General features: G+C 44.0%; 2 protein-coding genes and 1 long non-coding RNA gene across 16 annotated transcripts; 1 reads left to right on the forward strand and 2 right to left on the reverse strand.

Annotated features, from left to right (window-relative positions):
- Positions 1-6,465: 6,465 nt before the first annotated feature.
- On the reverse strand, positions 6,466-108,250 carry LOC102968890 (zinc finger protein 558). 6 transcript variants are annotated; one of them, XM_042978091.1, is made up of 9 exons: positions 20,696-20,870; positions 19,854-19,945; positions 16,851-16,991; positions 16,593-16,716; positions 15,943-16,031; positions 15,173-15,299; positions 11,919-12,014; positions 11,328-11,410; positions 6,466-9,715 (listed from the first exon to the last, which is right to left on the reverse strand). In XM_042978091.1, the coding sequence occupies exons 4-9, from the start codon at positions 16,621-16,623 to the stop codon at positions 8,939-8,941; spliced, it is 1,203 nt and encodes a 400-aa protein (XP_042834025.1). In that variant the 5' UTR covers positions 16,624-16,716; positions 16,851-16,991; positions 19,854-19,945; positions 20,696-20,870; the 3' UTR covers positions 6,466-8,938. The 6 variants fall into 6 exon arrangements, with proteins under 6 accessions (XP_042834025.1, XP_042834023.1, XP_042834026.1 ...); XM_042978089.1 differs by having other exon boundaries at positions 20,193-20,870; XM_042978092.1 differs by lacking the exon at positions 16,851-16,991 and having other exon boundaries at positions 20,193-20,870.
- On the forward strand, positions 73,638-90,757 carry LOC122236568. 5 transcript variants are annotated; one of them, XR_006214642.1, is made up of 5 exons: positions 74,696-74,833; positions 77,848-78,598; positions 78,791-78,906; positions 79,276-79,363; positions 90,717-90,757. It is a non-coding gene; the product is annotated as an uncharacterized LOC122236568 (long non-coding RNA). The 5 variants fall into 5 exon arrangements; XR_006214640.1 differs by lacking the exon at positions 74,696-74,833 and adding an exon at positions 73,638-73,983 and having other exon boundaries at positions 77,848-78,906; XR_006214639.1 differs by having other exon boundaries at positions 77,848-78,906.
- Positions 80,594-108,270, reverse strand: LOC107178932 (zinc finger protein 558). 5 transcript variants are annotated; one of them, XR_006214638.1, is made up of 8 exons: positions 108,188-108,270; positions 101,156-101,276; positions 100,508-100,596; positions 99,738-99,864; positions 84,722-84,817; positions 83,989-84,071; positions 82,656-83,507; positions 80,594-82,572 (listed from the first exon to the last, which is right to left on the reverse strand). XR_006214638.1 is itself a non-coding variant. In XM_042978084.1 (7 exons), the coding sequence occupies exons 2-7, from the start codon at positions 101,184-101,186 to the stop codon at positions 82,725-82,727; spliced, it is 1,209 nt and encodes a 402-aa protein (XP_042834018.1). In that variant the 5' UTR covers positions 101,187-101,276; positions 108,188-108,270; the 3' UTR covers positions 80,594-82,724. The 5 variants fall into 5 exon arrangements, 4 of the variants coding, with proteins under 4 accessions (XP_042834018.1, XP_042834019.1, XP_042834020.1 ...); XM_042978084.1 differs by having other exon boundaries at positions 80,594-83,507; XM_042978085.1 differs by lacking the exon at positions 108,188-108,270 and adding an exon at positions 107,574-107,660 and having other exon boundaries at positions 80,594-83,507.
- Between the last annotated feature and the right edge of the window lie 5,245 nt (positions 108,271-113,515).

Genomic DNA, 113,515 nt, shown 5'->3' on the forward strand with positions numbered 1-113,515 from the left:
TTTAAAGTTTATTTTTATTATTATTATTTTGAGAGAGACAAGTGGGAGAGGGGCAGAGAGAGGGACAGAGAGAATCCCAAGCAGGTTCCTTGCCCAGCATGGAGCCCAATGCAGAGATCAATCTCATGACCCTGGGATCATGACCTGAGCTGAAATCAAGAGTCAGACACTTAACCAACCGAGCCACCCAAGTGCCCCTCAACATAACCGTTTAGATGTCATTTACTGTCTTTCTGTTTCTGTAGTTTCCTTTAAAAAGTCATTATTAGACTTATTATTGCTCTCTTGAAAGTAATGTGGCCCTTTTCTTTGGTTGCTTTGAAGCTTTGCAGTTTGCTTTCAATTTTCTACAATTTGGCCATGTTTCCTTCATTTTTTAAAAATGTATTTTTCATAGTTATTTTGAAACAACAGTCCTTGTCTGCTGACTCCAGTACCTGGATTGTTTCTGGATCAGCCTCTATTGATTTATATTTTCCCAATTTGTAACTTCTCCTATTTCTTTGCATGTCTAGTAATTTTTTATTGTTTGCTGGATATTGTTAATGACACTTTGTAGATGCTCTTGATTATTCTTCTGACTATTAAGTTTTGTAATGGCAGACAGTTACAGGGCTAATCACCTTGATCCCATGAAGGGTAGGTTTTAAATTTTATAAGGGCAGGTCTATTTCAATTTTTCACTTACTCCTAAGGTGTAACTCTTCCTCTTAGTGTATGATACATATCATGGTGTGGAATTTCAAGGGTATTGGTTGAAAACAGGTTTTTCCCAAGGTCACTCCACTATGGATAAGTCCAAAAACCAACCTTCAATTCTTAGAATGTGTGTCTTCTGAAACTTTTCGTGCAAACCCTCACCTTTCAGTAGCTATTCTCTGCTAATCCTCCTAGTGACTTCTGCATAGGTGCAGGTTAGGTGTTATTCAAAGACCTGAGGGAAATTTTTAGGCAGATTTTGTGGACTTTTCTGGGACTCTTTCCTTTCCATTAAAAGAGCATTAAGGTTAGCACCTGTGTTCTTTCAACATGCACCCAGCACTTTTTGAGGCTTTCCTTACTTTATGGCACCACAAGACATTCCATGACCATCTTGTATTTTCTCTGCCCTAGCCCTAGAATTAGCCACTTTCCCAGGGAGCCCTGGTTACAACCCTTCCCCCACCCCATTTTTGAGAACGGTATTTAAAAACCAAGATCTACCATGTTGATTGACTTGTGAATATTGAACCAGTCCTCCAGCCCACGAATAACTCCTGCTTGATGATGGTGAATAATTCTTTTAATGTACTTGAATTTGATTTGCTAGCATCTTGTGGAGAATTTCTGCATCCAGGTTCATCAGGGATATTGGCCTGTAATTCTCCTTTTGAGTGAGGCCTTTGTCTAGTTTTGGAATCAAGGTAATGCTGGCTTCGTAGAATGAGTTTGGAAGCTTTCCTTCCATTTCTTTCTTTTTTTTTTTTTTTGGAACAGTTTGAGAGTAAAGGTATTAACTCTTTTTCTTTGTTTGTCTTTTCTCCCCTCAGAGAGTCCCCCTTAAAATTTCTTGCAGGGCTCGTGTAGTGGTCATGAATTCCTTTAATTTTTGTTTGTCTGGGAAACTTTTAATCTCTCCTGCTATTTCGAATGATAGCCTTGCTGGATAAAGAATTCTTGGCTCCATATTTTCCAATTCAGCACATTGAATATATCCCGCCACTGCTTTCTGGCCTGCCAAGTTTCTGTGGACAGGGCTGCTACAAACCTGATTTGTCTTCCCTTGTAGGTTAAGGACATTTTTTTCCCCCTTGCTGCTTTCATGATTCTTTCCTTGCCTGAGTATTTTGTGAATTTGACTATGATATGCCTTGCTGATGGTCGGTTTTTGTTGAATCTTATGGGAGCCCTCTGTGCTTCCTGGATTTTGATGTCTGTGTCTTTCCCCAGGTTAGGAAAGTTTTCTGCTATGATTTGCTCACATAACCCTTCTATCCCTATTTCTCTCTCTTCTTCTTCTGGGACCCCTATGATTCTGATGTTGTTCCTTTTTAATGAGTCACTGATTTCTCTGAATCTTAAATCGTGCTCTTTTGCCTTAGTTTCCCTCTTTTTTTCTGCTTCATTATTCTCCATAAGATTGTCCTCTATATCACTGACTTGTTGTTCTGCCTCATCTATCTTTGCTGCTGTGGCATCCATTGGAGATTGCAGCTCAGTTATAGAATTTTTTTTTATTTCATCCTGACTAGCTTTTACTTCTTTTATCTCCACAGAGAGGGATTCTAATCTATTTTCACCCCCAGCTAGTATTCTTATTATCGTGATTCTAAATTCTGGTTCAGACATCTTGCTTGTATCTGTGTTGATTAATTCCCTGTCTGTCATTTCTTCCTGTTCTTTCTTTTGGGGTGAATTCCTTCGTTTTGCCATTTTGAAGAAAGAAAAAGAATTAAGGTAAAAACAAATTAAAATTAAAAATTAAAAACAAAACACACACACACACAAATCAAATAAATGATGCTAGATCCTAGGTGTGTTTTGGTCTGGTTGTTGAAAGGTGCTTGATAGATTAGAGAAAAAAGGGGAGAAAATAAAAAAGGAAAATGTTTGAAAATTTGAGAAAATGAATACAATAAAATAGAATAAAATGAAATGATGGAAGTAAAATAGAATTTGAAAATTTACAAAAAAATAAAAAATATGGTAGAAAAAAATAAAGAAAATATTTTTTTTAATTTTTTTTTCAACGTTTTTTATTTATTTTGGGACAGAGAGAGAGACAGAGCATGAACGGGGGAGGGGCAGAGAGAGAGGGAGACACAGAATCGGAAACAGGCTCCAGGCTCCGAGCCATCAGCCCAGAGCCTGACGCGGGGCTCGAACTCACGGACCGCGAGATCGTGACCTGGCTGAAGTCGGACGCTTAACCGACTGCGCCACCCAGGCGCCCCAAGAAAATATTTTAATAAAAATTGAAAATAAAAATAAATTTTTTCTTTCTGTATTCAAAAAAAAGAAAAGAAACGAAAAGAAAAAAAAAAGAAAACTGAATAGATGGACCAGTGAACAGACTAAAATATGATTGAAATTACATCGTTTTCTCCTAAAAGTCACTATGAAGCATTTTATAGTCCGTAGACTAAGCAGGTGGAGAGACTTGTGTGTGGTTCCTGAAGAGTGAGGTTGGCCCTGTTGGGCGGGGCTTGGTGTGACGGCTCCGTTCTCCACTAGGTGGCGCTGCTTAGTTTACTGGGGTGAATTGTGGCGCTCGTAGGTGTGTATGCGCATGCGCGGGAGGGGTGAAAAAATGGCATCTACCCAGGCTCTAGTATCGGAATTCTGTGTCTCCCCGAGCAGCAATCGCCCGCCTGTCCTTTGTCTTCGGCTTCCATCCACTCCCCGCTCTTTCCCTGTCCGTGAGCAAGCCATCAGGCTGCAGGCGGCACCTCCCTGCTGAGTTTTATCGCAGATGCGGCTTTGTTTCCCGACCCCTCGCTTCTGAGGGGCTGCGGTTTTGTCCCGCTCACACCTTCTGGGGGAGGGTCTCACCGAGCAATGGCCGGTGCCGGCGGCACCCAGGACCGTTCGCGGGACTGTGCCGCCCCCGATGCCCAGAGACTGCGGCTGGGCGCCACCCCGCCCCGGAAAAAGCTCCCATGATCTGTAGCAGCAGCGTTTCAGAGATTACGGAAAATCGCGACACGCGTCTGGCACCAGGTTTCCCCTTAACGCCCTTGTTCCGGCACCAGCGAATGTGGCTGTTCTCCGGTCTGCCGGCACCTTTGCCTGTGTGGGGGCCGCACGGCCTCTACCGGCGGTCCTCCCAGCAGGGGAACCGCCTCTCCCCGTGTGGCCCGAAGCCCCCCGGACTCCACTCTGCTCCTGGGGATTCGCCCTTCCCACCAGAGCACCCCCAGGTATGGAACTGGACAGTTTCAGACTCTGCGCTCCCCCTGTTTGTAGATTCGTATTGGCATTTAAACCCTCTCCTTTCTCCCTTTTTAGTTCAGCCCCTGCGGCTGTTTCCACTTTTCCACTTTCTCTCCAGCTGCTTTGGGGGTGGGGGTGCTTTTCCCGTATTCTCCCCCCATCTCCGTCCCTTCTCTGCAAGCAAAAGCAGTTCCCTGCCCTCTGTGGCTTCTTTCTCCCCCAGTTCATCTCTCTGTGCCATGTACCTGGTGAGTTCTGTGGTTTAGGTCGTGCAGATTGTTGTGTTAATCCTCGAGTCAGTTTTCTAGATGTGCAGAATGGTTTAGAGTTGGTCTGGCTGATTTCATGGATGTGAGATGCAAAAAAAAACCACCAAAAAACCAACTTCCATGCTGTTCCGCCATCTTGGCTCCTCCCCGGTATTAACTCTTTTTTTAAATGTCTGGTAGAATTCCCATGGGAAGCCATCTGGCCCAGGATTCTTGTTTGTTGGGAGATTTTTGATTACTGATTCAATTTCTTTGCTAGTTATGGGTCTCTTCAGATTTTCTACATCTTCCTGTTTCAGTTTTGGTAGTTTGTGAGTTTCTAGGAATTTGTCCATGTCTTCCAGGTTGCACATATGTATATGTTGGCATCTCCTTTTTCATAATATTCTCTTATAAATTGTTTATATTTCTATGGTATTGGTTGTGATCTCTCCTCTTTCACTCATGGTTTTATCTGTTTGCTTCCTTTGTCTTTTCTTTTTGATGAGTCTAGCTAAGGGTTTATCAATTTTGTTTATTCTTTCAAAGAACCAGCTCTTAGTTTCACTGATCTGTTCTAAAGGCAGCCTGTGGAATGGGAGAAGATATTTGCAAACAACATATCTGATAAAGGATTAGTATACAAAATCTATAAAGAACTTATCAAACTCAACACCCAAAACCAAACAACCCAGTTAAGAAATGGGCAGAAGACACGAATAGACACTTTTCCAAAGACATCCAGATGCTAACAGACACATAAAAGATGCTCAACATCACTCATCATCGGGGAAAAACAAATCAAAACCGTGATGAGATGCCACCTCACAGCTGTCAGAATGGCTAAAATTAACAACATGAGGAACAACAGGTGTTGGCGAGGATGCAGAGAAAGGGGAACCCTCTTGCATTGCTGGTGAGATGCAAACTGGTGCAGTCACTCTGGAAAACAGTGTGGAGGTTCCTCAAAAACACTAAAACTAGCACTACCCTACACTCCAGCAATTTCACTATTAGGTATTTACCCAAAGGATACAAAAAATACAGATTTGAATGGGGTATATGTACCCCAATGTTTATAGTAGCATTATCAACTATAGCCAAACTATGGAGAGAGTCAAAATGTCCATCAACTGAAGAATGGATACAGAAGGTGGTGTGTGTGTGTGTGTGTGTGTGTGTGTGTGTGTGTGTGTTTGTAGTGGAGTATTATTCAGCCATCGTTTGTAATGATGTGGATCGAGCTGGAATGTGTTATGTGAAGTAAAATAAGTCAATCAGAGAATGACGAATAAATGATTTCACTCATATGTGGAATTTAAGAATCAAAATAGATGAACACATGTGAAGGGAGGGAAAAGAGAAGAAAGGGAAACAAACCATAAGACTCTTAATGATAGAGAACAAACTGAGGGTTGATGGAGGGAGGCGGGTAGGAGATGGGCTGGATGGGTGATGGGTATTGAGGAGGGCACTTGTGATGAGCACCAAGTGTTATATGTAAGTGATGAATCACTGAATTCTACTTCTAAAACCAATATTCCACTGTATATTAACGAATTCAAATTTAAGTTAAAAGAAAGAAAACCCAAGATCTAGGTGCTATACCTCCAATTTGAATTCATTACCACAAGCAAGGAAAGAAAAAGGTCCATTCTAGCCTTTCTCTTTCCTTGCTTGTACTATCTTTGGCAGTGACCATGAGAAACTGGCTTTAATGATCTTTAATGACCTATAATATATATACTTAGTTGTCCAGCTTTAGTATATATATAAAGCGGTCTCAGAATTGCTAACCCGTACCCTTGAGAGAAACAAATTTATTAACTCTAGTACAGAATTTGTGTACAGTTATTTTTGCTTTTAGTCTTACAGTATCAGGTCAAAATATATTTTTCCTAAGTAAGTTAGATTTCCTCTCCACACCCTTCAGTGTTGTTTGGTTATTCATTTGTAATACAGTGAGCTGCATTCATCATAGTCTGCATTCCATTTTGTGTTTCCTCTGCTACCTAGTGACTATATTTTGTTCTAACCTATAATAATATTCACTCTTTGTGCTGTAATGTTCCACATGTAATGTAATGTTTTGAAAAATACAGAGATATTTGTATCCATCAACACAGTCATGCTATTGGGTAGTTCCAAAATTTCCAAATTCCCTTGTGCTGTGCCTTTGTAGTAATCTTATTTCCACCTCTTACCCCTAGTAACTCCTGATTTGTTGTCCTTCCCTACAGTCATGTCTTTTCCAGAATGTCATACAATGGAATCATACATGTGGCTTTTTGTCTTTTTCACTTAGCAAATTGAGTTTGATTAAAATTGAGGTATAATTTACATGCAATGCAATGTACAAATCTTAAGTGTACAGTTCAATGCATGTTGACAAATGCATATATCTGTGTAACTTATACTCCTGCCAAGACATAGAATATTTTTCTCATCCTGTAAAGTTCCTGGTTGTCCTTTCCCAGTCAATCCCAGCTACTGCCTCACCTCCCCGCCTCAAATTTAGATGCAACCACTCTTCTTCCCCCCAAACCCCCTCACAGATTAGATTCTGCCTGTTCTAGAAATCTGTATAAATAGAATCATACAGTATTTACTCTTCTGTGTCCGGCTTGTTTTGCTTGGTATAATTCTCAGTTAAGTTTAATTCACAATAAAAAATGAGATACATATATAGTGTTTCCTATATACCAGGCAGTCTCTCAAGTGCTTACATATTTTAACTAATTGGATCCTCAGTACAAGTTTACAAAGCACTCTCATTGTTTCCATCTTACAAATGAAAAAAACTTGGGCACAAAATGTTTGTTACTTGTCTGAGGTAACCAGGCAATTAAGTGGTAAGGTCTAGACTTGACCTCAAATGGTCTCTCTCCAGAGTCCATACTCTTAATCTCTATGCAATAGAACAGAACACTGCCTTTGTACCAGGCATGGCTTGTGGCACAGGATCTACGGTGGTGAATCAAATGCACAGTCCTTGCTTTCATGGTGTTTATAATTTAGTGAGGGTTGGGATGGGGAATAAGTATTAGTCAAATAAAGAAGTATATATAGAAAGTCAGATGATAAGTGCTACTGAGATAAAGAACTCCTAATAAAGATAGAAATGTGGGAATTGGTGACTTGCTCATTATATATGGAGTGGGAATGAAACCTTTCAGTCAGGAGACATTTTGGCAGAAACCTAAGTGAGCTGAAAGAGTGAGCTACGTAGCTACGTTGGGAATATTAGTCTAGGCAGTACAGAGACCCTGATATTGAACTGTGCTGGGGTGATGGGGCTACAGCAAGACAAGTGTGACTAGAGTATAGGAAGTAAACCGGACTGGTGGAAGGGGGGGGGGTCAGATCTACAGTGGATCCTGATTGTTTGGGGCCTTGTAGGAAATGGTAAAGACCATTCATTATACTCTTAGTACCTTGGTGTATCACTATACCAGAACAATTGCAGGCAGGATGCAGGGAAACCAAAAGGTAATAGTGCATATTCAGTGACTGGAAGAAGAACAAGGAAGAAGAGGAAAGAGGAGGGAGTGATTATTGAAGTTTTGGAGCATAGTGGGAAGAGGGGAGAAGGCTGCACTACATGGGCTGAGAAGAGGCCCAGGATAGCACCCAGATCCCAGTTCTCTTGTGGGGAAATGGTGTGGTATGTACTCATTCTCCTCCATCCCTCTGATCTCCTACCTGGGCTCTCCACTGACCAACCCAAACAGAAGCCCAAAGGCAAATGAGCCCAAGGATATAGCCCATTAACCTCTCTAGGCACAGAGAGGGAAGAGTAGGGTACCAATGGTTTCCATTCCGTGTTTCTTATACACAGTGCTCCTCTACAGTGTGATTCCTTATGCACGCCTCAAAGGGTGTGTGTCTTCTGAAGAGGTTCCATTTTGTGATATTCCTAGGGCTTTCCCTTAGTGTGAATTGTCATACTATTGTGATAATTGTGACTCACTGGAGATATCATGACAGGCTTCCCTTTAGCCAATGCATTCCTCCTGTTGCTCCCCAGTAGGTAATTTTTTTCTGTGAGAGTTTTACCACATAGGCTGCACTTGATAGGGCTTCTCTCCACAGTTAGTTAACATGTGGGCTATTGAATATTATTCCATGTTGATTAGATTAGAAGGAGGGCCTGCTGAAGGCCTTCCCTCACTGAGTCATGGCCAGGCTCCAAAATGGTCCCCAGTAGTTTCTGTCTCCTTTTATGCATACCTTGTGTAGTTCCCTCCCACATCGAGTCAGGATTGGTCCAGGTGACCAACACAATATAGATGAAGAGACAATATATCCTTCTGAGACTAGGTCATAAAAGACATTGTGGCTTCTGCATTGGCTCTTTTGGATCACTTTATTTGGAGAGAACCTGCTGCCATATTGTAAAGACACTCATCACTGTGGAGAGGCCTACATGGCGAGGGACTGCAGGTCCCATGCCAACAACTGGCACTAGTTTGTCAGGCATGTGAATAATCAACCTTCAAAGTGGACCCTTCATTCCTAAAGACTTCAGATGATGGTAGTTCTAGTTGGCATATTGATTGCAACCTCATGAGGGAGCGAGAATTAGAATTACGTAGCTAATTCATTTCTGAACTCCTGACCTACATAAATTGTGAGATAATAAAGGTTTGTTGCTTTAAAGGACTACGTTTTGGGGTTAATTTGTTATGCAAAGATAATTTCTGCATCCAGTATGAATTGCCAAGATGTCTGAGGTTGAGAAATCAATGGATTCTTTCCCATAGTCACTGCATTCCTATCTACCTATTATGAATTCTCTTGTGCACAGAAAGGTAAGAGTTAGTGGTGAAAGATTTTCCGCAATGACTACATTTGTAGGGTTTCTCTCCAGTGTGAGTTCTCACATGTTTCTTAACAGACGAGAGATTGTTAAATGCTTTCCCACAGTCACTACATTCATAAGGTTTCTCTCCATTATGTATTCTCTTGTGCACAGTAAGAGAAAAGCTACTGCTGAAGGACTTTCCACACTGATCACACTCATAGGGTTTTTCTCCAGTATGAGTTCTCACGTGCTGTGTCAGATGTGAGCTCTTCCTAAAGGCTTTCCCACAGTCATGGCACTCATAGGGTTTCTCCCCCGTATGAATTCTGTGATGCACAGTAAGGGAGGACCTTGTGCTGAAGGCCTTCCCACACTGCTTACATTCATAATGATTCTCCCCGGTATGAACTCCCTTGTGCCTTTTGAGGATACACCTAGTGCGGAAGACGTGGAAACACTGATTACATTCGTAGGGTTTTTCTCCAGTGTGAATTCTCACGTGCAGCCTCAGGGATGAGGGATCATTGAAGGCTTTGCCACAGTCCGTGCATTCATAGGGCTTCTCCCCATTGTGTATCCTCTTGTGAATGGTCAGGTAGGATCTACTGCTGAAGGACTTGCCACACTGATTACAGTCATAGGGTTTTTCTCCAGTATGAATTCTCTTGTGCTGAGTGAGGTTAGATTTTGTGCTGAAGACTTTAAAGCACTGATTACATTCATTGACTTTCACTGCAAGATGATTTCTTTCCTGTTAAGAGACAAATGATAACTATAATTTGTATTATTTTATTTTTAAAAGTTTTATTTATTTTGAGACAGAGAGAGAGAACAAATGGGGGAGGGGCAGAGAGGGAGAGAGAGGATCCCAAGCAGGCTCTGTGCTGTCAGCAGAGCCCGATGCAGGGCTCAAACTCATAAACTGTGAGATCATGACCTGAGCTGAAGTCAAAAGTCAGATGCTTAACCAACTGAGCCACCCAGGCACCCCTATAATTTGTAATTTTTTTGTTTATTTATTTTGAGAGAGAGAGAGAGAGAGAGAGAGAGAATGAGAATGTTCTTGTGGGGGAGGGGCAGAGAGGGGGAGAGGGAGAAAGAATCCCAAGCACGCTCCATGTTGTCAGTGCTGAGCCCAATGTGGGGCTCAATCCCACGAACTGTGAGATCATGACCTGAGCCGAAATCCAGAGTCTGATGCTTAACTGCCTGAGCCACCCAGGTGCCCCTAATTTGTAATATTTTATTTTATTTTATTTTATTTTATTTTATTTTATTTTTTTATTACTTTTAATGTTTATTTATTTTTGAGAGACAGAGTGTGAGTGAGAGAGCGGCAGAGAGAAAGAGAGGGAGACAGAGGATCTGAAGAGGGCTCTGTGCTGTCATCAGTGAGCTCAATGCGGGGCTTGATCTCACAAACCACGAGATCATGACCTGAGCTGAAGCTGGATGCTCAACCAACTGAGCCACCTAGGCGCCCACAATTTGTAATGTTTTTTTAATGTTTATTTATTTTTTGAGAGGCAGAGAGAGAGAGAGAGAGAGTGTGTGTGTGAGCAGGGGAGGGGCAGAGAGAGAGGGAGTCACTGAAACCTAAGCAGGCTCCAGGCTCTGAGCTGTCAGCACAGAGCCTGACGTGGGGCTCGAACTCACAAACTGCAAGATCATGACCTGAGCTGAAGTCGGACGCTTAACCGACTGAGCCACCCAGACACCCCTGTAATATTTTAAATATTCAAGACTGTTGTAGGAATTCTCTCTTCCAGCAATTCAGTCATATATAACATTATTATAATTGGTGTTTTTGCTACTTTGAGTATTTGTATAGGGTTCCTGCTAGTTTGAATGATTAGAAGCTAAAAAACATGGCTGTGGTGCCATAGGCCTTATCATATTCAGAGAGCATTTTTCTGATAGGCTTAATACCAGCTTATGTTTGAAACCTCAATATCTGAGTCACATTTACGGAAACAGAGAGATGCTCAGGGAAGAAATAATTGTGGAGATAACTTATATTTTTCTCCAAATTCACAATAGTTTCATGGTATTTCTCCAGAGGCACTGAGAATGACTCTCTTGGGAACTTTGTAGTTTTTCTAATTTATGGCATTTTCCTACTGTGGAAAATCGGCAATCTTACCATTTAAAAAAAAGTTATTTATGTATTTTGAGAGAGAGAGTACAAGCAGGGGAGGACCATAGAGAGAAGGAGAGAGAGAAAACCCCAAGCAGGCTCCACACTGACAGAGCAGAGCCCATTGTGGGGCTCAAACTCACGAACCATGAGATCATGACCTGAGCTGAAATCAAGTGTTGGATGCTTAGCCAACTGAGCCACCCAGGCACCCCAGCAGTCTTACCATTTTTACACCTTTGTGTTGCTCTTGTCTGAAAACATGCTGCTTAGAAGTTAACCCTTTGGCTCTAAGTAGAGTCTCCAAATCTGAAACAAATTGAAAAGAAATTTCAGTCTGTGGAGAAAATAATAGATAAAATGCACATATTAGTGAAGGCAGACCCTAAGGGATTAGGGTTTTTCAGAAGGTTTGCAATGAAAGAGTTACAGGTATAAACATTGTAGGTATTAAAAAAAAAAAAGACTCTAGGAAGGTTGAGACTGATGCTGACAGAGGAAGGAATTGTCAGGAATGTAAAGTGGGAAGGGACTGAACAAGGATCTCACGTGACACTTACATGTAATAAGGAAAATAGACGTGCTTTTGTTCTTCCTCTGAGGCTAAGGTGTGACGTGATGAAAAGAGAATTAAAGAGGAAGCAAAGAAGGTGCACAAGGAGGCTTATCCCAAAGGCTTTGGATCTTGTCAGAAAAAAAAGGGGCGGGTGATTTTCCAAAGCTCCCTGATTGGCATTTCTTAACGTAATACTCCAAATTCCCAAGCCACAGGCCAGAGATGATCCTCATGAGGACTCATAATCCAGCTGGTGCTCACCTGGAAAGCTGCCTGGGAGAATTCCAGTCTCCTCTGTCACCACTTTACCTTTTTGCTCCAATCTGGAGACCACACCAGGCTTACCAACTTGATTTCCTACACATAAAGGAAAGACACAGTATGAAGGGGGACTCTCCAGGGGAAAATGAGCCCCACCATGGAACTGAAGCCCATACTTCTGAGGATAAGCAGGTGCAGCTTTAGGAACACTGGGGTAATGATCCCTAAATTCTAATAAATAGAGTAACTCCTCTTTCATAGTGAAAAAACAAATTAAGCATCCTCAGTCAATATCCAGGGTGTCTGGGGGAATAATGAGTCCCAGAGGCTAATGCCCAAGCTGAAATACAGATTTTAAGAGCCCCAAAGCTTTCATGCACAGAGAATATAAAGTTAGGGCCGGGAATATATCTTTAGTTCATAGGGAAGGCATTAGACTGTAAGCTCCGCAACGGTAGGGACCACTCTATCTGGTTCACCACTGTATGCCTAACTCTTAGCATAGACCTAGGAACATGAAGGTGCTTAAGGAAGACTTCTGCGAGGTGATGCCAGCAAAAATGGTGGGGTAGGGAACTCCACAAAAAGTAGCAAATAAAGGGGTAAAAACTGTTCGAATTAACTTTGATGGAACTCTGGAAAGTTATCAAAAGCTTCCAGCAATGAGGAGAATGCTTAATTAAGACAACACAGCTGAATCTGTAAGAGAGCCCTGTGGCCTCTGAGCTGACCATCGCCCCATCTGCTTCCCCCCTCAGCAGCCACCTTAAAGACAATAAGCTGTGCTCCTAGTACTAGTGGAAGGAAGACCAGGACAAATGTTATTTTGAGAGAACTTTGGTTGTCTATTTGGACCTTCCTGGTGGCTCCCAGAAGGACTGGCTCAGAGGGCTTGCTTTTATTTTGACTAACTCCAAACTCTCCCGGAGTTAAAGTGCTATGGGGGTGGAGGGCTGGGGCATGTGCTGAATACATTTAAATGTATTAGCTACTGCTGCCTGGGGCAAAGGAAAATTGCTGAATAAGACTAACCAGAAAGTCTCAGAGGAAAAGTAGGGAACAAGATACTTTGGGGGAAAGGGGCTTTGAAATGCTCCCATGTAGTCCTAGGAATGTGGAAGGCCATGTGCATACCCAGGGTTGGGTGTATGCTCAGAAAACATCTGAAAAGGTAGTAAACCTTCACCTTTGACTGGCCTTCAGGTTTTGTACAAGCAGGAAGTGAAGGCTAAGGCCAGGTTGTAACCTGATTGGTTTTTAAAGGCATGCTCCTACATACACAGAGACCGTGTGCAAAGACTGGGAGTTTGGGGTTCCAGGAATTTAAGGAAATCTCTGATAAAACACTAACTGATCATTAGCCTAACAAAATAGAGATTGCAGTGGCCACACATGGCAAATACAGACATAACAAAATTCGTTCAGAAAATGTCACCAAACAACACCAACTACAACAAGTGACAACAACAAACCATGGGGATGCGGGAATCTCTGATTTACAGAATTGCCAGGACATTCCAAATGTAGAGTTTTCAACAATTTATGAGGCATGCAAAGAAACAAAAAAGCATGGTCCATTATAGGGAAAGGAAATTAATAGAAACTGTCCCTGAGGAAGAGACTCACTGGACAAAGATTTCAACTGTTTTAAGCATGCACAAAGAGCTAAAAGAAACTGTGAGAACGGGTTCTCAAGAAATAGTGAAAGAAATTGTAAAAAGGAACCAAACAGAAATTATGGAGTTGAAAAGTACAATAAATTGAAACGAAATATTCACTACTGAAATTTATTGGCGGACTTGATCTGGTGGGAAAAAGAATCAGTGAACTTGAAGATAGATCAATTGAGATCGCCCAATTTGAAGCCCACAGAGGAAAAAAGAAAACAAAAATAGAGCAGAGCATAAGAAACCTGTGGGACAACATCCAACTTTCCAACATATGCATAATGGAGTTCTTGAAGGAGAGGACACAGAGAGAGGCAGAAACATTGTTTTAAAAAGCAAATGGCCAAAATATTCCCTGAACTGCAGAAAGTCATGAATCTACACACTGAAGAAACTTAACATCAAAGAGGATCAATTCAAAGAGACCAAACTGAGACACATTATAATCAAACTGTTGAAAGCTCAAGACTAAGAGAGTAGCCTGAAAGTAGCAAGAGAATTTTTGGTTTTTCACATACATGGGATCATCTTTGATAAGATGAACAGCTGATTTCTTGTCAGAAATTGTAGAGGCCGTAAAGCAATAGGATGACATATTCCAAGTGCTGAAAGAAAAAACCTGTCATCATTAATTCTATACACAGCAAAACTATCCTTCAAGAATATGAAAAGACAATACACAGAAGGGGTGAAGATATTTGCAAACCAGGTATTTGATAAGGGTCTAGCATCCAGAATATATAAGGAACTCTTAGAAGTCCACAATAAAAAGGCAAACGACCCCACCCTCCACTCTCCAGGATGGGCAAAGGACATGTATACAAATTTTTTCCAAAAAAGATATACAAATGGCTAACAAGCACATAAAAAGATGACCTGTGTCATTATTCTTTAGGGAAATGCAAATGAAAACCAAGCATTCCCACATTACTTGTGCACCAGTACCATGGAGAAAATGTGGGAAGCTCCTCAAAAAGTTAATCATAGAATGACCATATGACCCAGAAATTCCATTTCTAGGTATACATACAAGAGAACTGAAAACAAGTGTTCAAGCAAAAATGTACATGGATGTTCATAGCACAGCACTCTTCACAATAGCCAAAAGGTGGCCGCAACACAAATGTCCATCGACTGATGAGTGGGGACACAAACAGTGTCCACACACACAACGGAATGATGTTCAGCCAGAAAAAGGAATAACGTTCTGATACAAGCTACCACATGGCTGAACCCTGAAAACATTCTGCTAAGCCAAAGAAGCCAGATCCAAAAGGCTATGGATTGTAGGATTCCATTTACATGCAATATCCAGAAGAGGTAAAACCATAGAGACAGAAAGTAGATCAGCGGTAGCCAGCGGCCGGAGTAGGTGGGAAAGGGGAGTGGCCACTTAATGATGACAGGGTTTATTTTGGTGCAATAAATGTTCTGGAGTTAGAGATGGTTGCACAACACTGTGGCATTACCAAAAATCACTGAATTGCACACTAAAAACGTTTTCTGTTCTGTGAGTGTTACATAGATCCAAAAAAAAAGACCTGTTATGGGACTCATAAGTAAACGCAGGGATGAGGTCAGGCTTACCGAGCGAGGCCAGGTTCCTGCAGTTCTCCTGCATCACGTCTCTGTACAGTGTTCTCTGAGAAGGGTCCAGCAGGGCCCACTCCTCCTGGGTGAACTCCACGGCCACATCCTCGAAGGTCACCGAGTGCTGAACCGTCACAAACATCACGGCTTAGGCAAGGACCATCCCCACCAAGTGGCCAGGAAAAGGGCAGAGGACGATGGGACCGGGGGCCCGGAACCCAAAGCGCAAGATGTGTGGGCGGGGTTCTGAGCTCTGCTCTCAACCGCTTCTGGGCTCAGCCTGCGGTGCTCCTCCCTGTCTGCTTATGCCCGCTCCCACGGTGAACGTGCCCCTAACACAGAGGTGATTCTCTTATTCCAGTGAGACTGCGGAGTCCTGCAAGCTGATCTCCCTCCATCTGCAGGGCTGAGTATAGGCCGGGGACATGGCGGAGATCAGAGAAACACCTGGTAAATGGGTGAGCGATTCCCCCACAGCTGTCACCAAGTACTTGAGTTTAGGACACAGTCAGGTCTTCCTCAGTCTCCCCTAAAAACCTCTCTGCAGAACGTGATGGAGACGGTGACCCTGGAGGAACCTCGGCAACGTAGAAAACGTTGACCAACACGACATTGCCTGCGGGGGCCCCTGACCCTCCATCAGATGCCCGGAGACCCGGGGCCCTCTGGACACCTGGTTTGGCCAAGAGGCTCCGGGTCACTGGAGGAGAACAAATTCAGCTTCTGGTCAAAGGAACAATGACTTGGAAAAAAGAGTAGTGACTCACCGGTAACCAGCCGGTCAGGAAGCCCTTAGCCAACCCTTCCTCCTCCGTGCGTCCGTTCCGAGGAGAGGCTGAGTACAGGGAAGGCTGAGCTGGAGAAGAAGAAAGGAGTCAGGAGAGCCCAGCACGGCTCTGTATGCCAGCACTCGCCAGTCTGGGGGCTTCCCCACCCACCTGCACGTGACCACACCCCGACACGCACACGCACGGCCACACCCATGACCACCCCACACAGTGTGGGTGGACACACACACACACACACACAGCTTTCACAGGACACGTGTCAGAGTGGCCCGGTCTCACCCAGGACCCAGGGCCAGGAAATAGGGCCAAGGGTCTTACTGACCTGGAGGAAGAGATTATTAGTCCCATTTCACAGATGAAGAAACTGAAGTTCAAGGGACACCACTGTTATTTTTCCAAGTTTACAGAAAGAATCAGAGATACGGTTCAGAGGCTCTCCCATACTCACCACACAGGTGACATCTCCACAGACACTCGAACCACCAAAATCCCAAATCCCAAGAACCACATCGGGGACCGGTGACCCCCGGGCATCTGGCTCCGCTCCGGCCTCACCGCTCGGCCCCTCCTTTCCCGCTCCGTGGTGCAGGGGCCTTTACCGCCTGGACTCTGAGGGCCCCCCGACTTACCACAAGTGGGGGGCAGAACCACGGCCGCCATCCTGTGACTCAGACAGGAATTTCCCCGGACAACGGGCAGCGGAAGAACCCGGACGCTCCTCCTCTGGTCGGCACAGCGCGCTCAGGCCGGGCCCTGGTGGAAAAGGGACAACAGGAAGCCTTCACAGCCTCTCTCCCACCGCGGGCTTCCGCGGACCAACCCATCTTAGCCTGCCCGTTGTGCCCTCCTTCAACATGCAGGTGGGGTCCCCAGTATTGGGTCTTTACTTAGCAGGTGATGAACCAGGGCTGGCGAAGCCAGAGCTCGTCCTCTTGGGTCCTAACGGTTCGACCGGGACACGCCTCCGCAGCCCCACCTAAATCCCCAGCTTCCCTGAGTCTCAGGGCACATTCTTCCCATGCAGGTGGCTGTCACAAACACATTCCCAGGTCCAACCCTTTAGTTACTGGAGATGATGACGGCTGATACTAGTCTGCCTCCCCCAGCCCCACCGCCCTCAGATGACGGGTGACGTCAGGGTGCGTGAGGACGACCCTCGGTGTTACGAGTTCGTCCCCTTCCACCTTGGGCGCCACCCTCGACCCTGTCATCACCTGACACTATTCTGCCACCTAAAACAATAGCTGAGAAAGGTCTCTCTGAATCCAGCCTCCCAAACGTTGTCCTTGTTCATGTTTTCTTTCCCTACATGTGTTTTTGTTTGTTTGTTTGTTTTTTTAGAGAGAGAGAAAGAGGGCAAGTGTGAGTTGGGGGCGGGGGTGCAGAGGGAGACAGAGAATCTCAAGCAGCATCCACACCCAGCCCAATGCGGGGCTGGAACCCACAAACCACGAGATTGTGACCTGAGCTGAAACCAAGACTCAGGTGCTTAACTGACTAAGCCAGCCAGTCACCCCTAGAAAGTTCCTTTTTATAAAAAGGGAAAGGCCAGGAAAGATACATATCCACCCCCACATCGGGCTCTATGGTGACAGCTCAGAGCCTGAAGCCTGTTTCAGATTCTGTGTCTCCCTCTCTCTGCCCCTCTCCTGCTCATGTGTGCTCTCTCTCAAAAATCAATAAACGTTAAAAAAAAAAAATTTTAAACTCCCCAAACAATTGCAATCCTCAAAACTGAAAACAAATAATGAAACAAACCTAACTGCATATCAAGTTGGAAGCATGACCATACAGAATCTGGAAAACCATGAGTCAAGCCTTCACATGACTTTAAAACAAAGTATATCGTCAATTCTGCCTGTTTCCTACTACTGATGGACATTTGAGTTGCTTCGCATCTTTTGCTGTTGGAAGTAATGCTCCCATGAGTAACCGCACGTGTACGTATTGTTTTGCATTTTGGGAGGTTTACATTCAGAGTGTATTTCCAGAGACATGGACAGCAATGCTTTCGAGTGCCAGTTTTTACATACCGTGAAGGAGAATACCATTAAGTAGATAAATCAATGTTGTTAGGAGTCAATATTTTTTGTATAACACATAAAAGATCAATATAAAATCAAAGAAGTTAAGGGAAAAAAAAAACCACTGCAAAATTAAATTAAATTAGAAATATCATGTTAAACTCATGATTTAAAAAACATGTATGTCTTGGGCACTGGCTGGCTCAGTTGGTGGAGTGTGCCACTCTTGATCTCCAGGTTGTAAGTTCGAGCTCCATGTTTGGTGTAGAGATTACTTAAAAATAAAATCTTAAAAACAAACAAACAAACAAACAAACAAACCCCAATACACATATATTTCCTAGTTATATCCAGAGAAAGGTCCTAGAAGTAATGCTACTCCAGGGGCACTTAGCACATCCAGTGTCTAGATCTCGGTTTTTATTTACTTTTAATTTTTTAAAGTTTATTTATTTATTTAAAATTTTTTTTAACGTTTATTTATTTTTGAGACAGAGAGAGACAGAGCATGAACGGGGGAGGGTCAGAGAGAGGGAGACACGGAATCTGAAACAGGCTCCAGGCTCTGAGCTGTCAGCACAGAGCCCGACGCGGGGCTCGAACCCACGGACCATGAGATCATGACCTGAGCCGAAGTCGGACGCTTCACCGACCAAGCCACCCAGGCGCCCCAAAGTTTATTTATTTTTGACAGAGAGACAGAGCATGAGTGGGGGAAGGGCAGAGAGAGACACACACAGAATCGGAAACAGGCTCCAGGCTCTGAGCTGTCAGCACAGAGCCCGACGCGGGCCTCAAACTCGCGAACCGTTAGATCATGACCTGAGCTGAAGTCAGACGTTTAAACTGACTGAGCCGCCTAGGTGCCCCTAGATCTTGGTTTTTAATATGATTCACCATGATAAGGAGCAAAGTATGCAGTAATAATGGAAAATCTCCAGTTTATGTTAAGGGGGAAAAAAAGTAAGATAAAGAAAAACGCATATAGTACTACAATGTTTTGTGGAGGCAAAGTGGAAACAAGAATATATTTGCTTGTATTTACTTAATTAAAACCTGGAAGGATAAGAATGCATGATAAACCGTGACAAGTAATTACCAGGGCGCCTGGGGAGCTCAGTTGGTTGAGCAGCCCACTCTTGATTTTAGCTCAGGTCATGATCCCAGGGTTTTGGAACCAAGCCCCACATCAGGCTCCGCTCTGAGTGTCGAGCCTGCTTGGGATTTTTCTCCCTCTCTCCCTCCCTCTCTCTCTTACTCTAAAAAAACAAAACAAAACAAAAAAACAAAACAACAACAACAACAACAACTAAACTAAAAAAAAGTAATTACCTGTAAGTCGTTCAGGGAAGAATAGGATTTTAGAACACGTGAGGACAAGATTTTATAATATATACTTTTTCATGTCGTCTTGGTTTTGCAAAGATGCAAAGAAAATGCAAAGAAAAATTTTAACGAGAATTTTAAACATTTGAGTATTTTATAAGAAAATTGAGTAATTTAGGGGCGCCTGGGTGGCTCAGTCGGTTGAGCTTCCGACTTCGGCTCAGGTCATGATCTCACAGGTTGTGAGTTCGAGCCCCGCATCAGGCTCTGTGCTGACAGCTCAGAGCCTGGAGCCTGCTCCACATTCTGTGTCTCCCCGTCTCTCTGCCCCTCCCCTGCTCATGCTCTGTCTCTCTCTGTCTCTCAATAATAAATAAACGTTAAAAAAATTTTTTTTATTAAAAAAAAAAGAAAATCGAGTAATTTATTTTTTAACCTTCACTCTTAGAGACTCCTGGTGTTTACAGCTTGAGCACAGGAAGGGTCCTGCCCAGTGGAGGCTGCCCAGACCTATTATTACCAGTTCCACAGGGTACTCACCTGATCACACAGAAATCCACGGATCCCTGAGGGCAGGTGAACCTTGAGGCTGGTTTCAATACAAACTTGAAATGGAGAGATGCTTTTCTTGCCTGGGGGGAAAAAAAAAGGCACAAAGATTGCTTTTGAGCCATTTTTATAGGAAGTAATAGTTGTTGGATACAAAGGCCGCCCATTCACAATTCATTTTTTTTTTCTTTTTTTAACTGATTTAAGATGTAACTTTTTTAAACTGATTTAAGATGGGTCCCGAGGGTCCCAGCCTGTTGGCCGGGACTGAATGTGCCCGATTCCCATCCAGCATCTGCTCCCGAATGGGAGGAAGCAGCCTTGCTCAACTCATTCCGCAGGATTAAGCTTCTGGGGCTCGTCACTTAGGGATCCCTCGGATGAGTGACTCAGCTGGCTCTGAAACAATTTCCACAGTGGATTCGGGACTTCAGGGATTTTAAGGTCCTAGATGGAGCAGGGCTGGGGCCGGTTAAGTTTCCGTAGTGGGGGGCGGTCCCGTGCATTGGAGGGCGGTGAGCAGCATCCCCGGCCCGTATCCTCTAGATGCCGTACGTGACAATCACACAGTCCCCAGATGTGGCCGGAAGTCCGGGGGAGCAGGTGGTAGAGTGGCCCGCAGGGGAGGTGACAGGACCGTGCTTTCGGAGTAGGGGACGGCGGTGTCCGGAGCTAGAGGCTGACCTGAGGAACAGCCTGAGGCCCCAGGGAAGGACTGGGGCTCGCGTGAGGGACAGAGGGATGTCGGCGTGACCCGGGGCTGCCCGAGGCCCAGCCCCTCCCTCCTGGATCGGACCCAAGATCCCCGCGGCGCATCGAGTCCCGCTCCTCACGCGGGTTCCGGCGCGCACCGGCCGGGAAGACCGGACTCGCAGCCCTGGTGCCAGACCCGCGGCTGCTCCCCGGCCGCACTTCCGCTTCCGGCCTCGGGATAGCGGCGGGAGACCCGGGCGTTCGGGGTCTCCGGGCGGTGGGCTGTGGCGGCGAGGAGGGAACGGGGCCGGGATGGGCGGAGGCGGGGAGCGAGGAGCGAGGTAATGGGGAGGGCTGCGGCGGGGGCGGGGTAAGGGGGAGTGGTTAAGGGGTGAGAGGGGGTGGGGTGGGGCAAGGGGGCGGGGCGAAGGGATTCGCTGCGGTGGGGGCGTGGTTAGGGGCGTGGTTAGGGTGGGCTGTGGCAGGGAGGGGGTTGGGGGCGGGGTGAAGGGGTGGGCTGAGGCGGGGACGGGGTAGGAGGTGTGGTTAAGAGGTGGGGGGCGGGGTAAGGGGTGGGCTGTGGTAGGGAGGGGTTGTGGGTGGGGTTGGGGCGTGGTTAAGGGGTGGCCTGCGGCGGAGGCGGGGTTGGGGCGGGTTGAAGGCGAGGACTTCGGCGGGGATGGGGTAGGAGGCGTGGTTAAGGGGTGGGCGGGGGCGGGGTTCGGTGAAGGGGTGGGCGGCGGGGGCGGGGTTGGGGGCGGGGTGAAGGGGGGACTTCGGCGGAGACGGGGTAGGAGGCAGGGTTAAGGGGTAGGCGGCGGGGGGCGGGGTAGGCTGTGGCAGGGAGGGGTTTGGGGGCGGGGTTAAGGGGTGGGCGGTTCCGGGGTTGGGGCGGGTTGAAGGGGAGGGCTTGGGCGGGGACGGGGTAGGAGGCGTGGTTAAGGGGGGAGGTGGCGGGGTTGGGGCGGGTTGAAGGGGAAGGCTTCGGCGGGGATGGGGTAGGAGGCGTGGTTAAGGGGGGAGGTGGCGGGGTTGGGGCGGGTTGAAGGGGAAGGCTTCGGCGGGGATGGGGTAGGAGGCGTGGTTAAGGGGGGAGGTGGCGGGGTTGGGGCGGGTTGAAGGGGAAGGCTTCGGCGGGGATGGGGTAGGAGGCGTGGTTAAGGGGTGGGCGGGTTCGGGGAAGGGGTGAAGGGGTGGGCTGCGGCGGGGGCGGGAGGGGCCGGGCCTCAGGCAGAGGTGCTTTAGTTTGCTTAGTTGACAAGGAAAGATGACTTTTTTGACAAATCAAAGTCCGTGAGAGGACTATGGAAAAAGTGATATACCGAAGCATTCTCTAACTTTTGTTATTGGAGAAAAAAAATCCAATGAAAATAACCAATTGAGGGAGGAATACAGTGGGTGCAGAGACAATCCTTGTATCTTAGTATGTGGTAAAGTTAGCATTTCAAATGAGCTGGAAAATGATGACTTAATAATGATTTGAGGGGAATATAGTACACATTTAAAAATTAACTGGGGGCGCCTGGGTGGCTCAGTCGTTTGAGCCTCCGACTTAGGCTCAGGTCACGATCTCCCGGTTAGTGGGTTTGAGCCCCACGTGGGGCTCTGTGCTGACAGCTCAGAGCCCAGAGGCTGCTTCAGATTCTCTCTGTTCTGCTCTCTCTCTGCCCCACCCCTGCTTGTGGTCTGTCTCTCTCTGTCTTTCAAAAATGAGTAAACATAAAAAATTCTTCTCAAATAAAAAGTAAAAATTAACTGAAGTATTCAGGAAAAAGTTCCAACTATATTCGAAAGGTAAAATTAAAAACTCTAAAAGTCAGAAGAAAACATGGAGGGATTTGTGTATAACCTAGGTATTTTACCTAAATATGAATCTTTATAGTAACTGTCACTTGGTGAAAAAAAAAAAAAACAGAGAAGGTACAATGGAAGATGACCTGAATATTTCTAAATTATGAAATGAATTTTTCACGCTAAAGGGGTGGCAGAAGACATAGAGAATGTGCTTACTGTATATGTAATAGTGGAAGAAATAGCTAGATTCAACAGCAAAAACTTTGAGGATAGCCGTTAATCCAAAGTAGGACTCCTGTTTGTGAGCTTTGATGGCTGAGGGAGGTATACATAGGGACTCTTAAAAACAGAGGAGAGAACTCCTTGATAAATAGATTAAAGAGATAAAGATAATAGTTTTGTAACTTCTGAATGAAAAACCAGAGTGGTTTATTGTTTAAAGACCTAAAAATACGTTGTGGAGACTTATGAGATAAAACCTAAGAAAGCCTGTTTCTCCTAGGACCTATTTTATTCCTTAAACCTTTTGAAGAGTGCTTGGTGGATCTTAGGAGAATGATGTAGCACTTTGGGGCAAAGATGCCACCTACTAATCTAGGACTTGAAACCAAGATGGAGACCATGACCTTGCCCTTGGTGTAGTAGACAGGGAGGAGGGTGGCCCAGACACTGCAGAACACTTCTCTCTTCTAGTCTTCACGTCCAACCCCGACACACACACACACACACACACACACACACACACACACCAGCACTACAGCACTACCACCACAAATATACCTTCAGCAAAAGCATCATCAACACCAATGCCTACAACAAGGGTGCATGGATTACTCAGATGGACAACACATATCCTGCAGTTTAGGAGAATAAAAGAAGACGACAGGCTTCCTAACAACTGCCTTTTAGGATCAGTATTTTATCTGTAGGTTTGAACTACATATTAGACTTTTTTTCTGTTAGAGGAGAGAATAAGCTAGACTCCAGAAAAACAAGACTCCACTTGTACCCATAGTTTTAAAGCTGCTATTTGGGGCGCCTGGGTGGCTCAGTCGGTTAAGCGTCCGACTTCAGCTCAGGTCACCATCTCACGGTCCATGAGTTCGAGCCCCGCGTCGGGCTCTGGGCTGATGGCTCAGAGCCTGGAGCCTGCTTCCGATTCTGTGTCTCCCTCTCTCTCTGCCCCTCCCCCGTTCATGCTCTGTCTCTCTCTGTCTCAAAAATAAAATAAACGTTAAAAAAAATTAAAAAAAAAATAAAGCTGCTATTTGACAGAAGTCAGGACATGCGTGGTCCTTTCTTTATCTCTCCCTCATGTTTTATCAGAAATGTCAAGGTTTATGATCTAGTTATAGAAAGCGATACACAATTTTCCTCATCACAAAGATTATGTGATCATTCTACTAGAAAAACAGATAAACAAGGAAAGAAAAAAAAAGAAAACGAAGTCAACTATAAGTCAGTTCATCTCTGAGAGATATTCACTATTGACATCATGGTGCATCTTCTAGCCAATTTTCCTGTTATGTGTATAAGCAGACATTATCTCACATTGATATTGCATAACAACTAAACTTAGTTTTTGCTCACAGACTCTGAACTTTCCCCCATATTCATAAATATGTAATTTTTCAAAGTTTGTTTGAGATAGAGAGAGAGAGAGGGAGGGAGGGAGAATCCTAAGCAGGATCCATACTGTCAGCTCGGACAGAGCTTGATCAGGGGCTGGAATCCACAGAACTATGAGATCATGACCCGAACTGAAACCAGGAATTGGATGCTTAACTGACTCAGCCACCCATGCACCCATAAATATGTAATTTCTAATGTCTGGAATCCTTTGAGTTTATCATGGTTACTTTAACCAGCATCCTATCAATAGTTGGGGTTTTGAAAAATTTTCAGTATTATACATAGGTTGTAATGAACATCAGTGTGCTTCCATTTCTGCTCATTTGTTGGATTATTTTCTTTGGACAAGCCCCTAGGAGAGGAATTCCTTGATAGAGGGTATGCTTAGTTTAAGACTTCTGATAAATATATTTCTAAAATTGTCTTCCAAAATTACTGTTTAAATCTAGATTCCCATCAGGAATGAAAATTAGTGAACCTGTCCCCATACTTTCTTCACAAAGGGGTATTATCACTATTTTTAATATTTGCAAATGGTTGAAGGTATTTCTTCAAGGATAAGTGTATTTTAATATATTCACAGGTGAGTTATATTTCCTCTCTGTCCATTCTTTGGGAGACTTTAACTCATCCTTGTTAATTTGTAAGCGTCCAAAAAACACATCAAGTCTATTAATCCTTGCATTTCATGTTTACCAGAAGATTTTTAGCCAAGATGTCATTTGCCTATTAATTTTGTCATGGGACTTTCTGGCAAAGGAAGTCTTTAGATTTTATGGAATCAAATTTTGCTTATATTTGCCTCAATGGCTTATGGATTTCATGTCAAATTTAGATCTTATAAAACCCACGACTATCTAAAGAATCACTTTTGGAATACCTGGGTGGCTCAGTTGGTTGGGCATCCAACTTTGGCTCAGGTCATGATTTCATCGCGAGTTCGAGTCCCGCATCGGGCTCTGTGCTGACAGCTCAGAGCCTGGAGCCTGTTTCGGGTTCTGTGTCTCCCTCTCTGTCCGCCCCTTCCCTGTTCGCGCTCTCTCTCAAAAATAAACATTAAAATAATAATAATAATAATAATAATAATAAAGAAACACTTTTTTCCTCTAGAAAATTGTGAATACATTTCTTAGATTTGAGTTTTTAATTTATCTGGAGTAGAGATGTAATTTCAACAGTTTAGTATTCTATGACAGGAAAGTGCCATTATATAAATTATGCTAGGGAAATGATCTACACAAAAGAAGATGAACCCAGAGGGTAATTGGAATCATAAGCAAATATCACAAAATATGTGTCAGATTACAGGTAACTTGTGAGCTGAATTAAATGAGAAACAAAGTGGTTCAGTGACAACAAAATAGCAAAGAAAAAATACTCAAGAAAGTATGAAGAAATTGAGAAAAACCCATGATAATCCAACCATTCAAAGTTAAGTCATTTGAGACCATTTTTGCAGTGTGCATTTATTATATTTCTAAATGCACACATATTTTCAAGTATTCATTTTTTCAATGAAAATTCATATTTTCAATATATTTTGTAGTGGATATCCACAATCACAGGATTAAGTTAGAAATTTAGGGAACTGCTGACAAAAATAGGATAGCAAATCTCCAGACCTGGAGGGTAACTAGGGGCCACCTGGAGTCATTAACTCATCAGATGAAGAAATGAGTCTTCAGAGATGAACGGTTTCAACTAATTAAGGTTACTGTGTGTTCCTTTTTCTTTCCTTCTTTCTTTTAAAAAAAATTTTAATGTTTATTTATTTTTGAGAGAGAGAGAGAGAGAGACAGATCGTGAGCAGGGGAGGGGCAGAGAGAGAGGGAGACACAGAGTCCCAAGCAGGCTCCAGGCTCCGAGCTGTCAGCACAGAGCCCAACGTGGGGCAGGAACCCAAACCACAAGCCGTGAGATGGTGACCTGAGCCGAATTCGGACACTCAACCGACTGAGCCACCCAGGCGCCCTTCCTTTTTCTTTCTCATGCTGAATTGGTGTATTGCTTCATATTTTTTGCAAAACAATACAAATCTATAGTATTTGTTTATAATAGCAATCTTTCTAGGTAAGCAAGGTGAGTGGTCAAATATTAGCTTGCTTATTTTATAAATCATTAAACTTAAACATAAATATTAATTTATGTTTAATAAATTAATTATTAAACATAATTATTGAACATAATTATTAAACATAATTAATTATGTTTAAATATTGATTAATTTAGAAGTTTGAGAAGATCTACTTCTGTAAGACATTTTGTTAAATTTTCCTGAAGGGAGAGGAAGCAGTCCGCTCTCCAGAAGGGCAGCGTTTATGTGAAAACAATTTTGGGCAAAATTATAGTGCAAGGGGAAATCAGCCCACTACTCCGAAGGGCAAAGTGCAGTGCTCTTACCATTCCAAAAAGGGAGGTTAAATTTCACTGGGGACAGACTAGGACACACTTCTGAAAGAGGTATTACAATGTGGTTTAATCACTTCATGCAAATATTAATGATATAACTTAAATTATTTGATATAAAAAGTATACAATGAAATCTGAAATAGTTCGTCGCTGTGCTCACATGGTCAAATGTTTCATAAAATTTGCAAAAGTAGGGGCGCCTGGGTGGCTCAGTCGGTTGAGCATCTGACTTCGGCTCAGGTCATGATCTCACAGCTCTTGAGTTCGAGCCCCGTGTCCGTCTCTGTGCTGACAGCTCGGAGCCTGGAGCCTGCTTCCGATTCTGTGTCTCCCTCTTTCTCTGCCCCCAACCCACTCACATTCTGCCTCTGTCTCTCTCAAAATAAATAAACATTAAAAAAAATTGCAAAAGTAAAATGTTAAAGGGGCACCTGGGTAGTTAGTTCAGTCGGTTAAGCATCTGGCTTCGGCTCAGGTCATGATCTCTCAGTTTGTGAGTTCGAGCCTTGCGTCAGGCTCTGTGCTGACAGCTCGGAGCCTGGAGCCTGCTTCCGATTCTTTGACTCCCTCTCTTTCTGCCCCTCCCCTGCTCATGCTCTGTCTCTATCTCTCTCTCTTTCAAAAATAAATAAGCATTAAAAATTTTTTTTTAAAAAGTAAAATGTTAGACCCTTCTTTCCCCCAGCTTTGTTACAGTATAACTGATAAAAATTGTATGTATTTAACTTGATGATTTGATATACATATACATTGTGATTAATCACCACAGTCAAGCTAATTTACATATTCATCACCTCACCTGCTTCCCATCTTCTTGTGTGTGTGTGTGTGTGTGTGTGTGTGTGTGTTAAGAACACTAAAGATCTACCTTCTTAGCAAACTCCAATAGGCAATTCAGCATCGTTAACTATAGTCACAGTGCTGAACTTTAGGTCTCCAGATCTGTTCATCTTGCATAACTGAAACTTGTACCCCTTGATCAACATCTCCCCCTTTGCCCTTCCTCCCACCTCCTGAAAACCACCATCATATGCTGCTTCTGTGAATTTGAATACTTTTCAGATTCCATGTGTAAGTGAGATTGTGCAGCATTTGTCTTTCTGCATTTGGTTTATTTCACTTAGATAATGTCCTTCAGATTCATCCACATTGTCTCAAATGGCAGGATTTCCTTCTTTTTTTTAAGGCTGAATAATATTCCATTTAAATATATCACACTTTCTTTATCCATTTGTCCATTGACAGAAGTTTTGGTTGTTTCCATACCTTGGCTGTTGTAAACAATGTTAAAACGAACACAGGTATATAGATATCTCTTAGAGATCTTGATTTTATTTTCTTTGGACATATACCTAGAAATGAGATTGCTAGAAATAGACATTATACCTAGAATAGACACATACCTAGAAATAGACATTATGGTGGTTCAATTTTTAATTTGGGGAGGAAATTCCACACAGTTTTTCTTTGTGGCTGCACCAATGTGCATTCCCACCAACAGTGCACAAGGGTTCACTTCCCTCCACATCCTTGCCAACACTTGTTACCCCTTATCTTTTTGATGATAGCCATTCTATCAGGTGTGGGTCTCCAGCCCCTTGTGAAGCACCTTTTACACTCTTGAAAGGCACAAAAAACAGGTATCAAAGCGAACCTAGAATCACACCTTCGGACCTCTGTATCATAATGTTACAATAAGATCTTTAAACTTAAACTTCCAAATTTTGAGAACTATAGATTCTTTTGCAGTTGTAAGAAATCATACAGAGAGATCTCGCAGAGCCTTTCCCTGGTTTCCCCCAATGGCAACATCTTGCAAAACTGTAGTACAAATACCACAGCTAGAAAATTGGCATGGGCATTGTCAAGATACAGAAGAGGTTTTTTTTTTTTAATTTTTTAAAATGTTTTTATTTACTTTTGAGACACAGAGAGACAGACCATGCGCAGGGGAGGAGCAGAAAGAGAGGGAGACACAGAATCCAAAGCAGGCTCCAGGCTCTGAGCTGTCAGCACAGAGCCCGATGTGGGGCTCCAACTCACAGACTGTGAGATCATAACCTGAGCCGAAGTCAGACGCCCGACCAACTGAACCACCCAGGCCCCCCTTGATACAGAAGAGTTTAATCACCACAGAGATCCCTTCTTTTTCCCTTTTGTAGACACGCCCACCTCCCCTCTCTGGCCATTTTTGTCCTTTACCCCTGGAAACCACTAACTCGCTTTCCTTCTGCATAATTTTACCATTTAAACAGTGTTATACAAATAGAACCACACAGTATGTAACCTTTTGGAATTGGCTTTTTTTTCACCCCCCACTAAACATAATATTCTGGAGATTGATCTAGGTCATTGCATGCATCAACAGTTTGTTTCTTTCTGTGGTTGAGTGGTGTTCAATGGTATGCACCATGTTACTCTATTTAACCATTCACCCCCTGAAGTATATTGTTTTGTTTCTTGGCTATTAAGAATAAAGATTTTCAATAAACACTTGTGTACATATTTTTGTGTGAACGTACATCTGAATTTCTTTGGGATACATGGAGATTAAATTTTTGTTGTTGTTGAAATAATTATAGACTCCAGCAGTTATGGAAAGAGTAGAGAGTTCCATGTACTCATCACTCAGTAAGTCTCATTGTCCCTCTGTTTCAGGGTCAAGCAGAGGGGACAGAATGAATGCCAGATGGGTGACAGGTCACCAGCCCGTGTAACTTCTGGCATTAAAGGGTAACACTTCACATGCCTGTCGTCTTCCACTATTTTTAATATTTGTAAACGGTTGGGGAATGCATTTCTCCAAGGCTGAATAAGGCAATCACGTGCTTTTGGCAACTTTCTACATCCTGAATTCAATGCCAACTTTTTCTTCTTTTTTAACTTTCTTACTCTTTGACATTTTGTAGGTAATCTGTCTTATCTCTGTGGTTGCTGTGGGGAAGAAAAAAAACACTCTGCAAATTTACCACCATATACCTGTGGGTGGATTGATTTTTATTCTACTTAGCACTCCCTGGGCGTCTTAAAACTGAAACAAACAAATGACGGCTCCAGTTTTGGAAATGTCACTCCTGTAATTTTTTTTTTTTTTTTGAATTTGGATATTCTTTCACTCATTCTCTTGTTTCCTTCTGGAACTTCCTTGAGTGGTGCCAACCACTCCGTATCTTATTTTCTTCTCTTTCTTCACTCTTCTGTGTTCATGGTACATGTCTTACTATTTTCCAGCTTGCCATTTCTCCAATCACTGTGTTCTGTTTAGGTCCTAGTATTCTGTGTATTTAATTTATGTAATGTATTTCCATTAATATATATTTGGCTTGCATATTTTTTTAAGTTTATTTATTTTGAGAGAGAGAGAGACAGCGAGAGCACTTGAGCAGGCGAAAGGCAGAGAGAAAGGAGAGAGAGAGAGAATCCCAAGCGGGATCCACACTGTCAGTGCAGAGCCCGGTGCCGGGCTTGAACTCCCAAAATGCGAGATTGTGACCCGAGCTGGAACCAAGAATCGGAGACTTAATTGACTGAGCCACCCAGGTGCCCCTGTTTTCATACATCTAATGTTACGGATCATACACGCACCTCTACGCCTGGCCCACACCTCACGAGACAGGGCTTTGCAGCCGCTTCTGAGATGCCCCCTTTGATTTTTCATTTTCTTACTCCTGCAGTTTCCTCTCTTTGTGTGCAGTTTGGCTGATCCCAGCTGCGTTTTGAGATGGTAGCCAGTGTATACAAGGATGGAGACGTGGCCGTTGGTGGGTTTTTCTCCCCTTCACACATTTCTCCCATATAGTGGGAACAGTGGGCCTAGCAGGGATGTCATTTTCCAGCAGTAAGTGCCTTTTATTTATTTTCTGCTTGATTATTATGATGGAAGGTACCTAGGTGGTTTGTAGATGGATGGACCGAGGCTCTACACATCACCTTCCTGTCCTTCCCCCTGCACCCCCACATCCCAGACCGTCCATATTTCCTCTCTTCCCGCTGACCTTGTTTCCTTCAAAGGAGGTAAGAGAGATTTTCTGTTTTTTGTTTCTTTTTTTTTCTCTTAGTTCTCCCTTTCCAGGGCCGGAGGCTTTGCGAGAGAGTGCTGCCCACCAACCAGTACGCTCTACCTCCCTGCCCCCTATCCCGCCTCAGCTTCCAACACTCAAACACTCTTTCGACTTGGGGTAAAGCTCTTGTTATGGGCTGAATCGTGCCCCCCACCCCACCAAGATATATCGCCCCAAATGCACACGAGAAGTATCTGTGGGACAGATGGATTCTTAATGGGCCCTTCCTGATGGGAAGTCAGAACTTGCCATGTATAGAGGAAGTGAAGGGTCACCACCCTGCTCTGGACACCCCCTACTCTGTCAGTCTGTGTCAGTGCCTGGGGGGGTCCCGTTCCTGCGTAGGTGAAGGAAGGTTCTGTGTAGGGGAATGTGCTGAGGAGATCCTAGGGAGGGGAGGCCTTTGGCATGACCCTGGGCCTTGGCTGGGGTTAGAGACCCGTGGGGGTGCTGGGGCAAGCGGGAGCCACTCAACCAAGTAGTTGACACGTAGTCCCTCTCCCTCCATGGCTAGGCCTGGCTGGGGGCCTGGACACCCACCAAGAGACCAGAGGAGGGGAACCCTCGTCAGTGGTGGGGCCGGGGGTAGGCGAAGGCAACGGGACAGGGCCTGTAGCTGTGAGAGGGGGTGACCTCTCCTCTGGGGTTCCTCAGCACCTAACTGCCCCTTTGGATGTCTACCTCCTCATGGGGGCCACGAAGTGAGATGATCCCGTGGGGCAGGCCTCACGGGGGTGATGAAGTTCAGGGGTGGTAAGGAATGTGTGGGAGCAGCGATGACAGTCAGATGACACTGAATCCTCGGGAGACCCAGCGAGGCAGGGGTTCGTTACACTTTCCAGCTGAGGAGAGTCTCAGGGAGGCCAGGCCACTGGCGGAAGCCCACGCGCTAGTTAGTGCTGGAGCTGGGAGAGTTCCAGAATCAGCCTGCTAGAGTTAACCTGGTACCTCTGCTGCTCCCCCCCCCCCCCCCCGGCAGATGTCCGGAGCCCCCAGTCTGGGTTCTGGGGGGAGACATGTTGGGGGGGAGACTGGACCGACTGGTCCCATCCTCCACCCTGCAGGTGACCTCCTGTTGGCCACCCCAGACCCTAGGGAGCCCAGGGGAAGAGCAGCAGGAGGCGAGAGTGTCTGCGGGCAGGGGCCCGGGTCTGGGGGTGGGGGGGGGGGCTCCTCGCTCCCAGCTGGAGGCCTCCACCAGTCCAGGGGCCTTCCTTCTTCAGCCGCTCCTGGAGCGCAGAGCCTAGAATGCCTGCACTGGGAGTGACGGGGGGAGGGCCTGGAGAGCTGGGTGCAGGATGGAATTGGGGTGGGGAGGGCCAGGACCCGTGTACCCTGGGATTGGCCAAAAGCCGCCTGGAGGGAGAAGTGTTCCTGGAGGGCAGGGGAGGGGCTTTGCGGGGAGGCTGCTAAGACTCCTAGCTTCTCCACTGGGAGCCTGGGGGGGGGGGCGGGCAGGAGGCTGAGGGTTTCGGGAAAGGGCCCACGGGGGGGGGGGGGGCACCTGAGAACAGGGCTCGTCCCCCGCCCCCTCCCCCGCGATGGCACAGGGTGTCATCCCCTCCTGAGTTCTGAGGGCTGGCGCAACTCCTCACGACCCGTCCTGGGAGTTGGGGCATCCTGCCCATGTTGGGGGTAAGGGGAGAGTGCACGGAAGCCGGGAAGCCGGGGCTCAGGGCTGCCGGACTCGGAGCTGCAGGAGGCCGTGGCTGGGCCAGACAGCCTCTCCCTCAGGCCCTGCCGCAGGGGGAGTGAAGCCAGGCCCCTCCGAGTCGGGAAGCACACCCTTGGGGAGCATTGCCTTCCAGCCTGAGGCCTCGGTCTCCCCGGCGGAGAGGGCTGGGCTGCGATGTCCCCGCCCCTGTCTTGCTCCGCTTCTCTGGAGCCCGGCCTGTCTCTGCGCGTGCCTGCCCCCTGGTGGGCCCTGGCGGTAGCGCAACAGGAGAGGCGGTGGGGATGCGGGGGAGTGACGGGCTCGGGGACTGTTTCCGGTGGGATTTGGCTGCTGCGTTCAGAGGAGAGGAGTGAGGTCAGCAGCTGTGGCCTCACTGCAGGGACGGTGGCGGGGGGGAAAAGCAGAGACCCTCCTGGGAAGGGTCCTCTCTGGCCCCCTACCTTGGGTCTGCATCCTGACCTCTGCCCCTGGAATAGTTGGGGAGGCCCAGCTGTTCCGGGAGACTACAAATCACTACCGCCTGGGGGCCTGGTTCCAGGCCCTGGAGCCCCTTAGCGAGGATGAGAGGGGAGGCCGAGCGGGAGCCAGGGGGCAGGTTCCTTTCAGGGCCCTTCACCTGGTTCAGGAGCAGAGACAGCCCCTCAGAACTCCCAGGATTTCGAGGTCGGAGGCAATTCCGCGGGGGGAGCAGCGACCACTGAGACGGGGGTGTCTTTTTTTAAAAAATGTTTATTTTTGAGAGAGAGAGAGAGCATGAGCGAGTGGGGGAGGGACAGAGAGGGGGAACAGAAGATCCGAGGCAGGCTCTGTGCTGACAGCCACGAGCCCGATGTGGGGCCCGGGGCTCGAACTCATGAACCCAGAGGTCATGACCTGAGCCGAAGTCTGCCGCTTAACTGACCCGACGGCCCAGGGGCCCTGAAATGCGGTTGTTTTCAAAAGTAGCACTTGCCAGGGCCATGCCCTGCACCAGGACAGGGACTGCCTTGCAACAGCTCTGGAGGCAGAGGAACTTTTTCTGCTTCTCTTGTTGACGTTGCTTTTGACCAGACGTCAGGAACGTCTACTTTTCTAGTTCAGCCTCTAGAAGCACATCAGCAATCAGTGGGGGAAACAATATAGAAAAGTCGGAATGTGCGGGTGGAAAGGATACGGCCAGAGGAAGATCATTTGCAAATGAGCTTGCAAATGAGCCAAGGGCCCGAAGGACTTTCCAGCCTCGGGCCCCCTCAAGGGGCTTCTTGGTTGACCCTTTATCTAGATTTGAGTCTCCTGGGATCCCTGTCCATGACCTCTGAATTCCTTTTCCCGTTTGTTTCCTACCAGAGGAAATGATTTGTGATGTAGCTTTTAAGGCCAAAGCTGGGCCTCGGTCCTTAAACATCACGGCCCCCCCGTGAATTAGGGCTTCTGGCATTCCTACACTTTCTTAATCAATTCCTTTTAGGGCAGAAATTCCCTAGAAGGCCCTACCTATCAGGTACATCATGGTCCCGCCTCTCTGGCTGGGGCCTGATGGTCATGGGTGAAGTCCGGTTTGCAAGGATAAGGGGATCGTAATCCTTGTCAGTGAATGACCCCCATACTCCCCTTTGCTGCCAAGGGTGACTTCTAGCCCCGTGTGGTTCTGAGGTCACTGGTTTCAGCACAGTTTATTTTAAATTTATTTATTTATTTTGAGAGGGAGAGAGAAAGAAGAAATGAGGGGGGAGGAGCAGAGAGAGGGGGAGACAGAGGATCTGAAGTGGGCTCTGCTCGGACAGTAGAGAGAGAGGTCGAACCCATGAACCGTGAGATCATGCCCTGAGCCAAAGTCTGCCGCTTAACCGAGTGAGCCACCCAGGTGTCCCCAGTTTATACACTCAGTCGTGTTGTTACCAATTTGTCCTAAAGGGGCAGCTGGGCCCCAGCCTCTGTAGCGTGTAGCCTCTGGGACGGCTGTGTTGCCTTCCATGGGCTTGTGCTATGGTTATGGCATGGGCGGGTGAAGCCTTCCTGTTGGGAGCTTTGAAAGGTGAGACGTGAGGGGTAAGGTGGGGGCCCAGCAGGGGAAGGCCACCAAACAGATGATCCGTGGACAAGCGTGGACACAGCCTTACCAATTAGAATCCTGAGATGCTTCCAATCTGGGCTGGAAACCATACTGCTCTGCCCCCAGCCTCACCTGAGCCCATAACCAGGAGCTAAAGGGTTACCACCTGGCGATTTAAATATCACCACTTGGAAACACCCCGCAAGAGCAAGGCCCAGATGAACTGACAGACCACTGGGTTATCTGCCGCTTCTGTGATGGCTGCAAGCTTTACCCAGAGACACAGCAAGCTGGACTCTGCCAGGAGGCCTTTGGGTATAGCCAGCAGGAAAGATGAACCTGGGCTCCTGGCATCCCGGACCCTTCCTGACACGGCACAGCCATCCAGGAAAGTGATTTGCTTAAGGATAGTTGGTAAGTCTGTATTTTCCCTCCAAAGAGAAAGAGAAAGAGAAGGGCCAGGTCCCAGGGCTAATCTAGGGCTGGGAGGAGGGCACGGGTGTCAGAAGGGTTTTTCCTCCAGGACCGTGAGGCTTCTGAGAGCAGACCCAGCATGTAAGAATAGTTTATAAAAGTCTTGTGTCTACCATATGGCTGGGAGGGACAGTCTGTTGCACCCTTGGAAATCCATTGGCTAATAGTGCACTGGCCGGCACCCGAAAGAGACCCATGGTTGCAGGGAGGGGGCATTATCTGTATCGTACATTCATGTAAATTAAATACATGTACACAATACACACTCAAACTTATTCATACCAGGATAAGGGAGAAATATAACAAATGCACATTTTAGCAACTGATTACCTTGGTGGGATTGATGCCTCCTTTTGTTACCTATTTTATATTTGCTTTGTTCTCAGCTGGTTGTGGTTTGCTGCCTGATGAGGGAGCCTAGTCCTCACTCCTGAAGAGTCTGGGCCATTAGTCCCACCCGGACTGGTTTCTTGTAGTTTTCCAGAGACTTAAATCACAGGGCATGGTGCTACTAAGAAAGCCTTAAGAACTTTCCTTTAGACTTAGGCTTTCTTATCTGCACTGCAGAGCAGCAAACCACTTTCCCTTTGGGAATCAGCATCAGTCACCTCAGCCAGTACCGAAGAAAAATTCTTTCTTTGCCTGTAAATTCACAGGCAGCCTTAACGTGGGCCGGTCACCCCAGGGACCCAGGGAGTGGCGCCTTCTCACGGACTCCGCTCTGGCCTCTCAATGCAGGGAAACGCTCCTACTTCACCTCCCCTCCTGTTTGCCACTCTCCCCAGTATAATTTGTTGGAAAACTGTCCTTTTCCTCATTGAACGGTCTTGGTACCCTTGTTGGAAATTACTTGACCGTGTATATCAGGGTTTATTTCTGGGCCCTGGATTTGATTCCACTGGTCTATCTATGTGCCAGGACCCCACTGTTTTAATAACTGTAGCTTTGTAGTAAGTTTTGAGATTAGGAAGTGTGATGCCTCCAGTTTTGGTCTTCTTTTTCAAGATTGCTGTGGCTATGCAGAATCCCTTGAGATTCGATACGAATTTTAGAATGGATTTTTCTGTTTCTGTAAAAAACACCATTGGAGTTTTGATAGGGATTGCATTGAATTCGTAGATCACTTTGGGTACTAGGGTGGTTTTAACAATACAGAGTCTTCCAGTCCGTGACATGGAATGTTTTCTCATTTATTTATGTCTACTTCATTTTTTTTTTTCAGCAATGTTTTATAGCTTTCAGTGTTCAAGACTCTTGCTTCTTTGGCTAAGTTTATTCCTAAGAACTTTATTCTTTTTGATGCTACTGTGGATAGAATTTTTAAAATAAAAAAAAAATTATTGTGTGCATAGAAACACAAATAATTTTTGTATGTTGATTTTGTATCTTGCAACTTTGCTGAATTAATTTACTAGTGCACAGTGTGTGTGTGTGTGTGTGTGTGTGTGTGTGTGTGTGTGTGTGTGTGATCTTCAGGGGTTTCTACATGTAGGATCATGTCATCTGTGAACAGGAATAATTTTACTTCTTCCTTTACAGTTTATACGCTTTTTTATTTCTTTTTCTTGCCACATAATTGCTTGGTTAGGATTTACAATAGCATGTTAACTAGAAGTGGCAAAAGCAGGTATCCTTGTCTTGTTCCTGATGTTAAGGAAAACACTTTCAGACTTTTACCATTGAGTCTGATGATAGCCTTGGGCTTTTCATATATGGCCTTTATTATGTTGAGTGTTTTTATCATGAAAGGGTGTTGAGTTTTTTAAAAACGCACTTTCTGTATCAATAGAAATGATCCTGTGGGTTTTTTCCCCATCATTTTGTCAATGTTGTATATTACATCGATTGATTTTCATAAGTTGGATCATCCTTGGATTCCAGCAATAAATCCCCCTTGGCTGTGGTGTATGATCTTTTTAATATGCTGCTGAATTTGGTTTGCTAGCGTTTTGTTGAGGATATTTCCACTAATATTCATGAGAGATATTGGTCTGCAGCTTTCTTTTCTTGTATTGTCTTTGTCTGACTCTGTGATCAGGGTGATACTGGCCTTTGAAGAACGAGGAAGAAAGTGTTCTCTCCTCTTTAATTTTTTGGAGGCATTTGACAAGGGTTGATATTAACCATTTCTGTAAATGGTTGGTAGAATTCAACAGTGAAGTCATGTGGTCCAAGGCTTTTCTTTTGTTGAAAAGTTTTTGATTACCAATTCAATCCTCTTGCTAGTTAAAGGTCTATCCAGATTTTTCTGGTTCATTGTGATTCGGTTTTGGTAGGCTGTGTGTCTAGGAGTTTGGACAACGTTGATGAAATGGACAATCTGGGCATAAACTGCTTATATTACTCATAATTTTTTTTTTACTTCTGCAAAATCAGTGGTAACATCCCCACATTCATTTTTTATCTTAGTAATTTCATTCCTTTTTTTTCTTAGTCAGAATAACTAAAGTCTTGTCAATTTGGTTGATTTTTCCAAGAATCAATATTGTTGACTTTCTGTTTTGCTTTCTCTTGACTATTTTATTTATCTCCATTCTAATCTATATTATTTCCTTCCATTTGATAGCTTTGGATTTAGTTTGCCTTTTTTCCCCAATTTTTTAGGATGTAAGTTCAGGTTGTTGACAGGAGATAAATAAAATTGAGTTAATGAATATTTGTTTGAAATAAAGTGCCCTCTGTGGGTGGTACAGGTCATTATCAATGACTGATGCTTATCTTTTATCTTGTTGCTAAAGCATCAGATGAAATGATGCTGCAAGGTTCTTTGTTGATTCAGACACCAGCTTGTTCAAACTTTACCAAATCCTTCAGAGCAGTAGTCTGACAACTACCCTGAGCTCTTTTTAGGCACAGGAATTATGGGCACAGGATTATGGAGCTCTCTGTCTCAGGATGGATTTGTCTCCCACCACCACCTTGGAAGTTATACTGGTCACATAACATGATTATATCATAGAGGTATGAGGAACAACATGTTTTTCCTAATTGTTTTTCACCTGGATGGAGGGAGTCAGATGCACAGCCCCAGGACAAGAGTTTCCCCAGAGCTTTTCGATAAGGTGCACAGCTCCTATCTCTTTTCTCTTCTCGATGGGGTACCTCTATCCATAACAGTTTTGGGGAGAGATTACTTCACACTTGTCATTTCAGTAGATGCCCTTGCACTGGAGGGAAGGGACAGCCAGGATGCTGATCTTTGGGGTTAGAATTTCAGTCTTACTTTCTCTCATCCGCGTGAGGACCTCCCTTCTAGCTATCTCATTTCATGTTTCCTTCTCGCTTTCCCCCCCTCTATCTTTAACCACAATATGAAATGGGGTATTTTATGCAAATGATCTCATAAAGTAGAGACGAATGTAATTTATGGCAATGTAGCAACCTCCATGACACTTGGCATGATGGCAGAATCCTATTTAACCTTGGAGAAGGTGTGGGTGATGGTAGCAGAGTGGGATATGTCTTGTGTGAGACACATGTTGTATTCTTTCTGTGGAACTCTCACATTTCACACCAGAAGAGGGACATCCCTCCTTTTACATACTTTCTCAAGACATTTAATCCTTCCCAGTACCTAGAAGGGTTTTACTTCAGTAAATTTTGACTTGAAAAAAAAATTTAAGAGAGCATGAGCGGGGGAGGGAGGATCTTAAGCAGGCTCCATGCTCAGCATGGACATGGGGCTTGATTCCACAACCCTGGGATTGTGACCTGAGCCAAAATCAAGAGTCAGCTGCTTAACCAACTGAGCCAGCAAGGTGCCTCTCGCTTGAAATTTTTTATTGTTCACTTGCTAGATCACTATGTGGAAAAGTTGGAGACTGCCCACCAAATTCTTTGTTAGAGCTTATGCCAGATATTGACATAATTACCATGTCTGATTCCAGTTACTTCATCTATGATGCCATGTATGCCATGGCCCAAGCCCTCTGTGAAATACTTTTGGTGGAAACAGAAATGGGTTCTTTTTTCTAATTTAAATCTAAGTTAGTGAACATATAATGTAATAATGATTTCAGGAATAGACTTTAGTGATTCATCACTAATTCACAATTCCAGATTTCAAGTTATAGTACAAAGCAGTAGAAATCAAAACAGTAAGATACTGGATTAATGGAATAGAATAGAAAACCCGGAAATAAACTCATTATTATATCATCAATTAATATTTGACAAAGGAGGAATGAATATAAAATGAGAAAGAGTCTCTTCAGCAGATGGTGTTGGGAAAACTGGACACCTACATGCAAAATAATGAAACTGGACCACTTTCTTTCACCATACACAAAAATAAACTCAAAATGGATTAAAGACCTAAATGTGAAACCTGGAACTATAAAAATCCTTGAAGAATGCACAGGCAATAATTTCTTTGACATCAGCCATAGTGACATATTTTTTTTTTTGATAGGTCTCCCCTGAGTCAAGGGAAATAAAGGCAAAAATAAACTACTGGGACTACATCAAAATAAAACTTTTCTGCACAGCAAAGGAAACAATCAACAAAACAAAGGCACTACTGAATGGGAGGAGATATTTGCAAATGACATATCCGATAAAGGGTTAGTATCCAAAATATATTACGAACACAACTCAATACCCCAAAACCAGATAATTCAATAAAAAATGGGCAGAAGACAAACAGCTGGCCAACAGACACACAAAAAGATGCTCAACATCACTCATCAGAGAACTACAAATCAAAACCACAATGACACATCACCTCACACCAGATGGAAGGACTAAAATATAAACAAAAGAGGAAGACCTGGGTAGCTCAGTTGGTTGAGCATCCAACTCTTGATTTCGGCTCATCCAACTCTTGATTATCTCATGGTTTGTGAGCTCGAGCGCTGCGTTGGGCTCCATGTTGACAGTGTGGAGCCTGCTTGGGATTCTCTCTCTCCCTCTCTCTCTGCCCCACTCCCCCGCTCATGCTCTCTCAAAATAAATAGATAAATAAATAAATAAAAAATAAATAAATAAATAAGCAAGCTTAAAAAAAAACAAGTATTGGTGAGGATGTGGAGAAAAAGGAAACTTTGTGCATTGTTGATAGGAATGCAGACTGGTGCAGCCACTGTGGAAAACAGTATGGAAGTTCTTCAAAAACTTAAAAATAGAGCTACCCTATTATCTAGTAATCACACTGCTGGATATTTACCCAAACATACAAAAGCACTAATTTAAAGGGATATATGTACCCTTCGTTTATTGCAGCATTATTTACAATAGCCAAACTATGGAAGCAGCCCAAGTGTTCGATAGATAAATGGATAAAAATGTGGTATATATTTACAATGGAATATTATTCAGCCATAAGAAAGAATGCAGTATTTCTATTTGCAACACCACGGATAGAGCTAGAATGCATAATGCTAAGTGAAATAAGACAGAGAAAGACAAATGCCATATGATCTCACTTATATGTGTAATTTAAGACACAAAACAAATGAACAAAAGAAAAAAAGACAAACCAAGAAACAGATTCCTAAGTATAGATAACAAACTGATAGTTACCAAAAAGAGGATGTGTGTGGGGGGGGTGGGTGGGTGGGGAAAATAGGTGATGGGGATTAGAGAGTGCACGTGTCATGATAAAAAAATTTAAAAAATTAAAAAAAGAATCCTGTATAATCTCACATGTGGAATCTTTAAAAGAAACAAAACAACTCACAGAAGAAGAAATCAGACATATGGCTGCCAGAGGATGTGCAGGGAGGGAGAATTGGAGGAAGGGAGTCAGAAGGTACAAACTTCCAGTTATAAGTCAGTACTAGAGGTGCAAAGTACAACACAAGGATTCTAGCTTACACTGCTATATTATATATATTTGGTTTTTTAAAAAAATTTTACAAGATGTTTATTTTTAAAAAAATTTTAATGCTTACTTTTGATAGAGACCGAGTGTGAACCATAGGAGGGGCAGGGAGAGAGGGAGACACAGAATCCGAAGCAGGCTCCAAGCTGTCAGCACAGAGCCCGACACAGGGCTTGAACTCCGCAACTGTGAGATCATGACCTGAGCCAAAGTTGGACGCTTAACCAACTGAGCCACCCAGGCACCTCATGATGTTTATTTTTGAAAAAGAGAGACAGAGCACAAATGGGGGAAGGGTAGAGAGAGGGAAACACAGAATCCTAAGCAGGCTCCAGGCTCTGAGCTGTCAGCACAGAGCCTGACATGGGGCTTGAACTCACAAAAGATTATGAGATCATGATCTGAGCCGAAGTCAGACGCTTAACTGACTGAGCCATCCAGGCGCCCCAAGATATTTGTTAAGAGAGTAAATCCTAAGAGTTCTATTCACAAGGAAAAAAAAATTATTGTATCTATATGATGGATGTTAGCTGAACTCAATGTGATAATCATTTCACAATATATGTAAATCAAACTTTCACAATGTATACTTTAAACTTCTACAGTGATGTATATCAATTATTTCTCAACAAAACTGGGGAAAACCCCCATTAAAAAATACGTAAAAATAGAATTTCCATATGACCCAATAATTTCACTACTGGGTATTTGCCCAAAGAATACCAAGACACTAATTTGAAAAGATATATGCACCCCTATTTATAATAGCCAAATTAGGGAAGGAATCCAAGTGTCCATCAGTAAATGAATGGATAAAGAAGAATGGAAAATTCCATTGTATATATATTACACACACACACACACACACACACACACACACACACCAGAATATGACTCAGCCATAAAAAGAATGAGCCTAGAGTCCCAGCTGATTCCTACTGCAGTCCTGCAGTCACCCACATCCTCTTTCCTTTCAACATGACAGATGCCTCTGTGTCCTTTGCCAACAACTTCCTGGCAGGTTGAGTGGCTGAGGCCATCTCCAAGACTGTGGCGGTGCCTACTGAGCAGGTCAGGCTGCCCCTGCAGGTGCAGCACGCCGGCAAGCAAATCCTCAGATAAGCAATACAAGGGCATTATAAACCGCCGAACTGTGTGGTTCATATCTCCAACGAGCAGGGATCCCTGTCTTTCTGGCCAATGTCATTAGATACTTCCCCACTCAGTCTCTCAACTTTGTCTTCTAAGGTAAATACAAGCAGATCTTGGGTGGTGTGAACGAGAGAACCCAGTTTGGCACTACTCTGCAGGGAATCTGGCATCAGGCCATGCCACTGGGGCCACATCCTTGTGTTTTGTGTATTCCCTTAATTTTGCCCATACCCTCCCCAGGAGGGTGACCCCTGGATATGGTGACCCCAGGATCTCTTCTTCAAAAGGCCACTACTCTCATGATCAGGATACATAGCTGACTTATCTAATGCATAGAAATAAACATAAAGAGATAGACAAAATGAGACAGAGGAATATGTCTCAAATGAAAGAAAAAGGACAAAAGAGCTAAATGAAACAGAGGTGAGCAATATGCCTGATAAAAATTCAGAATAGTGGTCATAAAGGTACTTCCCGGACTTGAGAAAAGAGTGGAGGATCTCAGTGAGGTCTTCAAAAAGAAATAAAAAATAAAAAAGAAAGCAGCCACAGATTAATAATTCAATAATTGGAAGGAATCAATAGTAGATTAGAGGAGACAGAAAAATGGATCAGTGACCTGGAAGACAGGGTAATGGGAAGTAACCAAGCTGAACAGCAAAAATAAAAATGAATAATAAAAAATGAGAATAGGTGAAGGGAACTCAGCAACATCACCAGATGTAACAGCATTCACATTATAGGATCCTAGAAGGAGAGGAGAGATAAAAGGGGCAGAAAATGCATTTGAAGTAATAATAGTGGAAAACTTCCCTAATCTGGGGAAGGAATCGGACATCCACATCCAGGAGGCACAGAGAGCACCCAACAAAGTCAACCCAAGGAGGTCCACACCAAGACACATAGTAACTAAAATGGCAAAAAGAATAAAAAGAGAATTTTAAAAGCATCAAGAGAAAAGAAACAGTTACATACAAAGGAAAAGCCCATAAGGCTATCAGGTGATTTTTCAGCAGAAACTTTGCAGGTTAGAAGGGAGTGGCATGATATATTCAAAGTGCTAAAAGGAAAATAAAACAAAGAATACTCAGCAAGCTTATCTTTCAGAATAGAAGAAGAGATAAAGAATTTCCTAGACAAACAAAAGATAAAGGAGTTCATGACCACTAAAGCAGCCTTACAAGAAATGTTAAAGGAGGGGTACATGGGTGGCTTAGTGGTTAAGTGTCTGACTCTTGATTTTGGCTCAGGTCATGATCTCATGGTTCATGAGATCAAGCCCCATGCTAGGGCCCATGCTGACTGCATGGAGCTTCTTGGGATTCTCTCTCTCTGCCCCTCCCCTGCACATATGTGCATGCTCTCTTTCTCTCTCTCCCTCAAATATATAAATAAATAAGCTTAAGAAAAAAAAGAAATTATAAAGGGAATTCTTTGAGTGGAAAGACAGGCCACAATCAGGAGTTAGAAAATTAGGAAAGGAAAAAAAAAATCACTGCTAAATGCAAACATAATAAAAGTAGTAGATTAATCAATTATAAAAGAAGTACAGAGGTTTAAGTACAAAAACAGTAAATTCAATTATATCTATAAATATCAGTCAAATAATTCACAAAAGTGTCGTAGACTCTGGGTCTAAAGTTCTCTCTTGTCTAGCAAGAGAGCGGGATGCAGGATGACAGATGAGAGATGGCAAATGTCCGGGAAAAGACGAGCCCCGAATAAGGGTCCTTGCCCCATTTTTATTAGGATCAGAAGGCTTAGGAACATGGCGATGGAAGTGCACAAAGAGACAATGAATCTATGAATGTTAACTTGTGGATGTGAGGGAAAGGGGGTCTTGAGGATATTTGTGGTTAGGGGCTTGGGTTAATACAAAACAAAATCTGGGTGCCTGGCAGTCAGGAGGAAGGTTGTTTACAGCGGACATGAGGCAGCACCTCTGTTTACCTTAGCTACCTAGGGGATGAGACAGGGGAAATAACCTCAGGGTTGAGAAGGCACCTTTTCTTTTGTTAACCATCTGTGCTCTGGGCTGCTTCACCTGCAGCGCAGCAGGTCTATAGGCCAATTTACCTGTTTACCTAACTTGGTCCTTTCTTCCTGTGAAAGCAGCTTTCTGCTATAGTACTAAATTGGGGGTGCTTCCACCCTGAATATCTAATCTTGTTCATTTCATATACCTATGTATTGGGCACCTTTGCATTCATTCCTATTTTAGGCCTTTGCCCCTCCCTCTCTATTCTGGGAGCTCTTCACCCCCTCTCTATTTTGGGGTGCCTTTGCACCTCCCTATTCCTGGCACCTTTGTGCCTCCCTATTCTCGGGGTGCCTTTGCACCCCCTATTCTTAGGGTACCAATCTGGTTTACCCAAACTTGGGTATGAATATTTTATGACTTTGCATTTCTTTATGCCTTGTTAACCCATTGGTGTAAGCACGGGGGATTCCTAAGCTTATCCACCACAGCTCCCCCTTTTTGTTTTTCTTGGTTCTTTTAGTCTTGTGTTTGAGGACCATCATGATGAGCTCCTGGTCCTTATTTTGCTTTTGGGTGGCCTGAAGAGTGATTCTGCAAAGACATAAAAGGAGACATAGTAGAAAGATTCTGCTCCCCAGAGTTATCCAGAATTTGAGATGGGTGCTAGCCATAAGTGAGAAAGGATTTAGGTTGTGCCACATTTCCCAGGAATCAGCCCATTCTTTTTTAAGCTGATCCTCTGCATACTGTAGCTGTTGGTGCTATGTCATATCTAAATTTTTTATATTGTCAGGTTGGAAGAAAAGACAGTGCAAAGGTATGTCTGGACAGCATCCCAAGCTTGGGAGTGATGATAAGGAATGCCAGTCATGCAGATATGCTGGTAGTTAGGGTCACAGAGCAGTTTAGAGTGGAGGAACAAGGCCTCCTGTCTCTTTCCAATAAATTCTACTGCAGCATCAAGAGCTTTGAGGCAGGACAAGACTTGTTTATCAGTGGAAGTCTGGCTCATGAGTTCTTTGGTGGTGTTCACCATAAATTTATTAAGGACATGGGCTCTCTGGATAATATGATGCAGGCTGATTCCAGCTACAGTGGCAGAGGTGATAATGCCTGCTTCTTCTAGGATGCCCATGATTAACAGGCCAACAAATCTTTTCTGCCTTGCAGCAGAGTGCCAGTGTCAAATAAGCTTGGAAAGCGTGCCTAGTCCTGACAGATGCATATAGGGTTCAGAGCTATTAACAGGAACCAGGCTGAGATGTGCTAAGTACTAATAAGGAGGAGATGTTTAATTGGGTGATGTTATCATTACTTACACAGGACATAAACCAACCTCGGGAGGTAGACATTACAATTATTTCCTAGTTGTCGGATCTGTAAGGTGGAGGTAGCAAAGAGAACATAGGGAGAAGGAACGCAAATAGTGGTCCATGTGAACTGGTCATTGTACAGGGAGGTCCAAGTTAGGTTAGCACGTTGTTTTACATGAATCTCACTGTGGCCAATAGTAGGAGTGAAGAAGGGAAGACCTAGCTTCCAAAGATTAGCAAGCCAAGGTTCTTTTAATTTCCCTTTATGTGCAGAAATTATAGGACCAGACAAGCCTCCATTTTTCCAAAGAATATCCTCCCTACTAGCCTGGCCAAAGGGTATGGTCTTATTAGAATATTTTGTTTCAAGATGTCCTCTAGGACCCCTGTCAATAATAGTCCAATTGCCCCCAGTGAAGGTTATGCTCAGTTTCTCCATAACAGGTTGTCCAGGGGTAATGTTCCAGGGATGGTCTGAATATTTGAGATTAGAGCAAGCCACAACATTAGAAGTGTGAGATATGTTTGGTTTTTGAGGTATATCAAAGCTTGCAGCTTTGAAAAAGGTAAGGTTTTCTGCTGTTGTAGAGGTTTTGGGCTGTACATGGAAAAGCCAGTTGAGTTTTAGTTTCAGGCAAGCAGATAAGTTATTGAGTTTAGTAACACACATAGGAGGTGCTGGAGGAAGCCACCATTGAGGCCTTGGCATAGAAAGCCAATGGTTTTGTTCCATTTGGAAGGGCGGGTTAAGATTGGCTCCTCCCATGAACTCAGTGTCATTATTGCTAATAGGAATATCCCAGTACAGGAGTGTTAGGCTGTCAAATATAGGTGGGTTAAGGAGATGAGCCCAATATGAATATTGAGCTTGACCTGGACAAATGAGGGCAAGGAATATAACCAGGGTTACCCACATCAAATTTCTGTTAGTTATGGAGATCATGGCCATCAGGTGCGAGTCAGGGGTGTATGCAATACCACTGTGCTGTAAGAGGGTGCCGGCCTGGTTAGGTGCTTAAGGCTTCCCCATGTTATATCAGGAGGAAGGACTTGCATTTGTAGAGTGGCTTCAGGGTGGGGAGTCCACGAAGAGGCTTCTTCCATATTGAAGAAGAGGGGCATGGCTGCTCACTCAGAGTCATTCTCTGGAAGTCTTGGTTCATTGGAAGATGTCTTGGGGGTCTCCACCATGCTCTGGTACAGCTTCACCAACCGAGAGGGGATCCACAGAGGTCCGGAATCTGAAAGAACACAAGTATATTCTCTACCCCAGGTGAGAAGTCTAGTGGGCCCAGACCATGTGGGCCCCCCTTTGGGGGTTTTGTACAGCACCAGAGGGTGAGAGGGCTTATCTGGTTTTGAAGAATTCTATTCAGCTGCAGTCAGTCCTTGAGAGTCAAGATTTAAGAAATTAAGAGTAATCATAGCATGGTCGAGGAGAAGTTGAGGTTGTAATGTAGACAGCCATGGTTATGTTCCCCCCTTTTTTTGTTTTTGTTTTTAACATGTTTTTTAATGTCCTAAGGGCTCGTTCTATAATAGCTTGGCCTTGTGGGTTGTAAGGAATACCTGTAATATGTCGGATATTCCATAAGGCACAGAAGTCACGAAATGAAGAGGAGACCTAGGCTGGGCCATCATTCATCTTAATTGTGTGGGGGAAACCCCAGGCTGCAATAGCACGCAGATGTTGAATACCACTTTGGTGTTTTCTTTTGTATGAGCTGAGGCAAATATAACACTTGAGTAAGTATCTATAGATGTATGGATATATTTATGTTTACCAAATGTAGGGTAAACGGTAACATCAGTTTGCCAAATCTCATTAGGCTTGAGGCCCTGGGGTTCCTTCCTGCTGAGGAGGAAACAGGGGATAGTAATTGACAGTCTGACCAGGAGTGAATGATTTGTTTGGCCTCATTTACAGTAAGGTTAAATTGTTTGCTTAGAGCCAGTTTTGATGGTAAAGATTATGGGAGGCTCTGGCTTCAAAGAGGGGATAACATTCTTGGGAAACAATGTTGTCAACTAAGGCATTACCTTCAACAATGGGCCCAGGAAGGGACGTATGGGAGCCAATGTGAATGAAAAAGAGAGGGAGGTGCGACAGATTAGAGCTAACTGAATACTTTGGAGAAGTATAGCAAAGGCAGGGTCTGGAGGGAGGCAAAGAATATGAAAAGGGAAATTTTCCATTAAACTCACTGCATATTGAGAATCAGAAGTAATGTTTAAAGGGTAGAGGAAAGTTTCTACCGCTAATAATATGGCTTGTAATTCTACATGCTGGATGGAGCCATATTTCTGGTATAAGAAATATGTTCCCAGTTTTCCTCAACTCTCCAAAGTCAAGAAGCCTTGTGAGTTTTTCCGGAGGCATCTGTAAAACCGTGAGGGCATTCTTAATAGGTTGTTTTGTTGGAGAAGTGGATAAAGTACACCAAAGATGGCTGATTGGACTAAAACCAACTCTGGTCTCTAGCTTAGAGACCCCTCCTCTGGTTTCTTCTTCTTCTGTTTGCTGTGCGCCCGAAAACCCCCACAGATATGGAGGCTGTCAGTTATAAATCACCCTCCCCACTGGCATTCCAGGCTCAGACCTTTGGAGAAACAGTCTCCTCTGAGCCCGCCGGTATAAAATAAATCTCCAATCCATCAAGATCTCCGAGTGCTGCTTGGTTTTTCCGCCAGCGTTCCAGCCTGGTTCCGTAACAGTTTTAGCGTGATTCCCTCAGGAATGATGTGAATCTCCTGGTGAGTCTTAAACCAAGAGTGAGAGGGGAACCCATAAATAGTATTGCCCACGTAGTCCGCCAGAGCCAGCTGCAGCTCTAGCGAATGAGAGATGGCCTTGTCGAAGAAAGTGCTGCCAGTTGGCAAGTGGATGTTTGCAGGATCCTGACCTAACAATTCCCAGCATCTTAGACATCCCTTTGGGATTAATTGTGCTATGTTGAATATGAAGGGGGTGAGAGTGTGTTTAAGACTAATGAGGATAAAGAACCATTCTATTTTTAAAACTTTTTTTTAGCAGTGGCTTGTCCAATTAATGTGGTAGAAAAATCCTTAGTGTTAAGAATACATAGCTGCAGTGGAAGGTTGGGATCTTGCCTATCATAGCTACAAGAGGTGAGAATGGACTGAATATCGTCCAGCTCCTTCTTTGCTGCCAGGGTGAGCTGGCGTGGTGATGTTAAGTTAGGATCACCAGAAAGCAGCGCTAGGAGGTTGGTTAGGTGGGCATTAGTAATGCCTAGGAGAGGAAGAACCCAGTTAATGGTGCCCAACAGTTTTTGTACATCCTTAAGAGAATGAACATTATTAGGAATGGTCTAAAGGACGGGGGGGGGGGGGAGGGATTTGAGTATTAAACATTTGTAGCCCCACGTAAGAAAAAGGGGTCGACCTTTGTATTTTTTGGGGGGGCTATTTTTAAACCCTGTCGGTTTAGTAGCGGGGAGTGGATAACAAAGAGTTCATCTAGAGATCGCTGATGCTGGGCACAAAAAAGGGTATCATCCATACAGTGATAAACGAAGAAGGAAACTGCACCCTAATTGGCTCTAATGTTTCATTAACATAAAATTGGCACATAGTTGGGCTATTAAGCATCCCTTGGGGGAGGACCTTCCAATGGTAACAGGGTGTTGGCCGGCAGTGATTGAGAACAGGAACGGTAAAGGCAAATTTTTCTCTATCTTGTTCAGCTAAAGGGGATTGTGAAAAAGCAATCTTTCAAATCAATGATAAGAATCGGCCAATTTTGAGGCAACGTTGAGGGAGAGGGAGTTCCTGGCTGCAAGGGGCCAAAAGGCTCAAATACTGCATTAATAGCTCTGAGATTATGAAGAAATCGCCACTTGCCAGTTTTTTTGTTTTTGTTTTTGCATTTATTGTTTTTTTTTTTTTTTTTTAGGAACACAAAACATAGTATTCCAAGGGCACCAAGGAGTATTCCAAGTATGCCCGCTTTTTAATTGTTCGTCCACTAATTGTTGGAGATGAACCAATCGGTCCCCTTTTATTGGCCACTGCTCAACCCATACAGGTTTGTTAGTTTTCCATTTCAATGGGAGGGGCTCAGTTTGAGCAGTGGCTAGGAAAAACTTGTTTTAAGCTGAATATTCCATTGACTCAGTAAGCCTCTTCCCCACAAATTGATAGGGATATTTGTCATGTAGGGCTGTATGTAGGCTATTTGGTCATCAGGCCCTAAACATCTGCATAAGCTGAGGCTTTGTTGGGAAGGCTGAGTGCCCCCACCTCCTACCAGGGTGGCTGTAGGGGGGGTGGCCCAGTGAGAAGGTCATTGGGAGGAGGATATAACGGTTACATCAGCCCCTGTGTCAATCGACCCTGAGACAAGTTTATCTCTGACTTTTATTTGCAAGAGAGGTTTGTCTTGAGAAATGTTGGCGAGGCTGTATTGCTCTAAAGGTGAGTTGGTGCTCCCAAACCTGCCTTCTTTTTGAGGTTTGTCCACCGTTCTGGGGACCCAAGAAGGAAGGATAAGAAGCTGAGCCAGTTGCTACCCTTTGTTAATGGTGATTAACCTAGAGGCCTGTGCCATAATTTTAATTTCCCCAGTAAAGCCACTATCAGTCACCCCCGGAAGAACTAGGAGTCTGGCTTTACTAGTGCTATATCCTCCAAGAAGGACACCAACATAGCCTTTAGGAAGTGGGCCAAATATGCCAGTAGGGATGAGGTATACATGCTCAAGCTGATTAAGCCTGATGGTCTCCTGGGATTCTAAATCGAACCCTGTGCTTCCTCTGGTGGTGGCACGTAGGGATCCCACGGATCCTGGGTAGCCCATGCCTTGGTGGGGGGAGGGTGACTTTTCTTGTGAGCAGAAAGGAGCCATCCCCTCTCTTTGTTGTCCTGGGTGTGGAGGGGGGCACCCACTTGGGAGTTTTCTGAACTGAGGGGACAGCCGTCTTTATCAAATTCGGATCTACAGGCATTGCCCATTGATTTCCTTTTTTGCATCGAGGGCACAATCCCAGCAAGCGGGAGGGTTGGGGAGCTTTTACAAAGGGACAGTCCTTTTTGAAGTGTCCCACTTTTCCACGGCCGAAACAGGTTGGATCAGATTGTCTAAGGGCCAGGGCAAGTAACTTTGTTTTGTGGGATTCAGCTCTCACGTTTTGACAGGCTTTAACATATTCACTGATAGTGGCTGTGGGGCTGCTTTGGGTTGAACTTAAGAACTCTTTTGCAATCGTCATTAGCATTCTCAACAGCCAGGGAGAGAAGTATTGTTTCGGTTGCTTCCATATTATCAAGCTGTCTTTGAATAGCCTCTTGGAGGCGATTGATAGCATCCATATAGTTTTCAGCGGGCCCCTTGTCGGACATTAGTAAAGGACCCTGATGATTTTCCTGAAATGGAGATTTAATGAAAACCACGTCACACGATATCAGTGCATTGCTCGCTGACAGTGATCGGGAGTGGAGGTTACTGCCTTGGTTGGACATATTGCCCTGGGCTAGATAACTGTTCAGAAGTCACTGGAATAGCAGCGTCATGTTCTGCACAGCATGAGTGACGCAAACATCATGAAATTCCCGAGCAAAGACAGCATATTGGGCCGGGGTCGCGGTGATTTTCATGCGAGAGCCCCAGTCCCAGGCACACATGGAATAAGTGCCGCAAATGGTTTCCAAGATACTGATCGTAAAAGGGCAGTGGAGGCCGTATGGCCGAACTGCTTTCTGCAATTCCTTTACTATTTGGAAGGCCAGGCTTTCATGGACATGCCGTCCATTTTGCCTGACAACGGGAAACGGCTGGAGCTCATCGGCCTTATGGGCTTCTTTAAGGCATTTTTGCATTGGGGTAAGGACCTTATCAGAGCCGGTTGATGAGGTTTTTTGAGGCTCCATGTTGTCCCATCCTCTTGGGGGAGGGGGAGTATCTTTTGGCTGTAAAGGTGCTAGAGACACAGCCAGATTATAGGGAGACCGAGGTTTCTCCTCCTTTTTAGATAACTCCTACGTCTTCACATGCACCGAGCTCCAGGGGAGAAGGGCAGTGTGGATGGACCAGGTGAAGATTACCTGAGGGGGGACACTAGCCCCCTCAGAATGCCTGGCCTTCAATGTTTTCCCTACTCGTTCCCACATGTCAAGATCGTAAGTTCCTTGTTCTGGGAACTAAGGGCAATTTTGTTGGACAGCCAGCAATAATCTAAGGAGATCCTTATAATTTAGAGTCATCCCTGCTGTCTCTCCTGGGGACTGAAGAATTCAAATATAGTGCTTTCGTTCCAGGGCTAGAGAGTTTCCCATGATAGATCTCTCAAAAAAGTTCCATGGCAGTGGATACTAATACAGTTTTGCTGTATCGCTTACCTCGTCAGGTAGAGACTGTACCCAGTGCGTTTTTTTTTTTTCCCTTGGCGCTCCTTGATCATTCTGTGGCGTCCTGCAGTCCTTGTGTCACACCGCCTGGCCACGTCAGCTCCTCGTCCACGTCGGCCTGTAGTCCCCTTCTCCTCTGTCACGTCGGGGTCACCATCTGTCATATAGACTCTGGGTCTAAAGTTCTCTCTTGTCTAGTAAGAGAACAGGATGCAGGATGACAGATGAGAGATGGCGAATGTCCGGGAAAAGACAAGAGCCCAGAATAAGGGTCCTTGCCCCATTTTTATTAGGATCAGAAGGCTTACAAACATGGCAATGGATGTGCACGAAGAGATGATGAATCTGTGAACATTAACCGTGAACATTAATGTGAGGGAAAGGGGGTCTTGAGGAATTTGGGGTTAGGGATTTGGGTTAATACAAAACAAAATCCGGGTGTCTGGCAGTCAGGAGGAAGGTTGTTTACAGCGGACATGAGACAGCACCTATGTTTACCTTAGCTAGCCTAGGGGATGAGACAGGTAGGGTGAGTAACCTCAGGGTTGACAAGGAACCTTTTCTTTTGTTAACCATCTGTGCTCTGGGCTGCTTCACCTGCAGCACAGCGGGTCTATAGACCAACTTACCTGCTCACCTAACTTGGTCCTTTCTTCCTGTGAAAGCAGCTTTCTGCTATAGTACTGAAGTGGGGGTGCTTCCACTCTGAATATCTAATCTTGTTCATTTCATATTCCTATATATTGGGCACCTTTGCATTCATTCCTATTTTAGGCCTTTGCCCCTCCCTCTCTATTCCGGGGGCTCTTCACCCCCTCTCTATTTTAGGGTACCTGTCACCTCCCCATTATGGTAACTTTGCACCTCCCTATTCTCAGGGTCCCTTTGCACCCCCCCTATTCTTAGGGTGCCAATCTGATTTACCCAAACTCGGGTGTGAGCATTTTGTGACTTTGTATTTCTTTATGCCTTGTTAACCCATTGGTGTAAACCTGGGGGATTCCTAAACTTATCCCCCACACAAAAGGATGCAAAATATGACACCATATATATAAACAGGCTGAGTAAAAAATTAAGTGCTTTTAGAAAGGGTTCAAACTTAACCATCAACTTAACACAGACTGTTACATGCATAAGATGTTGCATACAAATCTAAGGGTAACCGTAAATCAGAACCTATAATTTAAAAAAACCACAATAAATACACAAAAATAAAGAGAAAGTAATCCAAGCATAACACTAAAGAAAGCCATCAAACCACAAGGGAAGAGAGCAAGGAAAGAATAGAGAAGAACTACATAATCTATAAAACAAATAACAAAATGACAATAAGTACATACCTATCAATAACTACTTTGAATGTAAGTGCACTAAATGCTCCAATCAAGACATAGGGTAACTCAATGAATATAAAAGCAAGACCCATCTATATGCTACCTACAAGAGATGGGTACATGCAAATTGAAAGTGATGGGAATGGAAAAAATATAAACCATGCAAATGGGAGTGAAAAGAAAGTTGGGGAACTAATACTCCTATTGGACGAAATAGACTTTAAAAGAAAGACTCTAGCAAGAGGCACTACATAATGATAAAGGCAACCATCTAACACGAGGATAAAGCAATTGTAAATATTTATGCACCCAATATGAAAGCACTTAAATATGTTATGCAACTATTAACAAACATTTAAAAAAGAAATGGACAGTAATACCTGTCCAAGTGCACATGGAACATTCTCTGGTATAGATCACCTGTTAAGCCACAAAACAAGTCTGGATAAATTTAGGAATACTGAAATCATATCATGCATATTTTCCAACCACAATGGTATAAAACTAGAAAGCAGTTATAAGAAAAAATCCGGGAAGAACACAAACACATGAGGCTAACCAACATGATACTGAACAACCAATGAATGGTTCAAAGATACCAAAGAGGAAAATTTTAAAGTATCTGGAAACAAAGGAAAAAGCAGTGATCCAAACTTTTGGGGGCACAGCAAAAGCAGTTCTAAGAGGGAAGTTTACAATGACACAAATCTGCCTCAAGAAGTAAAAATCTCAACCTAACCTGATGCCTAAAGGAGCTGAAAAAGAAGAACTAAGAACAAAACTAGTAAAAGGAAGGAAGTAATAACAGAGCAGAAATAAATGAAATAGCGACTTAGTCGAAAAGATCAATGAAACCAAGAGCTGGTTCTTTGAAAAGATAAACAAAACCTCTAGCCAAATTCAATGAGAAAAAAGAGGACTCAAAATCAGAAATGAAGGAAGAGAAATAACAATCATCACATAAGTAAGGAGTATAAGAAAATACCATAAAAATTTGTATGTTAACAATTGGACAACCTAGAAATAGATAAATTCCTAGAAACATTCAATCTTCCAAAGTTAAATCAGGAATAAATAGAAAATTTGAAACATTAAGAGTAATAAAATTGAATTTGTAATAAAAAAAAAACTTCCGGGGCGCCTGGGTGGCGCAGTCGGTTAAGCGTCCGACTTCAGCCAGGTCACGATCTCGCGGTCCGGTCCGTGAGTTCGAGCCCCGCGTCAGGCTCTGGGCTGATGGCTCGGAGCCTGGAGCCTGTTTCCGATTCTGTGTCTCCCTCTCTCTCTGCCCCTCCCCCGTTCATGCTCTGTCTCTCTCTGTCCCAAAAATAAATAAATTAAAAAAAAAAAAAAAAAAAAAAAACTTCCAACAAACAAAAGTCCAGGGTCAGATGGCTTCACAGGTGAATTCTACCAAACATTTAAAGGCGTCGATACCTATTCTTCTCAAACTATTCCAAAAATAGAAGAGGAAGGAAAATTTCCAACCCATTCTATGTGATCAGCATTACCCTGATACTAAAACCAGATGAAGGCACTACAAAAAGGGAAAACTGCAGGCCAGGATCTCTGATGAAAATAGATGTAAAAATCCTCAACAAAGCATTAGCAAACCAAATTCAACAACACATTAAAAAAATCATTCACTACAATCAAGTGGGATCTATTTCAGAGATGCAAGTGTGGTTCAATATTCACAAATCAATGTGATACATCACATTAACAAGAGAAAAGATAAAAACTGTATGATGTAAAAACTATAGATGCAGAAAAAGCATTTCAGAAAATACAATATCCATTCCTGATAGAAGCTCTCAACAAAGAGGGTTTAGAAAGAATATACCACAACATAGTAAAAGCCACATATGAAAAACCCACAGCTAAAATCGTACTCAATGGTGAAAAACTGAAAGCTTTTCCCCTAAGAACAGGAACGAGACAAGAAAAGTTCACTCTCACCATTTTTATTCAACACAGTATTGAAAATCCTAGCTGAAGCAGATAAGAAAAATAAAAGACATCGAAATTGGCAATGAAGAAAACTGTCAGTATTGCAGATGACATGATACTATATATAGAAAACCCCAATGTTTCTACCAGAATTAGAACTGATAAATGAATTCAGGAAAGTTGCAGAATACAAAATTATCATACAGAAATCTTTTATATTGTATACACTAACAACAAAGTATTGGAAAAGGAAATTAAGAAAACCATCGCATTTATAATTGCACCAAAAGGAATAACATCTAGGAGTAATTTAACCAAGGAGTTGAAAGACATATATTATGAAAACTATAAGATACTGATGAAAGAAACTAAAAATGACACAAATGGAAAGGTAAATTTTGCTCATAGTTTCAAAGAATTAATATTGTTAAGATGTCCCTACTACCCAAAGCCATCTACAAAGATAACATAATCCCTATCAAAATACCAATAGCACTTTCCACTGAACTAGAACAAATAATGTTAAAATTTGTATGGAGGAAGATGGCCGTGTAGGAGGACTCTGGGCTCACCTCGTCCTGCTGATCACTTAGATTCCACCCACATCTGCCTAAATAACCCAGAAAACCGCCAGAAGACTAGCAGAACGGACTCTCCAGAGCCAAACATAGACAAGAGGCCCATGGAAAGAGGGTAGGAAGGGCGGAGAGGCAGTGCGCGCTACACGGACTGGCGGGAGGGAGCCGGGGCCATGGAGGGGCAGCCCGCTGGGCAAGGGAGAGCCCCCGAGTCTGGCTTGCAAAAGTGGAGGGGCCAGACTGCATGAGTTATGACAGCCAGCAGGACTTAACATCTGGAACGTTAAAAGTCAACAGCTCTGCTCTCAGAGATCAGGGAGGGTGAGAGGACACCAGGAGGGAGAGTTGCTGAGCCCAGTTCGACAGAGCTCAGCTCGGCGAGGAACAAAGGCGCTGGCCAGTGCCATCTCCCTCTCCCATCCCCCAGCCAAAATTCCAAAGGGAACCAGTTCCCACCACCAAACTTACTTACACTGCACAAACGCCCAAAGCTGTGCTTCTGTGGATCCATCCCTCCGACGGGTCTGCCTCCCTCCTGGTGCTGCAGGGGCCCTCTGGCAGGGGACCACCAACAGCAAAGTGAGCTAAGCCTGCCCCTCCCACCCCTGTGCACCTTGCAGATCCACCCCAGCTAATACACCAGATCCCATTGAAGCAGCACCACAAGCCTGGCAGTGTGCAAGTAGCCCAGACAGGGGCCACACCACTCCACAGTGAGTCCTGCCCGTGGGAGAGGGGAAGATAAGGTACCCACCAGTTTGACTGTGGCCCCAGTGGTGGGCTGGGGGCAGACATCGGGTCTGACTGTGGCCCCGCCCACCAACACATGTTACTCCAGACAGCAGAGGGGAAGTGCCCTGCAGTTTGGAGCCACTGCAGGGACTACCCAAAATGATGAAACAGAAGAATTCTCAAAAGAAACTCCAGGAAGTAGTGACAGCTAATGAATTGATTAAAAATGATTTAAGCAATATAATGGAACAAGAATTTAGAATAATAGTCATAAAATTAATCGCTGGGCTTGAAAAAAGCATAGAGGACAGCAGAGAATCTATTGCTACAGAGATCAAGGGACTAAGAAATAGTCATGAGGAAATAAAAAATGCTATAAATGAGGTGCAAAATAAAATGGAGCTGGCCATAGCACAGATTGAAGAGGCAGAGGAGCAAAAAGGTGAATTAGATGATAAAATTATGGAAAAAGAGGAAACTGAGAAAAAGATTTAAAAAATCCAGGAGTATGAGGGGAGAATTAGAGAACTAAGTGATGCAATCAAACGGATCCATATCATAGGGATTCCAGAAGAAGAAGAGAGAGAGAAAGCAGCTGAAGGTGTACTTGAACAAATCATAGCTGAGAACTTCCCTGATCTGGGGAAGGAAACAGGCATTGAAATCCAAGAGGCACAGAGAACTCCCTTCAGACATAACTTGAATTGGTCTTCTGCATGACATATCATAGTGAAACTGGAAAAACACAAGGATAAAGAGAGAATTCTGAAAGCAGCTAGGGATAAACAGGCCCTAACATACAAAGGTAGACAGACACATAAAGGTAGTAGCAGACCTATCTACTGAAACCTGGCAGGCCAGAAAGGAATGGCAGGACATCTTCAATGTGGTGAACAGAAAAAAATAAGCAGCCAAGAATCCTTTACCCAGCAAGCCTGTCATTCAGAATAGGAGAGATACAGGTTTTCCCAAACAAACAAAAACTGAAGGACTTCATCACCACTAAACCAGCCCTGCAAGAAATCCTCACGGGGACTCTGTGAGTGAAATGTTGCAAGGACCACAAAGTACCAGAGACACCACTACAAGCATGAAGCCTACAGACATCACAATGACTCTAAACCCGTATCTTTCAATAACAACACAATGTAAATGGACTAAATGCTCCAACCAAAAGACATAGGGTATCAGAATGGATAAAAAACAAGACCCATCTATTGGCTGTCTACAAGAGACTCATTTTAGACCTGAGGACACCTTCAGATTGAGAGTGAGGGGATGGAGAACTATCTATCATGCTACTGGAAGTCAAAAGAAAGCTGGAGTAGCCATACTTAGACAAACGAGACTTTAAATTAAAGGTGGTAACAAGAGATGAAGAAGGGCATTATATAATAATTACAGGGTCTATCCATCAGGAAGAGCTAACAATTATACATGTCTACATGCCAAATACGGGAGCCCCCAAATATATAAAACAATCACAAACATAAGGAACCTTATTGATAAGAATGTGGTAATTGCAGGGGACTTTAATACCCCACTTACAACAATGGATAGATCAGCCAGACACAGGATCAATAAAGAAACAAGGGCCCTGACTGAAACATTGGATCATATGGACTTGAAAGATATTTAGAACTCTGCATCCCAAAGCAACAGAATATACTTTCTTCTCAAGTGTACATGGAACATTCTCCAAGAAAGATCACATACTGGGTCACAAAACAGCCCTTCATAAGTATAAAAGAATTGAGATCATACCATGCACACTTGCAGATCACAATGCTATGAAACTTGAAATCAACCACAGGAAAAAGTCTGGAAACCCTCCAAAAGCATGGAGGTTAAAGAACATCTTACTAAAGAATGAATGGGTCAACCAGGCAATTAGAGAAGAAATAAAAAAATATATGGAAACAAATGAAAATGAAAATACAACAATCCAAACGCTTTGGGATGCAGCAAAGGCAGTCCTGAGAGGAAAATACATTGTAATCCAGGCCTATCTCAAGAAACAAGAAAAATCCCAAATACAAAATCTAACAACACACCTAAAGGAACCAGAAGCAGACCAGCAAAGACACCCCAAACCCAGCAGAGGAAGAGAAATAATAAAGAGCAGAGCAGAAATAAACAATATAGAATCCAAAAAAGCAGTAGAGCAGATCAATGAAACCAAGAGTTGGTTTTTAAAAAAAATAAAATTGATAAACCTCTAGCCAGGCTTCTCAAAAAGAAAAGAGAGAGGACCCAAATAGATAAAATCACAAATGAAAATGGAATGATTACAACCAATCCCTCAGAAATACAAGCAATTATCAGGGAATACTATGAAAAATTATATGCCAACAAACTGGACAACCTGGAAGAAATGGACAAATTCCTAAGTACCCACACACTCCCAAAACTCAAACAGGAAGAAATAGAAAACTTGAATAGACCCATACCCAGTGAAGAAATTGAATCAGTTATCAAAAATCTCCCAACAAATGAGAGTCCAGGACCAGATGGCTTCCCTGGGGAGTTCTACCAGACATTTAAACAGAGATAATACCTATCCTTCTCAACCTGTTCCAAAAAATAGAAAGGGAAGGAAAACTTCCAGACTCATTCTATGAAGCCAGCGTTACTTTGATTCCCAAACCAGACAGAGACCCAGCAAAAAAAGAGAACTACAGGCCAATATCCCTGACGAATATGGATGCAAAACTTCTCAACAAGATACTAGCAAATCGAATTCAACAGCATATAAAAAGAATTATTCACCACGATCAAGTGGGATTCATTCCTGGGCTGCAGGGCTGGCTCAACATTAGCAAATCAATCAATGTGATACATCACATTAACACAAGAAAAGATAAGAACCATGTGATCCTGTCAATCGATGCAGAAAAAGCATTTGACAAAATTCAGCATCGTTTCTTAATAAAAACCCTCAAGAAAGTTGGGATAGAAGGAACATACTTAAAGATCGTAAAAGCCATTTATGAAAAGCCCACAGCTAATATCATCCTCAATGGGGAAAAACTGAGAGCTTTTTCCCTGAGATCAGGAACATGACAGGGATGTCCACTCTCACCAACATACTGTTGGAAGTTCTAGCATCAGCAATCAGACAACAAAATGAAATCAAAGGCATCAAAATTGGCAATGATGAAGTCAAGTTTTCACTTTTTGCAGGTGACATGATATTGTACATGGAAAACCCGATAGACTCCACCATAAGTCTGCTAGAACTGATACATGAATTCAGCAAAGTCACAAGATAGGAAATTAATGTACAGAAATCAGTTGCATTCTTATATATTAATAATGAAGCAACAGTAAGACAAATAAAGAAACTGATCCCATTCACAATTGCACCAAGGACCATAAAATACCTAGGAATAAACCTAACCAAAGATGTAAAAGATCTGTGTGCTGAAAACTATAGAAAGCTTATGAAGAAAATTGAAGAAGATACAAAGAAATGGAAAAACATTCCGTGCTCATGGATTGGAAGAATATTGTTAAAATGTCAATACTACCCAAAGCAATCTACACATTCAATGCAATTCCAATCAAAATTGCACCAGCATTCTTCTTGAAGCTAGAACAAGCAATCCTAAAATTTGTATAGAACCACAAAAGACCCCAAATAGCCAAAGTAATATTGAAGACGAAAACCAAAGTGGGAGGCATCACAATCCCAGACTTTAGCTTCTACTACAAAGCTGTAATCATCAAGACAGCATGGTATTGGCACAAAAACAGACACATAGACCAATGGAATAGAATAGAGACTCCAGAATTGGACCCACAATTGTATGGCCAACTAATCTTTGACAAAGCAGGAAAAAAGACAGTCTCTTTATCAAATGGTGCTGGGAGAACTAGACAGCAACATGCAGCAGAATGAAACTAGACCACTTTCTTACACCATTCACAAAAATAAATGCAAAATGGATGCAGGACCTGAATGTGAGACAGGAAACCATCAAAACCCTAGAGGGGAAAGCAGGAAAAACCTCTCTGACCTCAGCTGCAGCAATTTCTTACTTGACACATCTCCAAAGGCAAGGGAATTAAAAGCAAACATGAACTATTGGGACCTCATGAAGATGAAAAGCTTCTGCACAGCAAAGGAAACAGTCAACAAAACTAAAAGGCAATTGATGGAATGGGAAAAGATATTTGCAAATGACAGACATATCAGACAAGGGCTAGTAACCAAAATCTATAAAGAACTCACCAAACTCCACACCCCCCCCAAAAAAAAATCAGTGAAGAAATCGGCAGAAGACATGAATGGGCACTTTTCTAAAGAAGACATCCAGATGGCCAACAGGCACATGAAAAGATGTTCAACGTCACTCCTCATCAGGGAAATACAAATCAAAACCACACTGAGCTATCACCTCACACCCATCAGAGTGGCTAAAATGAATAAATCAGGAGACTACAGATGCTGGAGAGGATGTGGAGAAACGGGAACCCTCTTGCACTGCTGGTGGGAATGCAAACTGGTGCAGCTGCTCTGGAAAACAGTGTGAAGGTTCCTCAAAAAATTAAAAATAGAACTACCCTATGACCCAGCAATAGCACTGCTAGGAATTTACCCAAGGGATACAGGAGTGCTGATGCATAGGGGCACATGTACCACATGTTTATAGCAGCACTTTCAACAAAGTCAAATTATGGAAAGAGCCTAAATGTCCATCAACTGATGAATGGATAAAGAAGATGTGGTTTCAGCAAAGGAAACAACCAACAAAACTAAAAGGCAACCAACGGAATGGGAAAAAATATTTGCAAATGACATATCAGACAAAGGGCTAGTACCCAAAATCTATAAAGAGCTCACCAAACTCCACACCCGAAACACAAATAACCCAGTGAAGAAATGGGCAGAAAACATGAATAGACACTTCTCTAAAGAAGACATCCGGATGGCCAACAGGCACATGAAAAGATGCTCAACGTCGCTCCTCATCAGGGAAATACAAATCAAAACCACATCCAGATATCACCTCACGCCAGTCAGAGTGGCCAAAATGAACAAATCAGGAGACTATAGATGCTGGAGAGGATGTGGAGAAACGGGAACCCTCTTGCACTGTTGGTGGGAATGCAAATTGGTGCAGCCACTCTGCAAAACAGTGTAGAGGTTCCTCAAAAAATTAAAAGTAGACCTACCCTATGACCCAGCAATAGCACTGCTAGGAATTTACCCAAGGGATACAGGAGTACTGATGCATAGGGGCACTTGTACCCCAATGTGTATAGCAGCACTCTCAACAATAGCCAAATGATGGAAAGAGCCTAAATGTCCATCAACTGATGAATGGATAAAGAAATTGTGGTTTATATGCATAATGGAATACTACTTGGCAATCAGAAAGAATGAATTATGGCCTTTTGTAGCAACATGGATGGAACTGGAGAGTGTTATGCTAAGTGAAATAAGCCATACAGAGAAAGACAGATACCATACGTTTTCACTCTTATGTGGATCCTGAGAAACTTAACAGAAACCCATGGGGGAGGGGAAGGAAAAAAAAAAAAGAGGTTAGAGTGGGAGAGAGCCACAGCATAAGAGACTCTTAAAAACTGAGAACAAACTGAGGGTTGATGGGGGTGGGAGGGAGGGGAGGGTGGGTGATGGGTATTGAGGAGGGCACCTTTTGGGATGAGCACTGGGTGTTGTATGGAAACCAGTTTGACAATAAACTTCATATATTGAAAAAAAAAGAAGATGTGGTTTACATATACAATGGAATACCACTTGGCAACGAGAAAGAATGAAACCTGGCCATTTACAGCAATGTGGATAGAACTGGAGGGTATTATGTTAAGTGAAATAAGTCAGGCAGATAAAGAGAGATACTGTATGGTTTCACTCTTATGTGGATCCTGAGAAACTTAACAGAAGACCATGGGGGAGGGGAAGGAAAAAAAAAGAGAGGGAGGGAGGCAAAGCATAAGAGACTCTTAAAAACTGAGAATAAACTGAGGGTTGATGGGGGGTGGGAGGGAGGGGAAAGTGGGTGATGGGCAATGAGGAGGGCACCTGTTGGGATGAGCACTGGGTGTTGTATGGAAACCAATTTGACAATAAATTATATATATATAATTATATATATATATAGAATATATATAATATATATATAATTATATATATATATAGAATATATATAATTATATATATAATTATATATATATATATAGAATATATTTAATTATATATATATATAGAACCTCTCCTAAGGAAAACCTCAGCAATTCAAAGAAATATTCGTGCAGGAGGATTTTCATTGCGATATTACACAAAATAAGCAAATAATCAGAAACAATATCTCAATAATATAGAAATGCTTAATAAATGACTATGCAGGCATAAAATTAAATGTTCTAGAAACATTAGAAAAACTAAATGATATAAAAAGGTTTACAAGATTGTATAAAGAAAATGTAAAATATAAAAAACTATACAAGGAACATCTATCTACCATCTATGTATATCTAGCATCTGTCTATCCATCCATCCATCCATCCATCCATCACCTGTCTTCTGTCACCTTAGAAAAGAGAATAAAAATAAGTTAATAGTGCCTAAAAAAATAGGCACTTGTGTACATTTAAATTAGGAATGATAAAAGTTTTAGATGCTACACACCAAAATATATATTAAAGTTTGGAAGGGAATAAATGGAGGAGGACTGAAAGATGCATTCAACATTTGATCACAGGTACTTGTATCCTGGAATAGTTCATGGACTATGTATGCCCTTACACGCATGAAATCCTGTCCCCAAATGCAGCCAAAAAGAGTGTGCATACACTACAAAATGGGCATTTCAAGTGATTCACTTCTTCACACAGCTTACAGCACTTTTATTATTATTTTTTAAATAGTTTCCCCATTTGTCTTGTTTGTTCCCTGGTTTTTACATTTTATTTGATTAAGGATCTTTGTAAAATCCACAGTTTGCAACTGATTGATCTGTATGTGAAGTCTCTTCAATCTCCATAGCTTGTTGGGGTGGGGGTGGAGAGGGATGATGATGATGATGATGATGATGATGATGATGATGAGGAGGAGGAGTATGTTAACTATTTCTAGAAGGAATGGGATTGTATGTCTTGCAGAGTTTTATACAGTTTTCATTTGGTTTATTGCAATTCCACGGTTTCACTTAACATTTCAGTCTGGCATCTGTTGTTCCAAGGGAAATAATAGTTGGAAATGAAGTCTTGATCGGGTTCGTGTTCTGTTTTACAGAAAGATGCATTCTAAGGTGGTTTTGTGACCATCCATCAGCAGGCAACTGTTATCTTGGAAGAATCTATTTTTGAAGTTAACAAGCACTCTTATCTTCCATGGATCCAGTATCATTTGTAGTTGCAAATAGTGATATTCAAGTTATATTATCCTGTCATTTATTACACGGAGCTCTTATACTGTTCTTTATGCCTTCAACCTTCCATAGTAGAAACATAAATTTTAGTATAAATTTGAGTTAACATTTCAACTGTTTGAACGTATTTTTTAAAAAGCAGGTAGGATAGGAAGTTGCCTACAATTCGGAGCCACAAGCTGGCAAATTAACCGGCATCTGGATGCCTCTCCAAAGATAAAGCCAGGAACGCCTGTGGAAGGAAACTATCGTGAGAAGTAATGAAAAAGACCAGAGAACCAGCTGCAGGATGAGAGGCTATGGAGATAGTTTTTGTGAGGCGGGAATTTGCTGCAGCCTGCCGGTGGGCCGGAGCTGGAATTATGGCTGAGGAAGCAGAAAGGAAGCTGTTTAGGGACCCACCAACTCTCCCCTTGCCCACTGCGTGCTTTCCAGGGAAATTAAATTCTTGCCTCTAGCTGTGGACTTTGGTGGAGGCTGTTGTGAAAAACAGCAGTTGATGAAAGTGTTGTCTCTTGAAATCTGAAAAGAGGATAAGGCCTGGATCTCTACTTAACTCCCGTCTCCCAGGGCAAAGCTGCGGCATCTGATGAGGGTGTGCACATGGGGGCACCACTGGGCCAAGATCCAGGAGCAAGAGCTGTGCTAGAAGAGAGAGGGGTGAACAATGAAGGACTGCAGTTGCCCAAGATAGGACTTTATTAAAAAAAAAAAAAAAAAAAAAAAAAAAAAAAAAAAAAAAAGATGTTTATTTGAGAGAGCGAGAGAGCATGAACAGGGAAGGGGCAGATACAGAATCCGAAGCAGGCTCCTGGCTCTGAGCTGTCAGCACGGAGCCCGATGTGGGGCTCGAACTCAGGAGCTGTGACATCATGACCCGAGCAGGTCTGCCACCCAACCCACTGAGCGACTGAGCCACCCAGGCGCCCCTCAAGATAGGACTTTAAGATGATTCTAAGCAGGGGCACCTGGATGGCCTTGAACTTTGGCTCAGGTCATGATCTCAGAGTTCGTAGGTTTGAGCCCCACCTTGGGCTCTGTGCTGACAGCTCAGAATCTGGAGCCTGCTTTAAGATTCTGTCTCTCCCTCTCTCTTTGTCCCTCCCCTGCTCGTGCTCTGTCTCCCAAAAATAAATGCTAAAAAACAAATAAAACTATTCTAAGCGTAAAACCTCGGTATGTAGCTCAGAAAATAGCTAGTCTAGGTCATTGGTGGCCACGAGAGAACAAATTTGTACCCCAGTGGACATTTGTCAATGACCGAAGACATTTGTCCTTGTCAAAGAGTTGAAGGAAGAGGACCCAATTTGTCTTTGTCTCCAAGTTAGGCGGAAGAGGCTTGGTCCTGGCCTCTAGCCGGTGGAGGCCAGTATTCTCAAACATCCTACAAAGCAGTCACCCAGCCCCAAATGTCCGTAGTGCCGGGACTGAGAATACCAAGCCAAGGCCAAGGGTTAAAACACCAGCTCTGCTCAATGCAAACGCTGACGAAGCCCGCAGCAAGGGCCCTAAGAGACAGAAGCTGGGACAGGTAACGGCCACCTCGCCGAAGACGGCGTTGGTGTTGGAAGTGGACAGACGGTCAGGAGTGGGACCACAATCTGTCTCGGACCCGGGGTCTCCTCCCAGACCCCCCCGGCCGGCTGGCGTGGGGCCCCTGGCACCCCGGCCGGCTTTCCCCAGGGGCTGGGTCGCGGGCGCAGGGCGGGCCAGACGCTGCACCCGGGGGCAACAGTCTCGTCGACGGACATCAGCGTCAGACCCCACGGGGTGATCGAGCCCGGAGGGGTCAGGCCGGGCGGGGTCCGCGCGTCCTCGTCTCGGGCGGAGAACACGCTGCGGCGTCGGATCGAAGGGCAGCAGCAGAGAGAAGGGCAGCGGGAGGACGGCATCCGGGACCCCTGCGCGCGACGCCCCAGGAAGGCCCGGGGACCGGCCTCCAGGGCTCCTCCCGCCCGGCACAGCCACCCCGTTCTCCGCCACCCTCGCCTCGGCCTCGCGCTCCTGTGCCGCCAGCCTCTCCCCTTTCTGCCCCCGCGACCTGTCTGTTCTTCCCCGTGAGGCCCCGGCTCGGCGCCCTCCGCCACTTCTGCTCTGCCCGCTACCCACCTCCCCCTTCGGCGGACCTCGGCTCCTTCCGCCCTCCTTGGACTCCTTTCGTATAACGCCGCCTCGCCGCCTCTCCCGCTCCTCCGTTCCGCTCCTTCCGTCGGGCTCTCGCCGCCTCGCCTCTGCATTCCGGTTTCCGGCCACGGTTCGGCTCTTTCCGCCTCTCCCCGCCACCCTGGGCTCTGGCGGACTGTCACTGTCGGGTCGGGTTCCTGTGTCTGTAGGCAGACGTCGTTCAGATTCAAGGCCCAGCCACAGAGGTGTGGGAGCGCCACTTCCCACATCCTGGCTAGTAACATAATGAACTTGAAAAATGAAAAGAGGAATCTCCGTATTTTACTTGGTAGTTTTCTTTTGAAGGGTTGTTGGGAATCATCTCGTCTGTTGAGACTGTTCTGCATTTTCTGTGAGCTCTGTTCCAGCATTTACCTATTTCTCCAATGGATTCTTGGTCTTTTTCTTTGGTTTGGTAAGATCTCTAATATTAATAAATTAGCTCTTGGTGATGAATTGCCAACATTTTCTTTTTTTCTTTCTTTCTTTTTTTTTTTTTTGGCCTCAAGTTGTTGCCATGCAGATTTTTAAAAATGAAATCAAATGTATTAATTTTTGTTTCTTCTTGTTTTATGTATAGTTTAAAAGACCATCTCTCCTTTGAGATTATATATAAAATATTTATGCCTTGGTTTCTTCTAGGACTTTAATCGCTTCCCATTTTCACATCAAATCAAATCAAATGCTCATTTCACAGACCAACTAGTGGTTCTGACATGATTTCTTACTTTATTTTTATTTTTTTCAATATATGAAATTTATTGTCAAATTGGTTTCCATACAACACCCAATGCTCATCTCAAAAGGTGCCCTCCTCAATACCCATCGTCCACCCTCTCCTCCCTCCCACCCCCCATCAACCCTCAGTTTGTTCTCAGTTTTTAAGAGTCTCTTATGCTTTGGCTCTCTCCCACTCTAACCTCTTTTTTTTTTTTTTTTTCCTTCCCCTCCTCCATGGGTTTCTATTACGTTTCTCAGGATCCACGTAAGAGTGAAACCATATGGTATCTGTCTTTCTCTGTATGGCTTATTTCACTTAGCATCACACTCTCCAGTTGCATCCACATTGCTACAAAGGGCCATATTTCGTTCTTTCTCATTGCCATGTAGTACTCCGTTGTGTATATAAACCACAATTTCTTTATCCATTCATCAGTTGATGGACATTTAGGCTCTTTCGATAATGTGGCTATTGTTGAGAGTGCTGCTATTGTTGAGAGTGTGGCTATTGTTGAGAGTGCTGTTGAGAGTGCTGTTACCCTGTATCCCTTGGGTAACTTCCTAGCAGTGCTATTGCTGGGTCATAGGGTAGGTCTACTTTTAATTTTTTGAGGAACCTCCACACTGTTTTGCAGAGTGGCTGCACCAATTTGCATTCCCACCAACAGTGCAAGAGGGTTCCCGTTTCTCCACATCCTCTCCAGCATCTATAGTCTCCTGATTTGTTCATTTTGGCCACTCTGACTGGCGTGAGGTGATATCTGAGTGTGGTTTTGATTTGTATTTCCCTGATGAGGAGCGACGTTGAGCATCTTTTCATGTGCCTGTTGGCCATCTGGATGTCTTCTTTAGAGAAGTGTCTATTCATGTTTTCTGCCCATTTCTTCCCTGGGTTATTTGTTTCTCGGCTGTGGAGTTTGGTGAGCTCTTTATAGATTTTGGATACTAGCCCTTTGTCTGATATGTCATTTGCAAATATCTTTTCCCATTCCGTTGGTTGCCTTTTAGTTTTGTTGGTTGTTTCCTTTGCTGTGCAGAAGCTTTTTTATCTCCATAAGGTCCCAGTAGTTCATTTTTGCCTTTAATTCCCTTGCCTTTGGGGATGTGTCAAGTAAGAAATTGCTACGGCTGAGGTCAGAGAGGTGTTTTCTTGCTTTCTCCTCTAGGGTTTTGATGGTTTCCTGTCTCACATTCAGGTCCTGCACCCATTTTGCATTTATTTTTGTGAATGGTGTGAGAAAGTGGTCTAGTTTCAATCTTCTGCATGTTGCTGTCCAGTTCTCCCAGCAACATTTGTTAAAGAGACTGTCTTCTGTTGGATGTTCTTTCCTGCTTTGTCAAAGATTAATTGGCCATACGTTTGTGGGTCTAGTTCTGGGGTTTCTATTCTGTTCCATTGGTCTATGTGTCTGTTTTTGTGCCAATACCATGCTGTCTTGATGATTACAGCTTTGTAGTAGAGGCTAAAGTCTGAGATTGTGATGCCTCCTGCTTTGGTCTTCTTCAAAATTACTTTGGCTATTCGGGGCCTTTTGTGGTTCCATATGAATTTTAGGATTGCTTGTTCTAGTTTCGAGAAGAATGCTGGTGCAATTTTGATTGGGATTGCATTGAATGTGTAGATTGCTTTGGGTAGTATTGACATTTTGACAATATTTATTCTTCCAATCCATGAGCACGGGATGTTTTTCCATTTCTTTGTATCTTCTTCAATTTCCTTCATAAGCTTTCTATAGTTTTCAGCATACAGATCTTTTACATCTTTGGTTAGGTTTATTCCTAGGTATTTTATGCTTCTTGGTGCAATTGTGAATGGGATCAGTTTCTTTATTTGTCTTTCTGTTGCTTCATTATTAGTGTATAAGAATGCAACTGATTTCTGTACATTGCTCTTGTATTCTGCAACTTTGCTGAATTCATGTATCAGTTCTAGCAGACTTTTGGTGGAGTCTATTGGATTTTCCATGTATAATATCATGTCATCTGCAAAAAGTGAAAGCTTGACTTCATCTTTGCCAATTTTGATGCCTTTGATTTCATTTTGTTGTCTGATTGCTGATGCTAGAACTTCCAACACTATGTTAAACAACAGCGGTGAAAGTGGACATCCCTGTCATGTTCCTGATCTCAGGGAAATCTCTCAGTTTTTCCCCATTGAGGATGATATTAGCTGTGGGCTTTTCATAAGTGGCTTTTACGATCTTTAAGTATGTTCCTTCTATCCCGACTTTCTCAAGGGTTTTTATTAAGAAACGATGCTGAATTTTGTTACGCCTTTTCTGCATCAATTGACAGGATCATATGGTTCTTATCTTTTCTTTTATTAATGTGATGTATCACGTTGATTGATTTGCGAATGTTGAACCAGCCCTGCAGCCCAGGAATGAATCCCACTTGATTGTGGTGAATAATTCTTTTTATATGCTGTTGAATTCGATTTGCTAGTATCTTATTGAGAATTTTTGCATCCATATTCATCAGGGATATTGGCCTGTAGTTCTCTTTTTTTGCTGGGTCTCTGTGTGGTTTGGGAATCAAAGTAATGCTGGCTTCATAGAATGAGTCTGGAAGTTTTCCTTCCCTTTCTATTTTTTGGAACAGCTTGAGAAGGATAGGTATTATTTCTGCTTTAAACGTCTGGTAGAACTCCCCTGGGAAGCCATCTGGCCCTGGACTCTCATTTGTTGGGAGATTTTTGATAACTGATTCAATTTCTTCGCTGGTTATGGGTCTGTTCAAGCTTTCTATTTCCTCCTGATTGAGTTTTGGAAGTGTGTGGGTGTTTAGGAATTTGTCCATTTCTTCCAGGTTGTCCAGTTTGTTGGCATATAATTTTTCATAGTATTCCCTGATAATTGCTTGTATTTCTCAGGGATTGGTTGTAATCATTCCATTTTCATTCGTGATTTTATCTATTTGGGTCCTATCTCTTTTCTTTTTGAGAAGCCTGGCTAGAGGTTTATCAATTTTGTTTATTTTTTCAAAAAACCAACTCTTGGTTTTGTTGATCTGCTCTACAGTTTTTTTAGATTCTATATTGTTTATTTCTGCTCTGCTCTTTATTATTTCTCTTCTTCTGCTGGGTTTAGGCTGTCTTTGCTGTTCTGCTTCTATTTCCTTTAGGTGTGCTGTTAGATTTTGTATTTGGGATTTTTCTTGTTTCTTGAGATAGGCCTGAGGATTGCAATGTATTTTCCTCTCAGGACTGCCTTTGCTGCATCCCAAAGCATTTGGATTGTTGTATTTTCATTTTCATTTGTTTCCATATATTTTTAAATTTCTTCTCTAATTGCCTGGTTGGCCCACTCATTCTTTAGTAGGGTGTTCTTTAACCCCCATGCTTTTGGAGGGTTTCCAGACTTTTTCCTATGGTTGATTTCAAGTTTCATAGCATTGAGGTCTGAAAGTATGCATGGTATGATTTCAATTCTTGTACACTTATGAAGGGCTGTTTTGTGACCCAGTATGTGATCTATCTTGGAGAATGTTCCATGTGCACTCGAGAAGACAGTATATTCTGTTGCTTTGGGATGCAGAGTTCTAAATGTATCTGTCAAGTCCATCTGATCCAATGTATCATTCAGGGCCCTTGTTTCTTTATTGACTGTGTGCCTAGATGATCTATCCATTTCTGTAAGTGGAGTGTTAAAGTCCCCTGCAATTACCACATTCTTATCAATAAGGTTGCTTATGTTTATGAGTAATTGTTTTATATATTTGGGGGCTCCTGTATTCGGTGCATAGACATTTATAATTGTTAGCTCTTCCTGATGGATAGACCCTGTAATTATTATATAATGCCCTTCTTCATCTCTTGTTACAGCCTTTAACTTAAAGTCTAGTTTGTCTAAGTATGTCTACTCCAGCTTTCTTTTGACTTCCAGTAGCATGATAAATAGTTCTCCATCCCCTCACTCTCAATCTGAAGGTGTACTCAGGTCTAAAATGAGTCTCTTGTAGACAGCAAATAGATGGGTCTTGTTTTTTATCCATTGTGATACCCTATGACTTTTGGTTGGCGCATTTAGTCCATTTACATTCAGTGTTATTATAGAAAGATATGGGTTTAGAGTCATTGTGATGTCTGTATGTTTTATGTTTGTAGCGATGTCTCTGGTACTTTGTCTCACAGGATCCCTCTTAGGATCTCTTGTAGGGCTGGTTTAGTGGTGATGAATTCCTTCAGTTTTTGTTTGTTTGGGAAGACCTTTGTCTCTCCTTCTATTCTAAATGACAGACTTGCTGGATAAAGGATTCTCAGCTGCATATTTTTTCTGTTCATCACATTGAAGATCTCCTGCCATTCCTTTCTGGCCTGCCAAGTTTCAGTAGAGAGATCGGTCACGAGTCTTATAGGTTTCCCTTTATATGTTAGAGCGTGTTTATCCCTTGTTGCTTTCAGAATTTTCTCTTTATCCTTGTATTTTGCCAGTTTCACTATGATATGTCGTGCAGAAGATCGATTCAAGTTATGTCTGAAGGGAGTTCTCTGTGCCTCTTGGATTTCAATGCCATTTTCCTTCCCCAGATCAGGGAAGTTCTCAGCTATTATTTCTTCAAGTACACCTTCAGCACCTTTCCCTCTCTCTTCCTCCTCTGGAATACCAATTATGCGTAGATTATTTCTCTTTAGTACATCACTTAGTTCTCTAATTTTCCCCTCATACTCCTGGATTCTTTTTATCTCTCTTTTTCTCAGCTTCCTCTTTTTCCATAATTTTATCTTCTCATTCACCTATTCTCTCCTCTGCCTCTTCAATCCGAGACATGGTTGTTTCCATTTTATTTTGCAGCTCGTTTATAGCATTTTTTAGCTCCTCCTGACTATTCCTTAGACACTTGATCTCTGTAGCAATAGATTCTCTGCTGTCCTCTGTACTGTTTTCATGCCCAGAGATTAATTTTATGACTATTATTCTAAATTCACTTTCTGTTATATTGTTTAAATCCTTTTTGATCAGTCCGTTAGCTGTTGTTATTTCCTGGAGATTCTTTTGAGGGGAATTCTTCCATTTGGTCATTTTGGATAGTCCCTGGAGTGGTGCGGAACTGCAGGGCACTTCCCCTGTGCTGTCTTGAATAACTCGCGTTGGTGGGCAGGGCCACAGTCAGGCCTGATGTCTGCCCCCAGCCCACCGCTGGGGCCATAGTCAGACTGGTGTGACTTCTCTTCCCCTCTCCTAGGGGTGGGATTCACCGTGGGGTGGCATGGCCCGTCTGGGCTACTTGCACACTGCCAGGCTTGTGGTGCTGGGGATCTGGTGTATTAGCTGGGGTGGATCGGCAAGGTGCACGGGGGCGGGAGGGGCAGGCTCAGCTCGCTTCTCCTTCGGTGATCCGCTTCGGGAAGGGCCCCTCTTCTGTGGGCCTCTCGTCTGCGCTTGGCTCTGGAGACTCTGTTCTGCTAGTCTTCTGGCAGTTTTCTGGGTTATTTAGGCAGGTGTAGCTGGAATCTAAGTGATCAGCAGGACGTGGTGAGCCCAGCGTCCTCCTACGCCGCCATCTTCTCCAGGTCCCCCTGACATGATTTTTTAAAACAATCCATTTTTCCTTTAGTGACTTAGCACATCACCTGCGCCCAATTTATTATGAAAAAATTTCAAGTATGGGGATAATTTGAAAGAGTTTTACAGTGAACATTCGTGTTGTGGGCTGAATTCTGTCCCCTCACGTTCACATGTTGAAGCCCAAATCACTGGCACCTCCTCACATGACCATATTCTGAGGTTGAGCCTTTCAAGAATTAAGGTTAAATGAGGCCATTAGGGTGTCCTTATGAGGAGAGGAGATTAAAACATATGGACCAAGAGATGGCAGGAGCACACACACTCAGAGGGATGACCACCACACAGAGAGGCAGCAAGAGGGTGGTCATCTGCAAGCCAAGGAGAGAAGCCTCAGAAGAAGCCAACTTTGCTGGCATCTTGAGCTTGGACTTCCAGAACTGTGGGAAAGTAAATTTCTGTTGCTTAAGTCCCCCAGTCTGTGGTGTTTTGTTTAGGCGGTCCTAATGAACTAATATCCACCCCTAGATTCTACAGCATTTTTCTATACGTGCTTTGCTACTTTCATTCCTCTCTCATCCATCGATCCACCATTAAAAAAAAAAAAGGCAGGGGTGGGTGCCTGGGTGGCTCAGTTGGTTAAACATTTGACTTTGGCTCAGGTCATGATCTCACGGTTCGAGCCCCACATCGGGCTGTGTGCTGACAGCTTGGAGCCTGGAGCCTGCTTCGGATTCTGTGTCTCCTTCTCTCTCTGCCCCTCCCCAGATCACACTCTGTCTCTCTCTCTCTCTCTCAAAAATAAACATTAACAAAAATTAAAAAAAAAAAAACATGTTGAAGTAGGTTGCAGACAGCAGTAAACTTCATCCCCAAACATTTTAGCACACAGAGTTCAAAAATCAGGGCTGGGAGATCTTTCAACGCAGCTTGGTGAATGGCTAGCTCTTTGCCACTGAGTTGGTTCTTCTCACGTGGATATCTCCCTGGGGTTGCTTGGGTACCTTCATGGGATGGCCGATGGCTTCTCCCATAGAGGAAGCAACCTAGGAGACTAAGGAGGGAGCTCCACTGTGTTTTAGGACATAGCCCCAGATATGACATACTGTCACTTCTGTACCGTTGTGTTGCTCACTTGGGTCACGTCTGATTCAGTGTGGGAGGAGACCGCACAGGGCATGGGTACCAAGTGCAAGGACCCTTGGTGGCCATCTTGGAGGCTAGCAGATGCACCCACCTCTCCTCTAGGCCACTTCTCTTCGTCAGCCCAGAATTTCTTTGTTCTGCTCATTTTTCTCCTGAGAGCCTGGTTTCTGGTCATTGTAGCTGTTTGGAGCTCATGAATTCACTCGTGGCATTGGACCAACTTAGAAGGTCTCCTTTCTTCCTTTACTTCTTTTACTCCTCTCCCCTCTCTATCCCTCTCAGCCTTGACCCCAGCTCCAGCCTTTCTCATTCACTAGTGCCTCTTTGCGGAGATGATCTGAGGGTCAGCTGGGAATGGGTCCGCTAGGGCAGGAAATGTTGGAGGAAGTTTTGCTTCCTGAGCTCCTGTCTCTTGGATAATGAGAGCTTGGGGTCTCTGCTGGCTTATCAGGACTACGATTGCCTTCCTTCTTCTTCTTTTTAATGTTTATTGATTATGAGAGAGAGAGAGAGAAGGGTAGAGAGGGAGTGGGAGGGAAAGAGGGAGAAAGAGAAGGGGAGAGGGGCAGAGGGAGAGGGAGGGAGGGAGGGAGGGAGAGAGAAAGGAGGGGATATGGGAGGAGGGAGGGAGGGAGGCAGAGAGAAGGGAGAGGGAGAGAGAGAGAGAGAGAGAGAGAGAGAGACAGACACACACAGACCTAGCAGGCTCCACACTGAGTATGAAGCTTTATGCAGGGTTCAATCGCATGACTGTGATGTCATGACCCGAGCTGAAATCAAGAGTCGGACACTTAACCAACTGAGCGACCCAGGTGCCCTGATTGTCTTCCTTGTTCTGAGACGGGTCCTCAACATTCCCTAAGACGAGGGACATTTGGTTTGATGGGGCTCTACCTATCCACTATAACTTGGGGACAGAGATCTCTGTATTGCACGAAGAGGCTGAGAAGTTACCTGCTGGGGCTCAGATGATTCTGTGCTTGGGATAAAGGAGGGTCCGCACAGGGGCAGTCATCTCATGCTGGGAGGACTTGAGGGATTTACACTGTGGGCTTCCCTCCTCATTCGGTTGAGGGTGCTGCTTGCTGACCCTTCCATCAACTTTATTTTGTGACCATGGGAATAGATGCAGTTTTCTGGGACTGCCTGACACCTGTGTTGGAGAACCTGGAGTCTTGCCTGTTGAAACTGGTATTGCTTCCCTTGGGGGAGACGGGTTGCTCTTTGCTGGGGATATTTGTCTACCTGGTCTGGGGGAGTCAAGGGAGGCAAGCTGTGACTCGTGCTGAGTGAGAATGGTGAGGCATTTGCTGGGGCTCCTGTCTCCTTTCGTGTGTGGGGATTACAAGTTGCTTTTTGGGATTTCCATCATCACGAATCTTGGAGGGATATGGGGGAATCACTTGTTGAGACTTGTATCATCAGATGAAACCATCATGATGCTGGAGGTAACTGGGAAGTATGAGGCTGGGGCTCCTATTGTGTCTGGTGCCAGGGGACTGTGAGGTCACTGCCTGCCTGGGGATCCCATTTTTCAAGTGTTGGTGCGACAGGGAGGGGCCATGAAGAGGTTCCATGGTCTCTAATGTGAGGAGAGGATCAGGGGGATATTTGCATGGGATTCCATGTATCTCTAGTGATGGGGACTAGGGGAGTCTTTATATAGGTCATTCTTATCCAGTTTGGGGGTAGAACAAGAAGAGTCACTTTCTGGGTCTCCCCTTGCCTGTACTGTTGGTAGAGACTGGGGGGGGTGGGCGGTCAGTGGACTGGGGATCCCCACTGCCTAGTGTTGAGCAGCTGAAGGAGTCACTGCTGGGGCTGCCATCGCTTCTAGAATTAAAGCTACCGAAGGGGGTACTTGGAGTTCCTCTCGTTCCTAGTTTTGAGGGGACTGGGGGGGGGGGGCTTGCTTGCTCAGACCCCGTCATTTGTGTTTGGGTAATGACAGTTGGTATCTGAGGTCCCGTTGTCTCTAGTCCTGGGATGGAACTGGTGGTCCTCGGCTAGGGCGTCTGTCGTCTTGCCTGGGATGTCGACGGTGAGCAGCACTTGTTGGGGTTCCCATAATGTCTGGTCTTGTGGGGGCGGACTGGGAGCTCTCTTGCAGCGGCTTACATCATCTCTAGCTTTGGGCAATCAGTTCAATGTGTTTTAAAAGTATTTTATTTTGAAAAAGTTTAGGCTTACATAAAAGTTGTGAAACTATACAGGGTTGTTTTACACAGTCAACATACATTTATATTTACTTACATTTTGTCTCCTGCTGATCTTGATTCTTGGAGTTATTTGTCTTCACGTGAACTGATTTCCCTTCACCTGAAAACTCTCTTTAGTTTTTCTTGAGGTGCAGTTCTGCCGTTATTTCAGCTTTTGCTTTTTTAACAACCCCCCCCCCACCCCCGTTGGAACACGTCTTCCATTTTCTGCATTTTCAAAGAATATTTTTCTTAGGTCATTGAGTTTTACATTCGTGGTTAATACCCTACCCCCCCCCCCCATTCAACCCTTTGGATGTTGGATGTTATTTTTTTGCTTCCATAGTTTCTTTTGAAAAATCGTCAGTCTTACTGTTGCTCCTTTGAAGGCAACATGTCCTTTCTTCAGTTGGTTTGAAGATTTGCAGCTTGTCTTTCTTTTTCTACAATTTTTCCACGTTTTCCCCGTTTTTAAAAAACATTATTCATAGTTGTTTTGAAGTCCTTGTCTGCTAACTCCAATATCTGGTCTCTGGGCCTGCTCCGATGGATTTCTATATTCTTCTTCTTTTTTTAATGTTTATTTTTGAGAGAGAGAGAGACAGAGACAGAGACAGAGTGAGAGTAGGGGAGGGGCAGAAAGAGAGAGGGAGACACAGAATCCAGGCTCGGAGCTGTCAGCACAGAGCCCAATGCGGGGCTCGAACTCACAAACTGTGAGATCATGACCTGAGCTGAAGTCAGACGTTTAACCGACTGAGCCACCCAGGTGCCCCTAGATTTCTATATTCTTAATTGACAACATCTTCCTGCAGACTTTGCGTGTCTATTGCTCTTGTTTGCTGGATCTTGTGAACAATATACTTGGTAGAGGTTCTTAATTATGGTACCTTCCTCTAAAGATTAGGTTTCGTTATGGCAGGCAGTTATGGTACTAATGGGCCACCTTGAGCCTCTGAAGTCTAGATTTTAGCCTCTAAAAGCACAGATGTATTTCAGTTTTGCACTGACTTCTAAGATGCAGTCCTTACTTGTAGTGCATGGTACTTACTGTCAGGGTGTGACATTTGTAGGGGCATAAGTAAAAACCTTTCTTTTTTTCCCTCTTTTTCTCTTTTTCTCTTTCCTTCCCTCCCTCCCTGTTTCTTTTCCTTTCTTCCTCCCTCTTTTCTCTTTTCCTTTCCTTTCCCTTCCCTTCCTCTCCCCTCCCTTCCTCTCCCCTCATCTTCCCTTTCCTTCTCCTGTCTCTTTCTCTCTTTTCTTCTCTCATCATTCCACTCCAGATGGGTCCAAAAACCAACCTCCGACTACTGGCATGTATGATCTCTGAATTTTCTGCACAATCTTCAGCTTTCTCTAGCTACTCTCTTCTAAGCCTCCTACAGTCTTTCTCTGTACATGAACAGCTTAGGTGTTATTTAAAGACCTGAGGGGAATTTTTAGGCAGATTTTTGGGGCTTCTTCTTTGTCAACCTTTATGTTCCATGAAAAGAAATTCAGACATTTTAGGATCAGGTTCTATATTCCCTGTGACAGCCCCCTATTTCTCCAAAGAGCGCTTTTTTTTTTTTTTTAAGAATATTACTCTAGAAACCAAGATCTCAGTGGGTGATAGATATTCTCATTGCTACTAGGCCTCCTGAGCTGATAGGCCTTGAAAATACATGTAAGTGTACTATCCTATGCACATGCGTGTGCGTGCACACAAACACCTATCCATCCACCTATCAAAAAGCATGAATTCATACTGATCCCTCCAATTCCAATCCACTCCAACGCCACTGTGTTTATTCTAGCCTTCTCTCTTTCCTTGTTTGCAACCTATCTCTTTGAGAGTAAGAAACTGGCTTTCATAATTTACCACATATTTACTTGTTCAACTCTAGTACACACATAAAGTAGTTTCACAATCGCTAATCCACACCATTGTAAGAAACCCATTTTCAACCAGAGGGTTTCCAGACGGTTCTTTTCATAGTCAGCCTTACATCTCTTGTCAAAATATACAGTTTTCCAGAGTAAATTTGGTTTTCTTCCTTGTGATTATGTTATTCATTTGTATAGTTAGGCTCCTGTATTATAGTTTATTCTATTTTGCATTCCCTCTGCTACCTGGTGGATTTTTTTAACCGACAGTAATAGTCACTCTTTATGCTGTCTAGTTCTATGGGTTTTGGCAAGCGTCTAGAGCTGTGTCCATCAACACAGCCACGAGAGAACAATTCCATCACTCCCAAATTCCTTTCAGTTGCCCCTTTGTGGTCATTCCCCCCTCTCTCTTACTCCTTGTCCCTGAAAACCACTGATTTGTTGTCCTTCCCTACAGTTTTGCCTTTTACTAAATGTCATACAATGTAATCATACAAGAAATGGCTTTTCATGTCTGGCTTCTTTCACTTAGCAAAATAAATCAAGTTGAGGCAGGAGTTGCATACAGTTCAATGTACGTATCTTGAGTGTATCATTCAATACATTTTGACAATTGCATATACTTATGTAACCTACACTCCAATTGAGATATAGAACATTCTCCTCCATGAAGTTCCTTCCTGTCACATCTCAGTGTGTTTAGATACAACCACCATTCTGATTTTTTTTCCTATCACAGATTTTTTTTTTTTTTTTTTTTTTGCTATTCTTGGAATTTAGAGTCTCATATAATATTTACTCTTTTTTTGTGTGTGGCTTATTTTGCTCAGTACATTCCTATGATGTTTCAATTAGGTTATAATAAAAGGTAAAATAATGTTTCCTATATATATACACTAGAAGCCCCATAAATGCTTTACATATGTTAACTAATTGAATACTTAATACAAGTCTACAAAGTAGGCCTTCTATCATTTCTATTTGACAGATGAAGAAATAAAACTTTGGGACAAGAAGTTTGTCACTTGCTTGAGGTAACCATCTCTAAAGGAGAGAACCAAGATTGGGCAGGACAAGAGACTGAACTCTGATAAGGTCAAAACGGAGATGACAGTTGATCTCACGGGGAGTTCCAGGGCTGAGGTGGCCTTTCAGGGTATCACAAATCGAGGCAAAGGAATCTGGGCATTTGCACTCCCCGTAGGAACCAGTCATTGGAAGTGGGCTACCCCGGGGCGGGGGCGGACTTAGCCTTAGGTGTGGTACTTTCCTTTGGCCCAAGAGAATTCCTGAGAGCATGGTGGCACAAGCCATTAGAACACTTCCAGCAGCTGGGGGCATGAGTGCCTTAAAGAGTCCTGAAAGAAGGATCTGAGAACTATTCCACCGTCTCCATTATGGCGCAACACTCAGGCCACTCAGAGGCACTTGCTTCTTGGAAGTGAACGCACACGGGATTCTGGTTAGTCCTCTTGCTTGGAGAAACTTACAGGAGGAAGATCGGTGAACAAATTACAGATCGCTCTCGACAGCAGCTTTTCGCGGTGCTGCAACGGATACTTAATGGCCACACTTCTACCATCCCATCCTCGATTCCCTTCACCCGTGACTACGACCTCTGCTGGACTTGGAGGGCTGGTCTGGATCCTCAGCCCTGAGGAGTCTGAACATCTGGCCAACAGGCCCTTCTCAGGCTACAGCTGCTACATTTATTTACCAAAAACAAACAAAAACCTGGGGTAAGAGACATGCCAAAGGATTGCCTGAGTGCCAAATGTCCTCTGCCCACACTGTGTAACAGAAGCCCCGCGTCAGCTGGCATAGGGTTACCTATGCAGTCATAAAGCTCCATGGGACCCTTACTTTGCTGGTAAAAAGCCCTCTGGTCACTCGGGCTTTTAGGTTAATTATTTTTGTGATTTCCTCCCAAGAGTCCCCTGACCTACCTTATATGAAGAACACGTGTGAAGGCAACTGTTCTAGACTATGGGTGGGAGCATCAGTGCTTTGACAATACCCAGATGGTACAGCGGCTGCTACAATTCAGGTATGTGAACTTTCTACGCAGGTGACTGACAAAAGTAGATTCTGAGAAGCAAACGGGGCGAAAAGTTCTGGATAGCTTCCATTTGCCCCAGGGGACCCACTTTCTCTACCTTTGAGTCTAGTAACATTAATCAATATGAACTACATCAGTGGGATTCCTTGCCTTGTGGCCTTTGGTTGGGTTTGGTCAATGGGGACCCTAGGCATGAAATCAGAAGGATGAAAGAAGGGGATGTCTAGCTCTGGCTATTTCTTGCAGAACGTGGAGCTGGATGCTACCCCCGACCCCCTCCCCCCAGCTCCTGGAATGCAGTTCTTTCCTCTCTTGTCTGTGGATTTCAGTAATTGTCCCCTTCTCTTATCCTTTCAGGGGTAGGGATGTTAACAGAACCCTGGCCTTACCCGCTACTGGGTACCAACGACTTCTTGTGGTTTTCCTCCATCCTGTCCACAACTCTGTGAGTAGCCTCTTTATGAAAACTCCCTTGAAGTGTCCTAGTCTGTGTCAGTTGCTTCCTGCTGGGACTCTGACTGGCATGCCAGCTCAAAGTATAAGAAAAAGTCCTAATGGGACAATAAAATCCAACAAGATCAAGATCCACATCTCTGACCACATCATCCTCTATCACACCCTCACTACACCCCCAGCTCGTTCTACGCTCATCTCCGTTGGCTGCTCTGCGGCGGGACGTTGCATGAAAAGCCTGCTCTTGCCACACACTTTGACTCACTGTCCCAACTCGTTAAGGTCTCTGCTCAAGTGTCTCTTGGCTAAGAGGCCTTCCCTTCCTATTTTATATACAATGGTAAGATCCCAATCCCCCCTTAACTATTTTATCATGTTTTTCTGATCAACACTTAAAATAGCAACTCTTATTGATTTTTCTATAATCTGTCTTCCCCCATTAGAATGTAAGTGCTTCAATAGCAAAACGTACATTTCATGCATTGCTATAAACACCAGTGTCTCAAACAGGGCCTGGCATATAGAATATACTCAGTAGATAGACTAGTGGTTAAGAGCACAGATGGGGTTCAAACCTGGGCTCTACTATTTACTAGCCAGTGAGTTCAGGCAAGTTACCAGTATATCATGTTAGTTTTCTCATCTGTAAAATGGGAATAATAATAGTACATACTTCTTAAGCTTATACTGAGTACTCAATAAGTTCGTATTTTCATAAGGCATTCAGAAAAGTGCCTCAGCTATAGGAAGGGCTACATAAATGTTTAGTCATTTATTAATGTACTGAAATACTTCATTATAAAAAAAATGACCCCTACATAAAAAGGAACAATTCACAAGGAAAAAAAAAACTAATCCTGAATGTATTTAGTTATACATCCAAATATATAAAGAAAAAAATGACAGAAATGACAAAAAAAAAAAAACCCGTTAATCCATATCCTTAGAAGAGGACTTTAATAGACATCTACCACTAAATAAGTTTGAGGACAAAAACCTGAATGTACATACTATATCTGAAAACACAATTAACTTGAGTTAATGGGCACATAGTCTACATCGAAAACTTAGAGAATATACATTATTTTCAAAGAAATATGGAACACTTATCAAATGGGACCAACTAATAGGTTTCCTAGTTAGATATTGCATTCAGCTGGACATGAACAGAACACCACCTCAAAAACAAACCCCCCGAGAAAAAGACTTTGGCTTCAACCAGTTAGAGGTTACTTTTAATCATGTAAGGAGTAGTCTGGGCATAAGCAGTCCAGAGCTGAGACCGCCAATCAGAGGTCCGGGGGGAGCCCATGTCACTGTCATTTTGTGCTACACTATGGTGTCTGGCATCATGATCAAAATAGAGCGCTTCCGACTCTTGGCCTTGAGTCGACTTTCAAGAGAAAGCACGGGTAAGATGAACAGGATACAGGTGGGGAACGAGCCGGATGGTGTTCTCCCCAGTGACTTCTACCTACTCCTCATGGTCAGCAGAGCCAGGCAATACCTCTCTGGGCCTCAGAGAAGCCTTATAAGTTGTGCATTTTTAATCCTGCTCATTGACAACTTGAATGACAACGAAAACATTTTTTACATAAATGAGTGGGGGACGATGGGCATTGGGAAAGAAGCTAAACAAAATGCCATACTAGAGGAGAAAGATAAAAAACAATGAGCATCGTAAAGTCCGCTTACCTGACAAAAATGCCATTAAACTAGAAAAAGTATATAGTAAATACGGTCTAATTTCCACTAATGATAAACTAATTCACTCAGGAGATATTCAGAAATGTCTTTTTGGATATGCTATGTACTGATGTTTTTAAAGAGTAAATTAGAGTTAACATGTTACATACAAAACTATGGAACATAATTTAAGGTTTATTTTAGGTATGGCTATAGACATGTTTATACTAAAACAAAAAGACTGAAAATTAATGAACTAGTGGCCCGATCTTAGGATGAGATAAAGGTAAACCCACACTCAAATTGATAATTTCCATTCCCAGTTTAACTTATTTTGTGGCCCCTCAGTAAAGAGCTGAGGCATCACTTTTCTAGGGTTTCCCTACAATGTGAGTTCTCACAAACCAACAAAGAATCACTGAAAGATTTTTTCCAAATTGATACACTCACAACTTTTGCCTCCAAAGAAAACTTCCTATTTTTCCTAATGTAAGAGGTATCATCAAAGGCATTCCCTCAGTCTTTATATTCACAAGTGTCTTTGCAGTGAATTCTCAGTTTCCTAAGGAATGTGGAAAAATGACTTTCCAGTACTGATGACAGTCGAAGGGAATTTCTCTCCAGAATAAACCCTCGTGCCTCTTAAAAACTAAGAGAACATTCGAGGCTTTCCCACAGTAATTGTATTCGGAATCTCTCCCCATCTTTCGCTCAGTAACGCAAACGCTTGTGCTCAAGGGTTTCCCACATTCCTTTTAGGATTCCTCTGTAGTGATTTCTCACATGTGCTCTATGGGATGAGTGTCGCTGAAGGCTTTTGCATTCTGAGGATAGTCATGAGGTTTTTCCCCTAGTGTGAACTGTTATGTGACTCCCTAGAGATATCACTGAAGGCTTTCCTGTAGCTACTGCGCTCCTCAGGTTTCTCTCCACACATAATCTTCTGTGCACATTAGGGTGACTTTGAGCTGAAAGCTTACCACAAAGATTGCACTCATGAGGTTTCTCTCCAGAGGGAATTGACATAAGTTACCGAGGGCTACTTCATATACAATAGATTGACAGAATGAGAGTCTGCTAAAGGCTTTTCTTCATTGATTTCATGGAAACTCCTCAGATGGTTCCTTATGATCTGTCTCCTTATATATATATACCCTGTGTTGTTTCTTCCCACTCTGTAAGCAATACAGTACGGAAGAAATGATAGTATGTCCTCCTGAGGATGGGTCAAAAAAGACAATGTGGCTTCTGCATTAGCTCTCCTGTAGATCAAATGCTTTGGGAGGAACCTGATGCTACGTCATGAAGATACTTGGCCCTCTGGAGAGTGAAGTAATGAAGATTCTCTGCCAACAACTGGCATTAACTTGCTAGACATGTGGGTGAGCCATTCTGGAAGCAGATTCTGTATCAGTAAAGACTCCGGTGATTGTGGCTCCAGCAGACATCTTGATCTCACCTCATGACAGATTCTGCGCCAGGACTACACAGCTAGGACGCTTCCAGATTCCCGACCTACAGAAATTATAATAAATGTATGAGGTTTGAAGCCACTATGTTTTGGAGGGAAATTTTTTAGGCAGCAGCAGATAACTCACCCATCTAGTGAGTTACCGTCAGTTGTCTGAGGGTTAAGAGATCAATGAACGCTTTCCTAATTACTGTACTCATATCCACCTATTATGAATTCTCTTGTGCACAGAAAGGTAAGAGTTAGTGGTGAAAGATTTCCCACAATGATTACATTCGTAGGGTTTCTCTCCAGTGTGAGTCCTCACGTGTTTCTTAACAGCGGAGAGATTATTGAAGGCTTTCCCACAGTTACTGCATTCATAGGGTTTCTCCCCAGTGTGAATTCTCTTGTGCACAGTAAGAGAAAAGCTACTGCTGAAGGATTTTCCACACTGATCACACTCATAGGGTTTTTCTCCAGTATGAGTTCTCATGTGCTGGGTCAGATAGGAGCTCTTCCTGAAGGCTTTCCCACAGTCGTGGCACTCATAAGGTTTCTCCCCCGTATGAATACTATTATGCCCGGTGAGGGAGGACCTCGTGCTGAAGGCCTTGCCACACTGATTACACTCATGGTGATTCTCTCTCGTATGAATTCTCTTGTGGCTTTTGAGGTTACAACTGGTGCGGAAGACGTGGAAACACTGATTACATTCGTAGGGTTTTTCTCCAGTGTGAATTCTCACGTGCAGCCTCAGGGATGAGGGATCATTGAAGGCTTTGCCACAGTCCGTGCATTCATAGGGCTTCTCCCCATTGTGTATCCTCTTGTGAATGGTCAGGTAGGATCTACTGCTGAAGGACTTGCCACACTGATTACAGTCATAGGGTTTTTCTCCAGTATGAATTCTCTTGTGCTGAGTGAGGTTAGATTTTGTGCTGAAGACTTTAAAGCACTGATTACATTCATTGACTTTCACTCCGAGATGATTTCTTTCCTGTTAAGAGATGAATGATAACTATCATTTATAGTATTTTTAATATTTAATGAATTTTATGTCATAGGAATTCTCTTTTTCAGGAATTCTGTTACATTATTACAATTGACGTTTTGGCTATTTTCAGTGCTTGTATGTGGCTTCTGCCAAGTTTGAGCTGTTAGAAGTTAAAAAAGAAGGATGCTTTGCCACAAATCCTTATCATATTCACAGAGCATCTTCTGATAAACTTAAGACCACTTTATATTTCAACGATCAATATCGTAGTCACATTTAAGGAAATATTTACAAGTGGAAACTCCCAGTGAAGAAACAAGTTTGGAGCTAACTTACGGTTTTCTCCAAATTCACAACTTTTCACAGTATCTCTCCAGAGACAAAATTTCCTCATCTGTAAATGATACTATGACTGTTTACTTTGTGACTTTTCTAACTTACTTTCCTACTGTAAAAAACCAGAAATCAGCCAGGTTAGTCTTACCGCTTTAATACCATTGGAATGTTCTTTTCTAAAAACGTGCTTCTTAGGAGTTAACCATTTGGCTTTAAGTACAGTCTCCAAACCTGAAACAAATGGAAAAGAAATTTAAGTTGATGGAGGAAAGGAATAGTAAAGTACATACATGAGTAAAGGCAGACTCTGAGGGATCAGGGTTTTTGAGGAAGTTTGCCATGAAAGGGATGTGAGTATGAAAACTATAGGTATTAAAGGATTCTAGAAGGATTAAGACTGATCAGAGATTTACAAAAGAAGGGATTATCAGGAATGCAAAGTAGGAAGGAATTGGATAAAGTGCTCCTATGAGGTTTAAACTTAAAAAGGAAAAGAAATGTATTAGCATTGTCCGATGACAGACAGCAGCTACACTTGTGGTGAGCACAGTATAACTTATAAACTTATCAAATCACTACGTTGTGCACCTGAAACTGATGTAACACTATATGTTAAGTACACTTCAAAGGAAAAGAGATACGTCTTTTTTCCCCCCTCTGAGTCCAAGGTAACGCATGAGATGTTGAACAGAAAGGTAAAAAGAAGGAACATACACGAAGAAGCTCATACCAAATGTTCTTGACCATCTCTGCCAGAAAAAAGGACATGTTACAAACGTTCCTGACTGACGTTTCCTGAATGCACTATTCCCATGCCCCAAATCACTGGCCAGACCTATTCCTTAAGAAGACTCCTATCCGCCTGTCCACCTGGTGCTCACCTGGACAGGTGCCGGGAAGAATTCCTCGCTCCTGTGTCATCACTTTGTCTTCTTGCTCCAGCTGGGAGGTCAGACTGGGTTTATCAACATGACACCCTATTTGTGGAGAAAAGACACATGATGTAGGGGGACTGTGCAGGTGACAAGCAACTCCATGAAACTGGAGCCAACAATTCTGAAGATGAGCCACTATGACGTCTGCAACAGTGGAGTAACCACGCATAAATTCTAATGGGTATAGTAACTCTCCAGAAACAAAAATTCAAGCATCCTCAATGTCCAGGTGACAGGATATAAACAGTCCCAAAGTCCATGTCCAAGTTTACATAACATACTTCAAAAGCTCTAAAGCTTTTAACCACAGAGAATATAAAGTCAGGGTAAGGAACAGCTATTCAGTTCACAGGGAAGGTATCAGACAGAAAGCTCCAGGAGGGTGGGGACCACGTCTGTCTCATTCATCACTCTATTCCTAAACCCAGCACAGACCCAGGAACATCGAAGTGCCTCAGAAAGACTTGTGAGAAGTGACAACAGTGAAAATTAAGGGCTGTTAAACCGAAAGTCCATAACTCCACAAAAACAGTGACTAAACTGGGGAACACCATCAGAACCAACTTTATCAGAACTTTGGAAACTTATCAAAAGTTTACAGCAACTGGAAAATGTTTAATCAAGGACAACAACCAGCTGACATTTTAACTGACCCCTGTCTAATCTATTCACTGCTTTGGCTGTGACCTTGCAGATGACAGCCCACATTCCTAGTACTGCAGGGAGCAGGGGGGATCTATTTATTGTCAAAGATCCGTGGTTGTCTGATTTGACTTTTCTGGCTTGCCTTTATCTTTTTTTTTAATTTTTAATTATTTTTTTTTTACTTTATAAACTTTTTCTTACACTTACTTTTTTTTTTTCAATATATGAAATTTATTGTCAAATTGGTTTCCATATTGCCTTTATTTATCTAATCCCACACTCCAGGGGCTGAGCTGTCTACCCACGAGGCATGTGCTGAACACATTTAAAGGCAAATATCTCAGCCATCACCACCAGAGGCAAGTGAAATAGTAGAGGAAAACAAAAAACTAACCAAGAAGCCTGGGAGGAAAACTATGGAATAAGATGTTTGGGGGAATTTTTAAAAAATCTCCCTCATATTTCTTTGAATCTAGAAAGCCAGGGTCGGGCACATGGTCAGAAAAGACCTGAAATTGCATTAAGTCCTCAATTCTGGCTGACCTTCAGGTTCTGCACAAGCAGAAAGTAAAGATTATGGAGAGTTGCCAATTGCCTGCTGATTTTGAAGGTAGGCCCTGGACACCCACACAGAACACATCTGCAGAGACTACAGGTGTTTTACTTTTTGTTCCAGGCCCCCAAGAAAACCTCTGACCAACCACTAGCTAACCACAAAACTAACGTGACAGTCTTCAGGGACCACACGTGACAAATACAGATTACGAAATTAGTACACAGGTATCACTAAACATACATTCAACAGCAACGATAACAAATTCTGGTGGTGGAGAGAAACTGGATTCCAGAATTGCTGTATAATAATGTTCCAAATGCCCAGTTTTAACACTAAAAGTATGAGGCAGGCAAAGAAACAAATGTATGGCCCACTGCAAGAAAAAAAAATGAGTAGAAACTGCTCCGAAGGAAGCCCAAACATCAGACTCACTAGTCAAAGAATTTAAATTTTTTATTTAGTTTTTGAGAGCGAGAGTGTAAGCAGAAAGAGCCGAACTGGGCTCCGCACTGACAGGCTGACTACAATGAGCCCGATGTGGGGCTCAAACTCGTGAACCAAGAGATCATGACCTGAACTGAAGTCAGACGCTCAACCAACTGGGCCACCCAGGCGCCCCTCAAAGGATTTAAGTCAACTCTTTTAAGTATGCTCAAAGACCTAAAGGAAACCGTGACAATTCTGATGAACTAGAACCCATGTGAAAGAGACAGAAATGACAAAGAGAAACTACACAGAAATTTTGGAGCTGAAAAGTACAATAACTGAAATGAAAAGTTCACAAGGAGAGTTCAACAGCAGATGTGAGCAGGCAGAAGAATCAATAACCATGAAGACAGGATGATTTACATTACCTCCCTGGAAGAACAGAAAGAAAAAAGAAGGAAAAAAAATAAGAACAGAGCCCAAGAGACCTGTGGGATCCCATCAAACATACCAATATACACATCATGGGAATTCCTTAAGTGGAGAAGAGAATGAGGTAGAAAGAATATTTGAAGAAATACGGGCAAAAATTTCCCCAAATTTGACAAAGACACAAATGTACACAGCCAAGAAGCTTAAGAAACCCCAAGTATAAGGTTACACTGAGAGGCACAGAGCTCACGAGCACATCTGCCCTACAAGAAATGCTAATGGGAGACTTTCAGGCTGAAATGAAAGGATAATGGATATTAATGCAAATCCACATAAAGAAATAACCTGATAACTGAAAATACACAGGCCAATAGTAATTGGCTATTTTTGGTTTATAATGCTTATCTTTTTGGTTTGGAACTCTTTCTCTTATATGATTTAAAAGATAAATGCCTACACCAGTAATTGTAAATCTATGTTAATGGGCACACAAGGTATAAAGGTGTAATTTGTGGCAAAACAAAAGAAAGCAGGTGTGTGTGTGCGCAGGTACATAAGAGCAAAAATTTTATATACTATCAAAACAAAGTTGGTATTAAATCAAAATAGGCTGCTATGAATTAAAATGTTAATTGCCGGACTTACGCTGTATTACAAGCTGTCATCATCAAGAAAGTATGGCACTGGCATAAGAACAGACACTCAGATAAATGGAACAGAATAGAGAACCCAGAAATGGACCCACAAACGTATGGCCAACTAATCCTTGACAAAGCAGGAAAGAATATCCAATGGAATAAAGACAGTCGCTTCAGCAAGTGGTGCTGGGAAAACTAGACAGCGACAGGCAGAAAAATGAAACTGGACCACTTTCTTACACCATACACAAAAATAAACTCAAAATGGATGAAAGACCTAAATGGAAGACAGGAAGGCATCAAAATCTGAGGAGAAAGCAGGCAAAAACCTCTTTGATCTTGGCCACAGCAACTTCTTACTCAACACGTCTCCAGAGGCAAGGGAAACAAAAGCAAAAATGAACTACTGGGACCTAATCAAAATGAAAAGCTCCTGCACAGCGAAGGAAACAATCGGCAAAACTAAAAGGCAACCGACAGAATGGGAGAAGACAGCTGCAAATGACATATCCGATAAAGAGTTAGTATCCAAAATCTATAAACAACTTCTCAAACTCAACACCCAAAAAACAAATAATCCAGTGAAGAAATGGGCAAAAGACCTGAAGAGACACTTTTCCAAAGAAGACATCCAGATGGCCAACCGACACCTGAAAAAATGCTCAACATGACTCATCATCAGAGAAATAGAAATCAAAACCACAATGAGATACCACCTCACACCTGTCAGAATGGCTAACATTAACAACTTAGGCGACAACAGATGTTGGCAAGGATGTGGAGAAAGAGGATCTCTTCTGCACTGCTGGTGGGAATGCAAATTGGTGCAGCCACTCTGGAAAACAGTCTGGAGGTTCCCCCCAAAATTAAAAATAGAACTACCCTATGACCCAGCAATTTCACTACTAGGTATCTATCCAAGGGATACAGGTGTGCTATTTCGAAGGGACACATGCACCCCCATCTTTATAGCAGCACTATCAACAATAGCCAAAGCATGGAAAGAGCCCAAATGTCCATCGATGGATGAATGGATAAAGATGTGGTGTATATGTATATGTATATATCACATTATATAACACTAACACACACACACACACACACACACACACACATATATATATATATAAAATGGAATATTACTCGGCAATCAAAAAATGAAATCTTGCCATTTGCAACTACGTGGATGGAATTAGAGGGTAGTATGCTAAGCGAAATTAGAGAAAGACAAATATCATATGACTTCACACATATGAGGACTTTAAGACACAGAACAGATGAACATAAGGGAAGGGAAGCAAAAATAATATAAAAACAGGAAAGGGGACAAACCATAAGAGACTCTTAGATATCGAGAACAAACTGAGGGTTACTGGAGGGGTTGTGGGAGGGGGATGGGCTAAATGGGTAAGTGGCATTAAGGAATCTACTCCTGAAATCATTGTTGCACTATATGCTAACTTGGATCTAAATTAAAAAATTAAATAAAAATTAAAAAAAAATAAAATGTTAACTGTAATCCCCAGGACAACCATTAAAACAAATAAATAAAAAGAAATGACAGGGAATCAAAATGGTCCATGAGAAAACATTTAACACACACACACACACACACACACACACACAACGAAAGAATTGAGGAACAAAAATGATAGAAAACACGTAGAAAATAACAAAATGGCATAAGTAGGTCTTTTTTTATCAATAATAATCTTAAATGTTAATAGATTAATCTGTCCAACTAAAAGGCAGATTTGGGCAGAACAGATAAAGAATATCCAATTATATGCTCTCCGTAAGAGACTCAACTTACATCTAAACACACTAAGAGGGAGGTAGGGAGGGGTCAACATGGCAGAGAAGTAGGGGGATCCTTACTTCCCGCCTCTCTCAAAGAAGTGCTGAAGCCAAAGGACTCTGAACCCCAAGAGTCTGGGAGGAAAAGAGACTGAATCTACCAGGAAGAAAATGGGACAACGTGAGAAAGGATAGGTGGGTGACTGTGAACTGGGGGAGATAGAACAGGGTGGGTAGGCACAGAGGGGAGGGGTCCCCTTCTGCGGAGAGACAAAGCGAAGAGAATGGCTAGGGAACTGTAGGACTGTATCTGCACAGGAAAATGACCTGGTACTGAGACTCAGAGGGATCCCATCTCTAACGGCAGGACCTTCTTCGGACTGGGGCCGGCTCCCTGTTCACGCACCTGGGGAGGAGGGGAGCCAGCCCTGGGTTCGGTGGTAGGTCAGGGGCGCAGGCTGCAGTGGGAGAAAGCGGCCACTTCTCCAGAGTGCGGTGGGACAGAACAAAGCCTGCCTGTGTCCACCACCCCCGGGGCTCAGTGGCGAGGTCACCGACGCAGTCTGCAGTAGGAGATGGAAGTCCTCCTTGAAGTGCGGTGGCACAGACAAAGCCAGCCGGGACCACCTATTGGGCTGCACTGAGAGGCACTTCCCCAGTGCCAGAGCGCATGGGAACGGGACTGTGAATCTTAGCCAAGCGCAGGGTCAGGGGAGTTGGTGGAGCGAGAAGGACCGTCCCGTCTGCACCCGCGACACAGTGAGGAAGACTCAAACTGAGTCCACCGGTCGGGGTCTGTGGAGAAGAGACTGGGGGAATCACCATTGCCGCCCCCCAGCACCAAGGTGGGCCCACAGTGGAGGTGGGTCCAGATGACGCCAAGCCACGCCCCTTTGCACTGGGTAACTGCGTCTCCACCGAGGGGCACAGACCCTGTGGACAGCTACTCCCCACAAGTGATGCAGCATTGCCTGGATTAACTCTAGGTCAATTCTGGAGAGAGAGATATATTCTCCCTCCCACTTCTGCTCCTTATCTCTTTCCTTCCCTAGGCTGGTTACTCTGGTTATTGGTCTGTCTGAACAGACATATTTAATCCATTGTCTTGATACATGTTCTACACCTCCTTCTTCTCCTTCTTTACACTCCTTTCTCTCTCTCTGGAATAATCGAGCTGTATAGTTTCTCTGTCTGGGTAACTTTATCTTTGTTTCATTTTCCCCGCCTCCTTCTTTATTTTCCTTTCTCTATGGATTAAGCCTTTTAGTCTCTCTGCCTAGTCAATGTTTATTTTTTCTTTCTCCTCCGCTCCTGTCGTTTCTCTTCGTATCTGCTCTTCCGTCAGCACCGCCTCCACCCTGTTCTTTACTTGTAGTCGGTGTTTTGGGTTTTTTCTTTTGGTTTATTTCTGTGTTTACATGTTTTTGTCTCCTGTTTTCCTTTCCAGGGCGATTCCAAGGAACAAATCAAAGCACACCTGGTGGAGGGTCCAAAACATCACTACGAGTAGAGAAATAAAATAACCAAAGTCATAACAACAGAGAGCAAGTAACACTCTCCAAAAAACACCTCCTGAAGGGCCAGGCCCTGGACAGTGTATGACCCCCCACCACCCTCCCTTTAATATAGCGGTGCTTGCAGGTACAAAGCACACAGCAAGCTTTTAAAACTCATCAGGGACAGAAAACTAGCCAAAATGATGAAACGGAAGAATTCTCCACAAAAGAAATTCCAGGAAGGAGTGACAGCTAACAAATTGATCAAAACCAACTTAAGCAATATAACTGAGCAAGAGTTGAGAATAGTCATAAAACTAATTGCTAGGCTTGAACAAAGCATAGAGGACAGCAGAGAATCTATTGCTAGAGAGATCAAGGGACTAAGAAATAGTCATGAGGAACAAAAAATGTTGTAAGTGAGGTGCAAAATAAAATGAAGACAGCCAAAGCACAGATTGAAGAGGCAGAGGGGAGAATAGGTGAATTAGAAGATAAAATTATGGAAAAAGAGGAAGCTGAGAAAAAGATAAAAAAATCCATGAGTATGAGGGGAGAGTTAGGGAATTCAGTGATGCAATCAAATGGAACAATATCCATATCATAGGAATTCCAGAAGAAGAAGAGAGAGAAAGGAGCTGAAGGAGTACTTGAACAAATCATAGCTGAGAACTTCCCTGACCTGGAGAAGGAAAAAGGCATTAAAATCCAAGAGGCACAGGGAACTCCCTTCAGACGTAACTTGAATTGATCATCTGCACGACATACCATAGTGAGACTGGCAAAACACAAGGATAAAGAGAGAATTCTGAAAGCAGCTAGGGATAAACGGGTCCTAACATACAAAGGTAGACACATAAGGGTAGTGGCAGACCTCTCTACTGAAACTTGGCAGGCCAGAAAGGAACGGCAGGACATCTTCAATGTGATGAACAGAAAAAAAAATATGCAGCCAAGAATCCTTTACCCAGCAAGCCTGTCATTCAGAATAGGAGAGATACAGGTTTTCCCAAGCAAACAAAAACTGAAGGACTTCATCACCACTAAACCAGCCCTACAAGAGATCCTCACGGGGACTCTGTGAGTGAAATGTTGCAAGGACCACAAAGTACCAGAGACACCACTACAAGCATGAAGCCTACAGACATCGCAATGACTCTAAACACATATCTTTCTAGAATAACACTCAATGTAAATGGACTAAATGCGCCAACCAAAAGTCATAGGGTATCACAATGGATAAAAAACAAGACCCATCTATTTGCGGTCTACAAGAGACTTATTTTAGACCTGAGGACACCTTCAGATTGAAAGTGAGGGGATGGAGAACTATCTATCATGCTACGGGAAGTCAAAAGAAAGCTGGAGTAGACATACTTAGACAAACTAGACTTTAAATTAAAGGCTGTAACAAGAGATGAAGAAGGGCATTATATAATAATTACAGGGTCTATCCATCAGAAAGAGCTAACAATTATACATGTTTATACGCCAAATACAGGAGCCCCCAAATATATAAAACAATCACAAACATAAGGAACCTTATTGATAAGAATGTGGTAATTGCAGGGGACTTTAATATTCCACTTACAACAATGGATAGATCAGCTAGACACAGTATCAATAAAGAAACAAGGGCCCTGAATGAAACATTGGATCATATGGACTTGACAGATATATTTAGAACTCTGCATCCCAAAGCAACGGAATACACTTTCCTCTTGAGTGCACATGGAACAATCTCCAAGATAGATCACATACTAGGTTACAGACAGTCCTTAATAAGTATAAAAAATTGAGATCATACCATGCATGATGCATACCATACTTTCAGATAACAATGCTATGAAACTTGAAATCAACCACAGGAAAAAGTCTGAAAAACCTCCAAAGGCATAGAGGTTAAAGAACATCCTACTAAATAATGAATGGGTCACCCAGGCAGTTAGAGAAGAGATAAAAAAAAATATATGGAAACAAATGAAAATGAAAATACAACAATCCAAATGCTTTGGGATGCAGCAAAGGCAGTCCTGAGAGGAAAATACATTGCAATCCAGGCCTATCTCAAGAAACAAGAAAAATCCCAAATACAAAATCTAACAACACACCTAAAGGAACCAGAAGCAGACCAGCAAAGACACCCCAAACCCAGCAGAGGAAGAGAAATAATAAAGAGCAGAGCGGAAATAAACAATATAGAATCCAAAAAAGCAGTAGAGCAGATCAATGAAACCAAGAGTTGGTTTTTCGAAAAAATAAACAAAATTGATAAACCTTAAGCCAGGCTTCTCAAAAAGAAAAGAGAGAGGACCCAAATAGATAAAATCACAAATGAAAATGGAATGATTACAACCAATCCCTGAGAAATACAAGCAATTATCAGGGAATACTATGAAAAATTATATGCCAACAAACTGGACAACCTGGAAGAAATGGACAAATTCCTAAACACCCACACACTTCCAAAACTCAATCAGGAGGAAACAGAAAGCTTGAACAGACCCATAACCAGCGAAGAAATTGAATCAGTTATCAAAAATCTCCCAACAAATAAGAGTCCAGGACCAGATGGCTTCCCTGGGGAGTTCTACCAGACGTTTAAAGCAGAGATAATACCTATCCTTCTCCAGCTGTTCCAAGAAATAGAAAGGGAAGAAAAGCTTCCAGACTCATTCTATGAAGCCAGCATTACTTTGATTTCAAACCAGACAGAGACCCAGCAAAAAACAAGAAAGAACTATAGGCCAATATCCCTGATGAATATGGATGCAAAACTTCTCAACAAGATACTAGCAAATCGAATTCAACAGCATATAAAAAGAATTATTCACCATGATCAAGTGGGATTCATTCCTGGGATGCAGGGCTGGTTCAACATTAGCAAATCAAGCAATGTGATACATCACATTAATAAAAGAAAAGAACCATATGATCCTGTCAATCGATGCAGAAAAAGCATTTGACAAAATTCAGCATACTTTCTTAATAAAAACCCTTGAGAAAGTCGGGATAGAAGGAACATACTTAAATATCATAAAAGCCATTTATGAAAGGCCCACAGCTAATATCAGCCTCAATGGGGAAAAACTGAGAGCCTTCCCCCTGAGATCAGGAACACGACAGGGATGTCCACTTTCACCGCTGTTGTTTAACATAGTGTTGGAAGTTCTAGCATCAGCAATCAGACAACAAAAGGAAATCAAAGGCATCAAAAGTGGCAAAGATGAAGTCAAGTTTTCACTTTTTGCAGGTGACATGATATTATACATGGAAAACCTGACAGATTCCACCAAAAGTCTGCTAGAACTGATACATGAATTCAGCAAAGTTGCATGGTACAAAATTAATGTACAGCAATCGGTTTCATTTTTATACACCAATGAGGAAGCAACAGAAAGACAAAGAAACTGATCCCATTCACAATTGTACCAAGGACCGTAAAATATCTAGGAATAAACCTAACCAAAGATGTAAAAGATCTGTGTGCTGAAAACTATAGAATGCTTATGAAGGAAATTGAAGAAGATACAAAGAAATGGAAAAACATTCCATGCTCATAGATTGGAAGAATATTGTTAAAATGTCAATACTACCCAAAGCAATCTACACATTCAATGCAATTCCAATCAAAATTGCACCAGCTATCTTCTTAAAGCTAAAACAATCAATCCTAAAACCTGTATAGAACTACAAAAGCCCCTGAGCAGCCAAAGTAATAAGTAATAAGTAATAAGTAATAAGTAATAAGTAATTTGCTTCTGCACCGCAAAGGAAACAATCAACAAAACTAAAAGGCAACCAACGGAATGGGAAAAGATATTTGCAAATGACATATCAGACAAAGGGCTAGTATCCAAAATCTATAAAGAACTCACCAAACTCCACACCCAAAAAACAAATAATCCAGTGAAGAAATGAGAAGACATGAATAGACATTTCTAAAGAAGACTATCCAGATGGCCAATAGGCACATGAAAAAATGCTCGACGTCGCTCCTCATCAGGAAAATACAAATCAAAACCACACTCAGATATCACCTCACACCCATCAGAGTGGCTAAAATGAATAAATCAGGAGACTATAGATGCTGGAGAGGATGTGGAGAAACGGGAACCCTCTTGCACTGCTGGTGGGAATGCAAACTGGTGCAGCTGCTCTGGAAAACAGTGTGAAGGTTCCTCAAAAAATTAAAAATAGAACTACCCTATGACCCAGCAATAGCACTGCTAGGAATTTACCCAAGGGATACAGGAGTGCTGATGCATAGGGGCACATGTACCACATGTTTATAGCAGCACTTTCAACAACAGCCAAATTATGGAAAGAGCCTAAATGTCCATCAACTGACAAATGGATAAAGAAGATGTGGTTTATACATACAATGGAATACTACTTGGCAACGATAAAGAATGAAATCTGGCCATTTGCAGCAACATGGATGGAACTGGAGGATATTATGTTAAGTGAAATAAGTCAGGCAGATAAAGACAGATACCGTATGTTTTCACTCATATGTGGATCCTCAGAAAGTTAACAGAAGACCATGGGGGAGGGGAAGGGAGAAAAAAGTTAGAGAGGGAGGGAGGAAAACCATAAGAGACTCTTAAAAACTGAGAATAAACTGAGGGTTGATGGGGGGTGGGAGGGAGGGGAAAGTGGGTGATGGGCATTGAGGAGGGCACCTGTTGGGATGAGCACTGGGTGTGGTATGGAAACCAATTTGACAATAAATTATATTTAATATACAAAAAAAAGGTAAGCAAAAACAAACAAACAAACATACTAAGAGGTTGAAAGTCAATAGATGGAAAAATAGATTCCATGTAAACAGCAGCCAAAAGAGAGTGTAGCTATGTTAATTTCAGGCAAAATAGACTTTAAGACAAAATCTGCTACAAGACACAAAGAAGGATCTTATTTAGTGATTAAAAGGTCAAATTATCTAGAAGATGTAACAATTACAGACCAATTACAACAGAATTGTAAATTTTTTTAAATATAGTTTATTGTCAAGTTGGCTAACATACAGTATGCAAGTGTGCTCTTGGTTTTGGGGGTAGATTCCCGTGGTTCATAGCTTCCATACAACCAAAGCAATCGACAGATTCAGTGCAATTGTTACCAAAATTCCAACAGCTTTTATTTGCAAAATGGACAAACTGATCCTTTTTTAAAAAAAAATTTTTTTTAACGTTTATTTATTTTTAAGACAGAGAGAGACAGAGCATGAACAGGGGAGGGTCAGAGAGAGAGGGAGACACAGAATCTGAAACAGGCCCCAGGCTCTGAGCTGTCAGCATAGAGCCCGACGCAGGGCTCGAACTCACAGAGTGTGAGATCATGACCCAAGCTGAAGTCGGACGCTCAACCGACTGAGCCACCCAGGCGCTCCTGGACAAACTGATCCTTAAACTCACATGGATTTGCAAGGGATGCTGAACAGACAAAACAGTCTTGAGAAAGAACGAATTAGGAATTCTCACACCTCCTGACATCAAAGCTTACTTCAAAGCAATAGTAAAGAACACACTACAGTACTTGCACAAGGAGAGATGCAGAGATCAATGGACGAGAACTGAGTGAGTGTAAACTCGTAAAGTCTGTGGTCACACAACTTAGGACAAGGCAGCAAAACAATTCACTGGGGGAAAGAATAGTCTTCTACAGCAATGCTGGGCAACTGGGTAAACAGAGATAAAAGAATGAAGCCACATAAAAAATTATCTCCAAAAGGACCAAAGACCTAATTGAAGAGAACTAGAAAATTCCTGGAAGAAAACACAGGGGTAAATGTTCATAGCCTTGGTGGATTTGGCAAGAATTTTTGAGGTATGATAGTAAAGGACAAGCAAAAAAAGAAAAAAAAAAGGAGATAAATTGGACTTCATAAAAGTTAAAACTCTCTCTTAGTTCACTTAGCATAATACTCTCTAGCTCCATCCACTTCGTTACAAGTGGCAAGATTTCATTCTTTATGGCTGAGTAATATTCCATTGTGTGTGTGTCTACATACACACACACACACCACGTCTTTTTCATCCATTCATCTGTCCATGGACATTTGGGCTGTTTCAATAATTCGGGAATTGTAGATAGTGCTGCTATAAACATTGGGGTATGTGTGCTCCTTCGAAATCAGTATTTTTTTTTATCCTCTGGGTAAATGCTTAGTAGAGCAATTGCTGGATTATGGGGTAGTTCTATTTTTAAGGAACCTCCGAACTGTTTTCCAGGGGGACTGCGCCACTTTGCCTTCCCACCATCAGCGCACAAGGGTCCCCTTTCTCCACATCCTCCCCAACACCTGTTGTTTCTTGTGTCGTTGGTTTCAGCCATTCTGACAGGTGTGAGGTGGTGTCTCATCATGGTTCTGACTTGTATTTCCCTGATGGTGAGTGACGTTGAGCATCTTTTCGTGGGTCTGTTGGCCATCTGGATGTCTTCTTTGGAAAAATGTGATTTTACTCACACGTGGAATTTAAGAAACAAAACAAATGAGCAAAAGGAAAAAAAGAGAGAAGGAGAGAAAGAGGGGAAAACCAAGAAACAGACTCTTAACCACAGAGAACAAACTCATGGTTACCAGAAGGGTGGTGAGCGCGTGTGTTGTGGGTCGGGGGGCGGTTTGGATGGGGATTAAGAGGCACACTTGTCGTGATGAGTACCGGGTGTGGTATGGAAGTGTTGAATCAATACACTGTACACCTGAAACTAATATTACACTGTATGTTAACTAACTGGAATTCAAACACAAACTTAAAAAAAATTAAAACTGTTGTGTGTCAAAGGACACTATCAAGAAAATGAAAATACGCCACCAACTGGGAGAAATTATTTCTGAATCATATTCTGGACAAGGGACCAGTATTCACGACATATAATGAATGTGTATAATCCAAGACGAAGACAAGCAACCGATTCCAAACCGGGCCAAGGACTTGAACAGACGTTCTCCACAGAAGATCCAGAACAGCCGACACATGAAAAAGTGCTCAATGTCATCAGTCATGAGGGAAACGCAAATCAGGGCGACAACGAAAAGAAATACTGCCTCATAACCATGAAGACGGCTACCATCAGAGGCACAAATGTTGGGGCAGATGTGGGGAAATCGGAACCCTCCCACCCTGGCGCAGCTCCTGGGGAAGACAGTTCAGCAGTTCCTCAAAAAGCTAAACCTACTGATATATGACCCAGCATTCCGCTCTGACACATACCCAAGAAAGCCGAAAGCACGTGTTTGCACAAACCGTGCACCAATATTCTCAGCAGCAAGGTTTGTAACAGCCAGTAAATGGAAACCACCCAAATGTGTATCAACCCATGAGTGAATTTTAAAGACGTGGCCAATCCACAAAATGGTGCAACACTGCTAGACCTTCGAACATTAATTCCGCTGCCTGAAAGGAGCCGGATCAAAGAGATCACAATGCCGCTGGCAGGAAATGTTCTGAGCAGGCAAACCCAGAGAAATGGAAGGCAAATGGGTGGTTGGCAGCAGGGGGCTGTGGGGAAGGTAACGGGTCCTGGCCACTTCCCGGGGAGGGGGTGAGGGGTGATGACAATGTTCTGACATTAGATAGCGTTGATGGTTGCACAACAATACTACTATGTCAAAAGTTACTGAATTGTACACTTAGAAACCGCTAAAACAGGGGCTCCTGGGTGGCTCAGTCGGTTAAGCATCTGACTTCGGCTCAGGTCATGATCTCACGGTTTGTGAGTTCGAGCCCTGCGTCGGGCTCTGTGCTGACGGCTCAGAGCCTGGAGCCTGCTTCAGATTCTGTGTCTCCCTTTCTCTCTGCCCCTCCCCTGCTTGTGTTCTGTCTCTCAATCTCTGTAAAATAAATAAACACTTAAAAATTAAAAAAAAAAATAGCTAAAACAGGGGCGCCTGGGCAGCTCAGTAGGTTGAGTGTCCTTGGCTCAGGTCACGATCTCACAGTTCTGTGAGTTCCAGCCCCGCATCGGGCTCTGTGCTGACAGCTCAGAACCTGGGGCCTGACACAGAGCCTGATTCTGTGTGTGTGTCTCTCTCTGCCCCTCCCCCACTCTCTCTCTCTCTCTCTCTCTCTCTCTCTCTCTCTCAAAAATAAACAAACATTAAAGGAGTTTTTAATAATTAAAACAGTGACTTTTATGTTATGTGAATGTCACCTCAATTTAAAATAAAAAAAAAAGGACAATAATGTGGGGAATATTGTGGGAAATAAGCTTAGGAATTCCCTGGGCTTGCACCGATGGGTTAACAAGGCAGAAAGAATTAGAAAGCCATAGGATGTACACACCCAAGTTTGGGTAAACAAGATTAGGTAAATAGGTATAGAGAGGGCGGGGCAAAGGCTCCAGGATAGACCAAAGGTGTATGAGGTAAACAAGATTATATGTTCAGGGCGGAAGCGCCCCCCAAGGTAGTACTGTAGCAGAAAGCTGCTTTCACTGGAAGGAAGGGTAAAAACAGGAAAACAGGACTTTAGACCAGTGCTGGGCCAAGTTGCCCAGAGCGGAGCTAATTAGCAAAAGAAAGGTGCCTTGGTGACCCTGAGGTAGCATGCTCTGTCTGTCTTGTCCCCCTCGGCAAGTTTAGGTAAACAGAGGTGGGGCCTCACATCTGCTGTAAACAACCTTCAGCCAGGTGCCAGGACTTTGTTTTGTATCAACCCAAACCCCTAACCCCGCATATCTTCAAGACCCCGTTTCCCTCACGCCCATGAGTTAATGTTCACAGATTCACGGTCTCCTTGTGCACGTCCATTGCCACGTTTGTAAGCCTTCTGATCCTAATAAAAATGGAGCAAGGACCCTTAATCGGGGCTCTTGGCTTCTCCTGGACATGAGCCATCTCTCTCGCATTTTTAATCCTGTGTCCCGCTCTCTTGCTGGACGAGAAAGAACTCTAGACCCAGAGTCTACGACAAATAAAGTCTCGTTACGGGACTAAGTAAACGCAGGGATGAGGTCAGGCTTACCGAGCGAGGCCAGGTTCCTGCAGTTCTCCTGCATCACGTCTCTGTACAGTGTTCTCTGAGAAGGGTCCAGCAGGGCCCACTCCTCCTGGGTGAACTCCACGGCCACATCCTCGAAGGTCACCGAGTGCTGAACCGTCACAAACATCACGGCTTAGGCAAGGACCATCCCCACCAAGTGGCCAGGAAAAGGGCAGAGGACGATGGGACCGGGGGCCGGGAACCCAAAGCGCAAGATGTGTGGGCGGGGTTCTGAGCTCTGCTCTCAACCGCTTCTGCGCTCAGCCTGCGGTGCTCCTCCCTGTCTGCTTGTGCCCGCTCCCACGGTGAACGTGCCCCTAACACAGAGGTGATTCTCTTATTCCAGTGAGACTGCGGAGTCCTGCAAGCTGATCTCCCTCCATCTGCAGGGCTGAGTATAGGCCGGGGACATGGCGGAGATCAGAGAAACACCTGGTAAATGGGTGAGCGTTTCCCCCACAGCTGTCACCAAGTACTTGAGTTTAGGACACAGTCAGGTCTTCCTCAGTCTCCCCTAAAAACCTCTCTGCAGAACGTGATGGAGACGGTGACCCTGGAGGAACCTCGGCAACGTAGAAAACGTTGACCAACACGACATTGCCTGGGGGGGCCCCTGACCCTCCATCAGATGCCCGGAGACCCGGGGCCCTCTGGACACCTGGTTTGGCCAAGAGGCTCCGGGTCACTGGAGGAGAACAAATTCAGCTTCTGGTCAAAGGAACAATGACTTGGAAAAAAGAGTAGTGACTCACCGGTAACCAGCCGGTCAGGAAGCCCTTAGCCAACCCTTCCTCCTCCGTGCGTCCGTTCCGAGGAGAGGCTGAGTACAGGGAAGGCTGAGCTGGAGAAGAAGAAAGGAGTCAGGAGAGCCCAGCACGGCTCTGTATGCCAGCACTCGCCAGTCTGGGGGCTTCCCCACCGACCTGCACGTGACCACACCCCGACACGCACACGCACGGCCACACCCATGACCACCCCACACAGTGTGGGTGGACACACACACACACACACAGCTTTCACAGGACACGTGTCAGAGTGGCCCGGTCTCACGCAGGACCCAGGGCCAGGAAATAGGGCCAAGGGTCTTACTGACCTGGAGGAAGAGATTATTAGTCCCATTTCACAGATGAAGAAACTGAAGTTCAAGGGACACCACTGTTATTTTTCCAAGTTTACAGAAAGAATCAGAGATACGGTTCAGAGGCTCTCCCATACTCACCACACAGGTGACATCTCCACAGACACTCGAACCACCAAAATCCCAAATCCCAAGAACCACATCGGGGACCGGTGACCCCCGGGCATCTGGCTCCGCTCCGGCCTCACCGCTCGGCCCCTCCTTTCCCGCTCCGTGGTGCAGGGGCCTTTACCGCCTGGACTCTGAGGGCCCCCCGACTTACCACAAGTGGGGGGCAGAACCACGGCCGCCATCCTGTGACTCAGACAGGAATTTCCCCGGACAACGGGCAGCGGAAGAACCCGGACGCTCCTCTGGTCGGCACAGCGCGCTCAGGCCGGGCCCTGGTGGAAAAGGGACAACAGGAAGCCTTCACAGCCTCTCTCCCACCGCGGGCTTCCGCGGACCAACCCATCTTAGCCTGCCCGTTGTGCCCTCCTTCAACATGCAGGTGGGGTCCCCAGTATTGGGTCTTTACTTAGCAGGTGATGAACCAGGGCTGGCGAAGCCAGAGCTCGTCCTCTTGGGTCCTAACGGTTCGACCGGGACACGCCTCCGCCACCCCACCTAAATCCCCAGCTTCCCTGAGTCTCAGGGCACATTCTTCCCATGCAGGTGGCTGTCACAAACACATTCCCAGGTCCGACCCTTTAGTTACTGGAGATGATGACGGCTGATACTAGTCTGCCTCCCCCAGCCCCACCGCCCTCAGATGACGGGTGACGTCAGGGTGCGTGAGGACGACCCTCGGTGTAACGAGTTCGTCCCCTTCCACCTTGGGCGCCACCCTCGACCCTGTCATCACCTGACACTATTCTGCCACCTAAAACAATAGCTGAGAAAGGTCTCTCTGAATCCAGCCTCCCAAACGTTGTCCTTGTTCATGTTTTCTTTCCCTACATGTGTTTTTTTTGTTGTTGTTTGTTTGTTTTTTTAGAGAGGGAGAAAGAGGGCAAGTGTGAGTTGGGGGCGGGGGTGCAGAGGGAGACAGAGAATCTCAAGCAGGATCCACACCCAGCGCAGAGCCCAATGCAGGGCTCGATCCTACGAACTGTGAGATCGTGACCTGAGCCGAAATGGAGAGTTAGACGCTCGACTGACTGAGCCACCCCGGCGCCCCTTACACGTGTTCTTTCACCACACAGAGGACTCTCCCCCGCCCCCCGCTACTTCATCAGGCCTCAGGCACGTCCTGTTCTCATCTCACGCTTCCCCCCCTGGATTTCATCACCCCTCACTCACACATTCCTCATCCATACACCCTGCCCGCGCCCCTGCCCAGCAGAGCTGCGCCCGGCCCAGTTCCAATGACCTGCCGGCTCCATGGCAGCGTCCGGGGGACCTGCCCGCGGTGGGGCTGTCATGCCGCCACCTCTGGGGAAGCACGGTCACCAACATGCAAACAGCCTTGACCCTGCAGGACATCCTGTAAGTCCGTGCGGCTCCCCACCATCAGGCCTCTAATCTCTTTACCCCTCGCACACCCTCCCCTCCGCCCTCCACGGCAACCAGCTTCCTGACTGGCCCCCATGACCCAAGCCTCCTGGTGTCCACACCCGCCCGCGTCGGGCTGACCCGGGTCACAAGAGTGCCTTGGGGGCGACTTCCCAGGCTGGGTGCTTCAAGGCACTGCAGCGTCGCTTGGTCTCTCGCACCGCTTGCTCCGGGGGAAGCCCCGTTACAAGGAACTTGGGCAGCCCCATGGAGGGACCAACTTGGGGAGGAACCGAGGCCTCCCTCCAGCAGCACCACTGACGTGCCCGCCTGGGAGCGAACCGCCTTGGCCTTGAACCCTCGGCACCAGTCCAGGCTCCAGATGGCTGCAGCCCGGCTGATAGCCCGCTAGGAACTCAGGAAAGTCCCTGAGCCAGAACCTTCTAGCGAAGCGGTCCTGAACTCCTGAACCACAAAGACCATGAGATCTGATACATGATCATCATCGTTTTAAGTCACCGAGGTTTGGGACAATCGGTTAGGTGGCAACAGATACACACACCCTCACTTTGCGCAGACGGCGCTGCCTCATTCAAACCCCATGCAGTGTTTTTAGTAGTGAAATAAATCTATCGTAAGGGCAGTCTTCATTCTGGTACCAGTCTCTCTCCGTGAGCCCAGGGAAAGTGTTTCACTCTGTCTCATTTTCTCACGTCCCACTGGCTCCTCAACCCAGGACACTCTGGCTTCCACCACTACCATTTCAAGGACGCCACCCTTGACAGAATCACCATTGATCTTCATAACCACAGAGATGGGAGACTGTAGCTACGATGACACCATTTTTAATCTGCCAGATCGACAAAGACCTGGTGGACCACATCTTTTATTGGCAAGGATGTCTGAAAAGGCACTTTCATACGCGACTGGGGCCCAATTCCTACGGAAGGAAAATTGTCAATTTGATGCAAAATGCAAAATCATTTACCCTTTCCCTGCCAATCACATTCCTAGGAACCGATCTCAAGGATACACAAATACTAAAAGGCAGGCTGTGATTATTCACAATGGCCTTACGTGTAACATCAAAGGACTGGAAACAATAAAACTGAGCATCAATAGGGAATTAGTGCAATAAACTACGGAATATCCACAGAATGAAGAAACATGCAGCCAAAAAAGAAAGAGATGATCCCTAGGTATTGATAGAGATTCTTATCTCCAATATTTAAAAAAAAAATTTAAGTTTATTTATTTATTGGCGGGGGGGGGGGCGGCAGGGAGTGGTGCGGAGAGAGGGAGATAGAGAACCCCAAGCAGGCTCTGTGCTGACAACATGGAGCTCGGGGCTCGATCCCATGAACCGTGACATAATACCTGAGCCAAAATCAAGAGTCGGCACTCAACCGACTGTGTTACCCAGGTGCCCCTCCAATAAATGTAAGTGGGGAAAAAAAAATCAATGTTCGAAGCAGTGTATATGGAATGTTTCCTTTTTATAAAAAGGGAATGAATACCTCTTTTCTCTGGAGTTAGGGAATCAAATGTCACTCCATAAAACCAGCTTCCTGAGGTCTCTCTGTGTGCCTTCCCTGTACCCAAAAGATACAAGCGATAAAGGGTCTGTATGAGCAGGGAGGGGAACCTTGGCCGCTAAGGGTCTGGTTGGGCCGGGTGGGAAGAAAGAGCTGCGGGGCATTTTTGCCTCCCAGGCCTGTGTGCAGACAGATTAATGCCCGTGCCCCAAAGGTGTCCGTATTCTACTCCTCAGAATCTGTGAATATGTGAGTTTCCATAGCAAAAGGGATTGTGCAGATGTGATTAAAGTAAGGATCCTGCGATGGGGAGAGTATCCAGGTGAGCCCAATGTCATCACAAGAGTCCTTACCAGAGGGAGGTAAGAAGGTCAGGTCAGGTCAGAGAAGAAGGTGTTGGTGATGCAAGCAGGAGTCAGAGAGAGAGAGAGAGAGAGAGAGAGAGAGAGAGAGACAGAGAGACAGAGACAGAGAGAGAGACAGAGACAGAGAGATCTGAGGATGCTACCCACTGGCTTTAAGTGAAGGAAGGAACCACAAGCCACGGAATGCAGGAGGCCTCTACGAGATGGAAAACACATGGACACCGAGTCTCCCCTAGAACCTCCAGAAGGAATGCAGCCCTGCTGACCCATTTCGGACTTCTGACTTCCAGAACGGCAGGTGAAATCTGTGCTGCTTTAAGCCACTAAGTACCGGTAAGTGGCGAGAGCAGCCCCAGTAAACGAATACAGCCTCTCACACCAAACCTTCCCTAAGGCTTGGTGTGAGTCCAACAGACCCAGACAACTGCCGTGGACCCTCCTTACCTTCTGCAGGTGGAGGATGTCTCCTTTCTCCCCACCGGAGACCCAATCTGCAGTTAGGATGAGTTCCAGTCACTGAGCTGAGGAGTCAGAGGGCTGGGATCCAGCCACCCCCAGGGCCCCAAGCGGAAAAGCAGACTGAGAAGGTGCCTGGGGCACTTTTAGGCTCCGAGTCCCCCCATCAAGGTCTCCTGGCAGGTGAAACCTCACAAGAAGGCAGGAGGGGTCTCTGCTCAGTTTACAGATTCAGTGACTCCTGCTCCTGGATGTATGTCAGTGCTGGATGATGGATCACTCATCAGTGCTGCCCAACGGGACTTTCAGTGATGACATAAATGTCCTCTAATTCTGCTCCGTCCAGTTGGCAGCCACAAGCCACGTGTGGCTACTGAGCACTTGAAACGTGGCCAGTAGGACCGAGAAAAGGAACTCTTCCCATTGTTTTAATTAAAATAGCTCCAGGTGACTAGTGGCTACCGCCATGGACAGGGCAGCTGTGGACACACTCAGGCCCGACTGCTTTCAGGATGCGGAGGAGGGGGCCTGTGGGTGGCAAAGTGGGGGCAAAGCATGGACTCGGGTGAGGGGATGCCTGCAGGTTTGCATGGACAGGAACTAGGGGCATAGTACGTGCCCTGTCCCATCACACAAAATACAAGCATGAATGAAAGCATCGTACATTTTCTCAGTTCTACGCTCCTGGGTCTCTTCTTCCCATTTCTTTCTTTCTCCACAACCATCATCAAGCCTAGGGAACAATCATCTTATTCCTAAACTTTTTCTTACCACTCCTTGTCTTGCCTCTTAAGTCTTCCTTCTTTGAAAAAAAATTTTTTTTAATGTTTATTTATTTTTGAGAGAGAGAGAGTACTAGCAGGGGAGGTGCAGAGAGGGAGGAGAGAGAGACACAGAACCTGAAGCAGGCTCCAGGCTCTGAGCTGTCAGCACAGAGCCTGATGCAGGGCTCGAACCCACAAACCGCAAGATCATGACCTGAGCCGAAGTCAAATGCTTAACCTGAAGACTGAGCCACCCAGGTGCCCCATCAAGTCTTCCTTCTTAATCCGAAGTCCATTTTAACCCACATGCATAGACCAGCTGTGACTCACATCCTCCCAGGGCTCACATCTCTAGTGTCTTTCCACTGGTCCTAGAACAGAGTCTAATCTAACACCTGATCTGGTCCAGCCTACCCTGCTCTGGGCTGGCGCACCCCCTGCCCCCCAACTTTGTTGTCTCGGCCCAGCCATTCCTGTCCTCCCAGCTCGTGGAGCACACAAGGCTCTCTCCTGCCTCAGGGGTTATCTTCATGCGGTTCCCTTGGCCTGAAACGCTCTCTTGAAAACACTCCCACATGCTCACTCCAGCTAACCCTACAGCTAGTTCAACCTGACCCCAACCTCAGCTCTCCAGGTAAATATCCGTCCTTCTCCAGAAGGCTTCCCTGTTTCCGCCACCGAGCCCTCTGGGCCAAGCTCCCACATCACTCCGGTCATTAATTACTTAAAATCACGATTCCCTATTAGAATGTAAATTCCATGGACATGGAAAAAGGTCTTCTTGGTTCTCCCAGGTCTCTATGCATCTGGCTCAGGGCCTGGCTCCCGGGGATGCTGAGCCATCCTGGTTTGCCCAGAACTGTCCCGGTTTGAACACTAAATGTCCTATGTCCTGGCAATCCTCTTACTCTCCAATACACAAGGATGGTTGGTCGCCATAAACTGTGCACTCAAAGGATACCTACTGCGTGACAAACAAACATCCCCCCTCCAGAACATTACAGGAAAGCGAGAACAAAAAAGGGACACGCACGCATACATGTAATTAGTAAAACCTAACACTTAAATAGATTACTTAACAGAATCCTCTATGATGTGAATCGCCAGACTGTTATCTCAGAGAAGTTTGAAGAAATAAAGTTAATTCCTTGTCCACCAAAAGGCAAGGTAGAGAGGGCAATCTTTGTGGAAACTAGTGCCCTAACCTGCGACCTACAAGTTGCTGTATATTCCCCCAAATAATTGTAAATCTCATTAAGTAAATAAAGAAATGAAAATCACTTCTTCAAAATACATCTTGTTGCTGGTCAATTCGGTTTTAAATTAATTACTAACAGAAAGAAGTCCTAAGCACTCCCCCCCACCCCACTATGTGCCTATATTTTGAACCTCTGTGGAGGATTTGTAGGGCTTGAGAGGTCAAACCGAATGGGTCTAAGGACTGTGGCTGAGTAGTCCTGCTTATCTTTAGTGGGATGTCTTGTAACCTTAATGTACATGTAAAAAATGTATATATTTATGTTTCTATATAAAATCCTGAAATTTCTAGTATTATGGAATGCAAGAAAGTCTGCATTTCTCTACGGTTACATTCATTTACATATTTGTTTAATGTGTACTTATTTGCATATAAGTGCATTTACTGCCTTATTTCCACACACATAACCACATGCACCTCAGTATCCTTCCTTTGAACGTAATCTATCAAACAGACAAATAATTTTTCTTAGGATACCCTCCCTCTTAGTGGCTCTTTGCGTTTACAACCAGAGCAGCATGAAAACCCACTAAGAGCTCTCCTCTGCATAGCGGAGGTTGCTGGCACCTGTTGTGACAAGGTCCTTGCGGTGCTCACCTGGTCACACAGAAACCCACGGATCAGGGAGGATGGCACACTTCAAGGCTGGTGGGATCTCGAAGCTGGTTTTAACACAGACTGGGGGGGGGGGGGGGGGGGAGAAGGCACGAAGACCGCTTTTGAGGCCTTTTGATAGGAAGTAATCGTTCTTGGATAGAAAGACCACCCATTCATCTTTGTTTCGTTTTCATTTACTTAAAGTGTCAACGTTGGCCGTGACTGGATTTACCTGATTTCCACGTAGCCATCTGCACCCCAAGTGGGAGAAAGCAGTGTCATGCTGGGTGTGCATGTGACTTGCTCAACTCATCTGGCTGGATCAAGATTTTACGGTGACTCCAGACACTTTAAACACGGGCTTGTTACTTAAGGGCGCCGAGAAGCGACTCAGCTGACTTTGATCAGGACTTCAGAGCTTTTAAGGCCCTAGAGCAGACCTCCCGACCCCGGCACTATTGATAACGCTTCGTTGTGGGGGGCTGTTCCGTGCACTGTGGGATGCTCAGCAGCATCCCTGGCCTCCCCACACCCCCATTTGTACAACCCAAACAATGCCTCCAGACACTGCTGAAAGTCCTCTGGGGGAGAGGGGGGAGGTGGAAATCACCCCTCAAAGGAGGAGGCAGCGGCGCCCGGAGTCGGGAGGAACCGCAGCCTGGGACTGACCGGAGGCAACAGCCCAGGGAGGAAACGGGGCTCCGGTTACAGACGGGGGGACGCGGGGACGCCAGAGCCCGTGACCGGGAATGCCCGCGGCCCTCGCCCCTCCCTGGGCGCCTACCGGACCCCCCGGACTGCCCGCCGCGCACCGAGTCCGGCCCGTTGCGCTGAGGCCAAACATACCACGTGAAGCCGGTCCCGCGCGAAGAAGACGGCGCACCCCACGCAGCCGGCCCCGCAGGCTCCTTCCACGGCAGCGCCCCACGCTTCCGCTTCCGGTCTCGGGCTGGCCGCCTCTCGCCCCAGTTCCGGTCTCTGTCGAGCCGCGGCGGAGACGGGCGTTTAGGGGCTCCGGGTGGGGGCGGGCGGGGGCCACGGCCGCGCACCCCAGCCTGGGGCGAGGGTTTCTAGCTCTCTGAGGGAGGGCCCCACGGCCCTGGGCTGCGTCAGCACCAGGGACGGAGACCAGTCCTAGGGGCGGGCTGTGGGCGGTGCCAGGCAGACGGGCCGAGTTCAGGTCCGTGGGTGGGGCTGTGGGCGGGAACGGGGTGACGGCGGGCGGGGAGGTGGGCGGAGACTGGTTCCGGGGCGTGGCTGTGGGCGGGGTTGTAGCCGAGGGAAACCAATTCCCGGGGCAGGGGTGTGGCTGGAATAGGCTCGGCGGGTGGGCGGGACAGTGGGAGGAAATCAGTTCCAGGGGCGGGGCTGGAGGCGGGGCTTCCCGTGGGTGCCTAGACCGTACTAGCAGCAGGCTGCCCAAGAAGCAACTTTTCTGCAGTCCTTTCTGCAGGTTCACACAGCCTCACATAACGCTGTAGAACGACGTGCTCATATTTAGGGCTTTTAATTTTTTGTATATGTTTGCTGTCTTTATTTAAAAATGAGACCATACGTATATTCGTTTCTCTACAACTTGCCTTAGCGCCATTTTAAGAATTTTGAGGGGACAGGGAGGGTACTAGGTCATACATTCACAAGGCAGTAAAATACCCTCACTCCCAGCACGGTCTCTCAGTCCTTTGCCCAGAGATAGACCTCCTCTTCTCTTCCATTTTTATAGATATAGTGTGTATATGCATATATGCTGGGAATGGCCAGCAAACCCTGCGCCGATGGATGAAAGATTACTCCACAGTTTGCTAAGAAAGAGGAGAAGGCATGGAGGTCAACGTTCGCAGACGAAGACCAAGATCCTGTTCGCCTCACTTGTATTCTCATTTATTGCAGAGTCAGGCCAATCACAAATCTCGGCTGGCTTGTTGTGTACAGAGGGCGTGTAACATTTCAGGCAGGCTAAAAAGATGCACGACTTGAAGGTGAACAATCCCAAGAGACAAATCAAATCGGAGATAAGCAGCAAGGGTTATGTGTCCTACTGTTTTGTTAAACTTTGTATACAATGTATAGATAACGGAATTCCGGAATTCCGCAAGGACTGCAAAAACACCTGGGAAGGCTGGCCCTGGCCGGTTACGCAGGCCCGGGACATTCCAAGAGACCCACGCCCCTCCCAAGCCTACGTGCAGTAGACCAGAAATCCCCGTGTTACATTTTAGCTAGCAAGCATTGTGTATAATGGTCATCCTCAGTAATAACCCCAACACGGAGGTAATATGCTCAAGCCTAATAGGGATGTCCCCAAGCAACAACAGAAATGGATAAACCGTCTCATGCATCTGGATCTACTGAAAAGAGACTTAAATTTCTGGTGAAGAGGGATAAACCAGTGATGAATTGATAGGAAAAAAAGAAAAGGAAATGAGAATTTTACCATTTAAAACGTCAAAAGATTGGGATGTTTTGGTGACTCAGGCGGTTAAGGGTCTGTCTTCAGCTCAGGTCATGATCTCACAATCTCACGGATGGTGGGTTCTAGAGTCCTGCGTTGGGCTCTGTGCTGACAGCGTAGAGCCTGGAGCCTGCTTCAGATTCTGTGTTTCCCTCTCTCTCTGCCCCTTCCCCGCCTCCACTCTGTCTCTCAAAAATGAATGAACTTAAAAAAAAATTTAAGGTCAAAAGAAAAAACAAGAAATGTCTTCATATTATCCTACATGGCATATCAATGGATAGGATTCACATGTCATAAAGTGCTAAACATTTATGTGATAAAACAACAGACGTTGAATTTTGGTTTGTATTAATTCATTAAATAATTGTATCGGACAAGGGGATTGTGTCCTAAGATATGTAAGAGAACTACATGCTATTTTTTTCAGATAAGTAATTAGAAAAAGTCAAAAGCTGAAAAATGAAATCACTGTATAAGGAGCTCATTTAGAAATACAGAGGTACAACCAGAAAACTAAAGAAGTTGTTTCTGGGAGTCAGAAAAGAATGAGGAGAGTAGCTTTTCATTACAAGGCTTTAAGTATTATTTAAGACATAGGCGTATAGCCAGACACACACACATGCACACAAGGCCAGAAGCCTAAGTTTGTATTTCAAAGTGGTCATCAAACTGTAAGGAGAATTTATAAAAATGATTCACTTTGCAACAATAGAATGTATTTTGAAAACTTCAATCTTCAAGCATTAAAAAAAAAGCTATAATCATCCTTGTGGAAAAATGAAGAGAGCATTACTTTCCAATGTACCTGATAAGCATTTTAGGTACATCACTCCTGAGTATTTTCACAGCAAATCTGTAAGGAAGATGCTATTATCTCTCTCACCATTTAACAAATGAAGAAATTGATGGTAGCAAATTGCTAAAATTTTCATATTTCTTAGAAGTTCTCAATAGCGTCTTATTTTAAAATTATTTATTGAATTCTCTTTTCACTAATAAAATAATATGTGCCATTCTAACAAATAAACAATGAGTATGTAAAAAATGATTTAATAAGGGGTGCCTGGGTGACTCAGTCGGTTGAGCGTCCGACTTCGGCTCAGGTCATGATCTCACGGCTCGTGAGTTCGAGCCCCGCGTCGGGCTCTGTGCTGACAGCTCAGAGCCTAGAGCCTGCTTCTGCTTCTGTGTGTCCCTCTCTCTCTGCCCCTAACCCACTTGCATTCTGACTCTGTCTCTCTTAAAGATAAACATTAAAAAAGATTTTTAATGATTGAATAAAACTACAGTTTTCTTTGAATATAGTTAAGTAGAGCAATCACATTATTTTTCTGCTCTCTGCCTCAGACTTAGGAAGACACTTCCTATCCTAAAAGTTTACTAGAAAACGCTACTACATATTCAAGAATTAGGGAATCCCCATATCATACGCAAACTCCCTGAACACACACACAGAAAGCTGTTATGGAAAAATACGTGATGAGAAAACTCTTAAATTATTAATGAACTAATATCAACACAAATCACAATTAGGCAAGATTTATCTATAAAGTGGCAAATATTTAAACTCTAGAAATTTAGGAAAGTAATTCATGACATTAGCTGATGTATATAAGAAAAAGATTTTTTCAATCTCACTAAGTTCCAGGAAAACATTTGAGAAAACACACTGCAGCAGTTTTTGCAATAGCCAAAGTTGGAACAACCTAATTGTACATTGTTGGATGAAAGAATAAAGAAAATGTGGTGTGGGGCATCTGGGAGGCTCAGTCTGTTGAACATCTGACTTCAGCTCAGGTCATGGTCCCATGGTTCCTGGGTTTGAGCCCTACATCAGGCTCTCTGCTGTCAGGGCAGAGCCCATTTCGGATCTTCTGTCCTCCTCTCTCTCTGCCCCTCTCCTGTTCGTGCTCTCTCTCTCTTTCTCAAAAATGGGTAAACATTAGGGGGAAAAAAGGAAAGAGGAAATGTCTGAAATCAATAATCTAGGCTCCCACCTCAAGAAATTTCATTTAAAAATTTTTTTGTTTTAATTTTTAAAAATGTTTTTATTTATTTTTGAGACAGAGACAGAGTGTGAGTGGGGGAGGGGCAGAGAGAGAGGGAGGTGCAGAATCCGAAGCAGGCTCCAGGCTCTGAGCTGTCAGCACAGAGCCTGACGCGGGGCTCGAACCCACGAACTGTGAGATCATGACCTGAGCTGAAGTCGGACGCGCAACTGACTTAGCCACCCAGGCGCCCCTCAAGGAATTTTAAAGAGGAAAATAAACTCAAAGCAATCAGAAATAAGGTAATAATGACAATAATAACATCTATACATTCTAAAACAAATGTGATGGATAATTTAAAAAATGATAAAATATTAAAAAGGAAATAAAATCAACGATTAAATACAAATATACTGTATTTATCAATGGTCACAATATTGTAAAGAGCTCATTTTCACCCCAAATATTTGATTCAATGTAATAAAGTTAGAATAGAACCATAATATAACTTTTGGATGGTGGAGATGTTCTCAAATTCACAAGGAAGCAAAATATTTCAAAGAGAAGAACTTTTCTGGGGGTGGGGGGAATGAACCACAAAGGAGGATATGGAAAAATAATACACCAAAAGATTCTCTAAAGTTTGTTGTGGGAGGAAAAACCCCATCAAATTGAAGAGGGATACGGAGGTTCCAGAAACAATCCCTTATATATATGGAAGTTTAGTATTTGATAAAGTTAGCATTCAAATAAGTTGTAAAATGATTATTTAAAATTGTTTAAGGAGAATATATTTATGTCTTTTAAAATGTGGCTAATGTCTGAGTTCAGAAAAAAGTTTTGAAGCTAAAATTTAAATTTAAAAACTTTTCTAAATAGTTTATGGATAAAGCGTGCATAACTTAGATATTTTACCCGAATATGAATGTTTATACTGTCAGTTGATGAAACAAAACATGGAGGGGGCGCCTGGGTGGCTCAGTCAGTTGAGCGGCCGACTTCGGCTCAGGTCATGATCTCATGGTTCACGAGTTCGAGCCCCGCGTCGGGCTCTGTGCTGACAGCTCAGAGCCTGGAGCCCGTTTCAGATTCTGTGTCTCCCTCTCTCTGACCCTCCCCCGTTCATGCTCTGTCTCTCTCTGTCTCAAAAATAAATAAACGTTAAAAAAAAATTTTTAAAAAACACATGGAAAGTAAATGAAGGGTGGGCTGAAAAGTTCTTAGGAAATGAGCTTTCCAGGCTAGAGGAGTGACTGAAGCAATAGAAGATATGCTTGCCATGTACTCAAAGATGGATAACATGGCTAAATTTAGTAGGAAAATCCTTGAGGACAGCCCTTAATCCAAGACAGAGCACTTATCTGTGAGTCTTGATGGCCGAGGGTAATTGTAGACAGGGACTCTTAAAAGGAGAGGAGAAAATCTCTTGATAGAAGTAAAACAGTTTGTTTTCTAAGATCTGAATGAGTAAACATATAATGTATCTGAGTGGTTTACTGTTCAAAAGCCTAAAAATGTGATAGAGATTTAGGAGATAAAACCTGAATGCCTGTTTCCACTGGGACCTATTTTAATCCTGAAAGCTTTTACTGGAAGGAGGTTTCAGTGTCCTGCGTGAACACCACCACAGGAGGAAATGGGGCCCACCAGTTCTGCTCCCAAGACCCAACACAGAGAAGCATCTGCATAGACCTTCCAGCCAGGGAGGGAACAAGATGGCACCTTGAGAGTTGG

This window comes from Panthera tigris, chromosome A2 (genome assembly GCF_018350195.1).
Source record: "Panthera tigris isolate Pti1 chromosome A2, P.tigris_Pti1_mat1.1, whole genome shotgun sequence".
NCBI classification, from domain to species: Eukaryota; Metazoa; Chordata; class Mammalia; order Carnivora; family Felidae; genus Panthera; species Panthera tigris.

Excerpts from the sequence above, each read along its gene's own strand:
- LOC102968890 (XM_042978094.1), bottom strand. The coding sequence starts at position 16,623 with ATGGCGGCCGTGGTTCTGCCCCCCACTTGTG. Across the intron at positions 12,015-15,172 it reads CAGGAACCTGGCCTCGCTCG|GAAATCAAGTTGGTAAGCCT; the intron begins GTAAGCCTGACC and ends CTTTATGTGTAG. Across the intron at positions 9,716-11,327 it reads AACACAAAGGTGTAAAAATG|GAAAGAAATCATCTTGCAGT; the intron begins GTAAGACTGCTG and ends GTCTCTTAACAG.
- LOC107178932 (XM_042978084.1), bottom strand. The coding sequence starts at position 101,186 with ATGGCGGCCGTGGTTCTGCCCCCCACTTGTG. Across the intron at positions 100,597-101,155 it reads GGTTCTGCCCCCCACTTGTG|CTCAGCCTTCCCTGTACTCA; the intron begins GTAAGTCGGGGG and ends CTTCTTCTCCAG. Across the intron at positions 99,865-100,507 it reads TCCTGACCGGCTGGTTACCG|CACTCGGTGACCTTCGAGGA; the intron begins GTGAGTCACTAC and ends GTGACGGTTCAG.